Genomic DNA, 144179 nt, shown 5'->3' on the forward strand with positions numbered 1-144179 from the left:
ATTTTGTGTGTGGGGGGGGGGGGGGGTTCACTTCTTTTTCTCACTACATTCACCTCTCTCTTTTTCTTGTCTTCTTTTATTATTTTTGCTTTCTATTTCCCTTTCCTCTCTCTCTTTCACCCCTCTCTCCCTCTCCCTCTCTCCTCTCTCTCTCCTGTCCTCTCTCTCTCTCTTCCCTCTCTCTCTTCTCTCTCTTTTCTTCATCCCTTTCTCTCTCCCCTCTCTCCTCTCTCTTTCTCCTTCATCACTCTCTCTCTCTCTCTCTCCTTCATCCCTCTCTCTCTCTCCTCTCTCTCCCCTTAATCCCTCTATCCTCTCTCTCCTTTCTCTCTATCCTTCATCCCTCTATCTCCTCTCTCTCTTTCATCTCTCTCACTCTCCCCCTCTTTCTCCTTCATCCCTCTTCTCTCTCCATCCCCTCTCTCTCTCTTTCTCAATCCTCTCTCTCTCCTTAAATACTCTCTCCTCTCTCCCCCTTAAACCCTCTCCCTCTCCCTCTCTCGCTCTCTCTCTCCTTCTCCCTCTCTCTCCTCTCTCTCTCTCTCTCTCTCTCTCTCTCTTCCCTCTCTCTCCTCTCTTTCTCTCTTCTCTCTCTTTTCTTCATCCCTTTCTCTCTCCTCTCTCTTTCTCCTTCATCCCTCTCTCTCTCTCTCTCCTTCACCCCCCTCTCTCTCCCCTCTCTCTCCCCTTAATCCCTCTATCCTCTCTCTCCTCTCTCTATCCTTCATCCCTCTCACTTTCCCCCTCTTTCTCGTTCATCCCTCTTCTCTCTCACTCTCTCTCTCTCTCTCCATCCCCCCTCTCTCAGTTTCTCTCTCCTCTATCTCTCCTTAAATATCCTCTCCTCTCTCTCTCCTTAAACCCTCTCCCTCTCCTCTCTCTCCCCTTAAACCCCCTCTCTCCTCTCTCTCTCCTTCATCCCTCTCTCTCTCCTCTCTCTCTCCTTCATCTCTCTCCCCTCTCTCTCTCCTTCATCTCTCTCTCTCTCTCCTCTCTCTCTCCTCTCTCTCTCTCTCTCCTTCATCTCTCTCTCTCTCTCTCCTCTCTCTCTCTCTCTCTCTCTCTATCTCTTCTTCATCTCTCTCTCCTCTCTCTCTCCTTCATCCCTCTCTCTCTCTTCTTCATCTCTCTCTCCTCTCTCTCTCTCTATCTCTTCTTCATCTCTCTCTCCTCTCTCTTTCCTTCATCCCTCTCTCTCTCTCCTTCATCTCTCTCTCCTTCATCCCTCTCTCTCTTCTCTCTCTCTCTCTCCCTTCACCCCTCTCTTTCCTTCACCTCCCTCTCTCCTTCATACCTCTCTCTCCTTCTCTCTCTCTCTCTCTCTCTCTCTCTCTCTCTCTCTCTCTCTCTCTCCCCCCCTCCCTCTCTCTCTCTCTCTCTCCCCCCCCCCCTTCATACCTCTCTCTCCTCTCTCTCTCTCTCTCTCCTCCATCCCTCTCTCTCTCCTTCATCCCCCCTCTCTACTCTCTCTCTCTCCTTTAGCTCTCTCTCTCTCTCTCCTTCATCCCCCCCTCTCCTTCATACCTCTCTCTCCTTCATCTTTCTCTCTCTCTCTCTTCTCTCTCTCTTCTCCCTCTCCTCTCTCTCGCCTTCATCCCTCTCTCCCCTTCATCCCTCTCTCTCCTCTCTCTCCCCTTCATCCCTCTCTCTCCCCTCTCTCCCCTTCATCCCTCTCTCTCCCCTCTCTCTCCTCAGGGGGTACAACTTTAGAAAGTAAGTGATAATATAACGGGATACATTATCGGTAGGGTAAGGGATAATAAAAAGGGGGTTCGAGGTGATCCCAGGGACATTATCAGGAGTAAGGGATAATACAAAGAGGGTAAGAAATAATATAAAGGGGTAGGAGGGGAGTCCAGGGACATTCATAGGGGTAGGGTATAACATAAAGGGGAGAGGAGGTCAGTCCAGGGACATTCGTAGGGGGTAGGGTATAACATAAAGGGAGTAGGAGGTGAGCTCAGGGACATTATCAGGAGTAAGGGATAATAAAAAGGGGGTAAGAAATAATATAAAGGGGGTATGAGGTGAGTCCAGGGACATTATCAGGGGTGGGCTAATATAAATGGGATAGGAGGTGAATCCAGGGACATTCACAGGGGAAAGACATAGTATAAAGGGGGTATGAGATTAGTCCAGGGACATTATCAGGGGGTAAGGAATAATAAAAACGGGTATGAAATCAGTCCAGGAACATTATAAGGGATAATGGAAAATAATAAAGGGGGTAGGAGGTGAGTCCAGGGACATTATCAGGACATAAGAGATGATATAATGGGGATATGAGGTCAGTCCAGGGACATTATCGGGGTAAGGGATAATATAAAGGGGATATGAGGTAAGTCCAGGGACGGTATCGGGGTAAGGGATAATATAAAGGGGATGTGAGGTCAGTCCAGGGACATTATCGGGGTAAGGGATAATATAAAGGGGATGTGAGGTCAGTCCAGGGACATTATCGGGGTAAGGGATAATATAAAGGGGATATGAGGTCAGTCCAGGGACATTATCGGGGTAAGGGATAATATAAAGGGGATATGAGGTAAGTCCAGGGACGGTATCGGGGTAAGGGATAATATAAAGGGGATATGAGGTCAGTCCAGGGACATTATCGGGGTAAGGGATAATATAAAGGGGATATGAGGTCAGTCCAGGGACATTATTGGGGTAAGGGATAATATAAAGGGGATATGAGGTCAGTCCAGGGACGGTATCGGGGTAAGGGATAATATAAAGGGGATATGAGGTCAGTCCAGGGACATTATCGGGGTAAGGGATAATATAAAGGGGATGTGAGGTCAGTCCAGGGACATTATCGGGGTAAGGGATAATATAAAGGGGATGTGAGGTCAGTCCAGGGACATTATCGGGGTAAGGGATAATATAAAGGGGATATGAGGTCGGTCCAGGGACGTTATCGGGGTAAGGGATAATATAAAGGGGATGTTAGGTCAGTCCAGGGACGTTATCGGGGTAAGGGATAATATAAAGGGGATGTTAGGTCAGTCCAGGGACGTTATCGGGGTAAGGGATAATATAAAGGGGATATGAGGTCAGTCCAGGAATAATATTGAGGGGTAAGAGATAATATAAAGAGTGTAGGAGGTCAGTCCAGAGACATTATTGGGGGGGGGGGGGTTGATAAGAGATAATATAAAGGGGGTAAGAGGTCAGTCCAGGGACATTATCGAGGTAAGGGATAATATAAAAGGGATATGAGGTCAGTCCAGGGACGTTATCGGGGTAAGGGATAATATAAAGGGGAAATGAGGTCAGTCCAGGGACATTATCGGGGTAAGGGATAATATAAAGGGGATATGAGGTCAGTCCAGAGACATTATTGGGGGGGGTTTATAAGAGATAATATAAAGGGGGTAGGAGGTCAGTCCAGTGACAATATTGAGGGGTAGGAGATAACATAAAGGGGGTGGGAAGCCAGTCCAGGGACATTATTGGGGGGTAAGGGAAAATAAAAAGTGGGTAGGAGGTCAGTCCAGGAATAATATCAAGGGGTAAGAGATAATATAAAGAGGGTAGGAGGTCAGTCCAGGGACATTATTGGGGGGTAAAAGATAATATAAAGGGGGTAGGAGGTCAGTCCAGGAATAATATCAAGGGGTAAGAGATAATATAAAGAGGGTAGGAGGTCAGTCCAGGGACATTATTGGGGGGTAAAAGATAATATAAAGGGGGTAGGAGGTCAGTCCAGGGACATTATTGGGGGGGGGGGGTAAAAGATAATATAAAGAGGGTAGGAGGTCAGTCCAGGGACATTATTGGGGGGGGGGGGGGTAAAAGATAATATAAAGAGGGTAGGAGGTCAGTCCAGGGACATTATTGGGGGGTAAAAGATAATATAAAGGGGGTAGGAGGTCAGTCCAGGGACATTATTGGGGGGGGGGGTAAAAGATAATATAAAGAGGGTAGGAGGTCAGTCCAGGAATAATATCAAGGGGTAAGAGATAATATAAAGAGGGTAGGAGGTCAGTCCAGGGACATTATTGGGGGGGGGGGGTAAAAGATAATATAAAGAGGGTAGGAGGTCAGTCCAGGAATAATATCAAGGGGTAAGAGATAATATAAAGAGGGTAGGAGGTCAGTCCAGGGACATTATTGGGGGGGGGGGGGTAAAAGATAATATAAAGAGGGTAGGAGTTCAGTCCAGGAATAATATCAAGGGGTAAGAGATAATATAAAGAGGGTAGGAGGTCAGTCCAGGAACATTATTGGGGGGGTAAAAGATAATATAAAGGGGGTAGGAGGTCAGTCCAGGGACATTATTGGGGGGTAAGAGATAATATAAAGGGGGTAGGAGGTCAGTCCAGGGACATTATTGGGGGGTAAAAGATAATATAAAGGGGGTAGGAGGTCAGTCCAGAAATATTATCAGGGAATAAAGGAAAATATAATTACATTATCAGGGGGGTTCCTTCTCTCTTTCTTTCTCTAGTCAATTTCAATGGATTAGAATCTTTCCCACAGTGATACAAAGTGAATTGTAAAAATTATCCCCCCCCCCTCCAATAAAAAAAAGAACTTCCCTCCACTGATACATTGTATCTAATGCCCAGGGATGGTGCAGTCTTGCAGATCTGTCTCTGGCACAGAAGGGTTTAATGCCCCCCAATCCCCCCCTCCCCCCTCCCTGCAATCCAGCTCTCAGAGAGGATTTTAACAGCTGGATCGTCAGATGCTGTCTTTGGCCAGTCGCCATGCTTCGCCCTCCCGGGGGTTGATGGGATTGCATTTGACGATGATTAAAGGGAATTTTTACATTTGTTTTTATTTTTTTCTTTGGTTGTCAGCCTAAATTGACATCATTGTCAGGTTTGGGAAGGAAAGGGTGAATGGCGGGGGAATTAATATTCAGCGTTATAATGAGGGGATGGGGAATGAAGATGATGGAGATCCTGGGGAAGAACGATGGAAGGACCCTTTTTTAGAAGTTCACGAAGCATGGAAAATGACCCCATAACATCACCCCATTATTATTTTAGGAAAACTGTTTTATTTTTTATTTTGTTAAAAATAGGCCAACTTGTATGTGGCTTTAACTGTCGGACACCTGTGCAGAAATTTCGGGTTGACCTCCATGCCTCCTCCTCAGCACATTGGATCTGATGAGGTTTGAACCAGGAAAGAGTTCCCTGCAATGTGATACTGTCAGAATTTCCCTTTAAGGCTCCTTGCCTGACATCAGCCAGTTTGAAGATTTGTACTGTATATTATCTGGGGACTATTATGTGGAAATAAGGTAAATATGATAAAGTAGATCTAAACCTAACTAAATGACAGTTATTTTTCTAAAAGCGTTGTCTCAAACAACTGTCACTTTTCTTAAACATCAACATTTTTAATTATTATTCCCATCTAAGTGCCATTCCTTGGCAACATGCGCTCGCTCCAGTGTTGGCCGCTCATCATGGGCATCCACAGGTTGGGGCAAGGGGGGTCAATCGCTCCCACCCCCCCGGAAACTCAACTTCCCCTTTAAAGTTGTTAAGCCACTTTATACCATCCTGTCTGGTCTGTTTAATAATCCTGTGCACCCCTGTGTCTGTGTTTAAAAAAAATAAGGCGCCAAGCACCACTCACGTGACCCATCAGTTCTCTCCTCTCCCCGTCTGACAGCTGCCTGCAGCGGGTGGGGCCAAGGATTCTTCGCTGTTGTCAGTCGGGAGGGGAGGGGGAGAGGAGGAGAGAGGCGGCGGGTCACGTGAGCGGCAGGTGGTGCTCTGAAAACTTGTAAAGAATGGCCTATTTTTATAAAACACAGACACAGGGGCACACAGGATTATTAAACAGACTGTAGACAGGATATGAAACTTTAAATTAAAATACAGCTGCAGAAGGGGAGGGGGGGTGGGCACTGACACAGGAGCAGACATGCAGGGAGGGAGGGGGGAGAGAGGACAGAGGAGGACAGGAGGGCTGCGGATGATGGAGGCACGTAAACTGACCACGGTGTCAGGGCTCAGCAGCCATGGTATACCGTGGTCAGTTTACAGAGGGGAGGACATAGCCAGGCAGGATCAGCCAGGTATTTTAGGTGATACTTTAAAGACAGAGGGTGCAAAAAAAAAATGGCCATGGCTATACTGCAAAGAATATTGAGTGTGGCTTAGGGCATAGTTAAAGATATTATACCCTAGTGGTCAATGGGTGGAAAATATCCCAGCGTTGCTGGGAGGCTCCAAGAATGATAGCTTGGTCTGGTGTCTCCATTTGCTTTTACGGTGGACAGTTTGATCCTTCCCTTCTATGGTGAAATGTGTCCTTGAAGCTGCTGCTGTCTAAAAAACTGACCATCTGACTTCACAAACATTATTCAAATGGGGGATAAAGAGATACAAAGTAACATTGTTTATAAACATCGGTGAGACTGTAAATAGAGAGATACAAAGTAACATTTTTTATAAACATTGATCAGACGGGAGATAGAGAGATACAAATTAACATTGTTTATAAACACTGATCAGACGGGAGATGGAGAGATACAAGGTAACATTGTTTATAAACATTGATTAGACAGGAGATAGAGAGATACAATGTAACATAGTTTATAAACATAGATAAGACAGGAGATAGAGAGATACAAGGTAACATTGTTTATAAACATTGATCAGACAGGAGATAGAGAGATACAATGTAACATAGTTTATAAACATAGATAAGACAGAAGATAGAGAGATACAAAGTAACATTGTTTAGAAACATTGATCAGATAGGAGATAAAGAGATACAAAGTAACATTGTTCATAAACATCATTCAGGCATGAGACAAAGAGACATAAAGTAACATTGTTTATAAACATTGATCAGTCAGGAGATAGAGAGATCCAAAGTAACATTGTTTATAAACATTGATCAGATGGGAGATAGAGGGATACAAAGCAACATTGTTTATAAATATTTATTAGACAGGAGATAGAGAGATACAAAGTAACATTGTTTATAAACATTGATCAGACAGTAGATAGAAATAAAAAGGAACATAGTATTATAAACATTGATTAGACAGGAGATAGAGAGATACACAGTAACATTGTTTATAAACATTGGTGAGACTGTAAATAGAGAGATACAAAGTAACATTTTTTATAAACATTGATCAGACGGGAGATAGAGAGATACAAATTAACATTGTTTATAAACACTGATCAGACGGGAGATGGAGAGATACAAGGTAACATTGTTTATAAACATTGATTAGACAGGAGATAGAGAGATACAATGTAACATAGTTTATAAACATAGATAAGACAGGAGATAGAGAGATACAAGGTAACATTGTTTATAAACATTGATCAGACAGGAGATAGAGAGATACAAAGTAACATTGTTTATAAACATCATTCAGACAGGAGACAAAGAGACATACAGTAACATTGTTTATAAATATTGATCAGACAGGATATAGGGAAATACAAAGTAACATTGTTTATAAACATTGATCAGATAGGAGATAAAGAGATACAAAGTAACAGTGTTCATAAACATCATTCAGGCAGGAGACAAAGAGACATAAAGTAACATTGTTTATAAACATTGATCAGTCAGGAGATAGAGAGATACAAAGTAACATTGATCATAGACATCATTCACACAGGAGACAAAGAGACATAAAGTAACATTGTTTATAAACATTGATCAGATGGAAGATAGAGATATACATAGTAACATTGTTTATAAACATTGATCAGACAGGAGATAGAGAGATACAAAGTAACATTGTTTATAAACATTGATCAGACAGGAGCTAGAGAGATACAAAGTAACATTGTTTATAAACATTGATCAGACAGGAGATAGAGAGATACAAAGTAACATTGTTTATAAACATTGATGAGACAGGAGATAGAGAGATACAAAGTAACATTGTTTATAAACATTGATCAGACGGGAGATAGAGAGATACAAAGTAACATTGTTTATAAACATTGATCAGTCAGGAGATAGAGAGATACAAAGTAACATTGATCATAGACATCATTCACACAGGAGACAAAGAGACATAAAGTAACATTGTTTATAAACATTGATCAGATGGAAGATAGAGATATACATAGTAACATTGTTTATAAACATTGATCAGACAGGAGATAGAGAGATACAAAGTAACATTGTTTATAAACATTGATCAGACAGGAGCTAGAGAGATACAAAGTAACATTGTTTATAAACATTGATCAGACAGGAGATAGAGAGATACAAAGTAACATTGTTTATAAACATTGATGAGACAGGAGATAGAGAGATACAAAGTAACATTGTTTATAAACATTGATCAGACGGGAGATAGAGAGATACAAAGTAACATTGTTTATAAACATTGATCAGACAGGAAATAGAGAGATACAAAGTAACATTGTTTATAAACATTGATCAGACAGGAGATAGATACAAAGCAACATTGTTTATAAACATTGATTAGACGGGAGATAGAGAGATACAAAGTAACATTGTTTATAAATATTGATCAGACAGGAGACAAAGAGACATAAAGTAACATTGTTTATAAACATTGATCAGACATAAGATATAAATAAAAAGGAACATAGTTTATAAACACTGATTAGACGGGAGATAGAGATACACAAAGTAACATTGCTTACAAGGAGGCAGAAAAACGCAGTAAGAAATTATTTAATGAAAATGACAGGGCCATTAGGCAGTAGATGAATTTTATAGAATAAGGATATCATTTAGTGTCACTTTAAGTAAAGTTCTTGGTTATTATTCAGGCCTATAGGAGAAATGTAAGAACTGCTCTGGTCCATAGGGGGCGCACAGGGGGACGAGAGCTGGACCAGTAAATAATATGAAGTCTCTTAATATCAAACCAAGGACAACAAGATTGCAGCGCCGTACCGCGGTGTTAATGACCTGCCAATGCTAATTAGACCTTCCTGATGACTCTGACCCTTGCCCTCGGGTTCAGACACACGAGAATGAGCAACAGCAGCAAGAAAACGATTTGAGTGTCGTCAGCGAGCCAAAAGAATACGATTACAGACCGCTACTGCCAGTTTAATCTTCTGATAGTGCTAATTAGACCTTCCCGATGACACTGACCTTTGCCCTCTGGGTCAGGCGGGACACGCGAGATGCCTTAGGAGCCCCAGAAACATCATTTACAGTAATCTCTGATGTTAAAATTACAGGCGTGCACCTTTTTTTTTTTTTTTTGCGAATAATTTTTTTTTTTTAACTGCTTCAGTGAGACTCTCACAGCCCCGCACTGGAAGATTCGGTCTGACAATTCGTCTGCATTTTCCACACTGAATACATTTATCCTCCCACATGTTTCTCTCCGTCTCCTTCCCCTCTTCTATTGTTCTCTCTATAATACATTTTATTTCCTCCCCCTTTATTGTTGCAGGCTGGGTGAAATGATACGTTAGCTATCGGGGACAATGATCTGTGTGTCTCTATTGCTGGCAATACACTTTGCAATCTGATTGTACAATCTCTGTGCAGTCACCTTTAGATTGGCCAAAACTACGCAATGTGTAGACTTACCTATACAATTCAACCATTCTTTTTTTTTTAAATACAAGCAGAAGTACCTGAATGTGACCTGGTATCAGCCTCTTGCAGTCTCTGTACAGCAGGGCTTGAGACTGAAAAGAAAAAGCAGCACAAGGAGTCAATCAGATCAAAGGAGGAGAGAGCAGAGTGAGAGATGAGCTCATCCCTATGCTGCTTCTCTTTTCACTGTCACAGGTTGGGGGCTGGTCCGGGATTACCTGGGTCCGGAGGAAGTTGATTCAATGATGCTGGCCATCAGACTGAGGATATCTAGTGGAAGAATTAAAGTAATGCAGGAGACATCTCTGGATTGAAGCTCAATATTATAGCAAAGCTGTGTTATCAAACAGAGGACATCTAGTGGCTGAAAAAAGAACTGCAATAGAAATCTCTGAATTTAATCTCATTATTACAGTGAAAGTCAGTTATTTAACTTATTTCGGACTGGAATTCTACTTTAATCAGATCATAGAAGGAGAGAGAAGAGTCACAGAGAGATGAGCTCACCCCTATGCCACTTCTCTTTTCATTGTCACAAGTTGGGGGCTGGTCCGGGATTACCTGGGTCCACTTCTGTACAGCAGGGCTGGAGTCTGAGAAGAAAAAGCAGCACAAGGAGTCAATCAGATCAAAGGAGGAGAGAGCAGAGTGACAGAGAGATGAGCTCATCCCTATGCTGCTTCTCTTTTTTCACTATCACAGGTTGGGGGCTGGTTCGGGATTACCTGGGTCCGGAGGAAGTGGATTCAATGATGCTGGCCATCAGACTGAGGATATCTAGTGGCAGAATAAAAGTACTGCAGGAGACATCTCTGGATTGAAGCTCAATATTGTAGCAAAAGCTGTGTTATCAAACAGAGGACATCTAGTGGCTGAAAAAAGAACTGTAATAGAAATATCTGAATTGAATCTCATTTTTACAGTGAAAGTTGGTTATTTAACTTATTTTGGGCTGGAATTATGCTTTAAGCAGATCATAGGAGGAGAGAGCAGAGTGACAGAGAGATGAGCTCATCCCTATGCTGCTTCTCTTTTTTCACTACCACAGGTTGGGGGCTGGTCCGGGATTACAATGGGTCCACTTCTGTACAGCAGGGAGGAAGTGGATTCAATGATGCTGGCCATCAGACTGAGGATATCTAGTGGCAGAATTAAAGTAATGCAGGAGACATCTCTGGATTGAAGCTCAATATTGTAGCAAAGCTGTGTTATCAAACAGAGGACACCTAGTGGCTGAAAAAAGAACTGCAATAGAAATCTCTGAATTGAATCTCATTATTACAGTGAAAGTTGGTTATTTAACTAATTTTGGGCTCAAATTCAACTTTAGGCAGATCATAGGAGAGAGCAGAGTGACAGAGAGATGAGGTCTCTTTTTTCACTGTCACAGGTTGGGGGCTGGTCCGGGATTACCTAGGTTCAGAGGTAGTGGATTCAAAGATGCTGGCCATCCGACTGAGGATATCTAGTGGCAGAATAAAAGTACTGCAGGAAACATCTCTGGATTGAAGCTGAATATTGTAGCAAAAGCTGTGTGTTTTTTTTTATATTTCTATTGTCAAGTCACATGCTAGGGGTGGGTTCAGGAAGACCTTGGCTAAGATAAAGGGGGTCAAACAAACCTGGTTATCAAACAGAGGACATCTAGTGGCTGAAAAAAGAACTGCAATAGAATTCTCTGAATTTAATCTCATTATTACAGTGAAAGCGGGTATTTAACCTATTTTGGGCTGGAATTCTAGTTTAAGCAGATCATAGGAGGAGAGAGCAGAGTGACAGAGAGATGAGCTCATCACTGTGCTGCTTCTCTTTCCATGGTGGGGACTGGGTCCAGGATGACCTGGGCTCAGATTAAGTGGGTAAAATTAACCTGGCCTTCAGACTGAGGACATTTAGTGGAAGAAAAAAGAACTGCAATGGAAATCTCTGAATTGAATCTTAATATTACAGTGAAAGTTGGTTATTTTTTGCTGGAATTTTACCTTAAGCAGATCATAGGAGGAGAGAGCAGAGTGACGGAGAGATGAACTCATCCCTATGCTGCTTCTCTTTTCATTGTCACGAAATGGAGGCTGGTCCGGGATTACCTGGTTTCTGAAGAAGTGGATTCAATGATGCTGGCCATCCGACTGTGGATATCTAGTGGCAGAATAAAAGTACTGCAGGAGACATCTCTGGATTGAAGCTGAATATTGTAGCAAAGCTGTGTTTTTTCATTTCCATTGTGAAGTCACATGCTGGGGGCGGGTCCAGGATGAACTGGGCTCAGATTAAATGGGTTGAATGAACCTGGCTTTCAGACTGAGGACATCTAGAGGCAGAAAAAAGAACTGCAATGGAAATCTTTGAATATATTCGGAATATTACAGTGAAAGTTGGTTATTTGCCTTGTTTTTGGCTGGAGTTCTACTTTAAGCAGATCATAGGAGGGGAGAGCAGAGTGAGAGAGAGATGAACTAATTATTGTGCTGCTTTTCTTTCCATTGTGAAGTCACATGCTGAGGGGCCGATTCAGGATGAACTGGGCTTAGATTAAGTGGGTTGATTGAACCTGGCCTTCAGACTGAGGACATCTAGTGGCAGAAAAAAGAACTGCAATGGAAATCTGAATATTACAGTGAAAGTCAGTTATTTAACTTATTCTGGGCTGGAATGATACCTTAAGCAGATCATAGAAGGAGAGAGCAGAGTGACAGAGAAATGAGCTTATCACTGTGCTGCTTCTCCTTTCACTGTCCAGTCACAGGTTGGGGGCTCGTCCGGGATGACCTAGGCTCTGAGGAAATATGTTCAACCATCAGACTGAGGACATCTAGTGGTAGAAAATAGGACTGCAATGGAAATCTCTGAATTGAATCTGAATATTACAGTGAAAGTTGGCTGTTCAACTTCTTTAGGCAGACATTAGGACCTTTGTATTGGTAAAGCTCCGTCCCCTTTGGGGGACTTCTCCTTACTCCCTGTCCCTGAGATGCAGCAGAAAGGGGAAAGAAAATATTTCCCAATTGAAGAGGTATATGTTCCTAAACAGTAATGATTGGAACAGGTGCCCCCATTGGTAGATGGGGACAATGCTAAGACACAACAGGAAGTGGAAGCAAATCTCTCCGGGATGAAGAAGGAATCCATACTTCAATAGGTATGATTGGAATGGGTGTCCCCACTGGAAGATTTCCTCGACCTCCAATTCTGGTGACAACTCTCTTCTACACTCCAGCCAAAAAACAGATCTACTTTAAGGTAATAATAATGACTACATAAATGTGCTCCCATCCCAAAAAAATACGCCATATTTAAGTTAAAGGTGACCTTCAGGCATCATCCAGGGTCACCATCTAAAGTACTTCCTGGACTGAGGTGACACAATCATGTAAATCCTAATGCCTGTGCAGTTCTTGGCTGTGCTTGACACAGATCAGCCCCTGCTGCTGCCTCTCACCTTCTGATGTGCTTCAAAGTTGCAATGTACAGTCTGAGTAATCAAAGGGGAAAAGGAGACTAAAAATGAGGAATTTCTTCCTCCTGCCTGCAGCAGACTGATGCCATCACTCAGCCTAGGCAAAGGCATTGGACTGGAGCCTAAGGATGGCTTTTTAGGGATAAAAGGTGGAGAATACGGTTGCTGGCAAGCCCGTAATTTATTTATACGGGATTGCAAAATGACTTATTTCAAGTAATTGTAAAGCCTTGAGTCATCAAACCGTCCTTGGCATGTGCTTACTTATATAGAATTCCTATGATCATCAGCTCCATCTAGTGGCCATATTGTGGTATTTATCTGAAATACCACAATAGGGAAAATACCACCTTATGGCCACTTGGAGGAGCTGGAGACCATAGGAAATTGACTTAGACAAAATATAGGGAATATTCCTTTACGGCTGACCGAATGCTTGTGACATTCGTCCAGCGAATACTTTATAAATGGATCCCTGTTTTTAAAAGATCCATTCATAATAATATCTATACTTGGAATCTTTATTAAGTTCATATTTAGTATAAGACTTTTTTTGCCCTTTTTCTTGCTGTTACTTTCATAAAATTCCGTATTGAGGTGTAGGAAAAAAAATAAATGAATCCAGAAAAAGCGACACTGGTCGCAGAGCAGAGACAAGTGACGCTGCGATTTTTTTAATGATGGTTACAAAGCGTCCTCTGAGCTCTGATAATTGTCTTCTCTCGTATTAGCACCATCCCGACTTGTGACAGTTTTTATGCGTGGCTGAGTGCAGTGTCAGTACGGAGCCCGGGGAATACATTATCCCTCTGGGGACACGCACAAATAGACTTGAAATCCCCCGTCGCTCTGGGCGTCATGCCGCCGTATCCAGCCGGTAGATTTTGCGTTATTTTTAGATGGATTTTTCCCAGAGTTCAGCCTACGGTTTGTGCACACGGTACAGCGTAGCACAGGAACAGTGACCTGATGGGATCTATTCAGCGTTTTACACCAAGCCTAATATAAAGGAATCTGAAGGATGTCAGAGGGTCAAGACAGGCCATACATGTTACAATCTGGTTGTACAATCTACTAAGTTAAGGTTGAGTGGTAATAAAATGACAATCGAAAATGTAAGCTGCGGGTAACAACCACCTGCTGAGCACTCACCTGTTGCCTATCCAGCACTGAGTATTCTTTTTGACATAGCAAAAGGGGTGCACTTTGAAGAGCTAAGCAATGAGTTGCTCGTTGTCCAGAGACTCCTGAGAGCCCCTAGACCTCTGTGTCCCCAGCAACCCCTGAGTCTCCAGTGACCCCTGTGTCTCCAGCAACTCCAGATTTTCTAGCAACCCTTGTGTCTCCAGCAACCCCTGAATCTCCAGTGACCTCTGAATCTCCAGCAATCCCTGAGTCTCCAGGAACCCCCGGTATCACCAGTGAGCCCTGAGTCTCCGGCAACCCCTGGATCTCCAGTGACCCCATAGTCTCCAGCAACCCCTGAGTCCCCAGCAACCCCTGGATCTCCAGTGACCCCTGAGTCTCCAGCAACCCCTGGATCTTCAGCAACCCCTGAGTCTTCAGCAACCCCTGAGTCTTCAGCAACCCCTGGATCTCCAGAGACCCCTGAGTATCCAGTGACCCCTGAGTCTCCAGCAACTCATGGATCTCCAGTGACCCCTGAGTCTCCAGCAACCCCTGTGTCTACAGCAAACCCTTGATCTCCAGTGACCCCTGAGTCTCCAGCAACTCCTGGATCTCCAGTGACCCCTGAGTCTCCAGCAACCCCTGCGTCTCCAGCAACCCCTGCGTCTCCAACAACCCCTGTGTCTCCAGCAACCCCTGAGTCTCCAGCAATTCCTGGATCTCCAGTGACTCCTAAGTCTCCAGCAACCCCTGAGTCTCCAGCAACCCCTGAGTCTCCAGCAACCCCTGGGTCTCCAGCAACACCTGGATCTCCAGCAACCCCTGAGCCTCCAGAAACTCCTGGATCGCCAGCGACCCCTGATTCTCCAGCATCCCCTGAGTCTCCAGAAACCCCTGGATCTCCAGTGACCCCTGAGTCTCCAGAAACCCCTGGATCTCCAGTGACCCCTGAGTCTCCAGTGACCCCTGAGTTTCCAGCAAGCCCTGGATCTCCAGTGACCCCTGAATCTCCAGTGACCTCTGAATCTCCAGCAATCCCTGAGTCTCCAGGAACCCCGGTATCACCAGTGAGCCCTGAGTCTCCGGCAACCCCTGGATCTCCAGTGACCCCATAGTCTCCAGCAACCCCTGAGTCCCCAGCAACCCCTGGATCTCCAGTGACCCCTGAGTCTCCAGCAACCCCTGGATCTTCAGCAACCCCTGAGTCTTCAGCAACCCCTGGATCTCCAGAGACCCCTGGATCTCCAGTGATCCCTGAGTCTCCAGCAACTCATGGATCTCCAGTGACCCCAGAGTCTCCAGCAACCCCTGTGTCTACAGCAAACCCTTGATCTCCAGTGACCCCTGAGTCTCCAGCAACTCCTGGATCTCCAGTGACCCCTGAGTCTCCAGCAACCCCTGCGTCTCCAGCAACCCCTGCGTCTCCAACAACCCCTGTGTCTCCAGCAACCCCTGAGTCTCCAGTAATTCCTGGATCTCCAGTGACTCCTAAGTCTCCAGCAACCCCTGAGTCTCCAGCAACCCCTGAGTCTCCAGCAACCCCTGGGTCTCCAGCAACACCTGGATCTCCAGCAACCCCTGAGCCTCCAGAAACTCCTGGATCGCCAGCGACCCCTGATTCTCCAGCATCCCCTGAGTCTCCAGAAACCCCTGGATCTCCAGTGACCCCTGAGTCTCCAGAAACCCCTGGATCTCCAGTGACCCCTGAGTCTCCAGTGACCCCTGAGTTTCCAGCAAGCCCTGGATCTCCAGTGACTCCTGAGTCTCCAGCAACCCCTGGATCTCCTGGTGATATTGGAGACCAGGGCAATAGGAGAGCAAATCCCCCTAATGGGGACATCAACAGCGATAATAATCTGGTAGGTGTTCTAGCCCTGCCCCACTCTATAGTTGTCATGAGACCAAGTTTACCCATTGGAGAACTTCCCTTTTCTTCCTGTTCTGGTGACAACCCAATATTTAGGATTTACTCCTCACTTTCATTCCTGGTGACATTGGCGATCAGGGCCAACAGAGAGAATGGATTTCCCCCAACGGGGACACCGACAGCAATTAAAACCCTGCAGATGTTCTATCCCCGCCCCACTCTATAATTGTCATGAGACCAAATTTCCCCACTGGGGAACTTCCCCTCTCTTCCTGTTATGGTGACAACCCAACATTTAAGATTTACCCGTCACTTTCATTCCTGGTGACTTTGGCGAACAGGGCCAATAGAGAGAATGAATTTCCCCAACGGAGACACAGACAGCAATAAAAACCCTGCAGGTGTTCTAACCCCACTCTATCCAGATCCAAAAAAGAAAACATTCTGCCCTCATTTAAACTTTCAAGAAGAGAAATAGAAACTGGAATGTATTTAGTAAATGTTTCCGGATGGCGTGTAGAAGCCGATAGACCAAAGTCCTCTTGGGGTGGGAAGATCCTTTAAGGGACGGAAATTTCTTAAAGGAACATGCAACGTCCTCTTCTTTCCCAAGACTACACCTCCCATGATGCTCGCTGCTGGACAGGTTCTTTTCTTTGGCATCGGCGGTGACCTCGCAGGTGAACAGCTGGGGGTGGGCGGGACAGGTACACCACGTTACATAAAAAACAGGTACAGCGCGTTCTGTACTCATCCTGCTAGTTTGGCCTCATTCCAGGGAATTATGGGTAATCTCTCCTTTCTGCCAGTGTTTTGTAGAGTGACAGCTCCGCACACAGACAGATTTACTCACCGATGTCACACAGGTGTTCCCATGCCGTGCAGAGGATTTAGGAATGGTAGTGCGCTGGAAAGGTGGGGCCCCTCGTAAACCCCAACCCCCGGATCTCTACAACTGATTGGTCACTGATACAGCGCAGAGAGGAAAAAAAGTTTGCTGCAATTTACAGGTAATTTTCTGACCTTTTACACTGATCCTCGTCTACTGCACTGCCGCAGGTGAGTTCTGTGTGGTGGGGCTGATTTACTAAGGGCTCATTCCTAAAGTGCTCGCTGCCACGGTGCATGCCAATGCATCTGTTATGGTGAGAATGGCATCCAATGAACTGTACAGTAGAGCGTGACGCAACACATCGCACCATCGTCCACTGTGATGTGTTGCATTTTGAAAATAGGGTCATGCCCATTTTTTATTTCCACAATGGATGTAAAAAATGGGCATGACTCTATTTTCAAAACATGGCGCGCCATAATGGATGTAAAAAATGGGCATGACCCAATTTTCAAAACATTTAAGCGCCACCATGGATGTAAAAAATCGGCATGACCCTATTTTCAAAACACGGCGCGCCACAGCAGATGTAAAAATCGGCATGACCCTATTTTCATAACACGGCATGCCACAATGGATGTAAAAAATGGGCATTACTCAATTTTCAAAACATGGAGCGCCACTGTAAAAAAATGGGCCTGACCCAATTTTCAAAACATTTACGCACCACCATGAATGTAAAAAATGGGCATGACCAAATTTTCAAAACATGGGGCGCCACCATGGATGTAAAAAAGGGGCATGACCCTATTTTCAAAACATGGCGTGCCACAATGGATGTAAAAAATGGCCATGACCCAATTTTCAAAACATGGCGCGCCGTGTTCTGAAAATAGGGTCATGCCCATTTTTACATCTGCTGTGGCGTGCCATGTTTTGAAAATAGGGTCATGCCCATTTTTTACATCCATGGTGGTGCGTTAATATTTAGAAAATTGGGTCATGCCCATTTTTTACATCCATTGTGGCGCGCCGTGTTTTGAAAATAGAGTTATGCCCATTTTTTACATCCATTGTGGCACTCCGTGTTCTGAAAATAGGGTCATGCCGATTTTTACATCTGCTGTGGTGCGCCATGTTTTGAAAATAGGGTCATGCCCTTTTTTTACATCCATGGTTGCGCGTAAATATTTTGAAAATTGGGTCATGCCCATTTTTTACATCCATTGTGGTGCGCCATGTTTTGAAAATAGGGTCATGCCCATTTTTTACATCTGCTGTGGTGCGCCATGTTTTGAAAATAGGGTCCTGCCCATTTTTACGTCTAATAAAAAATAAAGATTTTTACGTCTGCTGTGGCACGACATGTTTCATGCCCATTTTTTTCATCCCTTGTGGCGCACTGCATTTTGGAAATTGGGTCATGCCCATTTTTTCCATCCCTTGTTGGGCACAGCGTTTTAGAAAATAGGGTCATGCCCATTTTTTCTATCCCTTGTGGCGCACGGCATTTTATAAATAGGGTCATGCCCATTTTTTCCATCCCTTGTGGCGCACAGTGTTTTGGAAATAGGGTCATGCCCATTTTTTTTCATCCAGTGTGGCGCACGGCATTTTAGAAATAAGGTCATGCCCATTTTTTCCATCCCTTGTGGCGCACAGTGTTTTGGAAATAGGGTCATGCCCATTTTTTTTCATTCAGTGTGGCGCACGGCATTTTAGAAATAAGGTCATGCCCATTTTTTTCCATCCCTTGTGGCGCACTGCTTTTTAGAAATAGGGCCATGCCCATTTTTTCTATCCCTTGTGGCACATGGCGTTTTAGAAATTGGGTCATGCCCATTTTTTCTATCCCTTGCGGCACTAAGAGTTTTTAAAATAGGGGCATGCCCATTTTTTTTCACCCATTGTGGCACAACGTTTTTTGAAAATTCAGCCATGCCCATTTTTTCCATCTCCTGTGGCACACGGCATTTTAGAAATCAGGTTATGTCCATTTTTTCCATCTCTTGTGGCACACGGCGTTTTGGAAATAGGGTCATGCCAATTTTTTCCATCCATTGTGGTGAGCTGCGTTTTGAAGATAGGGTCATGCCCATTTTTTTCCTTCTGCTTTCCTGCAACGCATTTTGGAAATAGTCTCATGCCCATTTTTGTCCCTTTTGATGCATTGGCAGCTCATTCATATTTAATAATCTTCCTAACGCGATGCACATTAACGCATGGAATAATGTGCCTTAACACTTGGCAGCAGATCGCTATCGTGTAAATGGGGCCCTAAAGAAGTAGAGCACTTCAATCTGGATGATTGAAGTGCTCTACTTCTCAGGCAAGAAAAATGTATGGGGTTTTTTTTATCATTTCTATTAGAGCAAGGGTGCAAGGGTGGAAACCTTTGCATTATGGTAAAGCGCATGTTACCGCAACACTTGCAGAGCTGGAGTGTGGGAGGAAGAAACAGCACAGGGAGCCAATCAGGTAATGTGCTGAAAAGAAGCATGCTGACAGGAGGAGAGAACAGAATGACGGAGAGATAAGTTTATCACTGTGCTGCTTCTCCTTTCACTGTCCAGTCACAGTTTGGGGGAGCGTCCGGGATCATCTGAGCACAGAGGATGTGAGTTGAATGATGCTGGCCTTCAGACTGAGGACATCTAGTGGCAGAATTAAAGTACTGCGGGGGAAATCTCTGGATTGAAGGTGAATAGTGTTGGCCGTCAGTCCAAGGACATCTAGTGGCAGAAGAAATGTACTTCAGAGGAAATCTCTGGATTGAAGGTGAATATTGCTGGCCGTCAGACCGATGACATCTAGTGACAGAATTAATGTACTGCGGGGAAATCTCTGGATTGAAGGTAAATAATGCTGGCCGTCAGACCGAGGACATCTAGTGGCAGAATGAATGTTCTATAGGGGAAATCTCTGGATTGAAGGTGAATATTGCTGGCCATCAGACCAAGAACATCTAGTGGCAGAATTAATGTACTGTGGGGGGAAATCTCTGGATTGAAGGTGAATAATGGTGGCCGTCAGACCGAGGACATCTAGTAGCAGAATGAATGTATTGTAGGGGAAATCTCTGGATTGAAGGTGAATATTGCTGGCCGTCAGTGCAAGGAAATCTAGTGGCAGAATGAATGTACTGTGGGGAAATCTCTGGATTGAAGGTGAATATTGCTGGCCGTCAGTCCAAGGAAATCTAGTGGCAGAATGAATGTACTGTGGGGAAATCTCTGGATTGAAGGTGAATATTGCTGGTTGTCAGTCAAAGGACATCTAGTGGCAGAAGGAATGTACTGCAGGGGAAATCTCTGGATTGAAGGTGAATATTGATGGCCATCAGACCGAGGACATCTAGTGGCAAAATTATTGTACTGTGGGGGGAAATCTCCGGATTGAAGGTGAATATTGCTGGCCGTCAGTCCAAGGAAATCTAGTGGCAGAATATATGTACTGTGGGGAAATCTCTGGATTGAAGGTAAATAATGCTGGCTGTCAGACCGAGGACATCTAGTGGCAGAATGAATGTACTGCAGGGGAAATCTCTGGATTGAAGGTGAATATTGCTGGCCGTCAGTCCAAGGAAATCTAGTGGCAGAATATATGTACTGTGGGGAAATCTCTGGATTGAAGGTGAATATTGCTGGTTGTCAGTCAAAGGACATCTAGTGGCAGAAGGAATGTACTGCAGGGGAAATCTCTGGATTGAAGGGGAATATTGCTGGCCATCAATGCAAGGAAATCTAGTGGCAGAATGAATGTACTGCAGGGGAAATCTCTGGATTGAAGGTGAATAATGTTGGCCGTCAGACTAAGGACATCTAAGTGGCAGAATTAATGTACTGCAGGGGAAATCTCTGGATTGAAGGTGAATAGTGTTGGCCGTCAGTCCAAGGACATCTAGTGGCAGAAGAAATGTACTTCAGAGGAAATCTCTGGATTGAAGGTGAATATTGCTGTCCATCAGACCAAGGACATCTAGTGGCAGAATGAATGTACTATGGGGAAATCTCTGGATTGAAGGGGAATATTGCTGGCCATCAGACTGAGGACATCTAGTGGCAGAATTAATGTACTGCAGGGGAAATCTCCGGATTGAAGGTGAATATTGCTGGCCATCAGACCAAGAACATCTAGTGGCAGAATTAATGTACTGTGGGGGGAAATCTCTGGATTGAAGGTGAATAATGGTGGCCGTCAGACCGATGACATCTAGTGGCAGAATGAATGTACTGTGGGGAAATCTCTGGATTGAAGGTGAATATTGCTGGCCGTCAGTCCAAGGAAATCTAGTGGCAGAATGAATGTACTGCAGGGGAAATCTCTGGATTGAAGGTGAATATTGCTGGCCGTCAGTCCAAGGAAATCTAGTGTCAGAATGAATGTACTGTGGGGAAATCTCTGGATTGAAGGTGAATATTGCTGGTTGTCAGTCAAAGGACATCTAGTGGCAGAAGGAATGTACTGCAGGGGAAATCTCTGGATTGAAGGTGAATATTGATGGCCATCAGACCGAGGACATCTAGTGGCAGAATTATTGTACTGTGGGGGGAAATCTCCGGATTGAAGGTGAATATTGCTGGCCATCAGTCCAAGGAAATCTAGTGGCAGAATGAATGTACTGTGGGGGAAATCTCTGGATTGAAGGTAAATAATGCTGGCTGTCAGACCGAGGACATCTAGTGGCAGAATGAATGTACTGCAGGGGAAATCTCTGGATTGAAGGTGAATATTGCTGGCCGTCAGTCCAAGGAAATCTAGTGGCAGAATATATGTACTGTGGGGAAATCTCTGGATTGAAGGTGAATATTGCTGGTTGTCAGTCAAAGGACATCTAGTGGCAGAAGGAATGTACTGCAGGGGAAATCTCTGGATTGAAGGGGAATATTGCTGGCCATCAATGCAAGGAAATCTAGTGGCAGAATGAATGTACTGCAGGGGAAATCTCTGGATTGAAGGTGAATAATGTTGGCCGTCAGACTAAGGACATCTAAGTGGCAGAATTAATGTACTGCAGGGGAAATCTCTGGATTGAAGGTGAATAACGCTGGCCGTCAGACGGAGGACATCTAGTGACAGAAAAGAAGTACTGCGGGGGAAATCTCTGAATTAAAGCGGAATATTGCAGCAAAAGCTGATTTCGATTTTTATCTCTTCCTATCAGCATGCTTCTTGTCAGCACATGAACTGATTGGCACTTTTTGCTGCTTCTTTTCACACTCAAGCCCAGCTGTACAGAGACTGCAAGAGGCTGATACCAAGACTCATTCAGGCACACATTGTACATGTATGATGGGGCACTGCAGTGAAGAAGTGCTGGTGTCACCTGTAGTTGCACCTTGGTCTGTCATTGTAAATAGGTGGCACCGCGACTCCCTGCACCATGTATTACCGCTCCTTACAGCAGCAGGTAGGTGTGACAGTGGCCTCAATGAAAGCTGCAGATTTCAAAGGATTGCATCACCTCCTGGAATTTCATTAACACGTTTATTGTTATATAAGATTGCGTTGTTTGGGGTTTCATCTACTTTCTCTTTTCACACCCACATTGCAGAAGCTGATGTTTATTCTGCTTATATATTGGCTTCCCTGGTATCCTAATTCCCCCTCATTAACATGATAATTAAATATTTAAATGACCTTTTTTTTATTATATACCTTGTTTTAGATCTGGTGACAACGTCACTGGGTCTCTGTACTTATCTATGCATTGCAGGCAGATCATGGCTGGTGGGAGGGGCTGTACATAGCTTTCTGAAAACATCATAGCACCCCGCCTCAGTACAGAAGAGCCCTTGATGCAGGCAGTGGGAGGAGTTATGCAAATATCAAAGCACCTCGATGGGTGGGCGTCAGTCTGGAGGAGTGGGCGTTCCTAGGCAAGCTGTATTTGCATAGGTAACACCCACATAGGGGGGTTAGCCTCCATGATTGGAAGCAGTGGGAGGAGTTATGCAAATATCAAAGCGTCTCGATGGGTGGGTGTCAGTCTGGAGGGGTGGGCGTTCCTAGGCAGGCTGTATTTGCATAGGTAACACCCACATGGGGATGCTGAGTTTCCATGATTGGAAGCAGTGGGAGGAGTTATGCAAATATCAAAGCGCCTCAATGGGTGGGCGGCAGTCTGGAGGGGTGGGCGTTCCTAGGCAGGCTGTGTTTGCATAGGTAACACCCACATGGGGATGCTGAGTTTCCATGATTGGAAGCAGTGGGAGGAGTTATGCAAATATCAAAGCGCCTCAATGGGTGGGTGTCAGTCTGGAGGAGTGGGCGTTCCTAGGCAGGCTGTATGTGCATAGGTAACACCCACATGGGATGCTGAGCCTCCATGATTGGAAGCAGTGGGAGGAGTTATGCAAATATCAAAGCGCCTCGATGAGTGGGCGTCAGTCTAGAGTAGTGGGTGTTCCTAGGCTGGATGTATTTGCATAGGTTACACCCACATGGGATGCTGAGCCTCCATGATTGGAAGCAGTGGGAGGAGTTATGCAAATATCAAAGCGCCTCAATGGGTGGGCGTCAGTCTGGAGGAGTGGGCGTTCCTAGGCAGGCTGTATTTGCATAGGTAACACCCACGTGTGATGCTGAGCATCATTGATTGGAAGCAGTGGGAGGAGTTATGCAAATATCAAAGAACCTCAATGGGTGGGCGTCAGTCTGGAGGAGTGGGCGTTCCTAGGCAGGCTGTATTTGCATAGGTAACACCCACATGGGATTCTGAGACTCCATGATTGGAAGCAGTGGGAGGAGTTATGCAAATATCAAAGCGCCTCAATGGGTGGGCATCAGTCTGGAAGAGTGGGCGTTCCTAGGCAGGCTGTATTTGCATAGGTAACACCCACATAGGGGGTTAGCCTCCATGATTGGAAGCAGTGGGAGGAGTTATGCAAATATCAAAGCACCACGATGGGTGGGCGTCAGTCTGGAGAAGTGGGCCTTCTTAGGCCGGATGTATTTGCATGCAGACCGCCGACACATGTGATCTTGAGCACTCAGAAGTTAAATCCAATGAATGGGAGGGGCGGGACCAGGGACAGTCAGGCTGTGGAGCAAAGAGCTGGATGATGCTGGACGTTCTCCAGCCAGGGAATGAGGCGGGCTTTATCTGACTTGCTGTAGCTTCTAAGGCACATTGTGCGGTGAAATCAGAGTAAGCCATTTCACTCCAGGAGAGGAAAGGATTTACTGACTTTAGAAGCACGCGGCATGTGAAGTCTTACTGCAGCTCCAGTGCACAAAAACATTTTGTTTTCTAAACCGAAATCCCCCGGGGCTGGAAAGACGCAAATTCCTCCGACTCTACGCTCCCCCCCCCCCCCCCCTCCGTATCCTTTTATAGCCCTCGCCTCCATCTTCTCTCCGCATTATATAAACAAGCCGGAGTGTTTTATTTTTATCCCGAGAAATGTCAGAATGTCATTTATTGAAGGAAAAAAAAACTTTCTTCACAAGATGGTTTACCCTCCGCCGAGCGCCAGAACCCAGCCGAGAGCAAATTGGTTTTATGTGTCACCTGAGGCTGCAAATCTGCTTCTCATTACCAGCGCGCTGCATGGAATGGAGGGGAACGGCCAATCAGATGGGTGTCTGGCAGATAAACCGCGATCTGGTTGGCTGGTCAGAGTAATTAGAACTTTCTGGAATGGGGGGTTTAATATGCAAGTTGAAAATAGAAAGAAAAATACACATAAACACATACAGGATAGATAGATAGATAGATAGATAGATAGACAGACAGACAGACAGACAGACAGACAGACAGACAGACAGACAGATAGATAGATAGATAGATAGATAGATAGATAGATAGATAGATAGATAGATAGATAGATAGATAGATAGATAGATATGGGATAGATAGATAGATAGATAGATAGATAGATAGATAGATAGATAGATAGATAGATAGATAGATAGATAGAGATAGACAGACAGACAGACAGACAGACAGACAGACAGACAGATAGATAGATAGATAGATAGATAGATAGATAGATAGATAGATAGATAGATAGATAGATGGATAGACGGATGGATGGATGGATGGATGGATGGATAGACGGATAGACAGACAGATAGACAGATAGATAGATAGATAGATAGATAGATAGATAGATAGATAGATAGATAGATAGATAGATAGATAGATAGATAGATAGATAGATAGATAGATGGATGGATGGACGGATAGACGGATAGACGGATAGATAGATAGATAGATAGATAGATAGATAGATAGATAGATAGATAGATAGATAGATAGATAGATAGATAGATAGATGGATAGACGGACAGACGGACAGACAGATAGATAGAGTATCTCACAGAAGTAAGTACACCCCTCACATTTTTGTAAATATTTTATTCTATCTCTTCATGTGACAACACTGAAGAAATGAGACTTTGCTACAATGTAAAGTAGTGAGTGTACAGCTTGTATAACAGTGTAAATTTACTGTCCCCTCAAAATAAGCTAGGAATCTGCTGAACAAGGGTATGAATAAGCTGGGGATCTGCTGATCACGGCTATGAATAAGCTGGGGATCTGCTGAACAAGGGTAGAAATCATCTGGGGATCTGCTGAACAAGGGTACTAATAAGCTGGGCATCTGCTAAACAAGGGTATGAATAAGCTGGGGATCTGCTCAACAAGGGGAACTAAAAAGCTTAGGGTGTGCTGAACAAGAGTATTAATAATATTGGAATCTGCTGAATAAGGGTACTAAAAAACTGGGAATCTGCTGAATAAGTGTGCTAAAAAGCTGGAGATCTGCTAAACAAGGGTACTAATAAGCTGGGTCCTGCTGAATGACGGTACTAATAAGCTGGGGATCTAAAGAACAAGGGTACTAATAAGCTGGGGATCTGCTGAACAAGGGTACTAATAAGCTGGGGATCTGCTGAACAAGGGTACTAATAAGCTGGGGATCTGCTGAACAAGTGAACTTATTGGCTGGGGATATGCTAAACAAGGGTACTCACAAGCTGGGAATCTTCTGAGCAAGGGAAATAATAAGCTGGGGGATCTGCTGAACAGAGGGAACTAAAAAGCTGGGGGTGTGCTGAACAAGAGTACTAATAAGATTGGAATCTGCTGAATAAGGGTACTTATAAGCTGGGAATCTGCTGAACAATGGTGCTAATAAGCTGGGAATCTGCTGAACAAGGGAACCAATAAGCTGGGAATCTGCTAAACAAGGGCACAAATCACCTGGGGATCTGCTGAACAAGGGTACTAATAAGCTGGGGATCTGTTGAACAAGGGTACTAATAAGCTAGGAATCTCCTGAGCAAGAGTACAAGTAAGCTGGTGGTCTGCTGAACAAGGGTACTAAGAAACTAGGGATCTGCTAAACAAGGGTTCTAATAAGCTAGGGATCTGCTGAACGTGGTTACAAATAAGCTTGGGGTTTGCTAAACAAGGGTATGCCTAAGCTGGGGATCTCCTGAACAAGGATATTAATAAGCTGGGAATCAGCTGATCACTGGTAGGAATAAGCTAGGGATCTGCTGAACAAGGGTACTGGTAAATTTGGAATCTGCTGAATGAGGTTACAAATAAGCTGGTGATCTGCTAAACAAGGGTATGCATAAGCTGGGGATCTGCTGAACAAGGGTACTAAGAAGCAGGGGATCTGCTGAACAAGGGTTCTAATCTGGGAATCTGCTGAACGAGGTTACGCATAAGCTGGGGATCTGCTGAACAAGGGTTCTAATAAGCTGGGGATCTGCTGAACGAGGTTATGCATAAGCTGGGGATCTGCTGAACAAGGGTACTAATAACCTGGGAATCCGCTTAACAAGGGTACTAATAAACTGGTAATCTGCTGATCACGGGTACGAATAAGATGGGGATCTGCTGAACAAGGGTACTGGTAAACTGGGAATCTGCTGAACGAGGTTACAAATAAGCTGGGGATCTGCTGAACAAGGGTACTAATAAGCTGGGGATCTGCTGAACGAGAGTACTGATAAGCAAAAAAGGATCATAAAACATCAAAAACACACCATAAAAGCTTTCAGAAACTGTACGTACTTCAGTGTACCAAAGCAAGTCCTCGCCTTTTTCCTACTAACCACCAATATAAGGGACATTTTCCCCATGACATGAATGATGAGCTGGTCTTAGTAAGGGTTCCTCAGAACCAGAACATATTTTAGGGGTTCCTCTGGGGTAAAAAGGTTGAGAAAGGCGGATCTAAGTGGTACATATCCTTCTTCCATCTGAGAACCATACATCTCCAATTGACCATGTTTATCAATGACTCAGGAATAGTATCAGTTTATGAATGAAGATGCGGAAACATTCATTCTTCATCTGATACAATAAGTTACATCATTTGTATCGAATATGAGCTTCAAAGAATATTCTATTATGTAACCAATGATTCGGAGTATATCGTACTTTGTATCTTCTTTATCATCTCCAGCCCATGGGGATATCGCCACTAATACATTGTCTAAGGCGTGGAAGATCCCACCACACCCGTGGTTCTTGTGTGGACAAGTTAGATAATTGTCAGAATTGTTCCAGGAGGTGTCATCTAATGCCGGCGTTCCCACTTCCTTAGACACACGCAGCCAAATGTAGCCAAATGATACCATCGGCAGGGATATCCATGCTGCTCGGGGTGCCCATCATGAAACATAAGTAGTATGCTCAGGGCTTTTTTTCAGCGGGAACGCGGGGGAACGCAGTTCCGGCACCTCCAGCACTGAATGTATTTAAAGAGGTTGTAAACTCATTTAAAAAAAATTTTTTTTTTTTACAACCTGCAAGAGAAAAACATAATGAGCTAGTATGCTTCGCATACTAGCTCATTATGAAATACTTACCTTAGAACGAGCCCCCGCCGTGCCGCTCTCTTACCTGTATGACGGGCGACATGACATGTCGCCCGTCTTCCGGGATCGCGGCATCCGGTCATCTGATTGGCCGGAGCCGCGGTGACGTCACTCCCGCGCACGGGAGCCGACGGTCACGGCACGGGGCTCTGAAGGAACGGCACGATCAGCCGTTCCTTCAGAGCGCATGCGCCAGTGACGTCACTGGCTGCATTAAAGGTAAATATCTCCTAAACGGTGTAAGTTTAGGAGATATTTACAGTACCTATAGGTAAGCCTTATCATAGGCTTACCTATAGGTACAACTTCCTGAGGAGGGTTTACTTCCTCTTTAATAGCAAAGAGTGTGGGGTATGCCAGGCGGTCTATTGATGCTGGCTGCTGGGGGATCTATTGTCACTGGTGGGGATCTGTTTTTTTATGAGGGTCTATTGTTGCTGGTGGGGATCTATTGTTACTGGGGGTCTTATGCTGCTGGTAAGGGATCTACTATTGAGCTAGAGGTCTATTGTTGCTGGCTGCTGGGAGAGCTGTTGGGGGGGTTCTAATGTTGCTGGGGTGGATCTTTTGTTGATGGGTGTGGTATTTTGTTGCGGGAGGTCCATTGTTGCTGTGTGGGGGGCCTATTGTGTGGGGGGAGTCTATTGTTGCTGGGGTTGGGTCTATTGTTGTGTGGGGTCCATTGTTTCTGGGGGTAGAGAACATTGTAGCTGTTGGGGATCTATTGTTGCTGGGGGGGACTATTATTGCTGGCTGCAGGGTTCTATTTTATATTTTCATAATATATTTTTTATATAGTTTATATTAGTATTTTCTGCTTTTCTTGTTAACAAATTCCATACAAATTATTTAGCGCCACAAAATGATACTTGGTTCTGTATTCTCTAAAAGGGGCGGTACTGGGAGGTGGATAAGGGGGTGGAACCCAGGGACAGTGCTCAGAGGTGGGTAGGGGGCGGAGACAAGGAATGACTCCGCAGGGGAGAGAGCCCTGAGTATGCTTAATAACTGGATAACAGGGTCACTCTGAAAATAAGAGACTCGTTTTCTGGTGCCCAACGTGAGGCCACCACAGACAAGTCTTTCCCTTACCTAGGTGTTTACTCCGATCAGTAAAGGAAAAAATCCACTTCCGGCAGGGCTGGACTGGGAATAAAATTCAGCCCTGGAAATAATTTCATACCAGCCCCATAGCATTATTATACCAGCCCAACAGCATTATTATACCAGCCCCATAGCATTATTATACCAGCCCAACAGCATTATTATACCAGCCCCATAGCATTATTATACCAGCCCAACAGCATTATTATACCAGCCCCATAGCATTATTATACCAGCCAAACAGCATTATTACACCAGCCCAACAGCACAACATCATTATTTTCTTCTTCATAAAAGGGAAAACCGTGCATTTTAAAGCAGATTTGAAGAGTACATTATACAGTGCCAGTGCCGAAAGTATTCGGGCCCCTTGAACTTTGCGACCTTTTGCCACATTTCAGGCTTCAAACATAAAGATATAAAGCTGTAATTTTTTGTGAAGAATCAACAACAAGTGGGACACAATCATGAAGTGGAACGAAATTTATTGGATATTTCAAACTTTGTTAACAAATAAAAAACTGAAAAATTGGGCGTGCAAAATTATTCAGCCCCTTTACTTTCAGTGCAGCAAACTCTCTGCAGAAGTTCAGTGAGGATCTCTGAATGATCCAATGTTGACCTAAATGACGAATGATGATAAATAGAATCCACCTGTGTGTAATCAAGTCTCCGTATAAATGCACCTGCACTGTGATAGTCTCAGAGGTCCGTTTAAATCGCAGAGAGCATCATGAAGAACAAGGAACACACCAGGCAGGTCCGAGATACTGTTGTGGAGAAGTTTAAAGCCGAATTTGGATACAAAAAGATTTCCCAAGCTTTAAACATCCCAAGGAGCACTGTGCAAGCAATAATATTGAAATGGAAGGAGTATCAGACCACTGCAAATCTACGAAGACCTGGCCGTCCCTCTAAACTTTCAGCTCATACAAGGAGAAGACTGATCAGAGATGCAGCCAAGAGGCCCATGATCACTCTGGATGAACTGCAGAGATCTACAGCTGAGCTGAAACATATCCAGGTGTTAGAATGGCCAAGTCAAAGTCCAGACCTGAATCCAATCGAGAATCTGTGGAAAGAACTGAAAACTGCTGTTCACAAACGCTCTCCATCCATCTCCATGAGTTCGAGCTGTTTTGCAAGGAGGAATGGGCAAAGATTTCAGTCTCTCGATGTGCAAAACTGATAGAGACATACCCCAAGCGACTTACACGACCGATTTTTCAGTTTTTTATTTGTTAAAAAAGTGTGAAATATCCAATAAATTTCGTTCCACTTCATGATTGTGTCCCACTTGTTGTTGATTCTTCAAAAAAAATTACAGTTTTATATCTTTATGTTTGAAGCCTGAAATGTGGCAAAAGGTCGCAAAGTTCAAGGGGGCCGAATACTTTTGCAAGGCACTGAATATAGAGAAGACCGATATGAAAGCATATAGAGCTTTATATATACATATATATAAGAGCAAACTCCGGATAAAAATGTAAAAAGTGCGAGCATGCTTGACCCTAACCCTAAGGGAATGGGGGGCGCAGTTTGGCATCCTTGCCCTGGGCGCTGGATGATTTTAGCCCGGCATTGCCCATGATGGCCTCCTGATCAGGATTCAACATGGAGCCATCACCACCTCCCGTTCCTCGATTAATCGTCTTAATCATTGATGGTGGTGATGGCACCACGTTCAGTCCACCTAAATACTTATTGATCAGGAGGACTCCACGTGGCTCCATCGCCACCTCCCGTCCCTCGATTTATTTTCTCAATCATTTATGGTGGTGATGGCACCATGTTGAGTCCCCCTGATGACCTCCTGATCAGGATTCAACATGGAGCCATCACCACCTCCCGTCACTTGATTAATCGTCTTAATCATTGATGGTGGTGATGGCACCATGTTGAGTCCCCCTGATCAGGGCTGGGGCAAAGGGTGGGCAGTAGGGATGGTTATCCTGGGCGCAATGGTTTATTGCAGAGATGGGGGGGCGCCTTGACCCTAACCCTAAGGGAAGGGGGGGGCATTTTGGCATCCTTGCCCTGGGCGCTGGATGACTTTGTCCCACCACTGCTGCTGGCATGGTACAGGAGGTGGCCATAGGCTGTGTTGACATGGTACAGGAGGACATGTCAGAGGCTGCAGACATGGTACAGGAGATGCAGGGGCTACGGGCATGGTACAGGAGATGCAGGGGCTGTGAGCATGGTACAGGAGATGCAGAGGCTGCAGGCATGGTACAGGAGATGTCAGAGGTTGTGTGGGTATTGTACAGGGGATGCGGACATGGTGCAAGAGATGCAGGGGGTGCGGGCATGGTGCAAGAGATGCAGGGGCTGCAGGCATAGTACAGAAGATGCAGAGGCTGTGGACATGGTACAGAAGATGTTAAAGGCTGCGGGCATGGTTCAGGAGATGTCAGAGGCTACAGGCATGGTACAGGAGATGTCAGAGGCTACAGACATGGTACAGGAGATGTCAGAGGCTGCGGGCATGGTACAGGAGATTCAGAGGCTGCGGGTCATGGTACAGGAGATGTAGGGGCTGTGGAGATGGTACAGGAGATGTCAGAGGCTGCGGGCATGGTACAGGAAATGCAGGGGCTGCAAGCATGGTACAGAAGATGCAGGGGCTGCGGGCATAGTACAGAAGATGCAGAGGCTGCGGGCATGGTACAGGAGATGTCAGAGGCTGTGCGGGTATTGTACAGGAGAGGCAGAGGCTGCAGGCAAGGTACAGGAGATGCAGGGGCTGCAGACATGGTACAGGAGATGTAGGGGCTGTGCGGGTATTGTACAGGAGTTGCAGAGGCTGCAGGCAAGGTACAGGAGATGCAAGGGCTGCGGGCATGGTCCAGGAGATGCAGGGGCTGTGGGCATGGTACAGGAGATGCAGGGGCTGCAGACATGGTACAGGAGATGTAGGGGCTGTGCGGGTATTGTACAGGAGTTGCAGAGGCTGCAGGCAAGGTACAGGAGATGCAAGGGCTGCGGGCATGGTACAGGAGATGCAGGGGCTGTGGGCATGGTACAGGAGATGCAGAGGCTGCGGGCATAGTACAGGAGATGCAGAGGCTGCGGGCATGGTATAGGAGATGTAAGGGCTGCGGGCATGGTACAGGAGATGTCTGAGGCTGTGCGGGCATAGCACAGGAGATGCAGAGGCTGCAGGCATGGTACAGGAGATGTAAGGGCTGCGGGTATTGTACATGAGATGCAGAGGCTGCAGACATGGTACAGGAGATGCAGGGGCTGCAGATCCCCCACTTAGTAGTAACCCCAGCTCTTCTGATCACCCACTTAGTAGTACCAACAGCTCTGCTGATCCCCCACTTAGTAGTAACCCATAGCTCTGCTGATCTCCCACTGTGCAGTAACCCCAAGCTCTGCTGACCCCCCACTCAGTAGTAACCCCAGCTCTTCTGATCCACCACTTAGTAGAACCAACAGCTCTGCTGATCCCCCACTTAGTAGTAACCCATAGCTCTGCTGATCTCCCACTGTGCAGTAACCCCCAGCTCTGCTGATCCCCCACTGAGTAGTAACCACCAGTTCTGCTGCTCCTCCGCTCAGTAGTAGCCCCCAGCTCTTCTTATGGCCCATTTAGTAGTAACCCCCAGTTCTCCTGATACCCAGCTGAATAGAAACCCCCAGCTCTGCTGATCCTCTGCTCAGTAGTAACCCCCAGCTCTTCTGATTCCCACTTACATAGTAGTAAACCACCAGCTCTTCTGATTCCCCCACTCAGTAGTAACCCCCAGCTCTTCTTATCCCCCACTGAGCAGTAACCCTCAGCTCTGCTGATCCCCCACTCAGTCGTAACCCCCAGCTCTGCTGATCCTCTGCTCAGTAGTAACCCCCAGCTCTTCTGATGGCCCTTTCTGTAGTAACCTCCAGCTCTTCTGGTCCCCCACTTAGTAGTACAAACAGCTCTGCTGATCCCCCACTGAGCAGTAACCCCCAGCTCTGCTGATGCCCCACTTAGTAGTAACCCCCAACTCTGCTGATCCCCCACTTAGTAGTAACCTCTAGCTCTGCTGATCCCCCCACTCAGTTGTAGTCCCCAGCTCTGCAGATCCCTCACTGAGTAGTAACCACCAGCTCAGCTGATCCCCCCGCTCTGTAGTAGCTTCCAGCTCTTCTAAAGCCCTATTCAGTAGTAACCCCCAGCTCTGCTGAATCCCCACTCAGTAGTAATCCCAAGTTCTGCTGATGCTCTGGTTTGCTGATCCACCTCTCTCTCTGGTCCCCACTCACCTCCCCCTATACTGCTCCCTCGCTGCCCGCCACGTGTGGCATCTAGTTTCTCCTGCTTTGGTCCCCGAGCTCTGCTGATCCTCTGCCGCTCAGACCCCTCTCTCTCTGTTCCCCGCTCACCTTCCTCTATAGGGTTCCCACATTCCACACTACATGTGCTGTCTGCTAGTGGCTGCGCTCCAGTCCGGACCTCGCTTACCTTCCTGCTGCTCCAGGCTGCACACCATGAATTACTTTCACTGGGCTGCTGTACTGCAACGCACATTACTGTGGGACATAACGCATCTGCATGAATGCATTGTACAAATATATATTATATATATATTATATTATGGGCCCCAAAAGCCATAATAATATCCATTCCATGCCAATTCTCTGTCTCAATAATGCTTGATGGAGTTTTCTTATCGCATTGTCTGTCGCATCACTTACAGCGACTTTGTCACGTGATTTGCTACCCCCCCACACACACACACACACATACACGCACACACACACCCTGCACCCTCTTCTATGTGCAAAGTTCAAATTCTGATTTGAAGAGGAGAACAGGAATGACAGGGAGAGGAGGAGGCCGCTGTCACCCAGACGGGACCTGTCACCGGGACATGACATGCTGGGTGGCTGGGCCAGCGCAGGGTAAGGTGACGTCAGCCGCATGCCCAGATATTGCTAACTGATCAATGTGTCTTCATTCCCACCCGGTGATCTCCAGAGCTCTCATATACAGCATACTGTGCGCTTATCAGCCAGCACTCTTCCCTTGTAGCACTGGGGTTCCGGGTTCACTTCTATTGACTGCATGGAGTTTGTTCTCCTTGTGCTTGTCTGGGGCTTTCTCCCATAATCCAATATAGTGGTAGGCTAAATGCCTGCTACCCAACCTGGCTTTACTATGTATGTGTGAGGAGTGTAAGCATCTCTGGTACAGAGACTGATGTGACTGTACAGGAGGGGACATTAGAGTGTAAGCTCCTCTGGTACAGAGACTGATGTGACTGTACAGGAGGGGACATTAGAGTGTAAGCTCCTCTGGTACAGAGACTGATGTGACTGTGGGGGAGGGGACATTAGAGTGTAAGCTCCTCTGGTACAGAGACTGATGTGACTGTGGGGGAGGGGACATTAGAGTGTAAGCTCCTCTGGTACAGAGACTGATGTGACTGTGTGGGGAGGGGACATTAGAGTGTAAGCTCCTCTGGTACAGAGACTGATGTGACTGTGTGGGGAGGGGACATTAGAGTGTAAGCTCCTCTGGTACAGAGGCTGATGTGACTGTGGGGGGAGGGGACATTAGAGTGTAAGCTCCTCTGGTACAGAGACTGATGTGACTGGCTCAGTGATCTCTGTACAGCGCTGCGGTATATGTCAGAGCTATATAAATGTATAATAATAATAGTGTGTGACTGTGGGGGATATTAGAGTGTAAGCTCCTCTGGTGACTGGCTCAGTGTTCTCTGTACAGCACTGCGGTATATGTCAGAGCTACTGTATATAAATGTATAATAATAGTGTGTGACTGTGGGGGACATTAGAGTGTAAGCTCCTCTGGTACAGAGACTGATGTGACTGTGGGGGACATTAGAGTGTAAGCTCCTCTGGTACAGAGACTGATGTGACTGTGGGGGACATTAGAGTGTAAGCTCCTCTGGTACAGAGACTGATGTGACTGTGGGGGACATTAGAGTGTAAGCTCCTCTGGTACAGAGACTGATATGATGGGCTCAGTGTTCTCTGTAAAGCGATGAGGTATATGTCAGCGATATATAAATGTATAATAATAGTGTGTGACTTTGAGGGAGAGGACATTAGAGTGTAAGCTCCTCTGGTACAGAGACTGATGTGACTGTGGGGGAGGGGACATTAGAGTGTAAGCTCCTCTGGTACAGAGACTGATGTGATGGGCTCAGTGATCTCTGTACAGCGCTGCGGTATATGTCAGAGCTATATAAATGTATAATAATAATAATAGTGTGTGACTGTGGGGGGGGGGGGGCATTAGAGTGTAAGCTCCTCTGGTACAGAGGCTGATGTGACTGTGGGGGGGAACATTAGAGTGTAAGCTCCTCTGGTACAGAGACTGGTGTGACTTGCTCAGTGTTCCCTGTACAGCACTGCGATATACGCCAGAGCTTTATAAATGTATAATAATAGTGTGTGACTGTGGGGGGGGGGGGCACATTAGAGTGTAAGCTCTTCTGGTGCAGAGACTGATGTGACTTGCTCAGTGTTCTCTGTACAGCACTGCAGTATATGTCAGAGCTATATAAATGTATAATAATAGTGTGTGACTGTGGGGGGGGGGGGGCATTAGAGTGTAAGCTCCTCTAGTACAGAGACTGATGTGACTGTGGGGGGATCATTAGAGTGTAAGCTCCTCTAGTACAGAGACTGATGTGACTGTGGGGGGATCATTAGAGTGTAAGCTCCTCTAGTACAGAGACTGATGTGACTGTGGGGGGATCATTAGAGTGTAAGCTCCTCTGGTACAGAGACTGATGTGACTGGCTCAGTGTTCTCTGTACAGCACTGCGGTATATGTCAGAGCTATATAATATATATGATAAAATAATAATAGTGTGTGGCGGTGGTGGGAAAGAGTGATGACCTGTGACTACAGTAAGACTTATTACCCCAATTCATTAGCACATCCTCCCCCCTCCGGCGGCAGGTCAGAGGTAGGCCTGACGCTTAGCCCCTCGGGGAAAGGTCCGCGCCCCGATGGGAATTCAGCGGAGTCGCTGTGTGAATGGTTGTTCTAGTGACAGAAGATGTGTACACAGCATGGGATGCACCTCTCCATCCATGAATGCAGAAGATCCAGTTTTGCGCTCTCCAGGCAGGTGCGGCGCTGCGGGTTTGTCAACAGAAAGTCTGAGGGACGATGTGGGTCAGATGACAGTGAGCAATGGCACCAGACAGTGTATACCTGAGCCGTCTACGCCACTCCGCTCTGAAGACACGCACCTGTAATCAGGCCAAGGTGCACGTCACACGGTTCAACTGTCACACGGTTCAACTGTCACACGGTTCAACTGTCACACGGTTCAACTGTCACAACCACAACACTGGATGCTGTGGATTCTTGCAGTGAATCTTGCAGCACAGATAATCCCGGGGATGGGTGATAGGCAGGAGAAGACCCGCCCACCCACAAGTGATCATTCAGTTATAGGTGGAACTAAAAAAATATATTGACCGCTGCTTAGACCACATCCAAGTGTGCATACAAAGAAAAAAGAAAACAGGACCCCATCCTGTACCAGGAGGACTTTACTGGCATAGTGAGACCATAGTGAGACCATGATGAGACCATAGTGAGACCATACTGAGACCATACTGAGACCATAGAGAGACCATAGAGAGACCGTACTGAGACCATACTGAGACCATACTGAGACCATAGTGAGACCATAGTGAGACCATAGAGAGACCGTACAGAGACCATACCGAGACCATACCGAGACCATAGTGAGACCATACTCAGACCATACTGAGACCATACTGAGACCATAGTGAGACCATAGTGAGACCATAGTGAGACCGTACTGAGACCGTACTGAGACCATACTGAGACCATAGTGAGACCATAGTGAGAACATACTGAGACCATAGTGAGACCATAGTGAGACCATAGTGAGACCGTACTGAGACCAAACTGAGACCATAGTGAGACATTGAGAGACCATACTGAGACCAATACTGAGACCATACTGAGACCATACTGAGACCGTGCTGAGACCGTGCTGAGACCATAGTGAGAGCATACTGAGACCCTAGTAAGACCCTAGTGAGACCATACTGAGACCATAGAGAGTACTGAGACCATACTAAGAACATAGAGAGAACATAGAGAGACCATACTGAGACCATAGAGAGACCATACTGAGACCATACTGAGACCATACTGAGACCATAGAGAGACCATACTGAGACCATACTGAGACCATAGAGAGACCATACTGAGACCATACTGAGGAGAACATAGTGAGGAGACCATACTGAGACCATACCAAGACCATGCTGAGACCATAGTAAAACCGTAGTGAGACCGTACTTAGACCATAGTGAGACCATAGTGAGACCATACTGAGGAGACCATAGTGAGACGAGACCATACCGAGACCGTAGTGAGACCGTAGTGAGACCATACTCAGACCATACTCAGACCATACTGAGACCATCCTGAGACCATCCTGAGACCATACCGAGACCATACCGAGACCATAGTGAGACCATACTGAGACCAGAGTGAGACCGTACTGAGACCATAGTGAGACCATAGTGAGACCATAGTGAGACCATAGTGAGACCATACTGAGACCATACTGAGACCATAGTGAGACCGTACTGAGACCGTACTGAGACCAAACTGAGACCAAACTGAGACCATAGTGAGACCATAGTGAGACATTGAGAGACCATACTGAGACCAATACTGAGACCATGCTGAGACCGTGCTGAGACCGTGCTGAGACCGTGCTGAGACCATAGTGAGAGCATACTGAGACCCTAGTAAGACCCTAGTGAGACCATAGAGAGTACTGAGACCATACTAAGAACATAGAGAGAACATAGAGAGAACATAGAGAGACCATACTGAGACCATACTGAGACCATACTGAGACCATAGAGAGACCATACTGAGACCATACTGAGACCATACTGAGACCATAGAGAGACCATACTGAGACCATACTGAGACCATAGAGAGACCATAGAGAGACCATACTGAGACCGTACTGAGACCATACTGAGACCATACTGAGGATAACATAGTGAGGAGACCATACTGAGACCATACCGAGACCATGCTAAGACCATAGTAAAACCGTAGTGAGACCGTACTTAGACCATAGTGAGACCATAGTGAGACCATACTGAGGAGACCATAGTGAGACGAGACCATACCGAGACCATAGTGAGACCGTAGTGAGACCATACTGAGACCGTACTGAGACCGTACTGAGACCATAGTGAGACCATACTCAGACCATACTGAGAACATACCGAGACCATACCGAGACCATACCGAGACCATACTGAGACCAGAGTGAGACCGTACTGAGACCATACTGAGACCATAGTGAGACCATAGTGAGACCATACTGAGACCATAGTGAGACCGTACTGAGACCGTACTGAGACCAAACTGAGACCATAGTGAGACATTGAGAGACCATACTGAGACCAATACTGAGACCGTGCTGAGACCGTGCTGAGACCGTAGTGAGACCATAGTGAGAGCATACTGAGACCCTAGTAAAACCCTAGTGAGACCATACTGAGACCATAGAGAGTACTAAGACCATACTAAGAACATAGAGAGAACATAGAGAGACCATACTGAGACCATAGAGAGACCATACTGAGACCATACTGAGACCATAGAGAGACCATACTGAGACCATACTGAGACCATACTGAGACCATACTGAGACCATAGAGAGACCATAGAGAGACCATACTGAGACCATACTGAGACCGTACTGAGACAATACTGAGACCATACTGAGGAGAACATAGTGAGGAGACCATACTGAGACCATGCTGAGACCATAGTAAAACCGTAGTGAGACCATACTTAAGACCATAGTGAGACCATAGTGAGACCATACTGAGGAGACCATAGTGAGACGAGACCATACCGAGACCGTACCGATACCGTACTGAGACCGTACTGAGACCGTACTGAGACCGTACTGAGACCGTACTGAGACCGTACTGAGACTGTACTGAAACCATACCGAGACCATACTGAGACCATACTGAGACCATACTGAGACCATACTGAGACCATAGTACACTTGTAAAAGGTATCAAAATATTTATTTAAAAAACATTAAAACAATGTCACATGACATGATATACATATTGCATTAAAACCACTTTGATGGCAGTGCACAAGACATGTTACACATATAACCTCCAACAGGGGCAAATCCCGACACACACCCCCAAAAGGGGGGACAGTGTCATGAAGCAACCCCAGCTGAGGATTTGTAGGGAATGAAAGTAGCCTTCGTAGGTCAACGCGTTTCACCGTAAGCGTGGCTTTTTCAGGACGCAAACGAGAGAGGGAGGAACTTATATTCTAAAAAGCACTGACAAAAAAGAACCGGGTCATCATTATATTTTTTCTAAAATTTAATAAAAAAAAGTTTAAACACAAAAAAGATAAATACCATGGTTTTGATCTACTAAAACTGGAGAGTGAAAAATCTGGTGCCGCTCTGCATAGCAGCCAATCAGCTTCCAGGGTTTTTGTGAAACCTTAATTGAACAAGCTAAAGTTAGAAGCTGATTGGCTGCCATGTACAGCTGCAGCAGATTTTCCAGTTTAGTAAATCAACCCCCATGTCTTGGCTATATGTACATATTATTATTATTATTATTATTATTATTATTTTTATTATTATCAATAATAATAATAATGTAAATGCATAAAATAATATTATGATAACAATGATAATAAAAAAAATAATAATTATTAAAACAATAACAATAGAAATAATATAAAAACATAAAATAATAATATATATAGTTACATGGTTAGCCAAGTCCATCTGGCTCAACCAATTAAAAAAAAAAACAGTAAAGAAAACCCAACCATACATTCCCATGTACACAATCCTATATCCCGCAGTTGATCCAGATATAACATTGATAATAATATAAATACATAAAATAATAAACAAGAAAAAAAGAGAAGGAAGAAAGTCGGACTGTACAGGCCAAAATGGAGGGATATCAGAAATTAAATAAAATACGTGTTTTTATTATATCAAAAATGTATAAAAACAATACAAAATAACAGGTAGGCACACAATGACAAGTAGATAAAAAAAGAATTCCTAGATGGAAATTATGACTGATGCAGTGAGTACTGTATATTGTGCAGGTCTTCGGTGCCGACGCGTTTCACCAAATGCTTCCTCAGGGCTACAAAGACCATACAGTACCTATCTAATAGAGAGATAAAGTATAATTTTTACATCAATATTAATCCATACATTTCGTATTGGAATTGTAGGAGCCCCGTTAGGGGGTGTTGATGAAATTATGAAATATTAGTGGAATCTGCACCATACAGAGTGATTAGAGTGTGCCCAGGCACACCTGGCACACCCTATTCGCATGCCTGTGAGAAGGAACCTAGAGTGGTGCACATGCAGAGTGTTTCCTGGGCAGACACCGGGACCATATTAGGGGACAACCATCCTACAGTGATTAATGGGCAACTTTATCATATGGACAAAACCTCACACAGACCATAGAACCCAGCCCATTCTAGTGTTGTTTATCCTCCCATATTTATTTGGGAAAAATTAAATATTAATACATAAACTAATAATATAATGATGATGATGATAATAATAATATAAATACATAAAATAATGATTAAAATAATAATACATAAAATAATAAAAAAATAACGATGATGATAATAATAATGTAAATGCATAAAATAACAATATAATGAAATAATAATAAATAAAATAACGATGATGATAATAATAATATAAATACATAAAATAATAATGAAAATAATAACACATTAAAATAATAATAAAATGATGATGATGATGATAATAATAATATAAATACATAAATAATAATACATAAAATAATAATAAAATAATGATGATGATAATAATAATAAAGTAAATACATAAAATAATAATGAAAATAATAGTACATAAAATAATAATGTAAATACATAAAATAATAATGAAACAATAATAATACATAAAATAATAATAAAATAATGACGATGATAATAATAATATAAATACATAAAATAATACATAAAATAATAATACATAAAATAATAATAAAATAAGGATGATGGTAATAATAATATAAATACATAAAGTAATAATGAAAATAAAAATACATAAAATAATAATAAAATAAGGATGATGATAATAAAAATATAAATCCTTAAAATAATCATGAAAACAATAATACATAAAATAATAATAAACGATGATGATAATAATAATATGAATACATAAAATAATATTGAAATAATAATACATAAAATAATAATAAAATAACGATACTGATAATAATATAAATACATAAAATAATAATGAAAATAATAATACATAAAATAATAATAAAATAACAATGATGATAATAATATAAATACATAAGATAATATTGAAATAATAATACATAAAATAATAATAAAATAACGATACTGATAATAATATAAATACATAAAATAATAATGAAAATAATAATACATAAAATAATAATAAAATAACGATGATGATAATAATATAAATACATAAAATAATCATGAAAACAATAATACATAAAATAATAATAAACGATGATGATAATAATAATATGAATACATAAAATAATATTGAAATAATAATACATAAAATAATAATAAAATAACGATACTGATAATAATATAAATACATAAAATAATAATGAAAATAATAATACATAAAATAATAATAAAATAACAATGATGATAATAATATAAATACATAAGATAATATTGAAATAATAATACATAAAATAATAATAAAATAACGATACTGATAATAATATAAAAACATAAATTAATAATGAAAATAATAATACATAAAATAATAATAAAATAACGAGGATGATAATAATAATATAAATTCATAAAATAATATATAAATTAAATATATAAACATACATGGAAGCAACTGTGTTTTTGAGTACAATGGTGTACAGCCATTTATTTGTATGGCAGGCTGTATGCTGCATGTGGAGCTGGCCGGGCGCAGGACAGCGGTGGGAAGTTTATTGCTAGGTATATTAATGTTTATTTTAGCCCATGTGCTTGAACCCTAAACCTATCCACCTGTTCACACTTGTAGGCTGCGAGAACGCACACGTTGCAGACGCATATGTTAGCATTGTGGTGCTGCAGTGTCATTAAATAATAAAGGCACCCCCAAGGTGCGGTATTGCACTACTATGCGCTGTGGCATGCTAATTTTTTGTGCCTTTTAGTTTTCTGGGAAGTAAGTGTCCCTAACACAACGCATGATAATGAGTAAAATAATCACACTCTACAAAAGTGTGATCCCAGCCTCGGAGTCCCGGTATTTTTGGAAAAAGGGGGGTTGTATTCTGTCTCTGATGATAAAGGACGCATGTGGCTATTATTTTTTACAAATATCTCTAAAAGGATTCCAATAAAAAGATTCTTTTTTCAAAAACTGCAAAATCATCCTTGTGAGAGCCGCCATGGCGCTGCCATCCGGAATCCTGAGCACACCGATTTTCCGCACTGAATATGAAGCGTCCTGTTCTGCCTTGGGGAAGGATGGGGGTGGGGGGGGGGGGGGGAAGCTGAATCCATGATGACCCAGAAAACTCCAGCATCGCATGGTTGGTCCCCCCGGGGATTGGAACGGCGGTATTTAAAATTGCATTAGATCTGAAAGTAGCATTCTGGAGGGCTGCCTTCTGCCCGCTACCGTTTATGTACACTATTACCGCCACTCATCGGATGCTGTGCTTCGCCATCCATTTTTCATGAGCCCCGACCTGCGCATATATATAAAAAAAATTAAAGGGGAATTCCTTTATTTTAAAATATATAAAAAACAAAGTTTTATGAATGCCCTGGCATTGGCCCGTAAAAGTATTCCTGTGGTCAAGAGATATTCTGGCAGCCGCACACCATTCCCTGTCATGAAATCAACAGCTAAAAGCAGCTTCAGCTCGCTGCATCCAAACCACACTCCCAACATGTTTCGTCCTGCCTTGGGGTGGGGTGAAATGTGTAGGGGTGTGGGTTGGATGTAGAAAGCTGAAGGTGCTTTTATCTGGTGATTTCATGACTGGAAATGGTGTGCGGCTGCTAGGATATCTCTTCACCACTGCGGTGTGTCTTGGGTCAGGACGGAAGCAATCCCAGCCTGTGCCCTTTCAGTGGCTTCCACCCTATTGGACTATGGTCCCCTGAGCGGGGCCCCTAAGCTATATTCACAGCTGATGCTGTGCTATTAGTTTCCCTCCCATGCTACCCTGGAAAAGAGATGCCAACTCCCTGCTGCTGATTATTTTACATAGCTCCACCTCCTGGCCTACTCCCTAAGGACCTCCCCAGAGGAACTGTGTCATGAACCTTGCCTTTTGATGCATGCCTGTGAGACACAATCATAAAGTGGAATGAAATTTATTAGATATTTCGAACTTTTTTAACAAATAAAAAACTGAAAAATTGGGCGTGCAAAATTATTCAGCCCCTTCACTTCCAGTGCAGCAAACTGTCTCCAGAAGTTCAGTGAGGATCTCTGAATGATCCAATGTTGACCTAAATGACGATAAATAGAATCCACCTGTGTGTAATCAAGTTTCCGTATAAATGCACCTGCACTGTGATAGTCTTAGAGGTCTGTTTAAAGCGCAGAGAGCATCATGAAGAACAAGGAACACACCAGGCAGGTCCGAGATACTGTTGTGGAGAAGTTTAAAGCTGGATTTGGATACAAAAAGATTTCCCAAGCTTTAAACATCCCAAGGAGCACTGTGCAAGCGATAATATTGAAGGAGGAAATATGGAAGGAGTATCAAACCACTGCAAATCTACGAAGACCTGGTAGATTTTGGTCCACTCTTCTTTACAGATCTTCTCTAAATCCTTAAGGTTTCTTGGCTGTCACTTGGCAACTTGAAGTTTCAGTTCCCTCCATACATTTTCTATAGGATTAAGGTCTGGAGACTAACTAGGCCACTCCATGACCTTAACGTGCCTCTTCTTGAGCCATTCCTTTGTTCCCTTGGCGGTATGTTTTGGGTCATTGTCATGCTGGAAGACCCATCCTAGACTCATCTTCAGCGTTCTTGCTGAGGGAAGAAGGTTCCCATCCAACAGTGGCGGCTGGTGCTAAAATTTTTTGGGGGGGCGCAAAAAGAAAAATGTAATAGGTATTGCTTCGCGTCAAAAAACGCAGTAAAAAATTGCGTGACTTTGAAGTCATGGTACAGGCATGGCACAGGTGATGGTACAGGCATGGCATAGGTGATGGTACAGGCATGGCACAGGTGATGGTATAGGCATGGCATAGGTGATGGTACAGGCATGGCACAGGTGATGGTACAGGAGATGGTATAGGCATGGCACAGATATGGTATAGGCATGGCACAGATATGGTATAGGCATGTCACAGGTCATGGTACAGGAGATAGTACATGCCCCCTTTCAATGCAGAGATCAGCATACATGCCCCCTTTCAATGCAGTGACCAGCGTACATGCCCCCTTTCAGTGCAGAGACCAGCGAACATGCCCCCTTTCAATGCAGAGACCAGCGTACATGCACCCTTTCAATGCAGAGACCAGCGTACATGCCCCCTTTCAATGCAGAGACCAGCGTGCGTGCCCCCTTTAATGCAGAGATCAGCGTGCGTGCCCCCTTCAATGCAATGAATATTGTGCTATGCCCCCTTCAATGCAATGAACACTGTGCTATGCCCCCTTCAATGCAATGCATATTGTGCTGTGCCCCCTTCAATGCAATAAACACTGTGCCCCCTTCAATGCAATGAACACTGTGCTGTGCCCCCACAATGCAGAGTTCAGCATGCATGCCCCCTTCAATGCAACTGTGCTGTGCCCCCTTCAATGCAATGAACAATGTGCTGTGCCCCTTTCAATGCAATAAGCACTGTGCTGTGACCCCTTCAATGCAATGAACACTGTGCTGTGCCCCCACAATGCAGAGTTCAGCGTGCGTGCCCCCTTCAATGCAACTGTGCTGTGCCCCCTTCATTGCAATGAACACTGTTCCGTGCCCCCATCAATGCAGAGTTCAGCGCGCAAGCCCCTTTCAATGCAGAGCGCCACAGCATTGTCCCCAATCACTGCAGAGCACCACAGCATTGTCCCCAATCACTGCAGAGCGCCACAGCATTGTCCCCAATCACTGCAGAGTGCCCACAGCATTGTACCCCAATGATTGCAGAGTGCCCACAGCATTGTACCCCAATGATTGCAGAGTGCCACAGCATTGTCCCCCAATGATTGCAGAGTGCCACAGCATTGTACCCCAATGATTGCAGAGTTCCCACAGCATTGTACCCCAATGATTGCAGAGTGCCACAGCATTGTACCCCAATGATTGCAGAGTGCCCACAGCATTGTACCCCAATGATTGCAGAGTGCCCACAGCATTGTACCCCAATGATTGCAGAGTGCCCACAGCATTGTCCCCCAATCAATGCAGAGACCAGCGTGCATGCTCCCTTCAACCCAATGCACTTACCTGGCGGCGGCTCGGCTATCGGCGGCGGCTTCTCCCCTCCTCGATCCTTCGTCCTCTTCTGTGGCGGCAGGAAGGTGAGCGGCTTCTCCCTCGTCCTCTTCTGCGGCGGGAACCGGCGGGAAGGTGAGCGGTGGTGACGGGGAGTGACTGACGCACGCACCGGCACCGTCCCCATTGCGACGTCAGCGATCGGATGTCCTGGATGATGATTGGTCCAGGCTGGAGACTGGACCAATCACAGCCAGGATATCACGAAGGTGGGGGTGGCTAAGCGCTCTTTCCTGCGCACAGGTTACGCCCCCAGAAGGCAGCCAATCGGCGCCTTTCTGGGTCGTAAACCCCACCCCCCCCCTTTAGCCACCACAGAGGCCGGTGTTCCGTGAAAAAACCATACCCGTGAGAAAACCATACCCTCGTCACTTCCGGTGCACCTACGGAGGGTATGGATTTCTCACGCTAGTTACACTTGCGGTGGTTACATTAAAACAGCTCCTCTGCAACATGAATCATCTCCGCTCCTTCCCCTGTCACTTCCCTGCTCTCAGGTAATAAATATAAAAGCGGATCACGGAGCCGCGATCGCCGTCATTTACATCTCATACACCCGCAGCCGCTTTTATATTTATTAGGCGAGATCAGGCAAGTCACAGGGATAGGAGAGGAGATTATTGATGTTGCAGCCGAACTGCTTTAATGTTACCGCCGCAAGTATAACATTACACACAGTGCCGTGATAATTTCCTACCCTCCGAGCATGCGCACTTGTCAAATTCTTTACTGTTCTATTACCTATCCGGGGCTCTGAGCATGCGCACTGCTGCGCTGCTCAGCTGTTTGAGACAGGAAGTGACGAGGGTATGGAAATCTAACGAGGTATGGAATTCTAACGTTACACCGGCGAACCGATTTTTTTTTTTATATAACTTTATTGTTCTTTTTTGTCATTTTTTTTTTCCTTTTTTTTAAGGGGGCGGCGCCCTGGCGCCCCCTATGCACGGGCCGCCACTGCCATCCAAGATTTACCAATACATGTCCCCATCCATCGCCCCCTCAATGCAGCAAAGTCGGCCTGTACCTTTAGCAGAGAATCAGCTCCAAAGCATAATGTTTCCTCCTCTGTGCTTGCCTGTAGGGATGGTGTTCTTAGGGTCACAGTCAGCATTTTTCTTCCTCCAAATAGTGGAAGTGGTGAGTCGAGTTAATGCCAAAGAGCTCAATTTTGGTCTCTTCTGACCACAGCACTCTCCCCCAATCCTTCTCTGAATCATTTCAGATGTTTGTTGGCAAACTTCAGACGGGCCTGTACATGGGCCTTCTTGATAAGGGGGACCTTGCGGGCACTGCAGGATTTTAATCCATGGTGGTGTATTGTGTTACCAATGGTTTATTTGGTGACTGTGGTCCCAACTGCCTTGAGATCATTAACAAGCTCCTCCCGTGTAATTCTGGGCTAATCCCTCACTTTTCTCATGATCCCCTTTACCCCATGAGGCCAAATCTTGCATGGAGCTCCAGACCGAGGGCAATTGATGGTTATTTTGTATTTCTTCCATTTGGGAATAATCCTTCCAACAGTTGTCTCCTTCTCACCAAGTCCCTTGCTGACGGTCTTGTAGCTGATTCCAGCCTTGTGCAGGGTTACAATTTTGTCACTGATGTCCTTTGACAGCTTTTTCGTCTTACCTGTGATGGTGAGATTTAAATAGAAGAAAGAGATTCTGTAGACAGGTGTCTTTTGTACACATAATTAGTTGTCCTTAAGAGCACTTTCCTAAATTGGCAGGACTAATCTGTGTACCACATGAGCCCATACTGTAGCCAGCCTGTGGGAGCCCGAATTATTGTAGATTGGTAGGGAGTCAAATGCTTATTTTACTCAGTGAACTGCAACCCAATTTATAACATTTGTATCATGGGTTTTTTTCTGGATTATTGGTTGATATTCTGTCTCATTTAAAATACACCTATAATAAAAAATGATAGCCCCAAATATAGAGATTATAGACCCAAACTCTCAATATTTTGTGTGGCCACCATTATTTTCCAGCGCTGCCTTAACCCTCTTGGGCATGGAGTTCACCAGAGCTTCACAGGTTGGCACTGGAGTCCTCTTCCACTCCTCCATGATGACATCACAGAGCTGGTGGATGTTAGAGACCTTGCGCTCCTCCACCTTCCATTTGAGGATGCCCCACAGATTCTCAATAGGGTTTAGAAGACATGCTTGGCCAGTCCATCACCTTTACCCTCAGCTTCTTTAGCAAGGCAGTGGACGTCTTGGAGGTGTGTTTGGGGTCGTTATGTTGGAATACTGCCCTGCGGCCCAGTCTCTGAAGGGAGGGGATCATGCTCTGCTTCAGTATGTCACAGTACATGTTGGCATTCATGGTTCCCTCAATGAACTGTAGCCCCCCAGTGCCGGCAGCACGCATGCAGCCCCAGACCATGACACTCCCACCACCATGCTTGACTGGAGGTAAGACACACTTGTCTTTGTACTCCTCACCTGGTTGCCGCCACACACGCTTGACACCATCTGAACCAAATAAGTTTATCTTGTTCTCATCAGACCCCAGGAGATGGTTCCAGTAATCCATGTCCTTAGTCTGATTGTCTTCAGCAAGCTGTTTGCAGGCTTTCTTGTGTATCATCTTTAGAAGAGGCTTCCTTCTGGGACAACAGCCATGCAGACCAATTTGATGCAGTTTGCGGCGTATGGTCTGAGCACTGACAGGCTGACCCCCCCCACCCCTTCAACCTCTGAAGCAATGCTGGCAGCACTCATACGTCTATTTCCCAAAGACAACCTCTGGATATGACGCTGAGCATGTGCACTCAATTTTTTTGGTCGACCATGGCGAGGCCTGTTCTGAGTGGAACCTGTCCTGGTAAACCACTGTATGGTCTTGGCCACCGTGCTGCAGCTCATTTTCAGGGTCTTGGCAATCTTCTTATAGCCTAGGCCAGGGGTCTTCAAACTATGGCCCTCCAGTTGTTCAGGAACTACAATTCCCATCATACCTAGTCATGTCTGTGAATGTCAGAGTTTTACAATGCCTCATGGGATGTGTAGTTCCGCAACAGCTGGAGGTCCGTAGTTTGAGGATCCCTGGCCTAGGCCATCTTTATGTAGAGCAACAATTCCTTTATTTCAGATCCTCAGAGAGTTCTTTGCCATGAGGTGCCATGTTGAAATTCCAGTGACCAGTATGAGAGAGTGAGAGCGATAACACCAAATTTAACACACCTGCTCCCCTTTAACACCTGAGACCTTGTAACACTAACGAGTCACATGACACCGGGGAGGGAAAATGGCTAATTGGGCCCAATTTGGACATTGTCACTTAGGGGTGTACTCACTTTTGTTGCCAGTGGTTTAGACATTAATGGCTGTGTGTTGAGTTATTTTGAGGGGACAGCAAATTTACACTGTTATACAAGCTGTACACTCACTACTTTCCATTGTAGCAAAGTGTCATTTCTTCAGTGTTGTCACATGAAAAGATAGAATAAAATATTTACAAAAATGTGAGGGGTGTACTCACTTTTGTGAAATACTGTATATATACAGTTTATATACATTTGCTCTGTATATATAGGTGTTTGGATAGAGTTTCCCTTTAATAGCATTAAGCATGTCTTAGCGGTAACTGACACTGTCTAGCGGCGTTGGTTGCCGGATTCTTTACGGCTGAGTCAAACGATCTTGTTTAGCCACAACTGGGACTAAAGGTCACGGCACAGACCGATGTAAACATTGATTGTAGTAAATGTTTACCCAGTTATGCCACAAATAGCATGAGCTAAAAACAGACATATGGATTGACACCAAGGCCACTTCCCAATGTACGCACCCCGCCGATGGCCACCTGCACCTCCGTCCTACATTCAAAACAGTGGACGGTTCCCGAATCCAGCAAACTGGAAGGATACAGAAAAGAAAGAAATAATCAGTGGCTAGGGATGGACAAATCTGAGGGGTTTTCCTGCATTGAAAATTTGCGTAAATCTGGAAATTTCTGTAACATTTTTCACTTGCAATGGGGTGGGGGAGAATTGAAGGCTATTTATGGTGATTATAAAGAGTGCAGCTGGCTTTTAAATGGCTCCTGAGGTTTGTGAAAGCTCTTTTATCTATGCTGGGCCCCTTCTAGTGGCAAAGTTGGACCCTCATTAATGGGAACATGGCATATGCCTGCATTGAAAATTTGCGTAAATCTGGAAATTTTGGTAACATTTTTCATTTGCAATGGGGGAGGAGAATTAAAGGCTATTTATGGTGGTTAGAAAGGGTGCAGCAGGCTTTTAATTGGCTCCTGAGGTTTGTGGAAGCTTCTTTATCTATGCTGGGCCCCTTCTTGTGGCAAAGTTGGACCCTCATTAATGGGAACATGGCATATTCCTGCATTGAAAATTTGCGTAAATCTGGAAATTTTGGTAACATTTTTCCTTTGGAATGGGGGAGGAGAATTTTAGGCTATTTATGGTGGTTATAAAGGGTGCAGCAGGCTTTTATATGGCTCCTGATGTTTGTGGAAGCTCCTTTATCTATGCTGGGCCCCTTCTAGTGGCAAAGTTGGACCCTCATTAATGGGAACATGGCATATTCCTGCATTGAAAATTTGCGTAAATCTGGAAATTTTGGTAACATTTTTCCTTTGGAATGGGGGAGGAGAATTTTAGGCTATTTATGGTGGCTAGAAAGGGTGCAGCAGGCTTTTAATTGGCTCCTGAGGTTTGTGGAAGCTCCTTTATCTATGCTGGGCCCCTTCTAGTGGCAAAGTTGGACCCTCATTAATGGGAACATGGCATATTCCTGCATTGAAAATTTGCGTAAATCTGGAAATTTTGGTAACATTTTTCCTTTGGAATGGGGGAGGAGAATTTTAGGCTATTTATGGTGGTTATAAAGGGTGCAGCAGGCTTTTATATGGCTCCTGATGTTTGTGGAAGCTCCTTTATCTATGCTGGGCCCCTTCTAGTGGCAAAGTTGGACCCTCATTAATGGGAACATGGCATATTCCTGCATTGAAAATTTGCGTAAATCTGGAAATTTTGGTAACATTTTTCCTTTGGAATGGGGGAGGAGAATTTTAGGCTATTTATGGTGGCTAGAAAGGGTGCAGCAGGCTTTTAATTGGCTCCTGAGGTTTGTGGAAGCTCCTTTATCTATGCTGGGCCCCTTCTAGTGGCAAAGTTGGACCCTCATTAAAGGGAACATGGCATATTGTATAATGATAATTGTAATGTTGCCCATTTGTTGCCTGTGTACTGTTACAATGGTTCATGTTACCTGCATATTGTAATGATTTCCCATTAGTTGCCCACAAATTGTCACTGTTGCTCATTTGTTTCCCAAGTGTTAAGAAGATTGACTCTTTGTTCTCACATATTGACAAAATTTCCAATTCGTAAGGCGACTCTTCTTACATTGGTATTCAGTGGGAAGAATGTCCCTTACATTGGTGGTCAGTAGGAAGAATGTTCCTTACATTGGTGATCAGTGGGAAGAATGTTCCTTACATTGGTGGTCAGTAGGAAGAATGTTCCTTACATTGGTGGTCAGTGGGAAGAATGTTCCTTACATTGGTGGTCAGTGGGAAGAATGCTCCTTACATTGGTGGTCAGTGGGAAGAATGCTCCTTACATTGTTGGTCAGTAGGAAGAATGCTCCTTATATTGGTGGTCAGTGGGAAGAATGCTCCTTACATTGGTGGTCAGTGGGAAGAATGCTCCTTACATTGGTGGTCAATGGGAAGAATGCTCCTTACATTGGTGGTCAGTGGGAAGAATGTTCCTTACATTGGTGGTCAATGGGAAGAATGTTCCTTACATTGGGAGTCAGTGGGAAGAATGCTCCTTACATTGGTGGTCAGTGGGAAGAATGTTCCTTACATTGGTGGTCAATGGGAAGAATGTTCCTTACATTGGGGGTCAGTGGAAAGAATAGAGTTACCTGAAAAGATCATTGAGATCAGTGGTTACTTATCTGAGAAGCAAAAGTTGCTCATTGCTCAGAAAACCTCTAGCAACCTTTGAAGGAACCCTAAGTGTTTAATTTTTAAAAAATGCATATTTTTTCTTTTTGATTATCTTCTCGCAGTCGGAGATGAACAGCCAGGACCTAGATGGGTCCCATAGCCATGAAGACTGGAGCCCCACCATGTACTCAGTCTTCGAGGAGGACAGTAACAGCAGCTGCAGCTCTGTGGCTACATCCATCCTGAGCCTAAGGGCCGGAGAGAGTGAGGACCCTGATGGAGAGGAAAAGGTCTGTGCCGTGTGTGGTGATCGAGCTAATGGCTATCACTTCCATGTCCTGACATGCGAGGGCTGCAAAGGATTCTTCAGGTAATGCTTGCCAACATTTAATATGTAGGGATCACCCATCATGCCCACTTAATAGTTTGGTTCCACCAAGACCCTACCTCTTAATATGTAGGTATCCCTTATTATGGCCACTTTATGGATTGGTCCCACCAAGACCCCATCTCTTAATATGTAGGAATCTCCCATCATGCCCACTTAATAGATTGGCCCCACCAAGACCCTACCTCTTAATATGTAGGTATCCCCCATCATGCCCACTTAATAGATTGGCCCCACCAAGACCCTACCTCTTAATATGTAGGTATCCCCCATCATGCCCACTTAATAGATTGGTCCCACCAAGACCGCACCTCTTAATATGTAGGTATCCCCCATCATGCCCACTTAATAGATTGGTCCCACCAAGACCCTACCTCTTAATATGTAGGGATCGCCCATAATGGCCACTTTATGGATTAGTCCCACCAAGACCCCACTTCTTAATATATAGGGATCACCCATCATGCCCATTTTATGTATTGGTCCCACCAAGACCCCACCTTCTAATATGTAGGGATCTCCCATCATGCCTACTTTATAGATTGGTCCCACCAAGACCCTACCTATTATTATGTAGGGATCGCCCATAATGGCTACTTTATAGATTTGTCCCAACAAGACCCTACCTCCTAATATGTAGGGATCTCCCATCATGCCTACTTTATGGATTAGCACCACCAATACCCCACTTCTTAATATGTAGGGATTGCCCATCATGCCCATTTTATGGACTGGTCCCACCAAGACCCCACCTTCTAATATGTAGGAATCTCCCATCATGCTCACTATACGGGTTGGTCCCACCAAGACCCTACTTCCTAAAATGTAGGGATCCCCCAGCATGCCAACTTTATGTATGTATGCATCCCCCATCATGCCCAATATACGGATTGGTCCCACCATGACCCCACTTTCTAATATGGTAGGGCTCACCCAACATGCCCACTTTATGATTGGTCCCACCAAAACCCCACCTCCTCATATGTAGGGATCTCCCATCATGCCCACTTTATGGATTGGTCCCACCTCTTAACATGTAGGTATTGCCCATCATGCCCACTTTATGGATTGGTCCCACCAAGACCCCACTTCCTAAAATGTAGGGATTGCCCAGGCCAGCATGCCCACTTTATTATTGGTCCCACCAAGACCCCACCTCCTAATATGTAGGGATCACTCATTATCACCACTTCATGCATTGCTCCCACCAAGACCCCACCTCTTATTATGTAGGCATCGCCCATCATGCCCATTTTATGATTGGTCCCACCAAGACCCTACCTCCTAGTATGTAGGGATCACTCATTATCCCCACTTTATGAATTGCTCCCACCAAGACCCCATCTCTTAATATGTAGGGATCCCCCATCATGCCCACTTTATGGATTGGTCCCACCAAGACCCCACCTCCTAATATGTAGCGATCACTCATTATCCCCAACTTTATGAATTGCTCCCACCAAGACCCCACCGCTTAATATGTAGGGATTGCCCGTTACGCCCACTTTAAGGATTGGTCCCACCAAGACCCCACATCCTAATATACTGGGACCGCCCACTCGCAGCCCCCAATCCCCTCAATAAATATTTTTTTCTTTTACTCCTCCCAGACGTTCCATGAGCAAAGGGTTAAGGTTTACCTGTCCGTTCACGCGGACCTGTCCGGTCACCAAAGCCAAGCGCAGACGGTGCCAGGCGTGTCGGCTTCAGAAGTGCCTGGACGTGGGGATGAGGAGAGACAGTAAGTACAGTCTGAGTGTTTAGCACTGGTATTCTGACATTTAGGTAACGGCCATTGTTCTGTGCCAACTGTCATTTTAGACTAAAGAATGCTTAATGGGGAACTCCAGGCAAACAGCTAAAAATAGGGTTAAAAATATGCATATGGGGTTGTCTGACATTTGCATAGATAATGCCCACATGTCAACCTAATCCTCAAAAAATAGAATTAATGGGAGGGGTTACGCAAATATCAAAAAGCCTTGATGGGTGGGTGTCAGTCCGGAGGGGTGTGCGTTTCCTAGGCAGGCTGTATTTGCAAAGATAAAGCCCTGGGCGCTAGATGACCTAGTCCTGGCACTTCTGGGGGCCCTTTAAGCTCCCTCTCCAGGCCCCAGTGGGACCTATAAAAAAAAAAATTTCCAGTGATTCCTTTCCCTGGCGGCAAATCCCATTACTTGACATTTCGGAGATCTGAGATGGAACCATTAAACCGTAAGCACTTTTTAATGGAGTGCAAATTCCGCCCCCTTGGCCCAGAGCAATCACCGGCCGCCGAGCCGCACACGCCGAGCCCTGACAGTCCATTAGAAAATTGATTGCCGAGCCGCCAGGGTCTCCATTTGTAGATCCCAGAAAGCCGCCGCCGCCGCTTATACCTTCACGTTTAAACAGGCGCTTCCATCAATCGATGAGCCCGCTAATGCTGTCCAGGCAATGCCGCAGCCCCGCTAAAGTCCGCCTAGTCATCTAAATCCTAAATTAAGTGCTGGCCCGGAATCAGCAGGCTTTTCACAGGGCTTCCAGGCGGGGCTGCGGCTTCTGGTTACATGTGCAGCCTTCTAAGTGACGTGCCTGGTACTGGTTGGTTGAATCACTTCTGGCTTTTTATATTTCCTTTTTTGGTTTTTGTATTTTGATAGACACGTTGCATCGACGTGCGTTTTTATGTTACATAGTGAGGGTGAAAAAAGACACCAGTTCAACCAATGATGAGTGTGTGTATGTTTATGTCATTAGTACATTGTATACCCCTGTATGTTGTACATTGTATACCCCTGTATGTTGTACATTGTATACCCCTGTATGTTGTACATTGTATACCCCTGCATGTTGTACATTGTATACCCCTGTATGTTGTACATTGTATACCCCTGTATGTTGTACATTGTATACCCCTGCATGTTGTACATTGTATACCCCTGTATGCTGTACATTGTATACCCCTGTATGTTGTACATTGTATACCCCTGTATGTTGTACATTGTATACCCCTGTATGTTGTACATTGTATACCCCTGCATGTTGTACATTGTATACCCCTGTATGTTGTACATTGTATACCCCTGTATGTTGTACATTGTATACCCCTGTATGTTGTACATTGTATACCCCTGTATGTTGTACATTGTATACCCCTGCATGTTGTACATTGTATACCCCTGCATGTTGTACATTGTATACCCCTGTATGTTGTACATTGTATACCCCTGTATGTTGTACATTGTATACCCCTGCATGTTGTACATTGTATACCCCTGTATGTTGTACATTGTATACCCTGTATGTTGTACATTGTATACCCCTGTATGTTGTACATTGTATACCCCTGTATGTTGTACATTGTATACCCCTGCATGTTGTACATTGTACACCCCTGCACGTTGTACATTGTACTACCCTGCATGTTGTACATTGTATACCCCTGTATGTTGTACATTGTATACCCCTGCATGTTGTACATTGTATACCCCTGTATGTTGTACATTGTATACCCCTGCACTGCATGTTGTACATTGTATACCCCTGCATGTTGTACATTGTATACCCCTGTATGTTGTACATTGTATACCCCTGTATGTTGTACATTGTACACCCCTGTATGTTGTACATTGTATACCCCTGCACGTTGTACATTGTACACCCCTGCATGTTGTACATTGTATACCCCTGTATGTTGTACATTGTATACCCCTGTATGTTGTACATTGTACACCCCTGTATGTTGTACATTGTATACCCCTGCACGTTGTACATTGTACACCCCTGCATGTTGTACATTGTATACCCCTGTATGTTGTACATTGTATACCCCTGTATGTTGTACATTGTACACCCCTGTATGTTGTACATTGTACACCCCTGCATGTTGTACATTGTATACCCCTGTATGTTGTACATTGTATACCCCTGTATGTTGTACATTGTACACCCCTGTATGTTGTACATTGTATACCCCTGCACGTTGTACATTGTACACCCCTGCATGTTGTACATTGTATACCCCTGTATGTTGTACATTGTATACCCCTGTATGTTGTACATTGTATACCCCTGTATGTTGTACATTGTATACCCCTGTATGTTGTACATTGTATACCCCTGCATGTTGTACATTGTATACCCCTGCATGTTGTACATTGTATACCCCTGTATGTTGTACATTGTATACCCCTGTATGTTGTACATTGTATACCCCTGCATGTTGTACATTGTATACCCCTGCATGTTGTACATTGTATACCCCTGTATGTTGTACATTGTATACCCTGTATGTTGTACATTGTATACCCCTGTATGTTGTACATTGTATACCCCTGTATGTTGTACATTGTATACCCCTGCATGTTGTACATTGTACACCCCTGCACGTTGTACATTGTACTACCCTGCATGTTGTACATTGTATACCCCTGTATGTTGTACATTGTATACCCCTGCATGTTGTACATTGTATACCCCTGTATGTTGTACATTGTACACCCCTGCATGTTGTACATTGTATACCCCTGTATGTTGTACATTGTATACCCCTGTATGTTGTACATTGTATACCCCTGCATGTTGTACATTGTATACCCCTGCACTGCATGTTGTACATTGTATACCCCTGCATGTTGTACATTGTATACCCCTGTATGTTGTACATTGTATACCCCTGTATGTTGTACATTGTACACCCCTGTATGTTGTACATTGTATACCCCTGCACGTTGTACATTGTACACCCCTGCATGTTGTACATTGTATACCCCTGTATGTTGTACATTGTATACCCCTGCATGCGCCCATCTAATCATTTTTTGAAACTATCGATGCTCCCTGCTGACACCACGTCTTGTGGAAGAGAATTCCACATCCTTACCGCTCTGACTTTAAAGAACCCTTTTCGCAATTTAAGGTTGAATCGCTTTTCTTCTAATTCTACCGAATGGCCGCAAGTCCTTTTTTATTCCCTTTCACTGAAAAGTTGGTTCCCTATGCTAAGGTCACCAGTACGATGTTTGTACATTGATATTAACCACTTCTCGACCGGGAGGATTTGCCCCCCTTAATGACCAGGCCATATTTTGCGATTTGGCACTGCGTTATTTTTAACGGACAATTGCGCGGTCGTGTGACGCTGTACCCAAATAAAATTGATGTCCTTTTTTTTCCCCACAAATAGAGCTTTCTTTTGGTGGTATTTTATCACATGTGCGATTTTTATTTTTTGTGCTATAAACAAAAAAAGAGCGACAATTCTGAAAAAAAAAAAAAAAAAAAACTATATTTTTTACCTTCTGCTATATAACATTTCCAAAAAAAAATAAATAAATAAAAATTAATTTTTTTAACATTTTAGGCCAATTTGTTTTCTGCTACATATTTTTGGTAAAAAAAAAAAGTCGCAATAAGCGTATTTTGATTGGTTTGCGCAAAAGTTATCGCGTCTACAAACTACGGGAAAGATTTATGTCATTTTTATTGTTTTTTTTTTTTCAAATTCTTTATTTAGGAACATAAAAGAGAAAAATACAACAGTCGTATAGCAACTTTTTTTTTTTTTTTACTAGTAATGGCGATCTGCGATTTTTAGCTGGACTGTGACTGCAGGGGACTGATCGGACCCCTAACTGACATTTTTGACACTTTTGGGGGGGACCAGTGACATTACTACAGGAATCAGTGCTAAAGAATATGCGCTGTTACTGTAATAATGACACTGGCAGGGAAGGGGTTAACACCGTGGGTGATCAAGGGGTTAAATGTGAGCCTAGGGGAGTGATTCTAACTGTGGTGCAAACCTTCTGTCAATGGCACGTATAGATGTGCCATCCTGGAGGAGTTGGACTGCCTGCGCAACCTCTATAGGGTCCAGGTATCGCCCAACCTCTATAGGGTCCAGGTATCGCCCAACCTCTATAGGGTCCAGGTATCGCCCAACCTCTATAGGGTCCAGGTATCACTCAACCTCTATAGGGTCTAGGTATCGCCCAACCTCTATAGGATCCAGGTATTACTCAACCTCTATAGGGTCCAGGTATCACCCAACCTCTATAGGGTCCAGGTATCGCCCAACCTCTATAGGGTCCAGGTATCGCCCAACCTCTATAGGGTCCAGGTATCGCCCAACCTCTATAGGGTCCAGGCATCACCCAACCTCTATAGGGTCCAGGTATAGCCCAACCTCTATAGGGTCCAGGTATTGCTCAACCTCTATAGGGTCCAGGTATCACCCAACCTCTATAGGGTCCATGTATCGCCCAACCTTTATAGGGTCCAGGTATTACTCAACCTCTATAGGGTCCAGGTATCGCCCAACCTCTATAGGATCCAGGTATTACTCAACCTCTATAGGGTCCAGGTATCACCCAACCTCTATAGGGTCCAGGTATCGCCCAACCTCTATAGGGTCCAGGTATCGCCCAACCTCTATAGGGTCCAGGTATCGCCCAACCTCTATAGGGTCCAGGTATCACCCAACCTCTATAGGGTCCAGGTATAGCCCAACCTCTATAGGGTCCAGGTATTGCTCAACCTCTATAGGGTCCAGGTATCACCCAACCTCTATAGGGTCCATGTATCGCCCAACCTTTATAGGGTCCAGGTATTACTCAACCTCTATAGGGTCCAGGTATCACCCAACCTCTATAGGGTCCAGGTATTGCCCAACCTCTATAGGGTCCAGGTATTGCTCAACCTCTATAGGGTCCAGGTATCGCCCAACCTCTATAGGGTCCAGGTATTACTCAACCTCTATAGGGTCCAGGTATTACCCAACCTCTATAGGGTCCAGGTATCGCCCCAACCTCTATAGGGTCCAGGTATCGCCCAACCTCTATAGGGTCCAGGTATCACCCACCCTTCCAATAGTCATCAGAGATACAACAACTGGTTACAAATTGAACGATCTCAGCACTGGATCCTTCTACAACAATATTCTTCCCGCAGACCAGAATAGACGCCAAAGCCCCGCGTTCCGAGTCTAAAAATAGCCCCCAGTGCCCGTTCGCCTCCCGCCGATGTTTATACCTGCGAATCCTTTGATGTCATTTCGGTAAACATCAGAGATGACAGCGAATAGAAAGATTAGGAGCTTAACGCGGCCTGAAAAAAAAAAAAAGCCTCCGGGGACCCCCAGGGGAAGACGATGGGAGAGAGGAGGAGGAGAGGGGGGGGAGGGGGAGGAAATTGTGACAGAAGTCCGCAGGAAATGCAGGAACATGGAAAACATCAACACGTTTCGTCCTGCTGCCGGCACTCGCGCTTGTTTAATATTCTGATTTTAACTTGATGTGTTTAATATTAAATCCGGGTTTAATCCAGGACACAACAATGGAATTTATGTCGCTCGGCGTTTGGTTACACAGGCGCGGAACTAAAGGCAGCTGTGACTTCTGACATTGGTGGAAGGGTCTGCAACTCAGCAGGGGGGGGGTTAACAAGCAGCACGCGGCAATGGCGTCTATCGTTGGTCAAGGACGGCCGAGCGCTCTGATACCAGCGCTAAGTGATGAGAGCGTTCCTCTAATACCAGATAGACTGAAGTGTTCTCCGGGTGACCACAAAAATTTACAGTTTTTATTTTCCCCCAAATTTTGGCAGAAATCGGATTTCCAAAAATTTGCGTCATTTTGGCGAATCGCATCAAAGTCGATGTGGAAGGTGAAATTAAAGGGGTTTATGTATAAAGAATTCACATAGCCTTTCGCCAAATTACCCAGCTTCGGAAGATTTACCCCCCCCCTTCATGACATTGCATCCGCCGGGTCCGCTGATTGGCTCCTGCTGTGTTCAATTGCAGCGGGTCGCTCATGCGCGCCCCAGACCCGAAAGTGTCAGGTGTCAGGTTTTTTTTTTTTTAAGTCCCAGGCTCTCTAACTCTCTAACAATTTCACGGTCGCGTGACGCAAAAAAAAAAAAAAAAGCGTTGCCTTTAGTTAAACTTTAAATCAAAAATTTATTTTTTTATGCAAAATAAAGTATACCTTTTCAACAAAAAATGTAATCAGTAATTTACATGCGAACAGCACATTGGTTTAAAATGGTCACTACCACATTTGGACATTAGATGGCGCTAAGTAACATAGGAATTTCTATAGTTAGCGCCCTCTACTGGCCAAATGCAGCATTTTCTGTTTTAAATCCATGATTTACATGTGAACAGCATATTTGTTTAAAATGATCAATACAGTACCACATTTGGACATTAGATGGCGCTAAGTAACATAGGAATTTCTACAGTTAGCGCCCTCTACTGGTCAAATGCAGCATTTACTTTTTTAAATCAATGATTTACAATCAAACACAGGTCACCAGAACTAGTGTCCCCATTGGAAGATTTCCTCTCTATTACTTTTCTGGGGACAACCCAACATTTGGGATTTTCTTTTACTTTCATTTATAATGGTAAACAGAACAAATAGAGAGGGGGAGTCCCCATAACGGGGGGCACATACAGCAATAAAAACTGACAGAGGATATAACCCTTTAGGTACACTTTTGAATCAATGATTTACATGTGAACAGCATTTAGCACATTGTTTTAAATGGTCACTACCACATTTGGACATTAGATGGCGCTAAGTAACACAGGAATTTCCATAGTTAGAGCCCTCTACTGGCCAAATGCAGCATTTTCTGTTTTAAATCAATGATTTACAATCAAACACAGATCACCAGAACTAGCGTCCCCATTGGAAGATTTCTCCTCTATTACTTTTCTGGGGACAACCCAAAATTTGGGATTTTATTTTACTTTCACTTATAATGGTAAACAGAACAAATAGAGAGGGTGAGTTTCCATAACGGGGGCACAGACAGCAATACAAACTGACAGGAGTTATAACCCTCCTTTACTCTAGCCCCCAAAAAAAAAAAAAAGTGTTGCCTTTAGTTACACTTTAAATCAAAAATGTATTTTATTATGCAAAATAAAGTATACATTTTCAACAAAAAATTAAATCAATAATTTACATGCGAACAGCACATTGGCTTAAAATGGTCACTACCACATTTGAACATTAGATGGCGCTAAGTAACATAGGAATTTCCATAGTTAGCACCCTCTACTGGCCAAATGCAGCATTTTCTGTTTTAAATCAATGATTTACAATCAAACACAGATCACCAGAACTAGTGTCCCCATTGGAAGATTTCCCCTCTATTACTTTTCTGGGGACAACCAAACATTTGGGATTTTCTTTTGCTTATACTTTTAATGATAATGGTAATCAGGAGAAATAGAGAGGGCAAATCTCCCTAGAGGGGACACAGACAGCAATAAAAACCTGACAGGTGTCGGTTTTAAGTCTTGCCTTTAGTTGTACTTTAAATATACCAGTGAAAGCATTTCTTTATAAAATACAGTTGATCCTGCCAGACATCCAGTGAGCTAATAACATCCTGGGCTCTCTAATTCCACTGCCCATAGGTGTGCCAGGTGTGCTTGGGCACACCTTAATCACCCTGTGTGGCACAGATTGCCCCTGTTTCACCAAAGCCCCCTAACGGGGCTCCTAAAAAAAATGTAAAAGAAATAATTTTAAAAAATACCATTGTAAAAATTAAAAATAAAAACTATCGACACCATCCATTGCGCTACTGACAACATCAGTATATAACGTATACACATGTATACACACATATGTGTTTGAGCTTTGGGGCGCACACCTATGCCACTGCCCCTTTATCAGTTACATTGTTCTCAGCTCACTTTGTGGACTACAGAACACCTCCCCTCTAAGCCGTGGAGAGGAGAAGGCGGGGAGGTGTTCTGTAGTCCTAAAACACTTCCTGTCCTAAGGTGACTACGCTTCTCCTCTATAGATACAGCGAGTGAGCGTTGTCATCACAAATGATAACGGTGATGGAATTTGATAAACCTAACGGTGATTGTTGTTTGCAGTGATCATGTCGGAGGAGGCGCTGATGGCGCGGCGCGAGCTGCGAATGAGGAAGAAGCAGGAGCGCCTGCAGAGGTCGCAGCGGGTGGCGGAGGTCGGGTCGCTGAGCGAGGAACAGAAGCAGCTCATCTCCATCCTCATAGACGCCAGCCGGAAACACTTCGACTCCAAGTTTGAAAACTTCAAGGGCTACAGGGTGAGTGAACCGAAACGCAGAGAGGGGGTGGGGCAGCAGTAAGTGTATGGAGTTTGGGCATGTGGTAGGGGGCGGGGCTAGGACATGCATAGAAATAGTTGCAGGGTTAGGAAAGGATGTCACAATTTTTTATGGTATGAGCCAAATTTCAGCAGCTGAAATGTGACCTGAATATATATCCAATTTACTTTATCAGCCAGCAGGTGGAGCTGTAGGCTTTTTTTTTTTGTATGTCTACCAAGCTAATCTTGACTGCTTTGCTGAAAAGCACTTAACAGTTTAGATTACACAACCGAATGATCATCTGAGCAAATGAATCTCTCCTTCCCTGCCAACCCTGCCAACCCTACTCAGATGTGGCCGTATGAAGATTAAATTAGAAAGATGGTAAAAAATGGTTAAAAAAACAAAAATGGTAACCGACCGCAATACATTTTTTTCAGGTTTGCAACTGGTTTACCGGGGTTATGGCTAAAGATATCAGCCATGACCCCGGCATTTTTTATTTTTTTTCCTCAGTTGGCAGTTGGCTTTCTCATCAAAGCGGTCCGAGTGGCTAATTAGACACAGGATTGCTTTCAGAAGCACCCCCCACATCCCTGCCCCCCACGGGAGCCCCCCCCCCTCCACGCCACTCGCCAGTGTTTCTGGAGTTAACCCTTTTAAATGCCGCGCCTGAGAAACGATCCAACGGTGCCGCCAGGTGGTCACAGAGGCGAACAGAGGCCAGATCGTCTCTGATTACCTCTATGGTCTTGGAGGACTGGAGCAACGTCATGACATCACCTCCAGTCCAGGGTGGAAGTAAACAATTATTTTTTTTGCAAAAGATCAACATTTTTATTTTTATTTTTTTATTTTTTGTTTTTTTTTACGCTTTTGCTTTTAAATGTAAAGGCTTGGGGGTCATTTTTGACCACAGATCTCCCCATAAAGAGGACCTGTCATTCTTATTTATATTAAAAAAGACGTTTATAATAGGAGTAAAAGTGATTTAAAAAAAAAAGAACGTTAAAGGGACAGTGTAAAAAAAAAATAAAATAAGAAAAAAAAAAAATTTAAAGCGCTTCATCCCACAGAGGCGAACAGCGACCAGATCGTCTCTGATTACCTCTATGGCCTTGGAGGACTGGAGCAACGTCATGACATCACTTCCAGTCCAGGGTGGAAGATAACTATTTTTTTTTTTTTTTGCAAAAGATTAACATTTTTATTTATTTATTTATTTTTTTTTTTTTTTAAGCTTTTGCTTTTAAAAGGTAAAGAAGAGACTTGGGGGTATTTTTGACCCCAGATCTCCCCATAAAGAGAACCTGTCATCCTTATTTATATTAAAAAGGACATTTATAATAGGAGTAAAAGTGATTAAAAAAAAGAAAGTTAAAGGGACAGTGTAAAAAAAAAAAAAAAAATAAGAAAAAAAAAAAATTTAAAGCGCTTCATCCCACAGAGGCGAACAGCGACCAGATCGTCTCTGATTACCTCTATAGCCTTGGAGGACCGGAGCAACGTCATGACATCACTTCCAGTCCAGGGTGGAAGTAAACTATTTATTTATTTATTCATTTTTTTAGCAAAAGATCAACATTTTTATTTTTTTATTTTAAATTTTGTTTTGTTTTTTTACGTTTTTGCTTTTAAAGGTAAAGTAGAGTTTCGGGGTCTTTTTCACCCCAGATATCCCCACCTGTCATCCTTATTTATTTTAAAAAGGATGTTTATAATAGGAGTAAAAGTGATTTAAAAAAAAAAAGAAAGTTAAAGGGACAGTGTAAAAAAAAAAAAAATAATAATAAAAAAAAAAAAGATTAAAGCGCTCCATCCCACAGAGGCGATCAGCGACCAGATTGTCTCTGATTACCTCCGTGGCCTTGGAGGACCGGAGCAACGTCATGACATCGCTTCCAGTCAGGGTGGAAGTAAACAATTTTTTACGCAAAAGATCAAAATTTTTTTTTTTTTTCTTTTTAATCTTTTGCTTTTAAAGGTAAAGAAGAGATTTGGGGTCTTTTGGACCCCAGATCTCCCCATAAAGAGGACCTCTCATCCTTATTTCTATTAAAAAGGATGTTTATAATAGAAGTAAAAGTGATTAAAAAAAAGAAAGTCAAAGAGACAGTGAAAAAAAAAAAATAAGAATTTTTTTTTTTTTAAAGCGCTCCATCCCACAGAGGCGGACAGCGACCAGATCTTCTCTGATTACCTCTATGGCCTTGGAGGACTGGAGCAATGTGATGACATCACTTCCAGTCCAGGGTGGAAGTAAACAATTTTTTACGCACAAGATCAAAAATGTTTTTTTTCTTTTTTCTTTTTTGTTTTTTTAAGCTTTTGCTTTTAAAGGTAAAGAAGAGATTTAGGTTTTTTTTTACCCCAGATCTCCCCATAAAGAGGACCTGCCATCCTTATTTATTTTAAAAAGGATGTTTATAATAGGAGTAAAAGTGAATAAAAAAAAAAAAAGAAAGTTAAAGGGACAAGGTAAAAATAAAAAATAAAATAAGAAAAAAAAAAAATGTAAAGCGCTCCATCCCATAGAGGCGAACAGAGACCAGATTATCTCTGATTACCTCTATGGCCTTGGAGGACCGGAGCAACGTAATGACATCACTTCCAGTCCAGGGTGGAAGTAAACAAATTTTTACGCACAAGATCAAAAAAATTTTTTTTCTTTTTTCTTTTTTGTTTTTTTTAAGCTTTTGCTTTTAAAAGGTAAAGAAGAGATTTGGGTTTTTTTTTTTACCCCAGATCTCCCCATAAAGAGGACCTGTCATCCCTTATTTATTTTAAAAAGGATGTTTATAATAGGAGTAAAAGTGAATAAAAAAAAAAAAGAAAGTTAAAGGGACAGTGTAAAAATAAATAAAAATGAAAAAAAAAATTGTAAAAAAAATTGTAAAAAAAAAAAAAAAAAAAAAAGAAAAAATTGAAAGTGCTCCATCCCTCCGTGCTCCCGCACAGAAGCGAACACATACGTAAGTCGCACCCGCATATGTAAAGAGTGTTCATACCACACAGGTATCGTCATGAACGTCAGAGTGAGAGCAATAATTATATCACTAGCCCTCCTCTGTAACTATAAACAGGTCATCTGTAAAAAATTTTAATTTTCAATTTTAAATTTTAATTTTTTTAGCCTATGGAGACTTTGAAGTACCGTAGTTTGTCGCCATTTCACGAGAATGCGCATTTTTAAAGTGTGACATGCTAGGTATCTATTTACTCATTGTAACATCATCTTTCATAGTTTTTAAAAAAAATTGAGGTATATATTTGAGTTTTTTTTTTTTTTTTAATCCATTAAAATTTATTTTTTACAAAAAAAATTGCGTTTAAAAAACCACTGCGCAAATACTACGTGACATAAAAAATTGCAGCAATTGCCATTTTATTCCCCAGGGTCTCTACTATAAAAAAATAAATTAAAAAGTTTATAATTCCAGGGGGGTTATAAATAGCAAAAAATACTAATTAAAATGTGTAAGGAAAAAGTGCCAGAAAAAGCCTGGTCTTGAAGTGGATGATGGAGAAACCTGTGCTGTGCTCTCTCCTTAGAAAGTCCAAAATGCTCTGTAAAACCAATGTTATTGGTGCACCTTGTGGTAAAGCACAACTCTGGGCTCCTCCCCATGCTCCCTCCAAGTCACACAACCCCCCCCCCCCTTTTACCTAGGATTCTGCAGACCTGGCCCCTAAAATATGACCATGACATGACCTTGGTAGGCAGGGGAAAAAGTACCTATAGCTCCTGACACTGGGCATCATTCAACCCATGAGGACATCTAGTGGCGGAAATAGATTACGGCAGAGGACAGTTTCGGAGAGGAGGTGGTTATGAGTTGAGCTTTAAATATTTTTTTTTATTAAAACATCAGTTTAAACCTTGTACTACAAAAAAACTAACAAAATAAAAAAATGAAACATCCATCGGAGGTCCAATGGTTAAACCACGCTCATGTCATGCTCAATCCGATAACGAATTTCAGCTTTATCCCGCGGATAACCAGACAGCCTTCAATCCAGATCAATATAAACCTCTTATTAAGCATAGATGGAGAAAGCCAGTTTGGCAGGGTGAAGGTCCATTGCCCACGGAATGTCAATATGTAATATATTTTGTAGCACCGCTATCTCTCCCCATCACCCATGTACCTTGGGTGACCTCTTCCTCCTCCAGAGTTTGCTCAACAGCCCTGATCCAGCAAGCACCACCCTTAACAGTTGACCGTAAGCAGATTCTTGGCCCGTATGTCAGGTACATGACTAATGACAACGCAAGCTAACCAGAGCCAGATGGCAGCAAAATTGGCTGGCATAGCTTCATAAAAATTACTTATTAACTGGAGATTGGGAGATAACCTGACACAGCGGGCACCGCGCCTTAAAAGGAAAGATGCCATTTTAACCCTATGGTATGCGATATTTGTTTGTAACCCTTTTGGTTGGCTATAGGGAACCAACAAGTCCTTGAAAACCAAAGCCTTGGAGTTGTGTCCATCCTCTACCATCTTCTTCCAGCACCAAGCCCATCATGATACTTACCTTACCTTACGTAATTTGATACTCTGTTGTTCTAAAAAGTTGTAAGGTCTCCCAGTAAACCAACACACTTTTAAATGCTGTTGTCACGATCTGGAGTCAGGCTCGAAGACCAATAGATATAGCAGCTTACACAGGAACTAGCTGGATAGGAACACAGGCAGGTCACTCTGGCAGATGGCGCAGGCTCACCTGAGGTGCAGGAATCTAAGTACGAACCAGTGTTCCCCAGTGTTCCTGATGGTGGAGATAGATTTTGCTGCGTGTTAGTACCAGGTTGCGGTCCTCAGGATTGCCCGACCAGGAGGTGAGCAAGCCAGGGTCCAGTAGCAGATATAGCAGGTTAGGATCAAGCAGAAGCGTCGTCTAGGAGTAGCCAAAGGTCGGTAACAAGTAGTTGCAGGTTGGGATTAGGCAGAAGCATAGTCTAGGTGTAGCCAAAGGTCGGTAACGAGTAGTTGCAGGTTGGGATTAGGCAGAAGCGTAGTCCAGGAGTAGCCAAAGGTCGGTAACGAGTAGTTGCAGGTTGGGATTAGGCAGAAGCGTCGTCTAGGAGTAGCCAAAGGTCGGTAACGAGTAGTTGCAGGTTGGGATTAGGCAGAAGCGTAGTCTAGGAGTAGCCAAAGGTCGGTAACGAGTAGTTGCAGATTGGGATTAGGCAGAAGCGTAGTCCAGGAGTAGCCAAAGGTGGGTAACGAGTAGTTGCAGGTTGGGATTAGGCAGAAGCGTAGTCCAGGAGTAGCCAAAGGTCGGTAACGAGTAGTTGCAGGTTGGGATTAGGCAGAAGCGTAGTCTAGGAGTAGCCAAAGGTCGGTAACGAGTAGTTGCAGGTTGGGATTAGGCAGAAGCGTAGTCTAAGAGTAGCCAAAGGTCGGTAACGAGTAGTTGCAGGTTGGGATTAGGCAGAAGCGTAGTCTAGGAGTAGCCAAAGGTCGGTAACGAGTAGTTGCAGGTTGGGATTAGGCAGAAGCGTAGTCTAGGAGTAGCCAAAGGTCGGTAACGAGTAGTTGCAGGTTGGGATTAGGCAGAAGCGTAGTCAATAACGAACGGTAGCGAAGATAGGGATGGCAGCAGGAGAGACAAGCAAGATATTGGCTGGTGAAGGCACAATATTCTGGCAACCAGGAAGTTCAGAGATATGGCCTAAATCAGGAAGTTCATGGGAGGAGCAAAGGGTTCAAGGTTCAAGGCAATCAAGATTCATGGCAGAATCATTCAAGGATTTGTCCAGGGAGTTGTCCAGCATTCCAGGGGGCTCAGTAAGTAGAGTCATTGCCAAGCACAGTGGGTGTCCCAGGTTCAAGTCTGGGTCTTGACAGCTGAGGGCATGCATCATTAGGAAAGAAGTATACCATGATTATTGGAACCTCTTTGGTTGGTCATAGGGGACCAACAAGTCATTGAAAACCACCAACTAGGAGGTATCTGCCATCTTCTACCAGCATTAGGATCCACCATGATACTTGCCTGATGATAAAAGGTGTAGTTTGACCCTTTGCTCTTTTAAAAAGTTGGAAAGTCTCCCTGTACAAGTACAATGACCCCTGAGTGCCATAGGCCCTCGTTATTACCTCTCAGGAGGGAAGGAACATCCCATTAATTTTGTAGGCAGTGCTCAGAACTCAAGGCATTGCTTCTAATCGGGAACCCTTCATGTTTCCCTTACTTTCGCACAGCTCCATGGGAGACAAGTGGGCTATAACTATCGATAATATTACAAAAATACTTGTCAATACTACTTCTCCTTTCTTGATGACCATGCACACAGCAATATTCAGGCAACTTCAATGGCTTCCAACCAAAACAGCTAAAAACTTAATGGCAGCCTGCCGCGGATATTTTAGATTAGTGATCTCCAAACTGCCTGCGGGCTGAATGTGGTCCTTTGCTTGCCTTTATCCGACCCCCGGGCAATATTCTTCCCACTGATATAAGGCACTGTTCCTCGCACCGACACCATTGACGAAGCACCATTCCTTAGACTGACACCAACAGTGGGGCACAATTTTTCCCACTGTCACCACTGATGAAGCACTAGTCCTCCAACTGACACCATTAATGAAGCATTGTTCTTTCCACTGACACCAACAGTGGTGCACCATTCCTCCCATTGACACCTATAATGAGGCACTATTCCTCCCACTGACACCAATGATGAGGCACTATTCCTCCCACTGACATCAATGATAAGGCACATTCCTTAGACTGACACCAACAGTGGGGCACAATCCTACCCACTGACACCACTGGCGAAGCACTAGTCTTCCAACTGACACCAATGATGAAGGACTAGTCTTCCAACTGACACCAATGATGAAGGACTAGCCTTTAACTGACACCATTGATGAAGCACTAGTCTTCCAACTGACACCATTGATGAAGTACTAGTCTTCCAAATGCCACCATTGATTAAGCACTAGTCTTCCAAATGCCACCATTGATGAAGGACTAGTTTTCCAACTGACACCATTGATGAAGAACTAGTCTTCCAACTGACACCATTGATGAAGAACTAGTCTTCCAACTGACACCATTGATGAAGCACTAGTCTTCCAACTGACACCATTGATGAACCACTAGTCTTCCAACTGACACCATTGATGAACCACTAGTCTTCCAACTGACACCATTGATGAGGCACTGTTCTTTCCACTGACACCTACAGTGGGGCACCATTCCTCCCATTGACACCAATGATGAGGTACTGTTCCTCCCACTGACGAGGCACCATTCCTTAGACTGACACCAACAGTGGGGCACAATTCTTCTCACAGACACCACTGATGAAGCACTAGTCTTCCAAATGCCACCATTGATTAAGCACTAGTCTTCCAAATGCCACCATTGATGAAGGACTAGTTTTCCAACTGACACCATTGATGAAGAACTAGTCTTCCAACTGACACCATTGATGAAGAACTAGTCTTCCAACTGACACCATTGATGAAGCACTAGTCTTCCAACTGACACCATTGATGAACCACTAGTCTTCCAACTGACACCATTGATGAACCACTAGTCTTCCAACTGACACCATTGATGAGGCACTGTTCTTTCCACTGACACCTACAGTGGGGCACCATTCCTCCCATTGACACCAATGATGAGGTACTGTTCCTCCCACTGACGAGGCACCATTCCTTAGACTGACACCAACAGTGGGGCACAATTATTCTCACTGACACCACTGATAAGGGAACTAGTCCTCCAACTGACACCATTGATGAGGCACTGTTCTTTACACCAACAGTGGGCACCATTTCATTCCATTGACACCAATAATATGGCACTATCCCTTCTACTAATGCCAACAATTGGGCACTGTTCCTCCTATTGATATAAATGATGGGACATTTTTTCTCTTCTACTGACACCAACAATGGAGAACCATTCCTCCCACTGACACCAACCATGGGGTACTATTTCTTCTACTGACACCAACAATAGGGCACTATTCTTCTCACATTGATATAAATGATGGGGTACTATTTCTTCTACTGACACTAACAATGGGGCACCATTCCTCCCACTGACACTAACGATGGGGCACCATTCCTCCCACTGACACTAACGATGGGGCACTATTTCTTCTACTGACACCAACAATGGAGCACCATTCCTCCCACTGACACCAAGGATTGGGTACTATTTCTTCTACTGACACCAACAATAGGGCACTATTCTTCTCACATTGATATAAAGGATGGGGTACTATTTCTTCTACTGACACTAACAATGGGGCACCATTCCTTCCACTGACACCAACCATGGGGCACTATTCCTGCTACCGACACCAACAATAGGGCATTATTTTTCTCATTGATGTAAATGATGGGACACTATTTCTGCTTTTGACACCAACAATGGAGCACCATTCCTCCACTGACAACAAAGAAGGGGGAACTATTTCTTCTACTGACACCAACAATAGGGCACTATTCTTCTCACTGAGATAAATGGTGGGTTACCTAGCGACCACAGGCACTATGTAATTTTTTAAACTCACTGACCACCAAACCTGAGACTTTGTCTATTCCCACTGACACTGGGGCATGTCCTACTCACACTGGTCACAGTCCAGCCCACCTATAGTCTGAAGGACAGTGAACTGGCCTTTTGTTTAGAAAGTTTGGAGCTCCCTTCTTTAGATCATGTCATGGTAGATATCAATGTTGTGCCATGTACCTGAGGAGCTCAAGAGGATGAGGGTGGCCTCTTAAAGAATTCCCATTGGGAGTACAAGGGTGATGGAAGGGCACAAGTGCCTAAGTACAGGAACTGTTGACTGGACCTCAGCAGCACTGGTATTAGATGTGCCAGAGTACAGCTGGTAATACACCAAGGAAGAACCAAGTTTAGGGTCAGGTCGCAGGCTGGAGTCGATAACAGTCAAGTAGCAAGGCAAAAAATCGTAAGCAAGACTGCAGTTGGGAAAAAGCAAATGTCGCCATCATGCAAGCAGGTTGGGGAGCAGGATCTTGGTCAAAGGTCCAGGTTGCGGTCAGTAGAATAGGTGATCAGTGATCATAGGCAGAAAGGGAAACTCAAGAACAGGTCAAACAGAAGCTGGGTCAGTAACAAACTCAGGATCGGGAATTATAGGTCCCAGGTACCCAGACTAAAAGACCATACATCAATGAGAATATGCAAGACCCAGATTTATGTGGCCCTCTTGGCGCCAATGTCTGTGGTGGACGTGCACACACTTTTAGGCCCCCACGAAAGTCCCACACAGCCTGACTGGGTCAAGGACTACATCTAGACCATCGGACCATTCATAGACCTTTTTTAAATTTTGATGAAGAGATGTACAGCAACTGTCTTGCCTTTGTTCCAGTTCACTTGCCTCTTTCTTTTTGCAGCTGCAACCACAAGTGGTAAAAGCCAGATGGGGAAATTCGCCAATATCAAGTCCTGCTTGCAGCCCCCATCATTCGAACCACTACCCAGAGGGCCCGGAGCTGATGGATGATGTTGACCCAAAAGACTTTAAAGAACTACCACACTTTGCAGATCTCAGTACCTACATGATCCAGCAGGTCATCAAGTTTTCCAAGGAGATCCCAGCTTTTCGGTGAGTTCATGGTTTGGTCAACCTTCTCAGAATTTTCAATTCGGAACCCTACGCTGTCCATAAATTGGTGCACATGATTTCTTCTTCATGCCTTCATGTCATCCAAGGGACAATATAAACAGTTGTCCACATGGCACATACACGAGCCAAAAGAGCTACAGAACAATCGCATCATTCAACCATGCTGTTCCATATACCACCCATATCATTTTTTTAGAAAAAGAAAACAACCTTCGAAGACCTGTAATTAGTGTTGAGCGAACACGGACTGTATTACTCGGATTCGTACCGAATAATTGGATTTTTGTTACCCGAACACGGACCCGAAAACTTTACTGTATGTTCGGGTTTAAAATCCGTGTTCGGTAATTTTATTTCCTGTTTTGTATGTAATGGCACGCTTTATGCTTTGCTGCCATTTGCAGCACTCTAGCCCTTTCCATTGGTGTTTTAGAGCCATTTTAGTGCCTGAAAGTTTGGGTCCCCATTGACTTCAATGGGGTTCGGTGTCCGGGTAAAGTTCGGAAAAAGTCCGGGACACGGACTCGGACTTTTGTTTCAAGTTCGGCCGAACCCGCCGAACACGGACATCCAGGTGTTCGCTCAACTCTACCTGTAATACTGGTATATGAGAGAGAACCTAAGCAACGAGGACATTGCTCTTCTTTATTTATCCCACCACCATCGTTTACAAATTTATAAACAGTGCAAGGGACGATAAATTAAAGAGAGTGTGATAGCATGAAAACCCCAAATCCTGTAAGATTAAATTCATATGAAATTATCTGTTCTGACAAGCTATGGTGACCTTAGCAAAAAGCAAATTTAAGCCCCGTACACACGAGAAGAAATTCGGCCGGGAATTTTCATCCGACGAACGGTCTGCCGATTTTCGGCTTGTTAGTATGGTGCTTCCGACAACCGACTCTGACTTTTCGGCCAAAAAAATCCTGGTGTGCAGGCTATATAATTTTTGTCGACCATCAAAACACGTCCGATTTTCGTCTTATTAGTACAGATTTCGATGAAGAAAAATCTTATGAGCAAGACTAGGCATGCTCAGAGACGAAAGAACACATAGAAAGAAATCCAACACATGACATCACTTCTGAAGTAGAATTCTGTCGTACAGGAAAATTCGTGTGCAGTCTGGAGCACATTCCAACCAACAAAAGATGGACGACCGGTCGGCGGAAATTCGTTGCGTGTGTACGAGGCTTAAATCTTCACTTTCCACAAATGAGACCTTCAAAATACTGTATGTAACACGGTAACTGGTAAGTCCAAGAGAGATCGACACCTTTGCCCTTGTCTTGTGGAAGGTGGACTGAGATCCCAACTACAAATGGGATTTTTTGCGACTGAAGAGCCTGAAGGGCCCAAAAATTTAGGAATTGTTTCAGCCCACCAGAGCTTGCCCAAAACGGAAATATAAGTTTGGAATTGAGTAGGACCTTTATTATTGAGGAGCTGTTGTGGGTCCCTTAGTGATACCTCGAATCTAAATTAGATGTGTTTAGCTACTCCCCTTTCTTCATATTTTACCATTGGGGTTCTAATTCTACTACAAACAGTTTTCCATAACCATCCATACATTTTTCATTAACCAGCAACCTGGCGATCGATGACCAGATCTCTCTCCTGAAAGGGGCCACCATGGAAATCGGTCAGATCCAATTCAACTCTGTCTTCAACCTGGAGACCAACGAGTGGGAATGTGGCAAGATTGTATTCAGCATTGAAGATGGGGCTCTCTGTGAGTACCTGGGTGCTGGATTTCCCTTAGTGTCAGGGCTCTACAATGAGGTTGTATTCCATTTTCTATGGAGGTTGGAAGTGTTAGGACCTTGTAGGTATTAAATCCTCTCTCTTTCCCTTCCTGTCCTGGTGTTCACCCAAGTATTGAGGGTAATCACCCTAGAAGGCACACAGGTCACAATAAAAATTTACCAGAGAATCTACACCTTCCCTATATTATTAAGTGTTTAACAAATAGTCCCATTGGGGAGTCTTCTCCTTAGTTTCTTTCCCAACAAAAAATGTGCCTGGGGTTCCATTCTCAATCCATCAAACTATCTTCATAGGTATTATCATGGGTTGTATAGAATTTGCTCAGAGGGCTGATCTGTATTTTTTCCATCTTCTAACCAGCTGGGTTCCAACGGATGTTTTTGGAGCCTTTGTTGAAATTCCACGTCACCTTTCGCAAGCTGAAGCTTCATGAGGCGGAATACGTCTTGATGCAAGCCCTGGCGCTTTTCTCTCCAGGTAACCAGAATGTTTCACCTGTTCACCTGCAACACTGTACCCAAATGAAATTTTTATCATTTTTTTTTTTTTTTTTAACACAAATAGAGCTTTTTTTTTTTTTTTTGGGTGGTAGTTAATTACTGCTGGGTTTATTATATTTCACAAAAAAAAGACCAAAAGTTTAGAAAAAAAAAAAATCTTAGTTTCTGTCAGTACCTTTTGTAAATACCTAATTTTTCTCCTTCACTGATGTGTGCTGATGAGGTGGCACTGGTGGGCACTGATGAAGCGGCCCTAAAGGGCACTGATTAGGTTGCACTGATGAGGAGGCACTAACATGTTGCACTGATGGGTGGCACTAATGAGCACTAATAAGCACAGAAGATAGGTGGCACTGATGGGTGGCACTGATAAGCACTGATAGGTGGCACTGATGGGCAATGATGGGTGGCACTGATAGGTGGCACTGATGGGCTGCACTGATGGGCACTGACTTGCATCACTAATGGGCACTGATTGAGGTCACTGATGGGCACTGATTGGGGTCACTGCTGGAGCTTTACTGTAATCAGGGCATTGATGATCAGTGCCCTGATTACCTGTCCTTTTTATCCCTTCAAGGAGATGCTGCTGATCTGCTCTCCTCACCACACACTATGACAGGGTGAGTCAAGGAGCGCCAATAAACAGTACTTCCTCATGTACATGTGATCGGCTGTGATTGGACACAGCCGATCACATGGGTAAAGAGCCACGTCGTCAGGCGCACAAGATCGGCTGTTCTGGGGCGCTGTCCCAGTACGAGAGCAGCACCGTTCCGCCATCATTCGACAGTGGGCAGGTGGGAAGTGGCTAATGAGCATGAAGGAGGAGAGAGGGAGTGGGCTGTCATTTATCTGGAGTGTATGAATCCTTAGTCTCATGTGCTGCACAGATAAGAAAATGGAGGAAATTAACAGCTTAGAAAGGAACTGAAATTGGAGCATGCTCCTTAGATGTGGCAATGGCTGGTATACACAATCTCAGGCTATAGTGGAGACACAGATAAGGAGGAAGAGACAGTGAACAGCAGGATCAACCAGGTTTTTTTTTTTTTGCAGAATACAGACAACAAGTCCCAGTGAGTGCGTTTGAACGGAGTGTAATACAATGATGTGGGTTTAAGCTGCTTCCGGTTTTCATCCTGCATATGCATACTTTGCATTGCATTGTAAACTTGTGTATTTAGATTGTCACAACCCTTTAATATAGATTCAATATAATGTACCATATCTCTATTAGACCGCACTGGTGTCATCGAGCATGACCTTATCGACGAGATCCAAGAGAAGACGGCTCTGACGCTGAAATGCTACATTGACTATCACCATCCTCTGCCAGAGAGCAGGTAACCCATTGATGCACAGATATGTTCCAGATTGGTAGGTACATAGAGGCATGCAAGTGCCGGGTGTCAGGAACTGTGAATCGGACTGAGACAGAAAATGCTGTAAAATCACAGCTTTAATGTAATGGTAAAAAATAGTACAGAACAGTAAACCTAGTCAAAACATAAGACAGAGGTCGGAAGCTAAAACAGGAAATCAGACAAGCCAGTGATCAGGAAACCAGAAATCAGCATAGTCAGAGGCAGAGGAACAGGATCAGGAACCAGAAGGGACGTCAGCCAGGCAAAGTCTTTCACAGGAACACAGCAGAGAAACTCCAGATATGTTGACCAGGCGAAGGCAGGAAAGCAATGAACAAGCCAGCTTAACCCCTTCTGGACTGGAAGATTTTCCCCCTTAATGACCAGGCAATTTTTTGTGATTCGGCACCGCGTTACTTTAACTGACAATTGCACGGTCGTGCGACGCTGTACCCAAATAAAATTGATGTCCTTTTTTCCCACAAATAGAGCTTTCTTTTAGTGGTATTTGCGATTTTTATTTTTTGCGCTTTAAACAAAAAAAGAGTGACAATTCTGAAAAATATATATATATATATTTTTCACTTTCTGCTATATAGCATTCCCAAAAAAAATTTAAATCTAATTTTTTCAACAGTTTAGGCCAATTTGTATTCTGCTACATATTTTTGGTAAAAAAAAATCCCAATAAGCGTATTTTGATTGGTTTGCGCAAAAATTTATCACGTCTACAAACTAGGGGAAAGATTTATGTCATTTTTATTTATTTATTTTTAAATAGTAATGGCCGCAATCTGCGATTTTTAGCGGGACTGCGACATTGCGGCGGACAGATCGGACCCCTAACTGACACTTTTGGGGGGACCAGTGACATTACTACAGTAATCAGTGCTAAAAAATATGCATTGTTACTGTAATAATGAATTGCGAAGACCATGAAATGTAATTGCGAAGGCCATGAAACTGAGCTGCAGCGCGGTGGCAAAGACCATACAGCAGTTTAAAAGGACAGGTTCCACTCAGAACAGGCCTCGCCATGGTCGACCAAAGAAGTTGAATGCACGTGCTAAGCGTCATATCCAGAGGTTGTCTTTGGGAAATAGACGTATGAGTACTGCCAGCATTGCTGCAGAGGTTGAAGGGGTGGGGGAGGGGTCAGCCTGTCAGTGCTCAGACCATACGTCGCACACTGCATCAAATTGGTCTGCATGGCTGTCATCCCAGAAGGAAGTTTCTTCTAAAGATGATGCACAAGAAAGCCCGCAAACAGTTTGCTGAAGACCAGCAGACTAAGGACATGGATTACTGGAACCATGTCTTGGGGTCTGATGAGACCAAGATAAACTTATTTGGTTCAGATAGTGTCAAGCGTGTGTGGTGGCAACCAGGTGAGGAGTACAAAGACAAGTGTGTCTTGCCTACAGTCAAGCATGGTGGTGGGGGTGTCATGGTCTGGGGCTGCATGAGTGCTGCCGGCACTGGTGTCAGTGGTGAGTTATTTTGAGGGGATGGCAAAATGTAAACTCACTACTTTACATTGTAGCAAAGTATAATTTCTTCAGAGTCGGTTCACACTGGGGCGACATGACTCCTTACTACTTTGGGGGCGACTTGTGCATTACAATGCACCACGACTTCGGAGCGACTTGCAGGGACTTCACATAATGGAAGTCTATGCAAGTCGCTCCGAGGTCGACCCGAAGTAGTACAGGACCCTTTTTCTAAGTCGAAGTCTTGTGTCGCTCCTATTAGAACGGGTCCTGTAGCGGTCAATGGACCCCGAGGGAGCCTGACAAGTCGCGGAAATGTGAACCGGCTCTCAGTGTTGTAACATGAAAAGATAGAATAAAATATTTACAAAAATGTTAAGGGGGGTGTACTCACTTTTGTGAGATACTGTATATGCAGCACTATATTTGGTTGTATCTGCACTGTAAACCAGCACATTGGCTTCACCCACTATCCTAAAATAATTTTTTTGTCATCTTGTGAAGTTAAAACATTAAAACATGACATAAATATATATATATTTTTTTTTATTAGGTTCCTTTATGCCAAACTTCTGTCCTTGTTGGCTGAACTTCGCACCCTAAATGAAGAGAATGCAAAGCAGATGATCCACATTCAGAACTTAATGACTGACGCTATGACCCCGCTGATGAAGGAGATTTTCAGCTGAAGGACATAACCTGGTAGAAATGATGAAACACAAGCTGTGACGGGGCATTGCTGCCAAGCGTGATCCTTGGGATGCTTCTTGTCCCGGTTATGTTTGGGCTTGCTCGGTCTTTACGCACAAAAAAATTGTTCTTCGGGAAAATGTTGGCCGATGTTCAAGATGAACTGGTTGGACCAGGAACCTATTTCATATTCAGTGCACTTTTTCCCAATTACTTTTAACTGTGGAAGGACTTCTGTTACGGGAGACAGAAAAACAAACTGACCTAATAGGGACAAGGTCGTTAAAGATGCCAAAGTAACGGACAACATTCTACAAATTTTCAAGGACTTTTTGAGAGGACAACTTTGCTATCATCACATAATGATTTGAGGGTGAATACACCAACTTCCCATGAGGGTTAGAGGACCACCTCCTCATCGGTATAAGGATTTAAGGATGAATAGGCCAACTTCCCATGATGGTTAGAGGACCACTCCCTCATTAGTATAATGATTTGAGAATTATAACACCAACTTCACATGATGGTTAGAGGGCCACCTCTTGATCAGTATAATGATTTGAGGATGAATACACCAACTTCTCATGATGAGTAGAAGACCACTTCCTCCTCGGTATATTGATTTGAGGGTCAATAGGCCAACTTCTCATGATGGTTAGAAGACTACCGTCTCATCGATATAATGATTTGAGTATGAATAGGCCAACTTCTCATGATAGTTAGAAGACCACCTCCTTATCACCAGTATAATGATTTGAGGATGAATACACCATCTTCTTGTGATGGTTTCCTCATCGGTATAAAGATTTGGGGATAAATACGCTAACTTCTCATGACGGTTAGAGGACCCCCTCCTCATCGGTATAAGGATTTAGGGATGAATAGGCCAACTTCCCATGATGGTTAGAGGACCGCTCCCCCATTAGTATAATGATTTGAGAATTATAACACCAACTTCTCATGATGATTAGAGGGCCACCTCTTGATCAGTATAATGATTTGAGGATGAATACACCAACTTCTCATGATGAGTAGAAGACCACCTCCTCCTCGGTATATCGATTTTGAGGATGAATAGGCCAACTTCTCATGATAGTTAGAAGACTACCGTCTCATCGATATAATGATTTGAGTATGAATAGGCCAACTTCTCATGATGGTTAGAAGACCACCTCCTCATCACCAGAATAATGATTTGAGGATGAATACACCAACTTCTTGTGATGGTTTCCTCATCGGTATAAAGATTTGGGGATAATTACTCTAACTTCTCATGATGGTTAGAGGGCCACCTCTTGATCAGAATAATGATTTGAGGATGAATACACCAACTTCTCATGATGAGTAGAAGACCAATTCCTCCTCGGTATATTGATTTGAGGATGAATAGGCCAACTTCTCATGATGGTTAGAAGACTACCGTCTCATCGATAGGCCAACTTCTCATGATAGTTAGAAGACTACCGTCTTATCGATAGGCCAACTTCTCATGATGGTTAGAAGACTAACGTCTCATCGATAGGCCAACTTCTCATGATGGTTAGAAGACTAACGTCTCATCGATAGGCCAACTTCTCATGATGGTTAGAAGACCACCTCCTCATCACCAGTATAATGATTTGAGTATGAATAGGCCAACTTCTCATGACGGTTAGAAGACCACCTCCTCATCATCAGTATAATGATTTGAGGATGAATACACCAACGTCTTGTGATGGTTTCCTCATCGGTATAAAAGATTTGGGGATAAATACACCAACTTCTCATGATGGTTAGAGGACAACCTCCTCATCATTATAATGACCTGAGGATGAACAGGCAAACTTCTCCTGATGGTTAGAGGACAACCTATTCCTCGGTAAAATAATTTGAGGGTGACTACTCCATGTTTGCACAATTAGTAGAGGACAACCAAACTATCTTAAGACAATAACCTGAGAGCCTCTGTGCCATCCCATAAGGTTAAAGGAGCACCATCAGGATGATGAGTAGAGGACAACTAGACCATCGTAACATAATGGTATGAAGACCACTTTGCCATCTTCTCATATGGACTGGAGTACCACTACCCCATCATTTGATCATAATGTAGATACTTATTTTTGGTTATCTTGTTTGGAAAAAAAAATGATCTTTGGAAATCTAGACAAAGAAATGTGAGGTTATTGAAAAAAATAATATTAATACTTTATGAAAGATAAGACCTCGTAAGGGCTTTCTAGAATACTAAGCCCAGTGAATGGTTGGGTCTACAATGAGCAGTAAAGGGTCAGTCCACCTGAAAATTATATTTTAGTATTAGCTCAGCTTTGTTGGGAAGCTTGGGTGCTCCAGCAGTAAGGTCTCCCTGTCTTAATTCCCAACTTTGTTGCTGCTCAATTCTATGTGTCCTAGTTCCTCCTAATATCTCATATGAAACAAGCTTAATGTCCCCCATAATGGGAACAGCAGGTGTACAGACCCAGGAACTCAGCACAGGGATGGTGGGAACCCCTCATAATGGGCACAGCAGGTGTACAGACTCAGGAACTCAGCACAGGGATGGTGGGAACCCCTCGTAATGGGCACAGCAGGTGTACAGACCTGGGAACTCAACACAGGGATGGTGGGAACCCCTCACAATGGACACAGCTGGCATACAGACCTGGGAACTCGGCACAGGGATGGTAGGAACCCTTCATAATGGGCACAGCAGGCGCACAGACCTGGGAACTCAGCCCAGGGATGGTGGGAACCCCTCATTAAGGGGCACAGCGGGTTTTACAGACCTGGGGACTCAGCACAGGAATGGTGGGAGCCCCTCGTAATGGGCACAGCGGGTGTACAGACCCGGGAACTCAGTACAGGGATGGTGGGAACCCCTCATACTGGAAACAGCAGGTGTACAGACCCTGTAACTCAGCACAGTGATGGTGGGAACTCCTCATAATGGGCACAGAGGGGGTACAGACCCGGGAACTCAGCACAGGGATGGTGGGAACTCCTCATAATGGGCACAGCGGGTATACAGACCTGGGAACTCAGTACAGGGATGGTGGGAACCCCTCATACTGGACACAGCAGGTTTGCAGACCCGGGAACTCAGCACAGGGATGGTGGGAACCCCTCATAATGGGCACAGCAGGTGTACAGACCCGGCAACTCAGCACAGGGATGGTAAGAACCCCTCATAATGGGCACAGTGGGTGTACAGACCCGGGAACTCAACACAAGAATGGTGAGAGCCCCTTATACTGGACACAGCAGGTTTGCAAACCTGGGAACTCGGTGTAGGAATGATGGATGCCTCTCAAAATGGTCAACATAGGTTTTCAGACCTGGGAACTCCTTTAATGGGGACAGCAGGTGTGCAGGGCCAGGAACTCAACACAAGGATGGTGGGAACAACTCATAATGGGCAAAATTGGTTTTCAGAACCAGGAACTCCGAGCAGGGATGGTGGCAACTCCTCATAATGGGCACAGTTGTTGGGGCCATGCACCAAATCCTGAAATATCAGGTGGACTGACTCTTGAAGGTATTATTTGCATGTATGGCATTTAAAAAATGGTTGCTATTGGTCTTAGAGATCACTGATTGCACAGAACATGCTTCAAACGTGGACGAGCGAGTCACTTTAGCGAATCACTTGGTGGACCTGCATTACTACTGATGGAAGTTGACTACATGAAGCAATAAGGAGATATGAGAGGAGATACAGACCAGGAGACCCATTTTTTTTTGTTAGCTGCAGCACTGAAACTATCCCAAGGAATGATACAAAACTTTCTGAAACATGTTATGGGAATAAAGCCTGCACACGAAAAGTCTTCTTCCAAGTAAAATACTTTATTCCAACATGGATAGCGGTGACAACGTGACAACATGACAAATTCTGACGCGTTTCGGCTTTACGGCTTCCTCATAGCATGTACATGTACAATAAAAATTATTGTACAATATACAAACTTATATATTGTGAAAACTGCTCCTAAAACTAGGGGCGGTGCATACTTAATTGCAATTAACATCAATACATAAAACCAGGGGAGGGGTGGTGTGTTCAAGTTGGTCAAGAATCAAGGAAGGTGTCCCATAGGAAAACAAACATTAAATGCCAGTCCACACTTATGCGATGACAGACACCGCATGCGACTCGGAGCGCACCGCTCCTACAGTCACACGCAATGTCTGTGCGACACAAACTCAGCCACACTGATTGCATGGGCGAATCAGAATCGCACCGAACATGTACATGCCCTAATTTAGGTTTGCAGCAGAATCGGATTGCATGGTGGTTCACACCAGTGCGATCCGACTCGTGTGTGAACTGTCAGCTCGCACCATGACACGCAAGCTGTCCCAGGGGCGTAGTGACGCACAGACATTGCGTGTGATTGTAGGAGCGGTGCGCAGGGGAGGACTGGGCCAGGGGGCAGGGGGGGCAATTGCCCCCTGGGCCGCCCTGATGCCCCGTAAAAAGGCTGAAGTAAAAAGTCCCCACCGCTGACCTACTGAGTGTGGGTTATAGACAAGGACAAATCGCAGCTCTCCACTCCCCCTCCCTCCAGCATGGATGGTGTAAATTGTGTCTGAGCAGAGGCCAGTTCCATGCCCTACTGGAGACTCTTCTGCCCTGGTCAGCCCCAACCAAGCTGTCCCATCTCCCCCCAACCTCCCCCTGCTGGCCAGGTCGGGAACCCGGATTCAGCAAGTAAGTAGAGAGTATCTGGAGCAGGCTTTCAGCTTGGAATGGGGGTCAGGAGGAGGATTGGGGGATTGGGAGAGTGGGAGGGGAGAGTGAGGGAAAGTGGGAGGAGGGCAGAGTTGCTGCACCATGGGCCTCTGGTTTGTACTTGTCCCCTGGGCCGAAAGTTGCCAGTCTGCCCCTGGCGGTGCGCTCCGAGCCGCATGCGGTGTCTGTCATCGCATAAGTGTGGACTGGCATTTAATGTTTGTTTTCCTATGGGACACCTTCCTTGATCCTTGACCGACTTGAACACACCACCTCTCCCCTGGTGTTATGTATTGATGTTAATTGCAATTAAGTATGTACCGCCCCTAGTTTTAGGAGCAGTTTTCACATTATATAAGTTTTATTGTACATGTACATGCTATGAGGAAGGCGTAAAGCCGAAACGCGTCAGGATTTGTCATGTTGTCACTGCTATCCATGTTGGAATAAAGTATTTTACTTGGAAGAAGACTTTTCGTGTGCCGGCTTTATTCACATAACATTTGGTTTGGACGTTCAGCCTGAGCACCGACACTTAGCTCTTTATCTTCACACAGTGCGGTGGAGCTAGGGTGAGTTACTGTTTATGAATTAGTTGTTGCCCTGGCTGCTGTATTGCTGATTGCTTAGTGGTCTTTGGGAGGTCAAAAAACGATGCCTCTGTGCTGCCTAACCGCTTTCCAAGCTCTCAGGAAACAGCAGTAGGCAGGGTGTGCTGGCCTCAGGCTGCCTGCCTCATCCCGGGTCAGTATCGAAGCCAGAGGATCAGATTAAACAGCCAGGCAAATGACAATTTCCCAAGACTGGCAATGGCGGCTTCGCAATGCCTTCAGTGAAATTAAGCATCTTCTAACAATGCCAAAGCATCTGTTCTGCTCCTAGGAGCTGCCCAGGTGCCCATCCCATTTATCACCAGCTGCATGACCCAAATTGGCAATAACAAGTGATTATGCTGTATGAGCCTCAGGAATTCCATATGCACAAACTGCAATGCTGCTGATTAAAAATGAGTTATGGAGAATGCTGTGTGTTCTATCCTTTTCTAAAGTGTGAACAGCGGATCCATAGTCAGGTTGAGGAGGGAGAGACATCCCTAAGGAACCTAGGGGTAAATGTCTAGACTCTAGACCCTAGAGACTCTAGGGTTATGCTGATGTCACACTCCCCCCAAATAAAAGAAAATGCCTTCTGCAATACTCTCATCCACCTACAGATGGCAGTATGATGCCTACTGACAAGTGTGTGAACAGATCTGAGTATGACACAGCACCACCTAGTGGTTAAAAGCAGGTATTGCACTTCAGGAGCATATCTTCTTGTGAGAAGCTGTTAAGATCTCCAAATGCAGCCCATCACCAGCTGTTTTTCAATGCCAAAGGGATGCTGACATTCCTCATTTAACGTGTTACTAAATCCAGGACCCTGCATTCACTATATATGGTCTCCCCAGGAGCCTGTAGTCACTATAGCTGGTCTCCCCAGGGGCCTGCAGTCACTATATCTGGTCTCTCCAGGAGCCTGTAGTCACTATATCTGGTTTCCCTAGGAGCCTGCAGTCACTATATCTGGTTTCCCTAGGAGCTTGCAGTCACTATATCTGGTCCCCCCAGGAGCCTGCATTCACTATATCTGGTCTCCCCAGGGGCCTGCAGTCACTATATCTGGTCTCCCCAGGAGCCTGCAGTCACTATATCTGCTCTCCCCAGGAGCCTGAAGTCACTATATCTGCTCTCCCCAGGAGACTGCAGTCACTATATCTGATTTCCCCAGGACTCTGCATTTACTATATCTGGTCTCCCCATGAGCCTGCATTCATTATATCTGGTCTCCCCAGGAGCCTGCATTCACTGTATCTGGTCTCTCCAGGACCCTGCATTCACTATATATGGTCTCCCCAGGAGCCTGTAGTCACTATAGCTGGTCTCCCCAGGGGCCTGCAGTCACTATATCTGGTCTCCCCAAGAGCCTGTAGTCACTATATCTGGTCTCCCCAGGGGCCTGCAGTCACTATATCTGGTCTCCCCAGGAGCCTGCAGTCACTATATCTGCTCTCCCCAGGAGCCTGAAGTCACTATATCTGCTCTCCCCAGGAGCCTGCAGTCACTATATCTGCTCTCCCTAGGAGCCTGCAGTCACTATATCTGGTCCCCCCAGGAGCCTGCAGTCACTATATCTGGTCCCCCCAGGAGCCTGCAGTCACTATATCTGGTCTCCCCAGGAGACTGCAGTCACTATATCTGGTCTCTCCAGGAGCCTGTAGTCACTATATCTGGTTTCCCTAGGAGCCTGCAGTCACTATATCTGGTCTCCCCAGGAGCCTGCAGTCACTATATCTGGTCTCCCCAGGAGCCTGCAGTCACTATATCTGGTCTCCCCGGGAGCCTGCAGTCACTGTATCTGGTCTCCCCGGGAGCCTGCAGTAATTATATCTGGTCTCCCCGGGAGCCTGCAGTCACTATATCTGGTCTCCCCAGGAGCCTGCAGTCATTATATCTGGTCTCCCCAGGAGCCTGCAGTCACTATATCTGGTCTCCCCAGGAGCCTGCAGTCACTATATCTGGTCTCCCACAGTACACAGAACATTAAAAAACAATAGTTTTAGAAAATATAAACTGCTAAATGCCTTTTCTCATCAGCAGTATTTAGCAGTCCTGTGACTTCTATCAGTGTCTGTTTAAAGCTTGTAGGAGGAGCTGTCATTCTACTCTAACTGTCCCTATGAGGCTGCAGGACTCCTGACCCTCTGTCTGGACAGTGCTGATTGGTCCCGTGCTGATCACATGCACCCTCCCAGGAAGAAAAAAGACTCTAGCAATACGCACCATACTGATCATGTGTAGATTGCCTCCAAGGCTCTGTAGTGTCAGGAGATAGATTGGGGACAGTGGAAGAAGGGGAGGATCAGAGAAGACAGGATCAAACAGCCTTTTTTCACAATGCAGAGGTTTAACCCCTTAGGTTCCACAGTGAGTGTAACAAACATGCTTTACTGCATATACAGACTGATTTTACTGTCATGGGTTTAGTAACACTTTAAGATGCTTGGGAGTCAAGGTGCAAGCAAAAATTACTCCAAATGGGGCAGATGTGACTTTTCTTCCACCCATGTTACAGCATGGGACCCGAATTAAAGAGGATCTTTTGTGTGCTGCCACCGCATTCTAATATTGTTTGTGAATTGGTATGTTCTTCCCTTTCCCCCTCTTGCTTGTGTGTTAGATGGTTCAGGCTTAGTAAGAACCTTGCTTCCAGTGGCGGGACAAGGTCATCCAGTGCACAGCACAAGGATGCCAAACTGCACCCCCCTTTCCCTTAGGTTTAGGGTCAAGGTGCCACCCATCCCTGCAATAAACCATTGCGCCCAAGGCAACCGTCCCTCCTGCCCACCCCTTGTCCCAGCCCGGCTTGCTTTCTTCTCCGTGTACCCATTTAGTTTCAGGTGTACCCCTGCTAGTAAGGGGTTGTTAGAGAGTTAGGGGGGCTTTGCCATTAAATTGCCATTTGACCTTTAAGCAAGTAAAAAAAAAACATAATTTGTTTTACCAAGGCTGGAATAAACTACATGGGATTCTATTCTTGTTCTTCTTGGTGAGTTGATACTGCCTGTGGATCTTGGCATGCCAGCGAGCTGCCATACTGTAAGCACAGACCGGGTCTCAGGATATTGTCTGTGAATCTTGGCAAGTCAGTAAGCTGTCATACTAGGTCTCAGGAGGTATGGCTCCATGACATATGAAGCATGGAAAAAGTTCAGCTCCACCGTAATGAATACAATTTAAATATACTTAAAAATACTTTTTTATTTTAATGTGTGTGGCTCTAATCCAACGTACTTCTTCCATTTCTAAACTCCCATCACTGGCTACAGTCACAAATCTATGCTGGTTGTGCGCAGTACTGCTTTACAGCCTGCAGAGGGGGCTGTTATCTAACAGTTTTATGCAGAGTCAGAGCATAGCAACACTGCCATCTGCTGGCTTCAGGGGATATAACACAATAAACTGACAAAAAATATTCTTGCACAGAGTTCCCAGGTCTGTACACCTGCTGTACCCATTATGAGGGGTTCCCACCATCCCGGTGCTGAGTTCCGGGGTCTGTACACCTGCTGTGCCCATTATGAGGGGTTCCCACCATCCCTGTGCTGAGTTCCCGGGTCTGTACACCTGCTGTACCCAGTATGAGGGGTTCCCACCATCCCGGTGCTGAGTTCCGGGGTCTGTACACCCGCTGTGCCCATTATGAGGGGTTCCCACCATCCCTGTGCTGAGTTCCGGGGTCTGTACACCTGCTGTGCCCATTATGAGGAGTTCTCACCATCCCCGTGCTGAGTTCCCGGGTCTGTACACCTGCTGTGCCCAGTATGAGGGGTTCCCACCATCCCTGTGCTGAGTTCCCGGGTCTGTACACCCGCTGTGCCCATTATGAGGGGTTCTCACCATCCCTGTGCTGAGTTCCTGGGTCTGTACACCTGCTGTGCCCAGTATGAGGGGTTCCCACCATCCCTGTACTGAGTTCCTGGGTCTGTACACCTGCTGTGCCCATTATGAGGGGTTCCCACCATCCCTGTGCTTAGTTCCCGGGTCTGTACACCTGCTGTGCCCATTATGAGGAGTTCCCACCATCCCTGTGCTGAGTTCCTGGGTCTGTAATCCTGCTGTGCCCATTATGAGGGGTTCCCACCATCCCTGTGCTGAGTTCCCGGGTCTGTACACCTGCTGTGCCCATTATGAGGAGTTCCCACCATCCCTGTGCTGAGTTCCTGGGTCTGTACACCTCCTGTGCCCATTATGAGGGGTTCCCACCATCCCTGTGCTGAGTTCCCGGGTCTGTACACCCGCTGTGCCCATTATGAGGGGTTCCCATCATCCCTGTGCTGAGTTCCCGGGTCTGTACACCTCCTGTGCCCATTATGAGGGGTTCCCACCATCCCTGTGCTGAGTTCCCAGGTCTGTACACCTGCTGTGCCCATTATGAGGGGTTTCCACCATCCCTGTGCTGAGTTCCCGGGTCTGTACACCCGCTGTGCCCATTATGAGGGGATCCCACCATCCCTGTGCTGAGTTCCTGGGTCTGTACACCCGCTGTGCCCATTATGAGGGGATCCCACCATCCCTGTGCTGAGTTCCTGGGTCTGTACCCCCGCTGTGCCCATTATGAGGGGTTCCCACCATCCCTGTGCTGAGTTCCCGGGTCTGTACACCTCCTGTGCCCATTGTGAGGGGTTCCCACCATCCCTGTGCTGAGTTCCCGGGTCTGTACACCTCCTGTGCCCATTATGAGGGGTTAATTTTGTTTATTGAAAAATCTTACAAACAACAACTTATATACAATAAAACCATAATAAATAAATTAATAAATAACATATTTACAAAATAATTAAATATAACTATACAAAACCAAAAACCAAACAAGAACATAATAAATAAACCAAATTGCGCACAGCATAAACCCTACGAGAGAGCCAGACTAAGGAACATCACCGTCACCATGCATGTAGCCTTTTATCAAAAATATATTTTATCTGAAAATCTAGGGGAGTGAAGCAAGGACAGAAAGAAAAGCCGCACACCCCGAGATCAACAGGCAGCAGCTACAGAGTCCTGATATTCCTCCACGCCTTTATCCAGGCCTCCTGCCGCCACCTGTCTTTCTCAAGACCCCGAATCTTCCCAACCTCACCCAGAATGTTCTGCACCACCACCTCAACAGGGAGGATTTTACTCCGTAAGGATACCTGGCACCGTGCACTCCACGTGAAATAACGGACTACTACACTAACTAAAAAAAGTGTTTCCAAATCATAATCCCGGCGAGTCTGGAATGCCCCATACACCCACTCTGCATAACTCATATGGGGGAGGAAGGGTACACTCAGAGCCCTCCCTACCCTCTTGTACACCTCTATATTAAAAGGGCACTGAAGCAAAAAATGATCCATGGACTCCACCGCACCTCCACACTCTACTCTCGGGCAGCCACGATCACTCACAGAGAGAAACTTCAGGTTGCCCTTCACATATAGTTTTCCATGGAAAGCGAGCCAAGCCTGATCCCTAAACTTCATTGGGATTCTCTCCAAATTAATCAAACGCAAACCCTCCCCCAAAACTAGGCTTGGGCAATCCCTTAAGGCCAGTGGTTCGCAAAAAACAGAGCTCATGATCCGCTTCTCAAGAAGTTTCCTTGGAAGAGATCTGATCTCCCCTGCCGTTACTTGCCACTGCCGAAGTATTTTCAAACACGGGGCAACATAAGTCGGGAGCTTATCATGCTTGACCCTCAGGCTTTTCACTGGCCCACCATTTTCCCAGTTTCGCAGAAAGGGCCTAAACCAGGACTGGAAAATACCAACCCACCCAGGCGGTCTCTCTGCCAACATGTTACCAAGGTTGTACTTTACAAACATCAGAGAGAAAAAGACTACAGGGTTGATCATTCCTAGACCACCCTCCCGCCTAGGAAGATAAGTCACACTCCTTTTGACAAGGTTTATTCTGTTTCCCCATAACAGCTGGAAGAAACAACTATAGATCCTGGTATAGAGAGACACTGGCAAAATGCAGACAAAACTGACATACAGAAAAATTGGAATCAGGTAACCTTTGATCAGATCAACCTTTTCCCTTAAGGAAAACCGCCAACTTTTCCAGCTCGCCACCTTGGCATTGGCATTCTCCAGCCTGCTCACCCAATTTGCATGACCATAGTCACCTGGGCCAAATTCAATGCCTAGAACTCTAATTTTTTGTTGGGGCTCCGGGAAGTCATCCGGGAGAACAAAGCTCTCACCTTCCACGCCCATCCAGAAAGCTTCACACTTGTCCTGGTTGACCTTTGAACCTGATGCTTCCGCATACTGCCTTGTCACTGAGACCACCTCCTGCGCTTCCCCAGTCCCAGAGACAAAAACAGAAACGTCATCAGCATAAGCCACAACCTTCAAAGGAGGCTCACCAGCGATGCCCAAAGGTACCCCACACAATGGTCCACTCTCTAGCCTTCTAATGAAGGGGTCGATTGCAAACGCATATAGCAGAGGACTCAAAGGACACCCCTGACGCACACCTGAGCCAACCACAAAGGGCTGCCCAACCCAACCATTAACCAGAGGAAAGCTTTCAGCCCCTTTGTACAAAATCTTGAGCCAATCAATGAAACCCCCCTCCAGGCCATACTTGCCAAGAAGGAGCCATAGGTACTCATGATTAACCCTATCAAAGGCCTTAGCCTGATCCAATGTCAGCAGATATTTACCCCAACCAGCAGCCCTACAACGCTCCAAGGCCTCCCGGACAGCTAACACAGCTGAGAAAGTGCTTCTACCCTGGATTGCGCAGTGCTGGTGATGGGATAACAAATCGCCTGCCACTGATGATAATCGCCAGAAAAAAATCTTTGCCAGTATCTTTCTATCGACATTAAGAAGGCTAATGGGGCGCCAATTCTCAATCATCGAAGGATCTTTGCCCTTTGACAGAAGAACCACTGCAGATTGCCTCATGGAAGGAGGGAGAGAACCCTCATGCAAACAGCCATTAAAAACCTCCGCAAGGTGTGAAGCCAGGATCTTCTTAAAACATTTATAAAATTCGGCTGTCAAACCATCTGGCCCTGGCGTTTTCCTGATGGCTAGTTTATCAATAGCCTGGATCACCTCATCTGCAGTGATTTCATCTGTCAAATTCATCAAAGGAACAATATTTTCCAGACCTGGCGTAGAGTCCAAAAAACTCAACATCCCTGTCCGATCAAGGTTCTTTCCTCCCAGGAGATCAGCATAGTATGACCTGACGACCTCCAGGATCCCTGACCTAGACTTCGTCAGAGAGCCCGTACTGTCCTTCAGGCCATTGACCGTCTTAACTGCTACGCTCTGTTTACAATTCTGGTAAGGGTCAGGCGAATGGTATTTCCCATAGTCCCTTTCCTGAACCAAAGAGGCGTGCCGGTCATATTGATGGGTCCTCAGGAGGAGCTTCACCTCAGAGATCGCCCCAGAATCTCCTCCATTCGATACAAGGCGGTCAAGTTTCCTCCGCAAACGCTGGTAGGTGATATACTTATCTTGCTGTCTCTTTCTCCCTATGGCCTTGAAAAGCCTAACAGTCCGCTGTTTTATAAGCTCCCACCATTCTGACTTACTGTTGCAAAAGTCTAGGATAGTTACCTGTGCCTGAAAAAATTCCTCAAAGGATTGTCTTACTTCCTCGTCATCCAGGAGGGCCGAATTCAATCTCCAGATACCCCTCCCCCTAGGTGGCACGCCTGAGGCATTCAGAGTCAAATATAGAATACAGTGATCAGAAAACTCCACTGCCCGACAAACAGGTGCCGAAAAAGCAGAGTCCTCCTTTAAAAAAAACCTATCTATCCTACTCTGACTATTACCTCGCTGAAAAGTGAACCCCGTGCTGTCTGGGCAGCGCTTAATGTGCACATCTACCAGACCTGCTTCCCTAACCATTGCATTCAGGAAAAGGCTGTCATAGCCCAGCTTATCTCTGAAACCTCTCCTGTCTTTAGGCCTAGTAATGGTGTTGAAGTCACCTCCAAAGATAACCTGCTGAGCCGTAAAAAGAAAAGGCTTAATCTTTGTAAAGAGGCATTTCCTGTCCCATTTTGTCTGGGGACCATAGATGTTAATCAGGCGCAGGTCCTGCCCCCTCACAGAGACATCTAAAATCATGCATCTCCCAATCTCTACCTCAATTACCCGTCGGCATGTTACCATACCAGAAAAAAGGACCGCAACCCCGCTGTAAGGCTCGGCCGCAAGAGACCAAAAGGAGGGACCACGCTTCCACTCCTTCTTTGCCAGATGTATATCAGCCAGACTACTCAGATGGGTCTCTTGCAAAAACAAAATGTCAGCATCAAACTCGCTGAGCAAAAATAAGGCCATATGACGAGCACTCACTGATTTTAAGCTGGCAACATTAATGGTTGCCACTTTTAACGGAGTGGGAACTGCCATTAGGATAATTGAGGCAGCCGTTTCTTAGCCTGACTACTCTCTCTCCCTGGAGAACCAGTGCGCTTCAATGCACCCTGGGACTCATCATCCATAGAAGACGCCGTACTCAACGAGTCCCATTCATCGTCATCATCTGACAGGACCCCAAACTTATTTTTCAAGGGCAAAACCTTAGGACTTTGGGCAACTGAACACCTTTTTTTTTTTCTTTTGCCCTTCTTCCTTTTCTCCTCCAACCATTCCACATCATCCTTGGACAAACTGCAAATTACAGTCTCCCCACTCTTAGCCTCCCCTTCACCCCCACTCTCCCTTACCTTATCTGCCACCAGGCCAGCCTCTTCACCATTTTCCCCACTCCTCTGCATCCCCTGGTCCCCAATAGAAGCCCTGAAATGTCGAGGGGGTGGGACTGGCACTGCACTTGATGCCCCTGCATCAGCACCTCTTGCGGCCTCTGCAATTTTGGAGGACATAGACACAGAAGGATTGGACACATTCTCGGTAACTGATACATGCAAACGCACAGACTGGGGCACCACAGATTTGGAAGACACTGACACACTGGGAATTGGCACAGACTGGGAAATCACAGACTGGGAAGACACAGGCACACTAGGCAAACGCACAGACTGGGAAGACACAGGCACACTGGGCATTGGCACAGACTGGGAAGACACAGGCACACTGGGCAAACGCACAGACTGGGAAGACACAGGCACACTGGGCAAACGCACAGACTGGGAAGACACAGGCACACTAGGCAAACGCACAGACTGGGAAGACACATGCACACTGGGCATTGGCACAGACTCAGAGGGAATCGCAGGCACCCTAGCTGCTGAGCTCTGAGCATCCTCCATGTCCAGGCGGAAGAACTCTCTCATGAGCTCAGGCTGGTTATGCATTGCCTCGGGACACTGGCTATAAGGATGCCCAACCGAATTGCACAAGTTGCACCTTATAATGTTGCAATCCTTTGCCAAATGCCCTAAATCCTGACACAGAGAGCATTTCATCACTGGACAGGAGGATGCAAAGTGCCCTTTATCCCCACATTTATTACACAGTTTTGGCTGGCCTGGATAAAAGATGGTCAGCCTGTCCCTTCCCAGGAAAGCTGAGGATGGCAGATGCTGGATGACATTATCCATGACTTTTAGTTTTAGCTGCACAGACCATCCCCCCGTCCATATTCCTCGGTCATCCATAATTTTGTGTAAGGGGCTCAGGATGTCTCCATATCTCCTCAGCCATACAGATAAATCCCCTTGTGGTATGGACTCATTGCGCACAAGAATCGTCACCATTTTAATAAGTGGCTGACGTGACACAACTTTGGGGATGAGCCCTCTCCAGTCCGGCAGGCTCCTACACACATGCTCATATTTCTCCCAAAATATGTCCAAAGACTCCGGACGGATAAAGGACAAATCATACTCATAGGAGCCGGTCGGACTGATCAGGGCGAAGATATCTTCGGGTCTAAACCCCATCTGCAGAATCTTATCAACCACAGCTCTCCTATATGGGGGAATACCTTCGCCTTCCCATCTGAGCTGAACCACATTCCTCCTTTTAAATAGTGAGGAAGATAAACCATTTCCATGCTCCCCCCTACCAGATCCTGTAGCAGCACCAGCATAGGTTTTCCTCCCAGACATACCAGTAATTACAGCATTGTCCTTAGACACAGCCACACCTGCTGACAAGGAGCCTGAAACATCCCTTGCAGTCTTTGGAGCAGCAGAGACAAGACCCACCCCCTCCCCCTTCTCAAAGCACTCAGCTGCTTTCCTGGGTTCAATCACAGTTTTTTTACTGCAGAATCCCCAACAGTTGTAGCACTACTGCTCCCAGCATCTCCTGCACCATTTTCAGGAACAACAGCTTTATCTGGGTCAGGAAAAGCCTTTGCAATGTCCGTGGTGCTCCTCTCTGCAGACACTTCAACCAAAAGCTCAAAGTTATTTTCAGTTTTCCCACCAATCGCATTTAAAGTTTTTTTAGCAGGTGCATCAGGTTGCACTGCATGCTGCACATTGTCTATGGGTGTGGGCTGACAGCCCATAGCACTACAACCCTCAGCAAGCACATTGTCATTAAAGTTCACATCACCACCTTGCACACACACTGTACCTGCTTGCTGTGTTGTTACCTCTGCAGTGTCATGGCTGATGGTGGGATCAAACTTCCTCCTGGTTGTTGCAGGCTTCATGGTGAATGTTCCTCTCTCCACAGGTCTCTCTTTCATAGGGCGAGGAACGGTATCCATATCCTCATCTGAGGAATCCGCAGAAAAATGTAACTTTCTTCCATCCAGAGGGGTTTCCAGCTCAGCGATGAACTCCAACATGCCAGTACCCCCCTCAACCTCCTGCTCAGATGTTCCACATTGCTGCTGCAGAGGGAGGGAGACAGAGGCCTCCGCCATTGGGGGCTCAGCAGATGTCTGAGGTGTTGAAGAGCTGGGCTCATCCTCCGGGCCTACTTTCTCACTCTCTGCTGACTCTGTCGGTACCTGCATCTCTTCACTGGCTGGGTCACTCTCCATGCTGGAAACGGTTCCTCTCCTCATACGGCTGAAACGTTCCTCATTCCTGTATTTTTCCTTAAAAGCTCCGCTACTTTCCTTCAGAGAGCTCACCAACTCTTTCTGCTTCCTCAAAGCTTGCTCCAAGTCCTTTAATTCAGGCCTCAGAGCCGGTCTCTTCTTACTGTACAGTTTGGCACAATACAACTTTTTCTTTTTAAATTCAGTTTTTAAAGCTGCCAATTTCTCCTCCTCTTTCTCAATCCTTGTCAGCTTGTCCACAATCCTCCGTCTAAAGGTAGATAGGGATTCACCCCTCCTTGGGCCGAGCTCCATGTCTTCCATAGGCTGAGGCCTAGTCTCAGGCCTATCCAGGGGGCCCCCGCCGGGGTCCTCCCCAGGATCCAGCATCCCTCCTGGGGCAGAGAAACAACTCTAGCCCCTGGCTTCTGGAAGCACACGAGCTAAGGAATCAGCAACCTCACACCTCGCTGTCAGGGAGTGGAATGGCAGTTTCCCACCATCCCTGTGCTGAGTTCCTGGGTCTGTACACCTCCTGTGCCCATTATGAGGGGTTCCCACCATCCCTGTGCTGAGTTCCCGGGTCTGTACACCCGCTGTGCCCATTATGAGGGGTTCCCATCATCCCTGTGCTGAGTTCCCGGGTCTGTACACCTCCTGTGCCCATTATGAGGGGTTCCCACCATCCCTGTGCTGAGTTCCCAGGTCTGTACACCTGCTGTGCCCATTATGAGGGGTTTCCACCATCCCTGTGCTGAGTTCCCGGGTCTGTACACCCGCTGTGCCCATTATGAGGGGATCCCACCATCCCTGTGCTGAGTTCCTGGGTCTGTACACCCGCTGTGCCCATTATGAGGGGATCCCACCATCCCTGTGCTGAGTTCCTGGGTCTGTACCCCCGCTGTGCCCATTATGAGGGGTTCCCACCATCCCTGTGCTGAGTTCCCGGGTCTGTACACCTCCTGTGCCCATTGTGAGGGGTTCCCACCATCCCTGTGCTGAGTTCCCGGGTCTGTACACCTCCTGTGCCCATTATGAGGGGTTCCCACCATCCCTGTGCTGGATTTTCATTCATCTTAAATCTAATTTTAGGTGGACTTTCTGCTCCTCTACATCCTTGCAGTGGGCGGAGCTCTATCCCCGTAGGGGGTGTGGCGGTGACACGGGAGTGAAGCGGTGCACAGCTTCCCATCTGCTGTTTAATAGAGAGCCGTGCTCCCGGCTGGCACTTATGGCGAGCCGCCTCCGTCTTCTGAGCGAGCCGTGATTAGCGCAGCGCGTACGATCACACCGCCCACACTGCGCTATTTATAGGCACCCCCATTCCAAGGACAAATAATATATTTCTAAGCTGCAAAGGACACCAGCTGAGGTTTCACATCAGGCTAGCAGGAGAGTCTACACTGCCAGTTGGCATTGAAGGAGGAGAGCAGCAACTGTTGCATTGCAGCTCTGACAGTGTCATATTGCAGATACAGGAGAAGGCATCAAAAACCAGAACTGGCTGCATATATAAAAAGATTAAAAACTCATTTTATTATTCTTATTTTAAAAGGAAATTTACAGTAAAGAGTCTATAAGTGGACCGGTCATTACTTTACACTCCTGCCAGGTCACAATGTGAAGCAAAAGGATCATTTTATGGAAGAGCTCCGCCTTTTATCATTAAAAAGCCGTCCTTGAACTCCAGTACAGCAACTTTGCCTAGGCTGAGATGATATCATCAGTCTGCTGCAGGCAGGAGGAAGCATGTCCTCAGTCTCCCCCCCCCCCCCCCAGTGATCAGTCTGCTGCATGTAAGAGGAAGCATTTTCTCAGTCTCCTCTCCCCCAGTGATCAGTCTGCTGCATGTAGGAGGAAGCATTTCAAGTCTCCTCTCCCCCCTAGTGATCAGTCTGCTGCATGCAGGAGGAAGCATTTCAAGTCTCCTCTCCCCCCTAGTGATCAGTCTGCTGCATGCAGGAGGAAGCATTTCCAGTCTCCTCTCCCCCCTAGTAATCAGTCTGCTGCTGGCAGGGGAAGCATTTTCTCAGTCTCCTCTCCCCCCTAGTGATCAGTCTGCTGCATGCAGGAGGAAGCATTTCCAGTCTCCTCTCCCCCCTAGTAATCAGTCTGCTGCTGGCAGGGGAAGCATTTTCTCAGTCTCCTCTTCCCCCTAGTGATCAGTCTGCTTCATGTAAGAGGAAGCATTTCCAGTCTCCTCTCCCCCCTAGTAATCAGTCTGCTGCTGGCAGGGGAAGCATTTTCTCAGTCTCCTCTCCCCCTAGTGATCAGTCTGCTTCATGTAAGAGGAAGCATTTCCTCAGTCTCATCTCCCCCTAGTGATCAGTCTGCTGCATGTAGGAGGAAGCATTTCCTCAGTCTCCTCTCCCCCCTAGTGATCAGTCTGCTTCATGTAAGAGGAAGCATTTCCTCAGTCTCCTCTCCCCCCTAGTGATCAGTCTGCTGCATGCAGGAGGAAGCATTTCCTCAGTCTCCTCTCCCCCCTAGTGATCAGTCTGCTTCATGCGGGAGGAAGCATTTCCAGTCTTCTCTCCCCCCTAGTGATCAGTCTGCTGCATGCAGGAGAAAGCATTTCCAGTCTCCTCTCCCCCCCTAGTGATCAGTCTGCTGCATGCAGGAGGAAGCATATCCTCAGTCTCCTCTCCCCCCTAGTGATCAGTCTGCTGCATGTAGGAGGAAGCATTTCCTCAGTCTCCTCTCCCCCCTAGTGATCAGTCTGCTTCATGTAAGAGGAAGCATTTCCTCAGTCTCCTCTCCCCCCTAGTGATCAGTCTGCTGCATGCAGGAGGAAGCATTTCCTCAGTCTCCTCTCCCCCCTAGTGATCAGTCTGCTTCATGCGGGAGGAAGCATTTCCAGTCTTCTCTCCCCCCTAGTGATCAGTCTGCTGCATGCAGGAGAAAGCATTTCCAGTCTCCTCTCCCCCCCTAGTGATCAGTCTGCTGCATGCAGGAGGAAGCATATCCTCAGTCTCCTCTCCCCCCTAGTGATCAGTCTGCTGCATACAGGAGGAAGCATTTCCAGTCTCCTCTCCCCCCTAGTGATCAGTCTGCTGCATGCAGGAGGAAGCATTTCCTCAGTCTCCTCTCCCTTCAGTGATCAGACTGTGGCAGGCAGGAGGAAGCTCCCCCCTTAATCAGATGCACATTGTAACTTTGGAGCAAGTCCCAAAGTGAGAAGCTGCAGCAGAGGCTGATCTGCGTCAGACATTTGTGAACACAGCCAAGAACTACACCATCACTAGGCTTTACATGATCATCATACATGATGCATCTATGAGCCGGAAACTCAGTCCAGACAGTAGATGGTCACCATGATCGATGCCTGAACAAAGATGGTTCTGTCCTTCTGGAGAGGACAGCGGATGAAGGCATTGTCAGGGGTAGTACTGTGAACTCCGGTGCAGTTTATTGTGACATGTCAGGATCATACTAATACAGATTATTCTTTTTAGGTACCTGAAAGGTCCTCCGTAAGGAGCTCCAGAACAAAAGCAGGTTAGAATTTGGAAGGAAACCTCACCCCGCCCACGTATTGGAGAAAATATTTCCTTGACAAATAGTGGCATTTTTAATCCCATGTATCTGCAGGCAGATCACTGCGACTATGGTAGAGGCCGGCCTCAGGGAGGCGCTGTGGTTCGTTTTGTGGAGGAAGGTCAGGTGAGGAAGGAAAGCTCCCGCAATACCGTCCCAGAGCGGCTGCATTATTGATGGTCCCGGCTCCTGCCATGTCAGGGAAGTGCCGGATCATGGTCTGATGCCTCCTGCCTGCACGCTATCAGCAGAAGGGTGCAAACATGGCGGATTGAAGAGCACCGGCCTAACGAACCGGACGGAGGTCGTCCTCACTGAGCATCTGTTTACAATATGCCTTCCCTGCCCCCACCTCCCCATCAACACAATAATATAAATAAAATCTGTCCGTTTTCATTACATACTTTTATTTTAGACCCAGTGATGTCATCAATAGGTCTCTATGCTTCTCTATGCAATGCAGGCAGATCATGGCTGGTGGGAAGGGTCCGGTAGAGCTCTGTACACAGCTTCCTGAAAACATCAATAATCCTGCCATGTTTAGGCACTTCCTGCTATAAGGTGACAACACTCTGTCCCCGTCTCCCAATTGTGTTTGTGCGTTGTCACCCCATTACACGGACTTCCGATGGAGACAAGTGGCTGTTTCTACACGTGACACAGGTATGTTCCACTGTTGTCACCATCAGGAAACCCGTCCTGAAAAATGCCATGCAACCATTAAAACGTCTTTTTTTTTTTTTAAAGTTCCTGTACAGCAGAGCTCGGTGTATGAAAGAAGCAGCACAAGAAGCCAATCAGATCATGTGCTGACAAAGGGCATGCAGACAGGCAGAGAGAGCAGAGTGACAGGGAGATGAGCTGATCAGTGCTGCTCCTCCTTTCACTATCACAGGATGAGGGCTGGTCTGGGATGACCTGTCAGTGCTGCTCCTCCTTTCACTATCACAGGATGGGGGCTGGTCCGGGATGATCTGTCAGTGCTGCTCCTCCTTTCACTATCACATGATGGGGGCTGGTCCGCGATGACCTGTCAGTGCTGCTCCTCCTTTCACTATCACAGGCTGGGGGCTGGTCCGGGATGACCTGTCAGTGCTGCTCCTCCTTTCACTATCACAGGATGGGGGCTGGTCTGGAATGACCTGTCAGTGCTGCTCCTCCTTTCACTATCACAGGATGGGGGCTGGTCCGGGATGACCTGTCAGTGCTGCTCCTCCTTTCACTATCACAGGATGGGGGCTGGTCCGGGATGACCTGTCAGTGCTGCTCCTCCTTTCACTATCACAGGATGGGGGCTGGTCCGGGATGACCTGTCAGTGCTGCTCCTCCTTTCACTATCACAGGATGGGGGCTGGTCCAGGATGATCTGTAAGTGCTGCTCCTCCTTTCACTATCACAGAATGGGGGCTGGTCCGGGATGACCTGTCAGTGCTGCTCCTCCTTTCACTATCACAGGATGGGGGCTGGTCCGGGATGACCTGTCAGTGCTGCTCCTCCTTTCACTATCACAGGCTGGGGGCTGGTCCGGGATGACCTGTCAGTGCTGCTCCTCCTTTCACTATCACAGGATGGGGGCTGGTCCGGGATGACCTGTCAGTGCTGCTCCTCCTTTCACTATCACAGGCTGGGGGCTGGTCCGGGATGACCTGTCAGTGCTGCTCCTCCTTTCACTATCACAGGATGGGGGCTGGTCTGGAATGACCTGTCAGTGCTGCTCCTCCTTTCACTACCACAGGATGGGGGCTGGTCCGGGATGACCTGTCAGTGCTGCTCCTCCTTTCACTATCACAGGATGGGGGCTGGTCCGGGATGACCTGTCAGTGCTGCTCCTCCTTTCACTATCACAGGCTGGGGGCTGGTCCGGGATGACCTGTCAGTGCTGCTCCTCCTTTCACTATCACAGGATGGGGGCTGGTCCGGGATGACCTGGACTTCAAAGAAGTGGATTAACCCAGATATGTTGACCAGGCGAAGGCAGGAAAGGAGAGAACAAGGCAGCTTAACCAGTTCTGAGCCGGAAGGATTTCCCCCTTAATGACCAGGCCATTTTTCGTGATTCAGCACTGCGTTACTTTACCTGACAATTGCGCGGTCGTGCAACGCTGTACCCAAATAAAATTGGTTTCCTTTTTTTCCCACAAACAGAGCTTTCTTTTGGTGGTATTTGATCACCTGTGCGATTTTTATTTTTTGCATTATAAAAAAAACGACAATTCTGAAAAAAAAAAATTATATATATATATATATATATAAAATTCACTTTCTGCTATAAAACATTCCCAGTAAAATAAAAAAAATGTAAAAATCACTTTTTCTCCATCATTGTATTCTGCTACATATTTTTGGTAAAAAAAAATCCCAATAAGCGTATTTTGCGCAAAAGTTATCGCGTCTTCAAACAAGGGGATAGATGTCATTTTTATTATTATTTTGATATTAGTATTCCTGTGCGATTTTAATTTTTTTGCGCTATAAATAAAAAAAAAAAAAAGCGACAATTCTGAAAAAAAATTATATATATATATATATATATATATATATATATATATATATATATATATATATATATATATATATATTTTTTTTTTTTTTTTTTTTTTTTCACTTTCTGCTATAAAACATTCTCAGTTATTAAAAAAAAAAAAAAAAATTTAAATCAATTTTTTTCACCCTGTTAGGCCAATTTGTATTCCGCTACATATTTAATGTAAAAAAATAAAATCCCAATAAGCGTATTTTGATTGGTTTGCGCAAAAGTTATCGCATCTACAAATTAGGTGAAAGATTTATGTCATTTTTGTTTATTTTTTTTTTACTAGTAATAACGGCAAAATGCGATTTTTAGCAGGACTGCGACATTGCGGCGGACTGATATTTTTGACACTTTTGGGGGGACCAGTGACATTCATACAGTAATCAGTGCTAAAAATATGCACTGTCACTGTACTAATGACACTGGCAGGGAAGGGGTTAGCCCAGGGGCGATCAAAAGGTTAAATATGAGCCTAGGGGGTGTTTTCTAAATGTGAGGGGGATTGGCTTGTGAAATCAACACAGAGACCTGTGTTCCTAAATAGGAGGATCACAGGCGCTCTGTGTTCATTCCAGAGAGAACAACGGTCTGCTGTGTTTACAACAGCAGACCGTTGTTCTCTTTCCACGGGGAGCGATGGCAGGTGCCCGGCCCCATAGATCGGCTTCCCCACTGCCTAATACCTATACATCGGTTCGTGCAGCAGAGCCAGTTTGCCGCAGTATATCTGCGGCGGGCGGTCGGCAAGTAGTTAAATGATGCTAACCGTCAGACTGGGGACATCTAGTGGCAGAATCAATGTACTGCAGGGCACATCTCTGGATTAAAAGATGAATAACGCTGTCCATCAGACTGAAGATATCTAGTGGTAGAATAAAAATACTGCAGGGGACATCTCTGGATTAAAAGGTGAATGACGCTGCCCATCAGACTGATGCTATCTAGTGGTAGAATAAAAGTACTGCAGGGGACATCTCTGGATTGAAGCTGAATACTGCAGCAAAAGCTAGCTTTGGTATTTTATCTTTGAATGGGACACTCATTATTATCTAAGTTCCAGCTGGAATTCTAAACAAAATAAAATAAAAAACGCAGACACAGGGGGTGTGGGAAATCGTTTTATAAATAAGAATGGCGCCTCCAACAGGCCAAACTTACTGACATCTACGGAATGATGAAGTAATAGTTAAAGTCCTCGGGAGTTGGCAAAGCCACTGCGGCGGTATCAGGAGTCCAGGTCGGGTTATTTGAAGGCGGTAACACCGATGGAGGACGAGGCCCTGAGACTGAGAGGCCTGAGAACAGAAGTGTGTTTCCTACCTTATTAGTGCTGTGCTCCCTGTACTACATCACAGCTGCCACCGGGGGCAGCAAAGTCCTCACAAAAACAATAAATAAATAAATAATGAAGTCGGCATTGGCCAATTCCCAACCTCTTAAAAGCCACCAAGACGATGGCGGGAATCTTTCCCACGGGCATCTGCTTTGCCCTCCATTTAGTTTTAGAAAGAATTGGGGGGGGGGGGCAGAATTCTAGAAGGACAAAATTACGAAGGTCAGTCCACTCAACGCTGAAATTTCGATTTTGGGTGAGTACCAAACAGCGGAATCATCCAAAATTGAAATTTTGCGCACCCACAGGTGTAGGGCCCCCACGGGCCGCCAGAAGCCAACTTTCCCAGTTGGATTCCCTAATCACTGGGAGGTTTAAAAAGCCAGATAGTGCCAAGATTTCCCTTTTAGGTGGACAGACCCTTAAAATTCTCCAGTTTCTGCCCACCTTCTGTAGCCATTTAAGGAGGTCTCATTTTTTTTTATTGGATCCTCCATTCACCTAACCTGATGGGTAATGCAGTAGGATGAGTAAGACTCCTTGCTTAGCTTCTTTGGGGTTGCAGTAGATTGGCGGAGCTTGGGAGTTGCCTTTGCACCAGAATCCAGAGAGATGCCAGAAGTTAGAGGCCTCCATCCATAATTGGAAGACTATCGGGTAAACTGACTTAACCCTTTGTCTATAAGGAGAGTGAGAGGAGAATTGGCACCTCTTCCCGCGATGATCCGTCCATCATGAGTCCATCTTAGAAATACTGAGAAATAAAAATAACTATACAAAAAGCCACAAGTCCGCACCCTGAGGTCAGCGCAGGATCGGAAAGTCCGTTTGGGGGGGGGGGGTCACCATTACAGAAGTCAGTAAATTTGGGTCCCCACTTGACATGACCATGGCCCGGATCTCCTCATCCCACCATGATGTTAAAGCCGCAGTGAAACTTGTTCTTCCAGTGATTCATGAACGCTCCCAGCGCCAGAGTGACGGGAAGAGGGGGCAGTCTTTTCTCTAGCACTGCCCCCACGCAGCACGAACTGTCTACCGAACCTTTGAAGACCACGTTGGCTTTGGGGAGGTTGAGGTGGTAGCCGAAAGCGAAGGTGGTTTCCTGAAGGCGAGTGTTGGCTTCAAACTCCACTCCGACCTGAATCTGGGGATGGAAGGGGGGTACAGGACTATTAACTAACACTCTACACAAACTTAGCAGAACAAACGTGATGGACATAGGAGGAGCCAGGGGAGGGAAAGTTGGGAGGAAAGGATGGTGGAGGATAAAAAACGATACAAGGAGGAAACGGAAGCACAAGGGAGAACCAAGTAGAACATGGTAGAGCAATGAAGGAAACACGAGGGAACCTGAGGGTAAGGGATAAAACGGGAGGACTAAGTAGGAAACCGGAGTGCAAGGGAGGGAATGGGGAATGGTAGAGCAAGGGAGAAAACAGGAGGACTAAGTAGGAAATGGAAAGTCAAGGGAAGAAATGGGAGCAATGGGGGAAACAGGAGGGAACCTGTGGGCAAGAGAGAAAACAGGAGGACTAAGAGGGAAACGGGAGTGCAAGGAAGGGAATGTGGAATGGTAGAGCAAGGGAGAAAACAGGGGGACTAAGTAGGAAATGGAAAGTTAAGGGTGGGAATGTGGAATGGTAAGGCAAGGGAGAAAACAGGAGGACTAAGTAGGAAATGGAAAGTCAAGGGAAGAAATGGGAGCAATGGGGGAAACATGAGGGAACCTGGGGGCAAGAGAGAAAACAGGAGGACTAAGAGGGAATGGAAGGATAAGGGAGGAAATAGAAGGGAAGGTAGAGCCAGGGAGGAAACAGGAAGTCAAAAGGAAGAACGGGGGAGCTAAATAAGGAACAGGAGAGACACGGGAGGAGCCAGGGAGGGAGACAAGAGAGTAAATAGTAATGTATGAAACAAGAGGGAACCCAAGGGCAAGGGAGAAAACAGAAGGACCAAGTATGAAACAGGAGTACAAGGGAGGGACCAGAGGGCTAAGGAGGAAATAGAGAATGGGGAACGGTAGAGCAAGGGAGGAAATGGAGGGGGAAGGGGACATGAGAGGAAACATGAAGTCAAGGAAGAGAACAGGAAGAAGACTAAGTAGGACTAGGAAGTGGGAAGTCAAGGGAGATACGAGGGAGGGTAACTAGGCAGGAAATTAGGGGGGAGGATACAGGGAGAAGATGAGAGGACAAGTGAGAGCGAAGTAGAACATGGTAGAGCAATGGAGGAAATAGGAGGGAACCTGAGGGTAAGGGATAAAACAGGAGGACTAAGTAGGAAACCGGAGTGCAAGGGAGGAAAACAGGAGGACCAAGTAGGAAATGGAAAGTCAAGGGAGAAGCCAGGAAAAAAAACAAGGGAGAAAATTGGGTGGGAGAAAAAAAAAGAAGAGGATACAGGGAGGAAAATAGGAGCGCAAGGGAGGGCTAAGTAGAACATGGTAGAGAGCAATGGAGGAAACAGGACTAAATGAAAAAACGGGAGTGCAAGAGAATGGTAGGATAAGGAAAGAAATAGAAGGGAAGGCAGGGCAAAGGAGGAAACAGGAAGTCAAAGGAGGGAACGGTAGGGCTAAATAAGGAACAGGAAAGACACGGGAGGAGCCAGGGAGGGAGACAAGAGAGGAAATAACAAAGGAGGAAACAGGAGGGAACCCAAGGGCAAGGGAGAAAAAACAGGAGGAGGACAAAGCAGGAAACAGGAGTGCATGGGAGGGAATGGTAGATAAAAGAGGAAATGGAGGAGGGAGGGGACATCTGAGGAAACAGGAAGTCAAAGTAGAAAACAGGAGGGCTAAATAAGAAATGTGTGCGACAAGGGAGGAAACAGGGGACAAGGCAGGATACAGGGGGGAAACGGGAGCACAAGTGAGGAAACAGGGGACAAAAGAGACAAGAGAGGATACAGGGAGGAAACAGGGGACAAGGAGATAAGAGAGGATACAGGAAGGAAACAGGGGACAAGGAGATAAGAGAGGATACAGGGAGGAAACAGGGGACAAAAGAGGATACAGGGAGGAAACCAGGGGACAAGGAGACAAGAGAGGAAACAGGGGACAAAGACAAGAGAGGATACAGGGAGGAAACCAGGGGACAAGGAGATAAGAGAGGATACAGGGAGGAAACAGGGGACAAGGAGACAAGAGAGGCTACAGGGAGGAAACAGGGGACAAGGAGATAAGAGAGGATACAGGGAGAAAACCAGGGGACAAGGAGATAAGAGAGGATACAGGGAGGAAACAGGGGACAAGGAGATAAGAGAGGATACAGGGAGAAAACCAGGGGACAAGGAGATAAGAGAGGATACAGGAAGGAAACAGGGGACAAGGAGATAAGAGAGGATACAGGGAGGAAACAGGGGACAAAAGAGGATACAGGGAGGAAACCAGGGGACAAGGAGACAAGAGAGGAAACAGGGGACAAAGACAAGAGAGGATACAGGGAGGAAACAGGGGACAAGGAGATAAGAGAGGATACAGGGAGAAAACCAGGGGACAAGGAGATAAGAGAGGATACAGGGAGGAAACAGGGGACAAGGAGATAAGAGAGGATACAGGGAGGAAACAGGGGACAAAAGAGGATACAGGGAGGAAACCAGGGGACAAGGAGATAAGAGAGGATACAGGGAGGAAACCAGGGGACAAGGAGATAAGAGAGGATACAGGGAGGAAACCAGGGGACAAGGAGATAAGAGAGGATACAGGGAGGAAACCAGGGGACAAGGAGATAAGAGAGGATACAGGAAGGAAACAGGGGACAAGGAGACAAGAGAGGATACAGGGGACAAGGAGACAAGAGAGGCTACAGGGAGGAAACAGGGGACAAGGAGATAAGAGAGGATACAGGGAGGAAACAGGGGACAAGGAGATAAGAGAGGATACAGGAAGGAAACAGGGGACAAGGAGACAAGAGAGGATACAGGGAGGAAACAGGGGACAAGGAGATAAGAGAGGATACAGGGAGGAAACCAGGGGACAAGGAGACAAGAGAGGAAACAGGGGACAAAGACAAGAGAGGATACAGGGAGGAAACCAGGGGACAAGGAGATAAGAGAGGATACAGGGAGGAAACAGGGGACAAGGAGATAAGAGAGGATACAGGAAGAAACAGGGGACAAGGAGACAAGAGAGGATACAGGGGACAAGGAGACAAGAGAGGCTACAGGGAGGAAACAGGGGACAAGGAGATAAGAGAGGATACAGGGAGGAAACAGGGGACAAGGAGATAAGAGAGGATACAGGAAGGAAACAGGGGACAAGGAGATAAGAGAGGATACAGGAAGGAAACAGGGGACAAGGAGACAAGAGAGGATACAGGGAGGAAACAGGGGACAAGGAGATAAGAGAGGATACAGGGAGGAAACAGGGGACAAAAGAGGATACAGGGAGGAAACCAGGGGACAAGGAGATAAGAGAGGATACAGGGAGGAAACCAGGGGACAAGGAGATAAGAGAGGATACAGGGAGGAAACCAGGGGACAAGGAGATAAGAGAGGATACAGGAAGGAAACAGGGGACAAGGAGACAAGAGAGGATACAGGGGACAAGGAGACAAGAGAGGCTACAGGGAGGAAACAGGGGACAAGGAGATAAGAGAGGATACAGGGAGGAAACAGGGGACAAGGAGATAAGAGAGGATACAGGAAGGAAACAGGGGACAAGGAGATGAGAGGATACAGGGAGGAAACAGGGGACAAGGAGATAAGAGAGGATACAGGGAGGAAACCAGGGGACAATGAGATAAGAGAGGATACAGGGAGGAAACAGGGGACAAGGAGATAAGAGAGGATACAGGGAGGAAACAGGGGACAAGGAGATAAGAGAGGATACAGGAAGGAAACAGGGGACAAGGAGATGAGAGGATACAGGGAGGAAACAGGGGACAAGGAGATAAGAGAGGATACAGGGAGGAAACCAGGGGACAATGAGATAAGAGAGGATACAGGGAGGAAACAGGGGACAAGGAGATAAGAGAGGATACAGGGAGGAAACAGGGGACAAGGAGATGAGAGGATACAGGGAGGAAACAGGGGACAAGGAGATGAGAGGATACAGGGAGGAAACAGGGGACAAGGAGATAAGAGAGGATACAGGGAGGAAACCAGGGGACAAGGAGATAAGAGAGGATACAGGGAGGAAACCAGGGGACAAGGAGATAAGAGAGGATACAGGGAGGAAACAGGGGACAAGGAGATAAGAGAGGATACAGGAAGGAAACAGGGGACAAGGAGACAAGAGAGGCTACAGGGAGGAAACAGGGGACAAGGAGATAAGAGAGGATACAGGGAGGAAACCAGGGGACAAGGAGATAAGAGAGGATACAGGGAGGAAACAGGGGACAAGGAGATAAGAGAGGATACAGGGAGGAAACCAGGGGACAAGGAGATAAGAGAGGATACAGGGGACAAGGAGACAAGGGAGGCTACTGGGAGGAAACGGGAGCACAAGGGGGGGCTAAGTAGGAAACAAGACAGCAAGGTAAAAAAACAGGAGGGCAAGGGAGAGAAAGGAGGGGGACAGAAGAGAAGGAGGAGTGGAAGGAACAGGAGGTGCAGTAACAAAAAAAAAAAAAAAAAAAAAAAAGGGGGGGGGGGAATAGAAGGGGAAAAAATTGAGGGAACAGAAATGAAAGAAAGAAAAAAAAAAAAAAAAGTAAGGAGGATACACTCACTTGTTCATTGGCTTTGTGATAGTAGCTGGCATGAGCTCCACCATACCCGATATTCAGAGTGCTCACCCAATTCTCCGCTGTAACACAAGAGGAGATAGAATAACCACGGAGTAATCACAGGAAGAAGAGCTTTGTAATACAAAAATATTGCTGAAATTTTATACCAAAAGAATAAAATGAAAAAGCAGCAAACTATGGATTAGGAGTAAACAATACATTATATACTTTCTGTATGCAGCGCCAGTACAGTGTTCACTGCTTGCCCTAAATAAATGAATATACACTGCAATGTCGCCCCCTTGTGGTCAGCTTAGAAAACAACACATTGCAAGAATAGATTGTCAGTTCTTTTGAGACGTTACACAATTTGTATAGAGAAATATCCCCCACACTCCGTTCCTCTCTGCTTTACATCTTCAAGCTGCTGAACAATGACAGTTGATAAATAAGTAGTAGATGTGGATATCAGACAATGAGAATTTATCCCGATCTCTGAGGTGTGACTTTTTGTACCTGAATATTTTCCAGCCAATGTTAGGATGGCGCCTTCCTCCCCCATCCGCTGGTGATAGACCAGCTCTCCGCCAAGGACCAACCGAGGTGTGATACTCTGCAGGAAGTGCGTTACCAGGATCACTAGGGAAAATGCACATAGGTTATATTATACAGGAGTGACATCACCGCTCTCCAGATACAAGATATATTATACAGGAGTGACATCACCACTCTCCAGATATAAGATATATTATACAGAGTGACATCACCGCTCTCCAGATATAAGATATATTATACAGAGTGACATCACCGCTCTCCAGATATAAGATATATTATACAGGAGTGACATCACCGCTCTCCAGATATAAGATATATTATACAGAGTGACATCACCACTCTCCAGATATAAGATATATTATACAGAGTGACATCACCGCTCTCCAGATATAAGATATATTATACAGAGTGACATCACCGCTCTCCAGATATAAGATATATTATACAGAGTGACATCACCGCTCTCCAGATATAAGATATATTATACAGAGTGACATCACCGCTCTCCAGATATAAGATATATTATACAGAGTGACATCACCGCTCTCCAGATATAAGATATATTATACAGAGTGACATCACCGCTCTCCAGATATAAGATATATTATACAGAGTGACATCACCACTCTCCAGATATAAGATATATTATACAGAGTGACATCACCACTCTCCAGATATAAGATATATTATACAGAGTGACATCACCACTCTCCAGATATAAGATATATTATACTGAAAAGTGGAGTGAATACATACTTGAGTCATTGAGTAGATCGGGGTTTCCTAGGGTCAGGGTCCCCGTACAATCGTCTCCTCGATATTCTACATCAATCTGCCAGGTAAGGAATTTGGAATGATGCGTCTGCAAAAATAAGGAAAGGGTTAAAATTGACCCCACAATTATTATTATAATACAGGATCAATATAGCGCTAACAGTTTGCACAACCATATAGGAGGGTCAGCTGTACTGCCTTATCTGCAGGTCTGATCACAAGGTACAGAGATGATCAGATCAGCTCCATACACTGTAGCTGTGATCGAAGCCAGCTAATGCCTCACATCACAACCATTAAAGCCGAAATTCTAGGAATTCATTCATTTTTCTATGTAAAAAGTGAAGGCACACTATAATGTAAGTCCAAGGAGCTGCCTGACATCTCCTGGGCTTATCTCTATTATTTACATTTGACGGGTTTATTGCTCTGCCAAAAAGGGACTCCAGGGATCTGAAAGGAGAGAAACATACAGAGCAGCCATGTCCTCCCCTCCCCTGCCCATTCACAGAAGCTTTTGTATTTTGTGAATGTCCTCACCTAATACAAAGGCTTCTGTGAATGGGCAGGAGGAGGGGAGGGGCCAGGCATAGCAGCTGCATCTACTCTACAGTTCAGAACTCTGCATCTTGAGCAGTAGAGTCGCTCGGAGGGGAGGGGCCGGGCATAGCAGCTGCATCTACTCTACAGTTCTGAACTGTGCATCTTGAACAGCAGAGTCGCTAGGAGGGGAGGAGCCGGGCATAGCAGCTGCATCTACTCTATCGTTCTGAACTCTGCATCTTTAACAGTAGAGTCGCTGCAGCTATGCCCGCCCCCTCCCCTCCTCTTGCCCATTCACAGAAGCCTTTGAATTTTGTAAGCACATTCACAAAATACAAAGGCTTCTGTGAATGGGCAGTAGGAGGGGAGGGGCCAGGCATAGCAGCTGCATCTACTCTATAGTTCAGAACTCTGCATCTTGAGCAGTAGAGTCGCTCGGAGGGGAGGGGAGGGGCCGGGCATAGCAGCTGCATCTACTCTATCATTCTGAACTCTGCATCTTGAGCAGTAGAGTCGCTCGGAGGGGAGGGGAGGGGCCGGGCATAGCAGCTGCATCTACTCGATCATTCTGAACTCTGCATCTTGAACAGTAGAGTCGCTGCAGCTATGCCCACCCCTCCCCTCCTCTTGCCCATTCTAGAAACCTTTGAATTATGTAAGCATATTCACAAAATACAAAGGCTTCTGTGAATGGGCAGTAGGAGGGGAGGGGCCGGGCATAGCAGCTGCATCTACTCTACGGTTCTGAACTCTGCATCTTGAACAGTAGAGTCACTGCAGCTATGGCTTCCCCTCCCCTCCTCCTGCCCATTCACAGAAGCCTTTGAACTATGTGAGCACATTCACAAAATACAAAAGGATTCCTTTTATAGGCAGCAGAGGGGGGAGGAGCAGGCATACAGAGCCTTGAAAAAGTATTCATAAAGCTTTGAAATTTCCCACATTTTGTCACGTTACAACCAAAAAAGTAAAATGTATTTTATTGGGATTTCATGTGATAGACCGGGGGTATTGAAATAAATATTGCAGAGGTCCGATTAGTAAAATTTTCTTCCAGCAGAGGTTTGAATCGCAGTGCGAAGACTCCTGTACATCACAATCCCCCCCCCCCATATCACAATCCCTTTCTTACATCAGTATCCTCAGTCCTCCGCGCATCACAGTTTTCCCTTCATGGTAGTGTTCATATCACCCCCACAGTAGTGTACTGAATCCCCTTTACATACCACAACCTATTTATTCAAATCAGTACTCACCTCCCCTTTTAAATCACCCCCCCACACACACAGCACTGCCCTCTGACATCCCCCCCCCTCTACAAAGTAGTGTGCTCTTCCTCCTTCACATCACCTGTGTGTCATTTAATTTTAGTATAAATACGGCTGTTCTGTGAAGCCCCTAGAGGTTTGTTAGAGAACCTTAGTGACGAAACAGCATCATGGGAAAATGGAAAGAGTACGGCACAACTGCAACCCTACCAAGACATGGCCGTCCACCTAAACTGACCGGCCGGGCCCCTACCAAGACATGACCGTCCACCTAAACTGACAGTCCGGGACCTACCATGATATGGCCGTCCACCTAAACTGACCGTCCGGGACCTACCATGATATGGCCGTCCACCTAAACTGACTGGCCGGGCCCTTACCAAGACATGACCGTCCACCTAAACTGACCGGCCGGGCCCCTACCAAGACATGACCGTCCACCTAAACTGACAGTCCGGGACCTACCATGATATGGCCGTCCACCTAAACTGACCGTCCGGGACCTACCATGATATGGCCGTCCACCTAAACTGACTGGCCGGGCCCTTACCAAGACATGACCGTCCACCTAAACTGACCGGCCGGGCCCCTACCAAGACATGGCCGTCCACCTAAACTGACTGGCCGGGCCCTTACCAAGACATGGCCGTCCACCTAAACTGACTGGCCGGGCCCCTACCAAGACATGGCTGTCCACCTAAACTGACCGTCCGGGACCTACCATGACATGGCCGTCCACCTAAACTGACTGGCCGGGCCCTTACCAAGACATGACCGTCCACCTAAACTGACCGGCCGGGCCCCTACCAAGACATGGCCATCCACCTAAACTGACTGGCCGGGCCCTTACCAAGACATGGCTGTCCACCTAAAGTGACCGACCGGGCCCCTACCAAGACATGGCCGTCCACCTAAACTGACCGTCCGGGACCTACCATGATATGGCTGTCCACCTAAACTAACCGTCCGGGACCTACCATGATATGGCTGTCCACCTAAACTAACCGTCCGGGACCTACCATGATATGGCTGTCCACCTAAACTGACCGGCCGGGCCCCTATCAAGACATGGCCGTCCACCTAAACTGACCGTCCGGGACCTACCATGATATGGCCGTCCACCTAAACTGATCGGCCGGGCCCCTACCAAGACATGGCCATCCACCTAAACTGACCGTCCGGGACCTACCAAGACATGGCCGTCCACCTAAACTGACTGGCCGGGCCCTTACCAAGACATGGCCGTCCACCTAAACTGACCGGCCGGGCCCCTACCAAGACATGGCCGTCCACCTAAACTGACTGGCCAGGCCCCTACCAAGACATGGCCGTCCACCTAAACTGACTGGCCAGGCCCTTACCAAGACATGGCCGTCCACCTAAACGGACTTGGACGGGCCCCTTACCAAGACATGGCCGTCCACCTAAACTGACCGGCCGGGCCCCTACCAAGACATGGCCATCCACCTAAACTGACTGGCCGGGCCCCTACCAAGACATGGCCATCCACCTAAACTGACTGGCCAGGCCCTTACCAAGACATGGCCGTCCACCTAAACGGACTTGGACGGGCCCCTTACCAAGACATGGCCGTCCACCTAAACGGACTTGGCCGGGCCCCTACCAAGACATGGCCGTCCACCTAAACTGAAAAAAGGGGGGGGGGGGGAAGCACACTAAGGGGTTGATTTACTAAAGGCAAATATACTGTGCATTCTACAAGTGCAGTTGCTGCAGAGCTTGGTACATGAGCAGAAGCTCTGCTGACTTCCATCATCCAATCAGGTGTAAGCAAAAACTCCGTGTTTTTTTTTTTTTTTACAAAGGAGCTGAATTTCTGGAATCCAGCTTTAGCGGGCGCAGCGGCCTTCTAAGGGCGATTTCAGCGCTATAACAGAAAGCAGCGTCCACCGCTTTGCGGTTTAGAGACGCATTGGCGGCAGTAAAGCGGTTAAAGATTGTACGCTCAGGGAGGCGGCGCTCATACAATTGCAGATAATGAATATTCTATTGTTCAGCATTAGAAGCAGCTTGTAATTAGGAGTGACTGCGGGGAATATTCCGCACGAGTCGCCCCGCGCCGCACGCCTCTCCCTCGCTGGTTATAAAATCGATGGATGCTGCCGGCTATCTTCTCCTTCCCTCGTCACTCCCGTAATTAGCGCAGACGAAGGCAGGCTCATCAATAATGCAGATCAGTCTGCTGCTCCCATCTGCTGTAATCTTAGATTCCCTCCATTACCTGGAATACGGCCTTGGATCGGATGCGCTCGGCCAGCAGGCAGTGGGCCTGGGCGTTCAGGCTGCCGTGGTTGTCCAGATCCGCGGTCAGCAGCGGGAATGTCTGCGACAAATCAGAGAAGAGAGAGTGAGAGAAGATCTGGGGGGGGGGGCACTTCAACCACTTCAGGACCGGGCATATTAATGACAAGTTAAAAATCTGTATTATTTGCTAGAAAAGGACTTCGAACCCCCAAACATTGTATATTTTTTTAGCAAAGACTCTGGAGAATAAAATGATGGTCGCTGCAATATTTTTTTTCCCCATGCGGTATTTGCACAGCAGTCTATTAAACACAATTTTTGGGGAAAAAAATACATTTTATTGCATTTAAAAAAAACTATTATTTTTCTAGAATGTGAAAGATCCTTGAGAAAAAAATGGAGATCATTGCAATAGTTTGTCACACTGTATTTGCGCAGCGGTCTTACGAACGCAATTTAAAGCGGAGTTCCGGGCACAAAATTCAATTTCTAATAATTACTGCATTGTATTCCTTACTCTCCGCTGAGTCAGAATTGGATATTCCCATAGTTTTTTTTTTTTCACTTACCTGTTTACAGAGGTTTGTATACTCACCTTTCAAAGGACTTCCTCCCTCCTGTGCCTCGGCTCTCCTCGTCACTTCCTGCCGCAATGCGTCCTGGGAGCTCTTCCTCGGCCCTCCCATGATGCACTTTGCAGTCACATGGGCGGCCGACCACTGTTCTCATTTCTTGACTCACAGGCCTACGCCCACTGGAATCAGGAAGAAGGGAAGACATTTCCCCACAACGGACTCGGCAATCCACAACAAAGATGGCGCCGCACATCAGAAATTATATAAAGTAAGATTTTATTCTTGCAAACTCATTATTTCACCATTCTAACCAGGATTAGCGGATGTATCGATGTGTAAGGGTGATTGTTAGGGGGAGATTGAAAAAAAAAAAACGATTCTGTGCCCGGAACTCCGCTTTAAAATAATAAAAAAAAAAAAATCATATATATCCAATGTACGGCATGTGTAAAAGCTTCACATATGAAATATGGCTGGTACAGGGCCTGTGGGTGGCTGGCTGGTACAGGGGCTGTGGGTGGGTGGCTGGTACAGGGCCTGTGGGTGTGGATGGCTGGTACAGGGCCTGTGGGTGGCTGGCTGGTACAGGGCCTGTGGGTGGGTGGCTGGTACAGGGCCTGTGGGTGGGTGGCTGGTACAGGGCCAGTGGGTGGCTGGCTGGTACAGGGCCTGTGGGTGGGTGGCTGGTACAGGGCCTGTGGGTGGGTGGCTGGTACAGGGCCTGTGGGTGGGTGGCTGGTACAGGGCCAGTGGGTGGCTGGCTGGTACAGGGCCTGTGGGTGTGGATGGCTGGTACAGGGCCTGTGGGTGTGGGTGGCTGGCTGGTACAGGGCCTGTGGCTGGCTGGCTGGTACAGGGCCTGTGGGTGTGGGTGGCTGGCTGGTACAGGGCCTGTGGCTGGCTGGCTGGTACAGGGCCTGTGGGTGGGTGGCTGGCTGGTACAGGGCCTGTGGGTGGGTGGCTGGTACAGGGCCTGTGGGTGGGTTGGGTGGCTGGTACAGGGCCTGTGGGTAGCTGGCTGGTACAGGGCCTGTGGATGGGTGGCTGGCTGGTACAGGGCCTGTGGATGGGTGGCTGGTACAGGGCCTGTGGGTGGCTGGCTGGTACAGGGCCTGTGGCTGGCTGGTACAGGGCCTGTGGGTGGCTGGCTGGTACAGGGCCAGTGGGCGGCTGGCTGTCTGGCACTGTGGTAGGTGGGTGGCTGGCACAGGGGCTGTGGGTGGCTGGTTGGTACAGGGCCAGTGGGCGGCTGGCTGTCTGGCACCCTGTGGTAGGTGGGTGGCTGGCACAGGGGCTGTGGGTGGCTGACTGGTACAGGACCTGTGGGTGGCTGGCTGTCTGGCACCCAGTGGTAGGTGGGTGGCTGGCAAAGGGGCTGTGGGTGGCTGGCTGGTACAGGACCTGTGGGCGGCTGGCTGGTACAATGCCTGTGGGTGGCTGGCTGGTACAGGGCCAGTGGGCGGCTGGCTGTCTGGCCCCCTGTGGTAGGTGGGTGGCTGGCACAGGGGCTGTGGGTGGCTGGTTGGTACAGGGCCAGTGGGCGGCTGGCTGTCTGGCACCCTGTGGTAGGTGGGTGGCTGGCTGTCTAGCACCCAGAGGTAGGTGGGTGGCTGGCACAGGGGCTGTGGGTGTGGGTGGCTGGCTGGCACCGGGCTGCTGTGGGTGGCCCGTGAGACTAGTCCCGACTCCAGACAAGGCTGTCCAAGGCGAGGGAGGTGGCCTAAGAAAGCAGAAGGACGTCACAAAAAAAATTGGCAATATCAGCCAGTTCCAGTGCTGATAGCGATACATCGGGGAAAGTTCATATCGGCCCCCAATAATGGGTCTCTCCATACTTGTAACTAAATAAAATGAACGGATAAATAATCTTTGTATCAGCAAATTAGCCATGAAGACACGCCCAGAAAGGAGAACAATAATTCGAGGTCTGCGATTCTCACCTCATTGGAGCCCGGCAGTTGGTCTCCCATGTATTTGGCATTAAAGTGGTACCCCGACTGTCCCATCGAGCTCATGTGAATGTGGTGGCTGACCTAAGGAGAGAAGAGAGAGGAGAGAGAGGAGAGGGAGGGGCAGAGGGAGGGGAGGGCAGGGAAGAGCAGAGGGAGGGAAGGGCAGAGGGAGGGAAGGGCAGGGCAGAGCAGAGGGAGGGAAGGGCAGGGCAGAGCAGAGGGAGGGAAGGGCAGAGGGAGGGGAGGGCAGGGAAGAGCAGAGGGAGGGAAGGGCAGGGCAGAGCAGAGCGAGGGAGGGGCAGAGGGAGGGAAGGGAAGGGCAGAGGGAGGGAAGGGAAGGGCAGGGCAGAGCAGAGGGAGGGAAGGGCAGAGGGAGGGAAGGGAAGGGCAGGGCAGAGCAGAGGGAGGGAAGGGCAGAGGGAGGGAAGGGCAGAGCAGAGCAGAGGGAGGGAAGGGCAGGGCAGGGCAGAGGGAGGGAAGGGCAGAGCAGAGCGAGGGAAGGGCAGAGCGAGGGAAGGGCAGGGCAGAGGGAGGGAAGGGCAGAGCAGAGCAGAGGGAGGGAAGGGCAGGGCAGAGGGAGGGAAGGGCAGGGCAGAGGGAGGGAAGGGCAGAGGGAGGGAAGGGCAGGGCAGAGCAGAGGGAGGGAAGGGCAGAGCAGAGGAAGGGAAGGGCAGAGCAGAGCAGAGCAGAGGGAAGGGCAGAGGGAGGGAAGGGCAGGGCAGAGCAGAGGGAGGGAAGGGCAGAGCAGAGGAAGGGAAGGGCAGGGCAGAGCAGAGGGAGGGAAGGGCAGGGCAGAGCAGAGGGAGGGAAGGGCAGAGCAGAGCAGAGGGAAGGGCAGAGGGAGGGGAAACGAGAAGGAACAAGAGCGAATGAGGAGCAAGGAGGGGGGGAGAGGGGGCAAGGAGCAAGAGGGAATGAAGAAGCAGCAGAGCGAGAAGGAGCAAGAGGGAACCAGAGGGAGCAAGGAAAGGGAATGGCGGGGGAACAAGGGAGCAAGAGGGACCAAGGAGCAGCAGGGTGAAAGGAAGCAAGAGGGAAGGAGGGAGCAAAAGAAGGGAGGGTGAGAGGGAGCAATAAGGATATGAGGAGCGAGGAGCAACGGGGGGAGAGAGCGTAAGTAAGCACGGAGCAACGGGGGGGGGGGGTCGGACAGGGAGCAAGGAGCGACAGGGGGGCAGACAGGGACCAGGGAGTAATGGGTGGGGGGGGGGGGAGAAGAGGGAGCAGAGAGTGAAAGGGGGGAGATATAATATGTTTTGCACAATGGTTTATGTTATACATACAGTATAAAGGAAAGGACTTTATGTTCTACTCATCAGCTCTTCCTCTTCATTCATTTATTCTTCATACAGGTGAACAATGATTGGTTCTCTTCGTTGGACCTACCTGAAAATGGCTGCTGAGATATCGGTTGATGATCACCTTCACCCCCTCCATCTGCTGCGGGAACACCTCTACAACCAGAGAGAACACCACCATCAGTATCCAATCAGAACGGTCCTATGACCCACCACCATGTTATACCCCCTTCTGTGTGACCCCCCCCCCTCCCCCCCCCACTAATATCAGTGACAGGCCCGCCGCATCGAACTCACCCTTACAGCTCTTGTGCAGCTCATCAAAGCTCCCCGGATTGGGCAGAGGCACCGGCCGTCTCCGCCCCCTCCAGGACACATGCGGGGAGTAGTGGGTGAAGACGTTCCCCATCCTGGCTTCTGCCAATGGCGAGAATCAGAGTGAGCGCGGTCGCTTTTATGGTGGGAGGGGCTTAGAAGAAACATGGTGGCCTCGTGCGGCGTCCTGGCTGAAGGGCACCCATCATCCTTGGCAGCATGTTAGTAAAGGAGAGCTTGAAAGACGAAACCTGCTGGAGGAGAGACAGGAGATCAGTTATAGAGGACGAAACGTATCCGGGGCGGATCCTTCCCTCAGGTGTGCCTAAGGATAGAGAAGGCGTCTTATCATCAATGGTTGGCTTGTTGTGGTCTCCTGAGCACAGCTGGAGAGACTGGAATGGGGAGACAATCATACAAGGCCTGCAGAACTTCAAACAGGAAATGTCTGCCGATGTCAGAGACCAAAAATAACCAAAAAGGAATCAATTTAGGTGGCCGAAGTGTCCAGTTTTGGCTCACGGAAGTCACCTTTCCATCCATTGACCAGGCTTAAAGCGTATCTCTGGGGGGGGGGGGGGGAGGATTAGACCCTCTGCCAGGTTTTTATTGCTGACTTGGAAAGATTCACTCTCTTTGTACCATTGAGCATTCTCATTGAGAAAGAAAGGGAGGGGAAATCCAAACTTTTACTGGGGTCACCAGAACAGGAAGTGAGGGCAAATCTTAAAATGAGGACACCTGTTCTGAGGAAAACAATCTGGGGATTTCTCTCTATTAGAGAGATTTGCTCTAACTTCCTGTTGCATCCCTTAGACAGAAAGTAGAAATTTCTGATAACTTCCTGTTGCATCCCCTCAGTAAAGAAGTAGAGGTTTCCTCTACCCTCATTTTGCATTCCGTAGACAGGAAGTAGAGATTTCCTCTAACTTCCTGTTGCATCCAACATACAGGAAGCAGAGATTTCAGCTACATTCCAGTTGCATCCCTTGGACAGGAAGGAGATTTCCTCTAACTTTCTGTCGCATACCTCGGACAGGAGGAAGAGATCTCTTAACTTCCTGTTGCATCCCCAGTACAGCAAATAAAAATTTCCGATAACTTCCTATTGCATCCCACACATAGGAAGTAGAGTTTTCTTCTGACTTCTTGTTGCATCCAGAGATTTCCTCCAATTTCCTGTTGCATCCCAACGACATGAAGCAGAGATGTCCCCTGACTTCCTGTTACATCCCTCAGATAGGAAGTAGAGATTTCCTCTAATTTCCTATTGCATCCCCCTACCAGATAGCAGAGATTTCCTCCGACTTATTGTTGCATTTAGGGATTTCCTCTAGTTTCCTGTAGCATCCCTCTGAAACAAAGTAGAGATTTCCCCTAACTTCCTGTTGCATCCCCCCCAGTAAAAGAAGTAGAGATTTCCTCTAATTTCTTGTTGCATCCCTCAGATAGGAGGCAGAGATTTCCTCCAACTTCCTTTTTCATCCCTCAGATAGGAAGCAGAGGATTTCCCCTGACTTCCTATTGCATTCCTCCGACAGGAAGTAGAGATTTTCTCTAGTTTACTGTTGCATCCCTCAGATAGGAGGCAGAGATTTCCTCCAACATATTATTGGGTCCAGAGATTTCCTCTAATTTCCTGTTGCATCCCTGAGACAAAAAGTAGAGATTTCCCCTAACTTCCTGTTGTATCACTCCAGTAAAAGAAGTAGAGATTTCCTCTACCTTCCTTTTCCATTCCGCAGATAGGAAGTAGAGATTTTTTCTAATTTCTTGTTCCATCCCCAAGTACAGAAAGTAGAGATTTTCAATAACTTCCTGTTGCATCCCCTGGACAGGAAGTAGAGATTTCCTCCAACTTCCTGTTGCATCCCTCAGACAGGAAGCCGAGATTTCCTCCGACTTCCTGTTGCATCCCTCAGACAGAAAGCAGAGATTTCCTCCAACTTCCTGTTGCATCCCTCAGACAGGAAGCAGAGATTTCCTCCGACTTCCTGTTGCATCCTTCAGACAGGAAGCAGAGATTTCCTCCGACTTCCTGTTGCATCCCTCAGATAAGTCAGAGGAAATCTCTTCTTCCTGTCTTAGAGATGTAACAATAAATTAGAGGAAATCTCTACTTCCTATTGCTGCATCCAGAGATTTTATCTAATTTCCTGTTGCATCCCTCAGACAGAAAGTAGAGATTTCCTCAAACTTCCTGTTGCATCCCCCCAGGTAAAAGAAGTAGAGATTTCCTAAACCTCTCTTTTGCATCCCCCAGCACAGGAAGTAGAGATTTCTGATAACTTCCTGCTGCATCCCCCAGCACAGGAAGTAGAGATTTCTTATAACTTCCTGTTGCATCCCCCAGCACAGGAAGTAGAGATTTCTTATAACTTCCTGTTGCATCCCCCAGCACAGGAAGTAGAGATTTCTTATAACTTCCTGTTGCATCCCCCAGCACAGGAAGTAGAGATTTCTGATAACTTCCTGCTGCATCCCCCAGCACAGGAAGTAGAGATTTCTTATAACTTCCTGTTGCATCCCCCAGCACAGGAAGTAGAGATTTCTTATAACTTCCTGTTGCATCCCCCAGCACAGGAAGTAGAGATTTCTGATAACTTCCTGCTGCATCCCCCAGCACAGGAAGTAGAGATTTCTTATAACTTCCTGTTGCATCCCCCAGCACAGGAAGTAGAGATTTCTTATAACTTCCTGTTGCATCCTGCAGTAAAAGAAGTAGAGATTTCCTTTACCCTCCTTTTGCATTCCCCAGATTGAAAGAAGAGATTTTCTTCTACTTCCTGTTGCATCCCCCAGCACAGGAAGTAGAGATTTTCTAATTTCCTATTGCTTCCCCCCAAACAGGAAGTGAAGGAAAATTCCCCCCATGATAAAACGACATAAAAAACCAACAACCTGGCAGGGGTTTTAGCACTAAATTTACAAAGCGGTGAAGTCCCTGAATGTGACCTGGTATCAGACTCTAGCAGTCCCTGTACAGCAGAGCTCAGACTGGGGGAGGGAGAAGCAACACGAGCAGCCAATCAGTTGTACTGCAGTACCCATGTGCCAAACGTATAGCATGCTGATAGGAGGAGAGAGCAGCGTGATAGAGGGATGAGCTGCTTCTCCCTTCACTGTCCAATCAGGGGATGGGGGGAGAAACAAGACCTGTAAATGTTACTTAATGACAGCTGAGATAAATCTGGTCTCCTGCTCTGCGCTATGTGGCAGAGCTGTGTAAATCTCAGGACTGGATGGACAGATATATATATATATATATTCTATGTGTGTGATGAGTCTTGCCTGTGATTGGAGGTGACGATGAAGCACAGCAATAGGATGGACTCTCCTCCAGAAGCACTGTGAAAGGCCTGCTGAATCTGCCTGCAATGACACAGAACCTATAGAGATACAAGAGGGGGATGGGGTGTGATGAGCCTGGCATGCAAAGAGTAATACATAGAAATATCCTGTGTGCTCCCCTCCCCCCCTCCATACACACCCAGGACTGAGCTCTCACCGTCCTCCCTCCACTGATCACCGGCCTGCGACTGTCCTCCCATTCATGTCACCTGGGGAGAGCCCGCCATTACTACTGCTGGCAGGCTCCGCCCGGCGTGACGTCAGACGCGCCCACACTCACACAACAGGGAGGCGGCCATGATGGGTGCGGGCAGAGGAGGAGGTGCCAGGGGAGAGGCGTGCCCACAGTCCACCGGTCACCAATGGGGAGACGTTTCGTCACATGACCTATTTGTGCTTTAAAGGAGACGTACAAATGGCGGCCAGGGAGATTGTATAATCAGTAAAGAGGACCTGTCATCTATATATATATATATATTATATACTAATAAAGAGGACCTGTCATCTATATATAAATGTATATTATATACCAATAAAGAGGAGCTGTCATCTATATATATATATATATTATATACTAATAAAGAGGACCTGTCATCTATATATAAATGTATATTATATACCAATAAAGAGGACCTGTCATCCATTTATTTATACACCTATATATATATATATCTCAAGAAAGAGGAGCTGTCATCCATTCATAAATATATATATATATACCAATAAAGAGGAGCTGTCCTCTCTTTATACTATATAACACTAAACAGGAGCTGTCATCTATATATATATCTATTATATACTAATAAAGAGGACCTGTCATCCATATATATATATATAACACTAAAGAGGACCTGTCATCTATATATAAATGTATATTATATACCAAAAAAGATGACCTGTCATCCATTTATTTATACACCTATATATATATATATATCTCAAGAAAGAGGACCTGTCATCCATTCATAAATATATATTATATAACAATAAACAGGACCTGTCATATATATATATATATCTATTATATACTAATAAAGAGGACCTGACATCTATATATAAATGTATATTATATACCAATAAACAGGACTTGTCATATATATATATATTATATACTAATAAAGAGGACCTGTCATCTATATATATATAACTGACAGACCCTCTTTATTGAGATATATATATATATATATAGGTATATAAATAAATGGATGACAGGTCCTCTTTATTGGTATATAATATATATATAGATGACAGCTCCTTTGTATTGGGATGAATATATATATATATTTATATAGAGAGACAGGTCCTCTTTATTGGTAGAAATATATATATATATCTATAAATGACTTTTATATTGGGATAAGTATGATATGACCGGTGTGTTCTCTTTAATAATTTATAACTGATATCAGACAGGTCCTCTTTATTGATGGGAAGCTCCTCCCCCTAGGGCGGGGCCGGTGACGTTACATAGCACGACTCGGTCATGTGTACAGCAGGGAGGGTTCTCTGGTCTCCGTGCACCACCTGACATGACGGCGAGCGGGGATTGGCTGGCAGAGTCAGACCCCTGACTTCCGGGATCGGAGGGGCAGGTGGTGTCCCCAGGAGGGGAAGATCACGGGCAGAGCGGAGACTGGAGGCCTACGGGAGAGGTGAGTGAGGTGGGGAGACCTACATAATCATCACCACCGTGTGTGTACAGAGGAGACCGACCACCGATCTGTGTCTGATATATACCCCACCCCCTCCTCCATTCATAGATCACCCTGACCTCTGTACACCCCCTCCCCCCTCCATTCATTTATCAACCACTTATACCGCACTGCTCTACAACACTCACCACAGGAGCTTACACTCTAATGTCCCCTCCCCCCACAGTCACATCAGTCTCTGTATCAGAAGAGCTTACACTCTAATGTCCCCTCCCCCACAGTCACATCAGTCTCTGTACCAGAGGAGCTTACACTCTAATGTCCCTCCCCCACAATCTCTGTACCAGAGGAGCTTACACTCTAATGTCTCCTCCCCCCCACAGTCACATCAGTCTCTGTACCAGAGGAGCTTACACTCTAATGTCCCCTCCCCCACAGTCACATCAGTCTCTGTACCAGAGGAGCTTACACTCTAATGTCCCCTCCCCCACAGTCACATCAGTCTCTGTACCAGAGGAGCTTACACTCTAATGTCCCCTCCCCCACAGTCACATCAGTCTCTGTACCAGAGGAGCTTACACTCTAATGTCCCCTCCCCCACAGTCACATCAGTCTCTGTACCAGAGGAGCTTACACTCTAATGTCCCTCCCCCACAATCTCTGTACCAGAGGAGCTTACACTCTAATGTCTCCTCCCCCCCACAGTCACATCAGTCTCTGTACCAGAGGAGCTTACACTCTCATGTCCCCTCCCCCACAGTCACATCAGTCTCTGTACCAGAGGAGCTTACACTCTAATGTCCCCTCCCCCACAGTCACATCAGTCTCTGTACCAGAGGAGCTTACACTCTAATGTCCCCTCCCCCCACAGTCACATCAGTCTCTGTACAGAGGAGCTTACACTCTAATGTCCCCTCCCCCACAGTCACATCAGTCTCTGCACCAGAGGAGCTTACACTCTAATGTCCCCTCCCCCCCACAGTCACATCAGTCTCTGTACCAGAGGAGCTTACACTCTAATGTCCCCTCCCCCCCACAGTCACATCAGTCTCTGCACCAGAGGAGCTTACACTCTAATGTCCCCTCCCCCACAGTCACATCAGTCTCTGCACCAGAGGAGCTTACACTCTAATGTCCCCTCCCCCACAGTCACATCAGTCTCTGCACCAGAGGAGCTTACACTCTAATGTCCCCTCCCCCACAGTCACATCAGTCTCTGCACCAGAGGAGCTTACACTCTAATGTCCCCTCCCCCACAGTCACATCAGTCTCTGCACCAGAGGAGCTTACACTCTAATGTCCCCTCCCCCACAGTCACATCAGTCTCTGTACCAGAGGAGCTTACACTCTAATGTCCCCTCCCCCCCACAGTCACATCAGTCTCTGCACCAGAGGAGCTTACACTCTAATGTCCCCTCCCCCACAGTCACATCAGTCTCTGCACCAGAGGAGCTTACACTCTAATGTCCCCTCACAGTCACATCAGTCTCTGCACCAGAGGAGCTTACACTCTAATGTCCCCTCCCCCACAGTCACATCAGTCTCTGTACCAGAGGAGCTTACACTCTAATGTCCCCTCCCCCCACAGTCACATCAGTCTCTGTACAGAGGAGCTTACACTCTAATGTCCCCTCCCCCACAGTCACATCAGTCTCTGCACCAGAGGAGCTTACACTCTAATGTCCCCTCCCCCACAGTCACATCAGTCTCTGTACCAGAGGAGCTTACACTCTAATGTCCCCTCCCCCCTACAGTCACATCAGTCTCTGTACCAGAGGAGCTTACACTCTAATGTCCCCTCCCCCCACAGTCACATCAGTCTCTGCACCAGAGGAGCTTACACTCTAATGTCCCCTCCCCCACAGTCACACGCTATTATACATTGTATATAGCTCTGACATGTACCGTGTCGTTGTACACTGATCTCTCTCTCTCTCTCTCTCTCAGGTCATGTCTGGTCTCCCCCGATTATCACAGTGGAATTCTCTGATTGGATGATGGATGTCGGTGGAAGGATCCCTGAGGAGGTAATAGTTGGTTGTGTTTGTACCCCTCCCCCGTCATTGTTCCCCACACTCAGGGCTGAATGCAGCTCATTACCATCTCATAGATCCGTGTTATCTGTGTGTCCTTCTATCAGACGGGGGGGGGGGGGGGGGGGGGGGTCAGGTAGGAGACCCTGTTGTGACCTTTAAGGGGCCATTGGTTTTTGTTTGAGGGACTTCTTTACTGACCAGTGAGCGGACTCCATTGCCGGCCATTTCAGGGACGCCTTGGGTTGGCCTTTTTCGAGGGACGCCTTGATTGGCCTTTTTAGAGGGACGCCTTGGTTGGCCTTTTTAGAAGGTCGCCTTGGTTGGCCTTTTTAGAGGGACGCCTTGGTTGGCCTTTTTAGAGGGACGCCTTGGGTTGGCCTTTTTAGAGGGACGCCTTGGTTGGCCTTTTTAGAGGGACGCCTTGGTTGGCCTTTTTAGAGGGACGCCTTGGTTGGCCTTTTTAGAGGGACGCCTTGGTTGGCCTTTTTAGAGGGACGCCTTGGTTGGCCTTTTTAGAGGGACGCCTTGGTTGGCCTTTTTAGAGGGACGCCTTGGGTTGGCCTTTTTCGAGGGACGCCTTGGTTTGGCCTTTTTCGAGGGACGCCTTGGTTTGGCCTTTTTCGAGGGACGCCTTGGTTTGGCCTTTTTCGAGGGACGCCTTGGTTTGGCCTTTTTCGAGGGACGCCTTGGTTTGGCCTTTTTCGAGGGACGCCTTGGTTTGGCCTTTTTCGAGGGACGCCTTGGTTTGGCCTTTTTCGAGGGACGCCTTGGTTTGGCCTTTTTCGAGGGACGCCTTGGGTTGGCCTTTTTCGAGGGACGCCTTGGGTTGGCCTTTTTCGAGGGACGCCTTGGGTTGGCCTTTTTCGAGGGACGCCTTGGTTTGGCCTTTTTCGAGGGTCGCCTTGGGTTGGCCTTTTTTGAGGGTCGCCTTGGGTTGGCCTTTTTTGAGGGTCGCCTTGGGTTGGCCTTTTTTGAGGGTCGCCTTGGGTTGGCCTTTTTTGAGGGTCGCCTTGGGTTGGCCTTTTTTGAGGGTCGCCTTGGGTTGGCCTTTTTTGAGGGTCGCCTTGGGTTGGCCTTTTTTGAGGGTCGCCTTGGGTTGGCCTTTTTTCGAGGGACGCCTTGGGTTGGCCTTTTTTCGAGGGACGCCTTGGGTTGGCCTTTTTCGAGGGTCGCCTTGGGTTGGCCTTTTTTGAGGGTCGCCTTGGGTTGGCCTTTTTTGAGGGTCGCCTTGGGTTGGCCTTTTTCGAGGGACGCCTTGGGTTTACTCTTGAGAGGACACCAGTTTTGAGGGGGCGCCATGGTTGGCTCTTTAAAGGGACGCCTTGGGTTTGCCCTTAAGGGAACACCAGTTTTGAGTGAACACCATGGTTGGCACTCTGATGGGATACTTTGTTTAGCCTTTGAATGGACATGAGGGTTGACCCCTTTGAGGTGGATACCAGTTTTGAGGGGATGCATTGGTTGGCCTTTGAGAGGACACCTTGGTTGGCCCTTTTGAGGGCACCTACTAGGCTACAGAAACCTACTTTATCTCCCTAAATAACTGGAAGTTTATAAACGCACCTTGATAGACGAGGATATAAGGAACACCATGGTTTGGATGCAACGTTAGTAATTTTTATGAATGAAGCCTGGGTCTCTCCAGCCCTGGGTTAAAGTCTGAGGTTGTGCCGGGCTCAGCGAATTCTCAGAATTTTTATATTTTTATGGCTTTTTCTTTCTTCTAAAGAGTGTGAGATTCTCTCCGGAGTCCCCGCACTCTCTGACTCGCTGTATTCATTAGACTGGTTACCCGTTCTGGAAATTCCACATAACTAGTCCCAGCCGGCGTTGAGGAATTCATTTAATTTCACAATGCAACTAATGAGTTACAACGGAGTCACAAAAAGGGGACCGGTCATGGAGGTTTTCTTCCACCAATGGTGGTCACCATTGGTGGATCTGGGAAGTAGTGCTGGTTCCTACGTTGGGTACTTGTGACGTCATGATGGTACTCCCCTCCAGAACTGCTTCCAATGGTAGCTATGGCAGTGTCAGGTCCTCCTCTAGCAGCCCAACCAAAACTATTTTATTTTTTATTTTTTTTCCAAATTTTTTAAATTATTTTTATTTTTCAATTTCCTTTTTTTTAATTATTTTTCACTTTTCCTTTTTTTTTTTTTTTTTTTTTTTTTTTTCAGTTTAGTTTTGGATAATGCCGGTAAAGATTTTTAACTTCAGTTTGGTTTTTGTTTGTTTCCTGGGGCATTCCGAATGATAGTTTCACTAGAGATTACGGGCCCATTCACATTTTGGCGACTTGTTATGCAACTTTGGAGATGACAAATCGAAGCCCATTGTTTGCAATGGAACTCTTTCAGATCGGTGCGACTTCAGCCCCATTCACACCTCAGCATTTTGTAGCTGGAAGCTCGAAACTCCAAAACGCTGGAGGAGAAAAAAATCAGTTATTCTCTGTGGAGTCGGTTCACGTCTCCACTACAAGTTTCCTGGTGAAAAAAAAAATAGTAATTATATAAGAATAAAATGTAAAAAAAAAAACAGTAATTTATATAAGAATAAAATGTAAAAAAAAACAATTATATAAGAATAAAATGTAAAAAAAACTTTAATAATTACCCCTAACCTTAACAAAACCTAAATTATTAATAAAAAATAATAAAACACCCAAAAAAAAAAAAACCCATTATATATATATATATATATATATATATATATATATATATATATATATATATATATATATATATATATATATATATATATAATATTAACACTCCATTTCAGTTTTCCACCAAGTACATTTTTGCTACCAAAATTTCAATTCGGCCCACCAGTAGTAAAAAATGGATTCCATAGGGAGCCTGAATTTCGAAGCTGGATTGTAACTTTGTGACGCTGACCTTGTGAAACAGTAGCATTCTTGACAACAGAGGGATACAAAGTAGCAAGTCTGTTCCAAGTAGTCAATGCCACCAGCATCCATCAGAGGGGGTTGGGTTTAGATCTGACAGATCAGGTTTATACCTTCATTAATCGCGGTGTCTCCATTTTTTAGGTGTGACGGCGACGGTGTCAATCCGGCATCATGGAGGACAAGCGAAACATCCAGATCATCGAGTGGGAGCACCTGGACAAGAAGAAGTTCTATGTCTTCGGGGTCTGCATGACGATGATAATCCGGGTCAGCGTCTACCCGTTCACGCTCATCCGGACGCGGCTCCAGGTGCAGAAGGGGAAGAGCCTCTACAACGGGACATTTGACGCCTTTGTGAAGATCCTGAGGTCGGAGGGGGCCGCCGGGTTGTACCGGGGCTTCCTGGTCAACACCTTCACCCTAATCTCCGGCCAGTGTTACGTCACCACCTACGAACTCACCCGCAAGTACGTGTCGGGCTACAGCAGCAGCAACGTGGTCAAGTCTCTGGTGGCGGGCGGCTCGGCATCTCTGGTGGCGCAGACCATCACCGTACCCATCGACGTCATCTCGCAGCACCTTATGATGCAGAGGCAGGGGGAGAGCCTGGGCCGCTTCCGCATCAGCAGCGCGGACAGCAAGCAGTCGGTCATGTTCGGCCAGACCAAGGAAATCATCATGCAGATCTTCAGGGCGGACGGGCCCAAGGGGTTTTATCGGGGTTACGTGGCTTCGCTGATGACCTACATCCCAAACAGTGCCGTGTGGTGGCCTTTCTACCACTTCTACGCAGGTGAGTGGCAGGGCATGCTGGGAGTTATATATATTTTTTTTTTTTTGAAAGAGTAGACCTCTATTGGGTTCATTTATTTTTTGTTGTCTTTGTCCGGCTAAAAAATTCCCTTCCCCTTTCTGTCTTGAAATTGCAGCTTACATTGTGCTGAGGATTTGCCCCCCAGAGGAAGGGAGTCACATGCTCCTTCATACCTAGAAATCCCATGTGTTTCTCTAAAGCAGCAGTCTCCAAACTGCGGCCCCGGGGGCCGGATGTTGCCCTTTGCTTGTTATTTCTGAACCCCCCCCCCCCCCGTCAGCAACAATGGGGCATAATTCCTGACACCGACAATGGGACAGGTGTTTGTCCCCGCTGACAGCAGTGATGGGACAGGTGTTTGTCCCCGCTGACAGCAGTGATGGGACAGGTGTTTGTCCCCGCTGACAGCAGTGATGGGACAGGTGTTTGTCCCCGCTGACAGCAGTGATGGGACAGGTGTTTGTCCCCGCTGACAGCAGTGATGGGACAGGTGTTTGTCCCCGCTGACAGCAGTGATGGGACGGGGGTTTGTTCCCGTTGGCGCCAGTGACGGGACGGGGGTTTGTTCCCGTTGGCGCCAGTGACGGGACGGGGGTTTGTTCCCGTTGGCGCCAGTGACGGGACGGGGGTTTGTTCCCGTTGGCGCCAGTGACGGGACGGGGGCTTGTTCCCCGCTGGCGCCAGTGATGGGACGGGGGTCTGTCCCCCGCTGGCGCCAGTGATGGGACGGGGGTCTGTCCCCCGCTGGCGCCAGTGATGGGGCAGGGGTCTGTCCCCCCGCTGGCGCCAGTGATGGGGCTGGATTTTGTCCCCCCGCTGGCGCCAGTGATGGGATGGGGGTTTTGTCCCCCCGCTGGCGCCAGTGATGGGACGGGGGTTTTGTCTGTCCCCGCTGGCGCCAGTGATGGGACGGGGGTTTTGTCTGTCCCCGCTGGCGCCAGTGATGGGACGGGGTTTTGTATGTCCCCGCTGGCGCCAGTGATGGGGTATTATTCGGCCACACACCCCACCCCCAAATCCAATGATGGGACATTGCTTAATCTCACTGACTCCAGGCCACTTTTTCTCCCACTGGCCCCGGCCCCCCTAGAATAGTAAACGGGCCCTTTGTTTAGAAAGTTAGGAGACTCCTGATGTAAAGGGACCATTAACCGGAAGGGGGGGGGGTACATTAAAGGGAATGTAAGGAGCTTGTTCTGTAGGGGGGGGGCATTAAAGAGACCCCATTGCGATGCCCTGCAGGGGGCAAAGGGCAGGCTTGCTTCAGAGAGTCAGCCTACCCCATGAGTAATATTTGTTATAGGTGGCGTCTAGTGGGAGGAGTCACATACGGACTTCCTATTCCAAAATTGCTTCATATTGCAGGATTCCAGGATGGCAGCACATGTCATATAATGTGATTTATTTATTTTTTTCCCCCCTGTGGTAAACATTGTTTGCTTTGTTCCAGAACAATTATCACGCCTGTCCCCTAAAGACTGTCCTCACCTGCTGCTTCAAGCCATCTCGGGGCCCATGGCTGCAGCTACAGCGGCCACCATCACCAATCCCATGGATGTCATAAGGGCACGAGTGCAGGTAACGCAACAGGGTGGTTCTGTTCCACCAAATATTGCATGCTCAAGAATTTTAAGTGTATTATATTTTAAATGACAGCAGTCCTGAGTACCTGACTTACCAGCCTCTTGCAATCCTTGTACAGCAGGGCTCAGACTGGGAGAGGGAGGGGCAGGACTGGGAGCCAACCAGGTGTGCTGGCATGCATATGAGTTGATGGGAGGAGAGAACAGAGTGAGCAGAGAGAGGACTCATCACTCTACTGCTGTTGTGTCTTCACTGTACAATCATGGGTTGAGTTGGGGTGGGAGGGGTCACTGTACAATCATGGGTTGAGTTGGGGTGGGAGGGGTCACTGTACAATCATGGGTTGGGTCACGGTGTAAGGGGTCACTTTAGAATCATAGGTTGGGTCACTGTAGAATCATGGGTTGAGTTCGGATGGGAAGGGTCACTGTACAATCATGGGTTGGGGTGGGAAGGGTCACTGTACAATCATGGGTTGGGAAGGGTCACTGTACAATCATGGGTTGGGTTGGGAAGGGTCACTGTATAATCATGGGTTGGGGTGGGAAGGGTCACTGTACAATCATGGATTGGGTTGGGAAGGGTCACTGTACAATCATGGGTTGGGTTGGGAAGGGTCACTGTACAATCATGGGTTGGGGTGGGAGGGGTCACTGTACAATCATGGGTTGGGGTGGGAGGGGTCACTAAAATTATGGGTTGGGTTGGGAAGGGTCACTGTACAATCATGGATTGAGTTGGGAAGGGTCACTGTACAATCATGGATTGAGTTGGGAAGGGTCACTGTACAATCATGGATTGAGTTGGGATGGGAAGGGTCACTGTACAATCATGGATTGAGTTGGGAAGGGTCACTGTACAATCATGGATTGAGTTGGGATGGGAAGGGTCACTGTACAATCATGGGTTGGGGTGGGAAGGGTCACTGTACAATCATGGATTGAGTTGGGAGGGGTCACTGTACAATCATGGGTTGGGGTGTGGCAGGGGAAGGCAGTGAGGTGTCCTAAGTTCAGTTATTTTCTCTGCAGTGGTGGGAGGGGGGAAGGGAGGCAGAGTATGTGCTGCTGGGGGACAGGGCAATCGAGAACCTGTGCTTGGCCTTGTGTAGGCTTCCAACCAGCTTTTAGCATCTTCTCATTCTTGAGGTCTCCAACCTGAAGGTGTTCCCACTACAGTGGTCTGTTGCTGCCCACCTTGGGCCATTGCCATTTCCACTCCTGTTGTATGCTTATTAATTTAAAAAAAACTTGAAAAAAAAAACCCCAGCCTATAGCGAGCCACAGCAAGTGTGCAGACTTGAAGATCCCACCATTGGAGTCCAAACATTGGGAGCTTTAACTCTCTACAGAAAATACAAATTAAGAGAATTTTGTGGACCCCTGACCATCATACCTACTATATGGCCAAAAGTATGCAGTCCCCATTATTATTACGTTCAGGTGTCTCCAGTGAAAGGTACCACAAGTAATACACCATACAAAGACATTTTAGACCAGGGTTTTTCAACTGGGGTTCCTAGGGATTCTGCTGCAACTCACCCATCAGTCGCAGGCAGCTGACAAGTAGAATACATCCCCTCTGCCGATACATGCAGAGCTAGGCAGGGAAGCACACAGCAGGGCACAGTACAGTTGCAGAGGTTTCCTCCATATGCAGAGCTAGGCAGGGAAGCACACAGCAGGGCACAGTAGAGTTGCAGAGGTTTCCTCCATATGCAGAGCTAGGCAGGGAAGCGGGTGTGATCTGTCCTCTTCTAGTGCTCTGTTCCCTACTAGCCCCTCCTCCCCTCCTGTTCATCCTGGGTGTTTGTATATGACCGTTCATAGGATAAACAGGAGGGGAGGAGGGGATAGTAGGGAACAGAGCGCCAGAAGATGACTGATCACAGCCGCTTCCCTGCCTAGCTCTGCATATGAAAGGAATCTCTGCTCCCATGTACTGTGCTCTGCTCCCATGTACTGTGCTCTGCTCCCATGTACTGTGCCCTCCTGACCCCCTGTACCCCACTCTGCTTCCTCCTTGTGCTCTCCTTATCTCAAGCTGCACCCAGAATCGAGCATCTGTGGAGAAAAAAAGCCAGGACAAGTTTCACATTAAATGGGAACATTTTATTATTGATTCTGTTACTTAATGCTATTTCTAAAAATAATTGTTTGCTGATCACACCAATTTTCCGTGAGCTGTAGATGTGAACATTAAATCACGGATTTCTCCGAGACCTCAAACCTTTTTGCCAAGGGTTCCTTCAAGGTGAAAAGGTTGATGAACCCTGTTTTAGACAATGGCATGCTTTCCACCTTGTGGTAACAGTTTAGAGAAGGTCTCTTTCTGTTCCACCATGACTTTGCACATTATTTAATTTTTATTTCAGGCATTATTTATGTTCATTAGAGCGCTGCAGTTTTTATGATTCTGTTCCACCATGCCTGTTGTCCCTGTGTACAAAGCCAGCTCCATAAAGCCATGGTTTGAGGAGTTTGGTGTGGAGGAACTCCAGTGTCCTGCCCTGACCTCAAACCTGCTGAGCAACTCTGGGGTGAATTGGAATGCTGATGGCAAACCAGATAATCTCATCCAACATCAGTACCTGACCTCATAAATGGTAGCCAGCTCCATAAAGACTTGGTTTGACCAGTTTGGTGTGGTTTGGTGTCTTTCACAGAGTCCTGATCTCAACCCTACTGAACCCTCTTGGGATGAACTGTAACGCAGACTGTGAGCCAGGTCAGGTCCAACATCAGTACCTGACCCCACAAATGGGCACAAAATCCCAAACACCCTCCAAAATCTTGTGGAAAGCCTTATCCGAAGAGTGGAGACTGTTATAGAGCCAAAGTGAGGGGAACTTCATATTAATGGCCACGGTTTTGGGATGGGTAGTCAAACGAGCTCTTTTAGGCTTGATGACCAGGTCTCCACAAAAGTTTGGCTGTATAGTATAACCAAGGATCCATGGAACCCTAGGGTTGCTAGAGGTTCCTTGAGCCATGGGCAATTCTTGCCTCTCAGGTAGGTAACCACTGACACCCTTCGTCTTTCTTTTCTTTCCTTCCTTCGTCTTTCTTTTCTTTCCTTCCTTCGTCTTTCTTTTCTTTCCTTCCTTCGTCTTTCTTTTCTTTCCTTCCTTCGTCTTTCTTTTCTTTCCTTCCTTCGTCTTTCTTTTCTTTCCTTCCTTCCTTTGTCTTTCTTTTCCTTCCTTCCTTCGTCTTTCTTTTCTTTCCTTCCTTCCTTTGTCTTTCTTTTCCTTCCTTCCTTCCTTCCTTCCTTCCTTCTTTTCTTTCCTTCCTTCCTTCCTTTCTTTGTCTTTCTTTTCCTTCCTTCCTTCCTTCCTTCCTTCCTTTCTTTGTCTTTCTTTTCCTTCCTTCCTTCCTTCCTTCCTTCCTTCCTTCCTTACTTTGTCTGTCTTTCTTTTCCTTCCTTCCTTCCTTCCTTCCTTCCTTACTTTGTCTGTCTTTCTTTTCCTTCCTTCCTTCCTTCCTTCCTTCCTTCCTTCCTTCCTTCCTTCCTTCCTTCCTTTGTCTTTCTCTTCCTTCCTTCCTTCCTTCCTTCCTTCCTTTGTCTTTCTTTTCCTTCCTTCCTTCCTTCCTTCCTTCCTTCCTTCCTTTGTCTTTCTTTTCCTTCCTTCCTTCGTTCCTTTGTCTTTCTTTTCCTTCGTTCCTTTGTCTTTCTTTTCCTTCGTTCCTTTGTCTTTCTTTTCCTTCGTTCCTGATGGATTCTGAATGACAATATTATGATCTACTTCTTGGTTCCTCATCTCACCACCCTCCTCCTCATATTTCAGGTGGAAGGAAAAAACTCGATCATCAACACCTTCAGGCAGCTGATGGCGGAGGAAGGTCCCTGGGGCCTGACCAAAGGCCTTTCCGCCCGGATCATCTCCTCCACCCCCTCTACCATCGTCATTGTGGTTGGCTATGAGACCCTGAAGAAACTGAGCCTCAGACCCGAGCTGGTAGATTCAAGACACTGGTGACAGTACGTGGACTTAGAGATGTTCCGCAGAGACGGGGCGATACACTCGGGCCAACCACACTGGAAGACGGTCCAAATTCCACTGGATTGTACAGGATCGTGTGTGTATATATTTGCGTGTCTGTGCACAAAGAGAAAATGGAGAGACTGTATATATCGCACAGTAAGTGCGATAGGAACTTCGGTTTTATCGCTAACAAAAAAAAAAGAAAACACTGCTGCTGGGCTATCCCAAGGTGCGTGCAAAGGGGTGGGCACAGAGGGATTTGGCCACCCTACATTCTTGGCGTCAAACAGCGCCCCCTGTTGTATATTTTTTTTTTTTTTAATCCATGTCTGTGACCATTTTTCCTAGTGCCCCCCTTCCACCCGTTGTATTCTGGTCTGCTGTGGCACCACCTTGGCCCAATTAATTTTTTTTTTTTTATTCTTTATTTAACATAAATGGTGTTTGTATTTTTAGAATGGACTCTTATTTTTTTTCCCTTTTTTTTTAATACTCAGCGTTCTATTGATTTTATTTAATATGTTTGCCAAATTTTGTTGGAAGTATGAAAGAAAAATCTTCCCTTTAAGTGGTTCTAAGGGTAAAGGATTTCTCTTTTTTTTTTTTTTTTTTTGTTTTTTAACCTTTTATGCATAAAGGTAAAAAAAAAAACCTTCTTTGTGCAGGTGTCTTCCCAGACCCCGCCCCCCATCCTCTTAAACACCTGAACCCAATCTCGATCTAGCCCTGTGCATGAGAGCAGCTCCCTCTTTCCTCACTGGCCATTGGCTCCTACTGCTGTCAATCACAGCCAGTCAGGAGGGGACAGGGCGGAGCTGCACTCTATGTGTCTATGGACACAGCCAGCTCAAGAATAAGCTTGCCCTGGGAACGGAGCCAGGAGGAGACGGGAGCATCGGTGGGGGGACCCCAGAAGGGAAGGTTTGGGGCTACTCTGTGCAAAACCGTTACATATTACCATAAGTATGACATGCATGTTGTTGTTATATTTTTATTTTTTTCAAATGTATCCTTTTAGAATCACTTTATAGGGTATATCCACTTCTTGGGGGCTTTAACAATTCTATTAACAAACTAGACCCTTTTAATTCACATTAGGCTCCGCCTATCGGGTACCTATAGCTCAGGAATATTATTAAAAACTTAGATGCGCCCTCTCTCTCTCAAAGAGGGCTTCCAGTAGCAGATAGACTTAGGCTCCATTCACACTACCGCGACTTGTCAGCCTGACAAGTCGCGGTCCATTGACTGCTACAGGACCCGTTCTAATAGGAGCGACACAAGTCGCTCCGACTTAGAAAAAGGGTCCTGTACTACTTCGGGGCGACCTCGGAGCGACTTGCATAGACATTCATTATATGATGTCCGTGCAAGTTGCGCCGAAGTTGTGGTGCACGCGACTTCACAGGTTGCCCCCCCCCCTGAAGTCGTGCCGCTTCAGTGTGAACCGGCACTTAGCAATAGCATGCAATGTCAAGCTGCGGCTGCCAAAGCCGGCAGAATCTTAGCATGCATAAGGAAGGGGATGTATTCCAGAGATAAAACTATAATCCTTCCACTATACAAATCACTGGTCCGACCGGATCTGGAGTATTCTGTCCAGTTCTGGTCACCAGTCCTCAGAAGGAATGAAGGGATATGTTGGAGCTGGAGAGAGTCCAGAGAAGGGCAACAAAACTTATTGGGGGATTAGAGGACCTTAATTACGAAGAACGTTTAGGAGTGCTCGATTTATTCTCCCTGGAGAGGGGACACAATAGCAATTTACAAATACCTCAACGGTGATCAGAGCATTGAAAATAAACTATTCAGTCGCAAGGAATGCATGAGGACTGGAGGCCATACAATACGATTAGAGAAGAGATTTAACCTCAGGCTACGCAGGGGGTTCTTTACAGTAAGGGCTACAAGGCTGTGGAACTCTCTACCACAAATGGTGGTAACTGCGGGAAGTATGGCTACTTTTAAAAGACTCTTGGACTTACATCTCAAGGATAAAAATATTCAGGGGTATGGGTAATGATCACACCTACACAGGTTGAACTGGATGGACTATTGTCTTTATTCAACCTCAACTACTATGTAACTAGGAAATCTAAAAGTGGAATGTCACACGGCTTTTCTTATTCACAGTGCAGAGAACCGTTCAAAGGGATGGTGACATGAAGTTGGGGGTAAACCCTTCCATGGGGACAGAGATGGTGAAAGCTGTAGAACCGCCCTGTTTTTGTTTGTTGAGAGGTTGTAAATCCCTTCCTTGGTGTCAAAGAGCCTGCATGGGTGTTAATCCTTCGAGTCATTTGGCTGAACAAGTGTTTTTGTCAAATCACTGGGTTAGAGATGGTAAAATTGGCATTATATGTGGAAGACAGATGGTGTCGGAGGAGATCCCTACTCCTGTTCAACGATGGCTGTTCCAGTTTCACGTAGATGGCCTCTTTCATGCCTCTGAACCACTTCTCCTCTCTGTCCAAAATGTGCTCCTCGCTGTCCTTGAAGGAATGTCCCTTTTCTTCAAGGTGTAGGAAAACTACTAAAACTTGTAGTCCTGTAGAATTTACTTCCGATGTTGGGCCATTTGTTAGTTGAGAAGGTTTTTCTGTCTCCCCAATGTAAAGGCCTACCAAAAGAACGGTGGTTTAGAGCAGCCATTCTCAAACCAGGGTTCTGTGGATCCCTAGGGTTCCTCCAGAGGTGGCTAAGGGGTTCCTTGAGTTCGCCCTCTCTCATGGGGTCTCCCTTCGGGGGAGCCCCACCTCGTACTTGGGGTGGGCTGTTTTGGCAGTTCCCCTGGAGAACAGGGTTTTCCTGGTTTTGGCCAGGCAGACCATTGGAAGTACCTCAGTCCCTGTCAGGAGTCTTCCGCCCCGGGGGGTATCAAGGTCAGGGTCCAACCTCTTCGGAGGGAAGACCATTTCGCACACCCTGTGCACTTTTTGTGTTTCCCACGTTTTGCGTGTGTGCACTTTTTTATGCACCGGGTGATAATCTTGAGTGAGTTCACACACCACGGCTTTAAAAAAAAAAAGGGGGGTTCCTTGAGTTGTAGCTAATTGACCTCCCAATTGATGGTGCCTGCATAGTTCCAGGTCCAACACCACTTGGCAGAGCCAAAGCTATGACTGTCAGGGGGGGCCTTCTTCCCACTAACCAAAAGGGCTTCAAACTATGGCCCTCCAGTTGTTGAAGAACTACAATTCCCATCATGCCTGGTCATGGCTGTGAATGTCAGATTATTACAATGCCTCATGGGACGTGTAGTTCTGCAACAGCTGGAGGGCCGTAGTTTGAGGATCCCTGGTTTAGAGTGTAGACCAGACCTATGCATTTTATGGCCCAGGGCCACATCCGGTCCTTTGACTGTCCCAGTCCGGCCCCCAGAAGGTCAGTCAGAAATGGGGGAGTTTGGGTTCCCTGGATCTAGTCCAGCCAGTCGGCAAGATGAGGCAGCAGTGCTTCCGCCCTTGTTGGTCCGTCGGTTGCCAAGATGGCTGTGGTCGCACTTCAGTGTTTTTGGCCATGGAGGAGGGTCTGCGCCACCTCTTGTGCCACTGGGGTGGGCAGCAAGGACCTTTTTCAGGTTGGGGCATGTGTGGAGGGGCTGTCAAGTCCCACTTTTCACGCCTTAGGTAAGGGGCAGAGTCTATGCCCCTATTAGTCATCCTTAAAGTAGAACTATAGGCAAAACTTATTTTTTCATTTTGGGTAGAGTAAAGGAGGGTTATAACCCTTGTCAGTTTATTATTTGTCACCTGTGTCTCATTGGGGAGATTTCTCTTTACTTCCTGTTCCATAGCCAAACAGGAAGTGGGAGGAAATCCCTGCAAATTAAGGGACTCCCTTGGGGACCCCCAGGTTGCCAGAACTAGTGTCCCCATTATTACTTACTTCCTGTTCCATAGCCAAACAAAAAGTGGGAAGAAATTCCTGCAAATTAAGGGACTCGCTTGGGGACCCCCAGGTTGCCAGAACTAGTGTCCCCATTATTACTTATTTCCTGTTCCATAGCCAAACAGGAAGTGGGAGGAAATCCCTGCAAATTAAGGGACTCCCTTGGGGACCCCCAGGTTGCCAGAACTACTGTCCCCATTATTACTAGTTATGGGACAATTTGGGATTTTCTTTTACTTTTAAAAATGAAAAAAAGTTTTGCCTATAGTTCTACTTTAAGGATGACTAATAGGTGCATAGCCTCCGCCCCTTACCGAAGGGGTGAAAAGTGGGACCTGGCAGCACCTCCACACCTGCCCTAACCTCAAAAATATCCTTGCGGCCCACCCCAGTGACTCAAGGGGTGGCATGGCTCTTCCTCAATGGCCGAAATTACTCGCAAAGAGCAGAAGTGTGACCACAGATAGAATGACCCCCCCCCTTTTCCTGGGAATTGAGGTGGCACTATCACTCTCTGAACACCTCTAAACTGCTACACAAGCCCTAACCTGAAAAATATCCTTGCTGCCCACCCCAGTGGTTCAACGGGTGGCACGGCCCCTCGTCTATGGCCGAAATTACTCGGAAAGAGCGGAAGGGCGACCCCCAGATAGAATGACCCACCTGGGAATTGAGGTGGCACTATCACTCTCTGAACACCTCTAAACTGCTACACCTGCCCTAACCTGAAAAATATCCTTGCTGCCCACCCCACTGATAGAATGACCCCCCTTTTCCCGGGAATTGAGGTGGTATTATCACTTTCTTAACACCTCTGAAATGTGATCCACGCTGGTTTGTTTTTCCAAGCGTGGAAGAGTCTGCCACCTCCGTGAAACGGGCACGGGAGCCTCCATCCTCAGAGACTGATAGAAATCTAAACGCATGGCATAGGACCTTCTATTGCCATTGTAGTGGTTGTCACTGCGCCTTATCTACAGGTTAATGAACCTGAGTTTGATCAGATAATAGGAGGCAGTAAATCATGTTTGTTCCCGAATGACCCCTAAAAACAAATAACGGGACAGAAATAAATCCAGACCCATTCATGAATATTATACAGAGTTATATTTTTGTAAAATCCCCAATGCCCAGCGATAGAATTGGTCAATGAGAAGCGGATCTCATCCCTCTGTACCGAGAGAACTGTAATCTCGATTAAAAAAGTGTAAGAGCTTCTTCATGCCTAATGCCGTGACTGGGTTTTTTTTCACGCTGGATGAACGCCAGTCACCGCTAAGCGAAAACAATTGATCACTCTGCAGCGCCCCCGGGAGGTATGGTGCAGTAAAGTCACCCCATATCGGCGCAGAGGAACGCCTGTGCAGAAACATGAAAGAAGTGTCGCAATGTGTACTTCAAATAAAGTTAGAGTAACTCCACTTTTGTTGATTAAAAAAAAAACTCCCTGCCGGGCGATCTATGTACATTGCCCCCTTCTGGGCGATCTATGTACATTGCCCCCTGCCGGGCGATCTATGTACATTGCCCCCTTCTGGGCGATCTATGTACGTTGCCCCCTTCTGGGCGGTCTATGTACATTGCCCCCTTCTGGGCGATCTATGTACATTGCCCTTCTGGGCGATCTATGTACATTGCCCCCTTTTGGGCGGTCTATGTACATTGCAGGGACTATGTGACAAACTCACTCAGGACTGGGGCTTTTGGAAGGGACTGCAGGCTAGCCTCTTGCCTACGCCCTAGCTTTGTGAGGGAACACTGCTCTTTGTGGGGTGTATGCTGGGGGGACCCTTGGAGTAATGTCACTTTGAATTCAAGTCCACATCTCCCCAAGACACACAGACTCTAGGCCTAGGATCCATGTTAAAGGCCTAGCTGCCAACAGGGGACTACCCCGCACAGTCCGACTCATAGCAGATGCTAAGGTCATCAGCACAACCACCTCTCTTCCACACAATGTTGATTAACTCACCTATTGTCTATTGTGTTCCACACATTAATTGTGGTAATTAACTCACCTATTGTCTACTGTGGGGATGTGTTTACACTTATAATTATGTGTCAGACAGCTAAATATCCCAAGCGCTCACTCTATTGGGAATAGTAGGTGTGCTGTAGAGGGCTGCATCGGGTGCGGGCTCCCGCAGCAAATCTTGCGGGTGCTGGCGGGAGGTCAGGAACTTTTTCGGGAGACCCGCGGGGAACTCTATGATGTAAGGACTCACTGTACTTGTGCATGCTCCCCTACAGCTATGGTTCCTTCCTTCCCCAGCGCAGCCAATAACCAACGCTGATACAGTGCCAGACCAAACCAACACACAGAAAAAGGAGGGGGGGGCAAAGAAGAAAAGTCTTCCCTGACCTCGCTCCGCCAGTTCTAGTTACTCTTCTCGGGGTATGGTACATGACTGTCAGTGTACCATACCCCGAGAAGAGTAACGAGAGCTGGCGTAGCGAGGTCTGGGAAGACTTTTCTTCTTTGCCCCCCTCCCCCTCCTTTTTCTGTGTAATGGTTTGGTCTGGCACTGTATCAGGTGTTGTATGAGGTCATTGGCTGGGGAAGGAAGGAACCATAGCTGCGGGGAGAGCATGTGTGTAATGGTTTGGTCTGGCACTGTATCAGGCAACGTTGTATGATGTGGTTATTGGCTGGGGAAGGAAGGAACCATAGCTGCGGGGAGAGCATGTGTGTAATGGTTTGGTCTGGCACTGTATCAGGCAACGTTGTATGATGTGGTTATTGGCTGGGGAAGGAGGAGGAGGAACCATAGCTGCAGGGAGAGCATGATGAGCCTCTTAACTCTAAGACCTCTTTTCAGCATCATTATAAGAGAAGGGCTTTGACTGCAGATAAGGGCCAGCACTGAGATAAAGTTTGCGGGAGTGGACACAAACAGTGCGGGTGCGGGCAGGATTGGACACAAACATTGCGGGCGCGGGCGGGGTTGGCAACAAAGATTGCGGGTGCGGGCGGGATTGGCCACAAACATTGCGGGTGCGGGCGGGTGTGGAACACCATAGGGTGCGGGCGGTCCTGGTCATACATTCAGCGGGTGCGGGTTTAAGAAAACAGGCCCGGGCAGGGCTCCAGTGTGCTGTTCTCCTCAGATAGGGAACCCCCAAAGACTGAAATCACAAAAGAAAGGAGGCGCAAGCACCTAGTGCAATGATGGCGAACCTTGGCACCCCCCAATGTTTTGGAATTACATTTCCCATGATGTGTACTTCAAATAAAATTAGAGTAACTCCACTTTTATTGATTAAAAAAAAAAAAAAAAAAAATCTCCCTTCTGGGTGATCTATGTACATTGCAGGGACAATGTGACAACTCACTCAGGACTGGGGCTTCTGGAAGGGACTGCAGGCTAGCCTCTTGCCTACTGATTATGGGCCCTGGCTTGTGAGGGAGCACTGCTCTTTGTGGGGTGTATGCTGGGGGGACCCTTGGAGTAATGTTACTTTGGGTTCAAGTCCACGTCTTCCCAAGACACACAGACTCGGACTCGGCCTAGGATCCATGTTAAAGGCCTAGCTGCCTATTGCCAATAGGGGATGGCTCTGCACAGTCAGACTCGTAGCAGATGCTAAGGTCATCAGCTCAACCACCTATCGTCCACACATTGTTAACTCACCTATTGTCTACTGTGTTCCACACATTGTTAATTATGCTGATTAACTCACCAATTGTCTACTGTGGGGATTTGTATACACTTATAATAATGTGTCAGACAGCTAAATACCTAAATACCGCAAGCGCTCACTCTATCGGGAATACTAGGCGTGCTGCTCTCCTCAGATGGGGAAACTCCAGAGACTGAAATCACAAAAGAAAGGAGGTGCGCAGTGATGGCGAACCCTGGCACCCCAGTTTTTTTGGAACTACATTTCCCATGATGCTCAACTACACTGCAGAGTGCATAAACATCATGGGAAATGTAGTTCCAAAACATCTGGGGTGCCAAGGTTTACCATCACTGATTTAGGGCGTGTGCATCTGGGGTGCCAAGGTTTGCCATCACTAATTTAGGGTGTGTGCATCTGGGGTGCCAAGGGTTGCCATCACTGATTTAGGGCGTGTGCATCTGGGGTGCCAAGGTTTGCCATCACTAATTTAGGGTGTGTGCATCTGGGGTGCCAAGGTTCGCCATCACTGCTTTAGGGCGAGTGCATCTGGGGTGCCAAGGTTTATCATCACTGATTTAGGGCGTGTGTATCTGGGGTGCCGAGGTTTACCATCACTGATTTAGGGCGTGTGCATCTGGGGTGCCGAGGTTTACCATCACTGATGTAGGACGTGTGCATCTGGGGTGCCAAGGTTTGCCATCCCTGCTTTAGGGCGAGTGCATCTGGGGTGCCAAGGTTTGCCATCCCTGCTTTAGGGCGAGTGCATCTGGGGTGCCAAGGTTTACCATCACTGCTTTAGGGCGAGTGCATCTGGGGTGCCAAGGTTTGCCATCACTGCTTTAGGGCGAGTGCATCTGGGATGCCAAGGTTTACCATCACTGCTTTTGGGTGAGTGCATATGGGGTGTCCAGGTTTACCATCACTGATTTAGGGCATGTGCATCTGGGGTGCCAAGGTTTACCATCACTGCTTTAGGGCATGTGCATCTGGGGTGCCAAGGTTTGCCATCACTGCTTTTGGGTGAGTGCATATGGGGTGTCCAGGTTTACCATCACTGATTTAGGGCGTGTGCATCTGGGGTGCCAAGGTTTACCATCACTGCTTTAGGGCGTGTGCATCTGGGGTGCCAAGGTTTGCCATCACTGCTTTAGGGCGTGTGCATCTGGGGTGCCAAGGTTTGCCATCACTGCCTTAGGGCGTGTGCATCTGGGGTGCCAAGGTTGCCATCACTGCTTTTGGGCATGTGTTGAAGTGTGGCCACGTCCCACTTATCAACCCACAGGTATGCTGCGGAGCCTACGCCCCGCCCAAACTAGTGCCTTGGTGCGGAAGTGATGTTGTATGCCGGACGCATGTATAACATTGGAGGATCTCCAAAACAGTCCCAGTTTCTCATGTGACCCCCTTGGGGGGGAAAAAATAATTGCCTACCACTGTTGTAGAACAAATATGGATGGCTACTAAAGTTATATAACACTGGTGATGGAAAGGTGGTAAAAACAGGCGGTCAATCCATAGTTTTAGCTCCCTTCCTCCCAGGCAAGATCCATAAAGATATGGATGAGCGAGTTTGGGGTGGAGGAACTCGACTGGCCTGCACAGAGTCCTGACCTCAACCCGATAGAACACCTTTGGGATGAATTAGAGCAGAGACTGCGAGCCAACTCCCAACTTTGTGGGAAGAGTTTGGGGATGGCCCCTTCCTGTTCCAACATGACTGCGCACCAGTGCACAAAGCAAGGTCCATAAAGACAGGGATGAGTGAGTTTGGGGTGGAGGAACTTCACTGGCGCCTGACCTCACAAATGCGTTTCTGGAAGAATGGTGAAACATTCCCATAGACACTCCTAAACCTTGTGGACGGCCTTCCCAGAAGAGTTGAAGCTGTTATAGCTGCAAAGGGCGGAGCCAACTCAATATTGAACCCTACGGACTAAGACTGGGATACCATCAAAGTTCATGTGTGTAAAGGCAGGCGTCCCAATACTTTTGCAAATATGATCTCCAGGCTAAAGAAACGAATGGCGTCTGGTATCCTTCGAAAATTTGCATATTACCGCCAGGCTGCTCTGCAGCCATGTTGCCTTGCAGCGGGTTGGCATTTCCAAGCTGCCAGTCAGGGAGGTGGCAGTATACCCGCACGTGCAAATGCAATAACGTACCACAATAGGATGCTTTATATGTGAAAAGGCCCCTCCGCCAGCAGAGGACGGGAACTGCGGTGTCCGCCTCATATGGTGCTGCTTATCACAGGCTGGGGAGGTGACTATGGGGACAAGTTTACTAATCTGGGGCTCGTAGAGGTGCAGGCATACCCCGATCCGGCCCCTGAGGGCCACCCCAGGCTCCTGTCCCCCCATGTCTGTGAATTGTGTCCCCTTTTCCTGTTTCTATTTTGGGGACATCTGAGATCAAATGTATTTTTGTGAAGATTTTTCAGGAAAGCTGTGTCACTAAATGTCAAAGGATGAACCTGTGTCCCCTCTTGTCAATACAGATGATAACACTTTCAAAAAAAAAAAAAGTTGTCTTGCCTCATTTTTTTTACCCTCTTGTTTTGAAAAGAACGGGGAGGAATTAGGGGCTCTGTCTGGGTTTTTATTGCCACCCGGGTCCCCATTTTGGAGATTTCCCCTCACTTCCTGTCAGAAAAAAAAAAAAAAAGGAAGTCATTGGAACAGGGCCGCTGATAAGGCGGTACAGCCTCTGCCGCCCCCCTGTACTGGGCTCGGGCCCCATCAGTTCAAAAGGGGGACCTGCTGAGTAATAGGGCCAGCTACAGTGCTGCCAGCTTCTTCTCCATTACCTCCAGCTGTACTGCAGGGGGATCACTTCTAGCATCCGCGCCCCCCTGCTTCCCGAGCAACTTCTCTCCACATTTTCTGTTGACAAAAGTTTGCCACATTTCCTGTACGGTTGTCACCGGGACAGGAAGTGAGGGGTAAAAAAAATCTCCGTGATGGGTTGAAATATGAAAATAAAATGTGATAGAAAATGGAACTCTTACACGGGACCAAGGCCTACACAAACTACAGTGTGCAGATCTTTCATGGCCTCTTCGGGATGCACTGTAACGCAACAGCGTGAACGTTATTTATATATTATATGCTAAGAACAAGGGCAGAGAAGGGCAACTAAACTAATTAGGGGATTGGAGGACCTTAATTATGAAGAGCGTCTGCAATCGCTTGATTTAAGCCCTGTACACACGTACGAATGTCAGCCGAACGATCGGCCGTCTTTTGTCCGGTGCTGTCCTGTCGGCTGAAAAGTGCAAAAGACTGCACACGAATTTTGTCGGCCAACAACAGCCGACTGCAGAAGTGATGTCATGTAATGGTTAACTTTCCTTGTGTTTTTTCTTTTCTGAGCATGCCCAGTCTTGCTAATCTGCTCTTTGTCGGCGGAATTCTGTACTGACTGGCGAACAATCGGCCGTTCTTGTGTCGGCATACAAAAATTTTAAAGTCTGCACGACAGATTCTGTTCGGCCGAAAATGCGCTGTCGGTTGTCGGAAGCATCATACTAACAAGCCTACAATCGGCCGATCGGTCCTCGGCCGAATATTTACGGACGACAATCGGTACGTTGCGTACGGGGCTTTATTCTCCATGGAGAAGAGACGCCTGAGAGGGGACATGATAGCAATTTATAAATACATCAATGGTGATCTCAGCATAGAAAAAAAGCTATTCAGTCGAAAGGATTGCATGAGGACTCGAGGGCATACAATGCGATTGGAGGAGAAGCGTTTTAACCTCAGGCAACGTGGGGGGTTCTTTACTGTTAGGGCTACAAGATTGTGGAATTCTCTACCACAAGAGGTGGTTTCTGCGGGAAGTATGGTGGCTTTCAAAAGACTCTTAGACGTACATCTCAAGGATCAGAACATTCAGGGCTATGTGAGATGATTACGGCCACACACACCTACACAGGTTGAACTGGATGGACTATTGTCTTTATTCAACCTCACCTACTATGTAACAAGGTCTCTCATCTATGGCAACCAGTTCAAACCCTCCTTTCCCTTGCAGCTCCTTCTACCAAAGTGACATCTGACTGGTTGCTATGGACGGTAAGAAATGTTCTTCTTAGGCCATATTCGCTGGCGAGAATCATCGGCAGGCTGCGTGACTCTACAAATCAATGTCTGGTGCCAGGCCATCCAAGCTGTTACCTGCTTCTGACTGACCCTGGGTGCGTCCAGGGACGGCGTTTCCACTGTATTTTTGTCGACATGGAAACTGGACGCGGCTGAAGCACAGAGTGCGGCTGC

General features: G+C 46.3%; 3 protein-coding genes across 5 annotated transcripts; 2 read left to right on the forward strand and 1 right to left on the reverse strand.

Annotated features, from left to right (window-relative positions):
• Nucleotides 1-16976: 16976 nt before the first annotated feature.
• NR1I3 (nuclear receptor subfamily 1 group I member 3) lies at nucleotides 16977-77968 on the forward strand. Of its 3 annotated transcripts, none has more exons than XM_082242541.1 (9): nucleotides 16977-16993; nucleotides 51387-51634; nucleotides 53263-53393; nucleotides 61542-61735; nucleotides 71137-71348; nucleotides 72959-73104; nucleotides 73500-73616; nucleotides 74880-74985; nucleotides 77050-77968. In XM_082242541.1, exons 2-9 carry the CDS (start codon nucleotides 51393-51395, stop codon nucleotides 77183-77185), a joined length of 1284 nt encoding a protein of 427 aa, XP_082098667.1. In that variant the 5' UTR covers nucleotides 16977-16993; nucleotides 51387-51392; the 3' UTR covers nucleotides 77186-77968. The 3 variants fall into 3 exon arrangements, with proteins under 3 accessions (XP_082098667.1, XP_082098669.1, XP_082098668.1); XM_082242542.1 differs by lacking the exon at nucleotides 16977-16993 and adding an exon at nucleotides 33567-33654; XM_082242543.1 differs by lacking the exon at nucleotides 74880-74985.
• A 23702-nt stretch (nucleotides 77969-101670) lies between these two features.
• On the reverse strand, nucleotides 101671-119655 carry TOMM40L (translocase of outer mitochondrial membrane 40 like). The gene is made up of 9 exons (XM_082242545.1): nucleotides 119560-119655; nucleotides 116034-116302; nucleotides 115825-115892; nucleotides 114427-114519; nucleotides 111889-111990; nucleotides 107818-107923; nucleotides 107023-107145; nucleotides 106510-106586; nucleotides 101671-101981 (listed from the first exon to the last, which is right to left on the reverse strand). The coding sequence occupies exons 2-9, from the start codon at nucleotides 116143-116145 to the stop codon at nucleotides 101739-101741; spliced, it is 924 nt and encodes a 307-aa protein (XP_082098671.1). The 5' UTR covers nucleotides 116146-116302; nucleotides 119560-119655; the 3' UTR covers nucleotides 101671-101738.
• A 6485-nt stretch (nucleotides 119656-126140) lies between these two features.
• Nucleotides 126141-132674, forward strand: SLC25A44 (solute carrier family 25 member 44). The gene is made up of 3 exons (XM_082242753.1): nucleotides 126141-126800; nucleotides 128272-128399; nucleotides 132190-132674. Exons 1-3 carry the CDS (start codon nucleotides 126179-126181, stop codon nucleotides 132379-132381), a joined length of 942 nt encoding a protein of 313 aa, XP_082098879.1. The 5' UTR covers nucleotides 126141-126178; the 3' UTR covers nucleotides 132382-132674.
• The last annotated feature ends 11505 nt before the right edge of the window (nucleotides 132675-144179 follow it).

The sequence above is a fragment of the Pelophylax lessonae genome (assembly GCF_965119305.1).
Source record: "Pelophylax lessonae genome assembly, chromosome: 13".
Taxonomy (NCBI): Eukaryota; Metazoa; Chordata; class Amphibia; order Anura; family Ranidae; genus Pelophylax; species Pelophylax lessonae.

Coding starts and splice junctions, on each gene's coding strand:
- NR1I3 (XM_082242541.1), top strand. CDS start 51,393: ATGAACAGCCAGGACCTAGATGGGTCCCATAGCCATGAAGACTGGAGC. Junction 61,736..71,136: donor AAAACTTCAAGGGCTACAGG/GTGAGTGAACCG, acceptor TTCTTTTTGCAG/CTGCAACCACAAGTGGTAAA. Junction 73,617..74,879: donor CCTGGCGCTTTTCTCTCCAG/GTAACCAGAATG, acceptor TATCTCTATTAG/ACCGCACTGGTGTCATCGAG.
- TOMM40L (XM_082242545.1), bottom strand. CDS start 116,145: ATGGGGAACGTCTTCACCCACTACTCCCCGCATGTGTCCTGGAGGGGG. Junction 111,991..114,426: donor AACTGCCGGGCTCCAATGAG/GTGAGAATCGCA, acceptor GATTTGTCGCAG/ACATTCCCGCTGCTGACCGC. Junction 101,982..106,509: donor ATCACAAAGCCAATGAACAA/GTGAGTGTATCC, acceptor TTCCATCCCCAG/ATTCAGGTCGGAGTGGAGTT.
- SLC25A44 (XM_082242753.1), top strand. CDS start 126,179: ATGGAGGACAAGCGAAACATCCAGATCATCGAGTGGGAGCACCTGGAC. Junction 126,801..128,271: donor TTTCTACCACTTCTACGCAG/GTGAGTGGCAGG, acceptor GCTTTGTTCCAG/AACAATTATCACGCCTGTCC. Junction 128,400..132,189: donor TCATAAGGGCACGAGTGCAG/GTAACGCAACAG, acceptor CTCATATTTCAG/GTGGAAGGAAAAAACTCGAT.